This window comes from Salmo salar, chromosome 02, assembly GCF_965601325.2.
Source record: "Salmo salar chromosome 02, fSalSal1, whole genome shotgun sequence".
In the NCBI taxonomy this organism is placed as follows: Eukaryota; Metazoa; Chordata; class Actinopteri; order Salmoniformes; family Salmonidae; genus Salmo; species Salmo salar.
Window position 1 is genome coordinate 33,283,096 of NC_138292.1, and position 144,179 is coordinate 33,427,274.

The 144,179-nt window shown below is 42.6% G+C and overlaps 5 protein-coding genes and 2 pseudogenes across 16 annotated transcripts in view; 4 read left to right on the top strand and 3 right to left on the bottom strand.

Moving 5' to 3' along the window:
• The window catches only part of LOC106580193 (DNA-directed RNA polymerase III subunit RPC7-like), a 3,447-nt gene extending 1,680 nt beyond the window's left edge, over positions 1–1,767 (bottom strand). Inside the window, exons 1-5 of one of the 3 annotated variants that reach the window (XM_082969932.1) lie at positions 1,624–1,767; positions 1,227–1,356; positions 798–866; positions 307–363; positions 22–23 (exon numbers count right to left, since the gene is read on the bottom strand). In XM_082969932.1, the coding sequence (XP_082826058.1) occupies positions 22–23; positions 307–363; positions 798–866; positions 1,227–1,356; positions 1,624–1,743 (378 nt within the window). In that variant the 5' untranslated portion in view covers positions 1,744–1,767. Of the gene's footprint in view, positions 1–21; positions 24–124; positions 130–306; positions 364–797; positions 867–1,226; positions 1,357–1,623 lie in introns of all 3 variants that reach the window. The other 2 variants (XM_082969928.1, XM_082969935.1) reach the window with 2 other exon arrangements.
• Positions 1,768–7,531: 5,764 nt separating this feature from the next.
• Positions 7,532–30,405, top strand: LOC106580187 (ankyrin repeat domain-containing protein 34A). The gene is made up of 2 exons (XM_014160974.3): positions 7,532–7,806; positions 27,101–30,405. Exon 2 carries the CDS (start codon positions 27,195–27,197, stop codon positions 28,791–28,793), a length of 1,599 nt encoding a protein of 532 aa, XP_014016449.1. The 5' UTR covers positions 7,532–7,806; positions 27,101–27,194; the 3' UTR covers positions 28,794–30,405.
• Positions 30,406–38,319: 7,914 nt separating this feature from the next.
• On the top strand, positions 38,320–58,713 carry LOC106579656 (membrane-spanning 4-domains subfamily A member 12-like; annotated as a pseudogene).
• An 862-nt stretch (positions 58,714–59,575) lies between these two features.
• On the bottom strand, positions 59,576–82,310 carry LOC106580205 (transcriptional repressor p66-beta). 8 transcript variants are annotated; one of them, XM_082962077.1, is made up of 11 exons: positions 82,091–82,310; positions 71,112–71,515; positions 70,877–71,006; positions 70,342–70,473; positions 68,582–68,710; positions 67,973–68,149; positions 67,189–67,552; positions 66,857–67,056; positions 66,558–66,668; positions 65,449–65,698; positions 59,576–64,704 (listed from the first exon to the last, which is right to left on the bottom strand). In XM_082962077.1, the coding sequence occupies exons 2-11, from the start codon at positions 71,507–71,509 to the stop codon at positions 64,568–64,570; spliced, it is 2,028 nt and encodes a 675-aa protein (XP_082818203.1). In that variant the 5' UTR covers positions 71,510–71,515; positions 82,091–82,310; the 3' UTR covers positions 59,576–64,567. The 8 variants fall into 8 exon arrangements, with proteins under 8 accessions (XP_082818203.1, XP_082818201.1, XP_082818200.1 ...); XM_082962075.1 differs by having other exon boundaries at positions 67,189–67,564; XM_082962074.1 differs by having other exon boundaries at positions 68,561–68,710.
• A 2,025-nt stretch (positions 82,311–84,335) lies between these two features.
• LOC106579660 (ras GTPase-activating-like protein IQGAP3) lies at positions 84,336–101,077 on the bottom strand (annotated as a pseudogene). The gene is made up of 31 exons (XR_014382664.1): positions 100,668–101,077; positions 99,125–99,212; positions 98,692–98,847; positions 98,056–98,200; positions 97,824–97,937; positions 97,366–97,544; positions 97,172–97,253; positions 96,924–97,085; positions 96,759–96,846; positions 96,420–96,583; positions 96,034–96,179; positions 95,819–95,934; positions 95,509–95,676; positions 95,053–95,181; positions 94,581–94,726; positions 94,290–94,460; positions 94,108–94,191; positions 93,826–93,897; positions 93,649–93,718; positions 93,285–93,484; positions 93,003–93,147; positions 90,713–90,957; positions 90,522–90,604; positions 88,102–88,144; positions 87,719–87,967; positions 87,523–87,610; positions 87,222–87,412; positions 86,846–87,044; positions 86,593–86,686; positions 86,388–86,496; positions 84,336–86,188 (listed from the first exon to the last, which is right to left on the bottom strand). The product of XR_014382664.1 is annotated as a ras GTPase-activating-like protein IQGAP3 (transcript).
• A 3,180-nt stretch (positions 101,078–104,257) lies between these two features.
• On the top strand, positions 104,258–116,034 carry LOC106580236 (uncharacterized). 2 transcript variants are annotated; one of them, XM_014161061.3, is made up of 13 exons: positions 104,260–104,481; positions 104,897–105,154; positions 105,509–105,802; positions 109,528–109,729; positions 109,838–110,044; positions 110,797–110,925; positions 111,182–111,303; positions 111,442–111,534; positions 111,766–111,844; positions 111,987–112,170; positions 114,165–114,247; positions 114,523–114,571; positions 114,663–116,034. In XM_014161061.3, exons 2-13 carry the CDS (start codon positions 104,942–104,944, stop codon positions 114,772–114,774), a joined length of 1,767 nt encoding a protein of 588 aa, XP_014016536.2. In that variant the 5' UTR covers positions 104,260–104,481; positions 104,897–104,941; the 3' UTR covers positions 114,775–116,034. The 2 variants fall into 2 exon arrangements, 1 of the variants encoding a protein (XP_014016536.2); XR_001322845.3 differs by lacking the exon at positions 114,663–116,034 and having other exon boundaries at positions 104,258–104,481; positions 111,987–112,094.
• A 16,454-nt stretch (positions 116,035–132,488) lies between these two features.
• Positions 132,489–138,990, top strand: LOC106580535 (gonadotropin-releasing hormone II receptor). Its single transcript, XM_014161722.3, has 3 exons — positions 132,489–133,115; positions 135,454–135,655; positions 135,827–138,990. The coding sequence occupies exons 1-3, from the start codon at positions 132,489–132,491 to the stop codon at positions 136,243–136,245; spliced, it is 1,248 nt and encodes a 415-aa protein (XP_014017197.2). The 3' UTR covers positions 136,246–138,990.
• Positions 138,991–144,179: the final 5,189 nt, after the last annotated feature.

Genomic DNA, 144,179 nt, shown 5'->3' on the forward strand with positions numbered 1-144,179 from the left:
ACAGTGTTCTTCTGAAGACACCTCTCTCTTCAGCATTCCGCCCAGCTAATAGGAAGGAAAAAATCATGTGGAAGCAATATGCTATGAAAGAGACTGGTAATTCGCCAGCAACGTACATGTCAACAAGTCCTGCAGGAAGAAAACTAAACAGAACTGCAAAACGAATGGATTTGTTTTGAAAAATGTATTACAATAGCCTTCTGTGATCAAATTGTGGGTGGGTTTTCATAGTGAATCTGTATTACTCACAAAAAATGTCCAGTCAGTCAATGTGAGGTATAAAACAACAGTGTACCATCCACTTACTCTCTTTTAGGGGCTTCTTGACACGAATTCGAAGCTCTTTGGGTAGCCTTTTCCAGTCTGATGTTAAAAAACAAAAATAAAACAAAATCAAATCAATCAGTAGACACACAGGTGCTACAATACTGTTTTTACACAGCAATTACCTTGTCAAAATGATGGAGTGTTGGTTCACATCCGGTTTTCCCAATCAGCCTCTATTCAGCAGACTAATTGTGAGCGACAGCTCAATTTCTCCCATTTGACACAATTTGGGTCACCTGACAGTTTCAATCAGGACCGTTCACACTCCATTGTGGCTGACATCTCTGGGGCAGCGTAGCGAGTGATTTCAGACTGCTTCAGGATTAGATCCTTGATTCTATTAACCCCTGTTTAACAGTGTTATGCTGGTAATCAGATCGTACAATGCACTCCTTCCAATACATGTTCCGTAGTTTCTATCACCTTTCAGTTACATTTTTTGAACTGGAGGTATGATGCAGCTGACCCACCTGGATTCCACTCAATGGTGTTGTCTGACGGCTCACTGTTCTGATATTTATCAGAATACCGCTCCACATCTGGAAGTCAGACAAGAAGCTCATTCATTTCTTAAACATGGTACAAGAACAAACATGTCTTTGAAAAGAAAGCCTCTGTGTATTATCACATCTGCCTCGTTTGCTGCTCCCAAATGTTCTTATCGAAGCATAATTGAATGCCTGATCGAATAATTGAACAATATTTCCACCCCTGATTTAGGTAATGTCAGCCAAACCTTGTATCACCTAAAACCTTGTATCATTTTAATAAAATAACACCATCGGGAGCTGCTGACAGTGACAAGACATTGACTGTCTAATTTGTGCTACGTTTGGATGAGCGTAATTACTATTTTCATCGCTAACACACAGAAATGGTGTGTTCCCAGGCTTAGGTACCTTTCTTGGAGACGGCTGGACGGACATAAAATGGTAGGGTCTTCATGTTTCCCCTGAACTCCTGCTTCAGTGCCAACATGTACTCTGCTTCCTCTCCCATCACCAAGGGGACAGGCTTGTGTTCCATGGGCTACATGTGCACAAAAAACATCATACATATTAGTCTAGTCCTTAAAACAACAACAAAAGGCTTCATCGCTCCCAACCAAACACATCTTACGGCCTCAATACATTTAAACATAAAAATGTGTCAGCCCTGGATGTTGCTTAGACAAATAGAAAACTCTGGGAAAAGACTATGAATAGCCTCTAAATAAAGCCAATTTTTGACAACAATGAGGTGCATCCAAAATGAAGAGAGACAGTTACAGGGTCAGTCACATCACCCCATACTCACAGGGAACAGAGGTGTAGGCTGGAGAATTGAAGGGGGCAGGTTCTCCCCTTTCCCAATCCCGACTGCCTCGATACTGAAGCTCATGTACCCCTTGCCGCGACCTCGGCCCAAGCCAGCCATGGAGCGAGCACACAGTGGGGGGGGGGGGGGTGCACAGGTAAATCTGTCAAAGGAGGAAGAATGCAATGGGCAATGAGTAATAGCACTTCTATTTTCCCAAACTATTTGTGTAAAGCTATATAAGCTTACTTTTACTCCTGGCCCATATACAGTGGATATAAAAAGTCTACACACCCCTGTTAAAATGCCAGGTTTTTGTGATGTAAAAGAATGAGACAAAGATAAATCATGTCAGAACTTTTTCTACTGTTAATGTGACCTATAATGTGAACAATTCAATTGAAAAACAAACTGAAATCTTCGAGGGGGAAAAATGAAGAAAAAAAAACCTTACAATAACCTGGTTGCATAAGTGTGCTCTTATAACTGGGGATGTGGTTGTGTTCAGAATTAACCAATCACATTCAAACTCATGTTAAATAGAAGTCATTACACACCTGCCATCATTTAAAGTGACTCTGATTAATCACAAATAAAGTACAGATGTTCTAGTAGGATTTTCCTGACATTTTCTTAGTTGCATCTCAGAGCAAAAGACATGGTCCGCAGAGAGCTTCCAAAGCATCAGAGGGATCTCATTTTTGAAAGATATCAGTCAGGAGAAGGGTACAAAAGAATTTCCAAAGCATTACATATACCATGGAACACAGTGAAGACAGTCATCATCAAGTGGAGAAAATATGGCACCACAGAGACATTACCAAGAACTGGACGTCCCTCCAAAATGTATGAAAAGACGAGAAGAAAACTGGTCAGGGAGGCTTCCAAGAGGCCTACAGCAACATTAAAGGAACTGCAGGAATTTTTGGCAAGTACTGGCTGTGTGCTACATGTGACAACAATCTCCCGTATTCTTCATATGAATGGGCTATGGGGTAGGGTGGCAAGACAGAAGCCTTTTCTTACAATGAAAAACATCCAAGCCCGGCTGAAGTTTGCAAAAACAAACATCAAGTCCCCCAAAAGCACGTGGGAAAATGTGTTATGGTCTGATGAAACCAAGGTTGAACTTTTTGGCCATAATTCCAAAAGGTATGTTTGGCACAAAAACAACACTGCACATCACCCAAAGAACACCATACCCACAGTGAAGCATGGTGGTGGCAGCATCATGCTTTGGGGCTGTTTTTCTTCAGCTGGAACCGGGGCCTTAGTCAGGGTGGAGGGAATTATGAACAGTTCCAAATACCAGGCAATTTTGGCACAAAACCTTCAGGCGTCCGTTAGAAAGCTGAAGATGAAGAGGAAGTTCACCTTTCAGCACGACAACAACCCAAAGCACACATCTAAATCCACGAAAGCATGGCTTCACCAGAAGAAGATTAACGTTTTGGAATGGCCCAGCCAGAGCCCAGACCTGAATCCAATTGAACATCTCTGGGGTGATCTGAAGAGGGCTGTGCACAGGAGATGTCCTCGCAATCTGACAGATTTGGAGCACTTTTGCAAAGAAGAGTGGGCAAATATTGCCACATCAAGATGTGCCATGCTAATAGACTCCTACCCAAAAAGACTGAGTGCTGTAATAAAATCAAAAGGTGCTTCAACAAAGTATTAGTTTAAGGGTGTGCACACTTATGCAACCAGGTTATTGTGTTTTTTTTTCCCCCTCAAAGATTTCAGTTTGTTTTTCAATTGAATTGTTCACATTATAGGTCACATTAAAGGTGGAAAAAGTTCTGACATGATTTATCTTTGTCTCATTATTTTACATCACAAAAACCTTCCATTTTAACAGGGGTGTGTAGACTTTTTAAATCCACTGCATATCCACCTATATGATTGCTGTTCACTGTAACAATAACCCTAACCCTATTAGCTCTAGCTAACGAACAGTGAATAACAAAGGTCACATAGCCAGGGCTAAACAAGAACGGGTATAGTTACAACACAACAAAAGGACAACATCTTTGTGAAGGGGAGCAATGACTCACGCGTTAGGGAAAGAGGATACCTAGTTAGTTGTACAACTGAATGCATTCAACTGAAATGTGTCTTCCACATTTAACCCAACCCCTCTGAATCAGAGAGGTGTGAGGGGCGTTTAAAGGGACAATCTGTGACTGCTACATCCATTTCGGACTGTTAAATTAGTGATATACACTACCGTTCAAAAGTTTGGGGTCACTTAGAAATTGCCTTGTTTTTGAAAGAAATGGAATACTTACATAGGCGTACAGAGGCCCATTATCAGCAACTATCACTCATGTGTTCCAATGGCACGTTGTGTTAGCTAATCCCAGTTTATCATTTTAAAAGGCTAATTGATCATTAGAAAACCCTTTTACAATTATGTTAGCACACTTAAAAACTGTAGTGCTGATTAAAGAAGTAATACAACTGGCCTTCTTTAGACTAGTTGAGTATCTGGAGTATCAGCATTTGTGTGTTTGACTACAGGTTCAAAATGCCCAGAAACAAAGTACTTTATTCTGAAACCTGTCAGTCTATTCTTGTTCTGAGAAGTGAAGGCTATTCCGGGATGCCGGAAGGAGTGATGGTTGCTGATAATGGGCCTCTGTACGCCTATGTAGATATTCCATTAAAAATCAGCCGTTTCCAGCTACAATGGTCATTTACAACATTAACAAATCCTACACTATATTTCTGATCAATTTTATGTTATTCTAATGGACAAAAAATGTGCTTTTCTTTAAAAAACAAGGACATTTCTAAGTGACCTCAAACTTTTGAACGGTAGTGTATACCCACTGATTCTTGAAGAATGTAATTTATACATGCCTCCTGAGCTAAGTTCAACTGTCATACCCCATCACAATCTAAATTACACGCCTTTTTACACCATTGTTTGTAAACAATGTAATAGGATTAGTTGTCCACAGAGTGTAACTGTGGGCTGTCAACTCTAGCCTATTCCTCTCTTCGGATTGGTGGATACATCTTGTTATTTGAATAATTTTTTTAATATATTTAATGAAGGGTGTTGACCTCAACCACCTATATTCAATGGAGCGTGAGATGCTATGCTAGCTTCATGAATATGCATAGCCCGTCTCGAATTTCAACAGGGAAGTGCATCACACTTTTATCAGTACACTCCCAACAACCTAAGCATTACAAAACTTATATTAGATTAAACATGCCTCACGTATCAAAATATCAATTCATATTTATCTTGACTAAATTTAATATCTCATTTCCCCCCATTCAAAAACTCCTCACCTGCTTAATAATTAAGGATATGCTTAAGTGGACAGATTTTGGGCAGGAATATGGCTTTCTGGTAACCAGGCTACCATCCTCCAGCTGCGTACCAAATCAACGCCAGGTGTTGCAGAAAGGCCAAGAAGATCCCAGCCACGCCATGTTCTCCCCGCTTCAATCACTCAGACGCGAGCAGTACAGGAGCATCATGGCAAGAACTGGATGACTGGCCAATAGTTTCTACCCTCAGGCTGATAAATAGCCACTACCAGTTAGCTACCTGCTATTTCACCACTAGTCAGCTATATATTTCTACTAATATTGTTGTTTTTTATTACAATGTTCATTGTTTTATTTCACTTAGTCCTGCATGTTGGAGCTCAGAGCCTAAGATTTTCACTGTACCCTGCAATCACACCTGCAACCCTGTACATGTGACTATTAAACATCTCTGGATGGCGGGGTCTCCGCTTTGTTGTTGTTTGAATCGCAGATTGCCCCTTTAACAGCTACCAGCAAGTTACCTATCTAGTTGTGTGCAGCTTGCAAAGACTTGTTCCATCTTACCTTCTAGTGACTTCCGTGATATTAACTTGGTTGCACAGTAGCTACATGACAGCTGTAGCTAGTAAGAACTTGCTAGAAAACGACTTGCGCCTAACGTTACATTAGCTAGATAACGACGTTAGCTAGAGCTGTCAGATTTATCATGACAACATATCGTTCACCCAGACAACGTGCTTACTAACTAACCATATCAACTTATTCATGACCTCCCACCTTCTGAGCCATAGCTAGCTATTAATCTTCAAATATAAAATAAAATATTAAAACATGATCAAGCTAGCAGGTTTACAATTCCGCGGGCGACGTTATTGTTTACAAACACTATGTTGTTTACATCTTACGGAACTCTGGCGACTTGGGGTCGACTAGCCTGCCCTACACTGCCCCCTGCTGTATTGGAGTTGAATACATTCCAGAACCTCGAAAAAGAGATACCGTATCTCCCCAAAAATGATGGTCACATACTTTTGTTTGCCACCTGAGAGATCAATATCTGTGTGTGCGTGTGTGTGTGCTATACTATACTTTCATTTCGATGAGATGAATGTCATGGCTAAATGTCATGGCTAAAATGTTATAATCCAATGAGCATTATGGTTTGAGCCGCCAAGTAGGAACCTCCAAGGGGAGTGAGTGTGATACAACATAAAGTAGCCACATTGGTTTTCTGGTGTGGGAGCTGGGTTGGCATGCATTAGCTCAAAATACTTCATTTTACTGACATTGTAAAAGTGGTTTATCTTGGTCTGCCTAGTGGTGTTTATTATTAATCGTTGTTCTTGTTTCTATCTATTTGAGGAGGACAAATAAGCTTTTGACCAAGTCACCCTAAGCCAACTACAATCTCAAAGCACTTGGTGATGTTTCCCCTCCCATTTGGAGGATCAGTGGATAGGAGCACCATCACGTCTGTCTGTCTGTCTGTCTGTCTGTCTGTCTGTCTGTCTGTGCCTGCGTGCATGCAGCGTGTGTCTGTGAACTTGCCTGCAAGGATGTGTGCGTGCCTGCCTCCGTGAGTGTGTCACCGTGGGAACGTTTCTGTAGGAATCCAGCAAATCAGTTGCCATAGCAACTGTGTTCCATAATAGTAACAGTCGCTGTATAAGTATTTTATGCACTCGGGGAGTACACGTATTTCCTCCTCCACCTTTAATAATGCAAGCTTCTTATTTATCTTGAGCTTTTAAGAAGGCCTACCCTTATCGTTTTCAGATAAACCTTTAATGTGTGTTTCAGTTTAACATACTATTTATAACACCAAGTGGGACCAGACCTGTGAGAAAGAAATCAGTTGAGGCATAACAGTTAGGCTACTTCATCAATTGTGTGTATTAGGCTATATGTTCACAACATTCTCACATTCGCCGTTAGGTACAGTAGGCCTACCTGTTGTATACATCTGACTTTGCATTGAAATAATATCTAATCTATATAGCAGGTGACTAATTATTAGCTACCACCAAGGATAGGTGGGCCACTTCCTTCCTCTGCGAATGTGCAATGACTGAACTCTTATGACCTTATTAAAGAACCAGGAACTCATATCGCAACAAGATGGGGCCCTGGTGCAGATTAGTTTTAGCTGTGATCACAAGTGGAAATAATAGATGTGCATACTGCAGAGGTGCAAAACCCCTTACTACAGAAGTGCGAAAAGACATTGAGTACTACAGAATTAGTCTATATAAATATAAATCAAATCACATTTTATTGGTCACATACATATATTTTGCAGATGTTATTGCGGATGTAGCGAAATCTATGCTAACCAAGCCATTGAGCCTTGTATAAATTCTTTATTTCCCCTTGAGGTTACAGGACAGGAATAGTGTCATAAGCACAAAACTGACAATATTGAGTCCATACTTACAGCTCAATCAGGTTTAAATATAGCCTATCCTTTGTTGATATAACAGGCTGTGTGGAAACTTGTGGGCCTATCAAGACACCAAAGACATTGTATAGGCTACTGTTTGAGTGAACAACAGTCATATCGTTCCTGCACATGATGTCTATATACAGCAGCTCTCCCTCTCTCATGTTTCTTTACCTGTCTGTCAAGCGCAGGGATCATCATAGCGCATCGTCTGCGCGCAACATATCCACCGCGTTCCTATTCACTCCCACCACGCGACCCACTCCCCACCCCTGCTGCGACGCTCCGCGTCTTCTAAACTAGTGGTCGCGGGAGAGATACGGGGTAAGAGGGGGAGGGGGAGAGAGGCTCGACGTTAACACAATATCTGGGGGATATTACAGACTAAAGTCTGGCTTTTATATCAGAAAAAAACATATGCTAAATGGATCTGAATTAAACGCGTTTCATCCATGGTAAGGATTTATGTTTCCTCCTTAAATCGTGTTTGCAGCGCATGGTGATAGAAGGCGACATTTGCATATTGTAGATTGCATAAATATTTGTATCCATTAAATAATTTCCTATGAGTGGTTAATGCAATGACAAAATGGCTTGACAAAGCAATATCGACATGAACTGAGAACAGTGTTTAGGTAGTCCATGTGAAAAAAAGAAACAAGTTGAATTTGATGAAAGACCAACAATAAAAAAATTGCAATTCAACTGAACTTATTCCGATTTTCCAATTAATTGTTTCTTACCATATTTGAGTAAGAGGTAAGAGATGCTCTATAGCCTAAAATCCCGCAAAGCAACGAACACGATTCGTTTGGCAGTTGTAATCAGATTTGTTGAGCCACTATATGCAAAGACTAATCAATAAACTGCTACAAAAAGCAAATAGATTCAGCTGATTCAGAATTGCTGTCACAATTTTTTTCCATATTATAAGCAGCACCTTTATTGCCTGAGAGGCAACCCCTGTAACCTAAATCATGAACCATCTGCATTGTCATGAAATTCTGGCACTTGGCTTATTGCGGTCCTATAAGATCAGATGCAGCCGTATGATGGAATGTGGCAAAAAGAGAAGCGGACAGTCAGTTACATATTCTGTGTGTGAGAAAGGCAATACATGCAGCGATGTAACTTAGGTCGTATTAATTATCTCTGCTGTACTAATGCATAGGCTAAGCTACATTCAGTGTGGAGAAACATGTTTTATATCAACCGACTGTGGAAACGGCTGTTTCTTTTTACTGGCGCAGTTGCCTGGAATAGTATAACTTCCCTGCTGGTTCAATATTAGAAGCAATACGTCAGAAAACCAATTGACGTAGTGATTGGTCACCGAAACAGGTTTTGAATTAGATTTTCTTGGAGCCGATATGATAACATAGGATGCTGTCTCGGTTTCATTCAATATTACTAACAACATCACTAACTTGAATTGAAAGCATGAATTCCTTTACATTGCTTTTCTCAGTTCTAGTAAGGTTGGCGTCCGGCAGAACGACTGAATCAGCACCATGGACAGCGACCGTAGTTTGGAAAGGATTTAAGTTAGTTTCATGCAACATTTCACCGAAGACTTTCGCTGAATCTTTTGCTATTAGGCTTGTATGATATTGTAGAATTGTATACATATACACTTGATTAAGGTTCTTGGAAACAATAATATGAAACGTTTGGAAACGATGTTTGCTTGTATTACGAATTCACATTCTACGCAGCAACTTCCCTTGTAATTCATGTTCCAGAGAATAATCATTATACTGCTGCATTATATATATCTTTAAATGTATTTCACATAGAGATATTGATTAATAGCATATGTACTGTAGCAATTAGCTGTATAGCTACTGAACTATGGGTTTTGTAAATGTTACAGAGAGCACTGCAGTATCTACTCAGAAACAGTAGGTTCACTAAGGGACAAGGGCATAAGACAACTATGACAGGAGGATCGCTTCTTACAGGCTTCCTATGCAGGACAGGAAAGGTTAGGTGTAGGTCACATCCACCCCCACAAACCTGGAATTATGAATAATCTGTCTAGAGGGCCAATTGAGGGCACTGTCAGTGCTGTATGCCATCACATCCATCTTTCTAACAGGAAGTGTGGCACATTCTGACATGCACAACTCACCTGAGATGGGATACCAGGATGGCAGATCAGGGGGTACAACGGTGCCAATTATAGTAATGGGTGTTGGGGTGATGTCAGTTCTTGACACGGTGCAGCTGCACACCAGGGGACAGACATGTCATAGGAGGAATATTCTATTCTACTCTAGAGTACTCAGTCTTGACAGTCTCCGCCATGACACTGTCTCTTCTGAGAGCAGATGGAAATGCATGACTAGCTGATAATGAGTCAGTGAGCTGATAGTGAAGGAGAGAAAGAGAGAGAAAGAGAGCGAGAAAGAGAGAGACAGAGAAAGAGAAAGAGAGAGAACGAGAGAGAGAGTGTGTGAGAAAGAGGTCTGATGATGAACGACAAGCTCTTTGTGATGGGGTGGGGGGGTTTTAATAATGTTGCCCACCTACATATACAAATACACACACACACAGATTGATGTACATGTACTCACACATAAGGTTTTACACACTAACTAAGACACACATACAGTGCCTTCGGAAAGTATTCAGAGCCCTTGACTTTTTCCACATTTTGTTATGTTACAGCCTTATTCTAAAATGGATGAAAAAAACAACATCTTCAGCAATCTACACACAATACCCCATAATTACAAAGCAAAAACAGGTTGTTAGAAATCTGAAATACCTTATTTACATAAGTATTCAGATCATTTGCTATAAGACTCGAAATTGAGCTCAGGTGCATCCTGTTTCCATTGATCATCCTTGAGATGTTTCTACAACTTGATTGGAGTCCACCTGTGGTAAATTCAATTAATTGGACATGATTTGGAAAGGAAAACACCTGTTTATATAAGGTCCCACAGTTGACAGTGCATGTCAGAGAAGAAACCAAGCCATGAGGTCGAAGGAATTGTCCGGAAAGCTCAGAGACAGGATTGTGTCGAGGCACAGATCTGGGGAAGGGTACGAACACAGTGTTCTCCATCATTCTTAAATGGAAGAAGTTTGGAACCACCTTCCTAGAGCTGGCCGCCCAGCCAAACTGAGCAATCGGAGGAGAAGGGCCTTGGTCAGGGAGGTGACCAAGAACCTGATGGTCACTCTGACAGTGCTTTAGAGTTCCCCTGTGGAGATGGGAGAACCTTCAAGAAGGACAACCATCTCTGCTGCACTCCACCAATCAGGCCTTTATGGTAGAGTGGCCAGACGGAAGCCACTCTTCAGTAAAAGGCACATGACAGCCCACTTGGAGTTTGCCAAAAGGCACTTAAAGACTGTCAGACCATGAGAAACAAGATTCTCTTGTCTGCTGAAACCAAGATTGAACTCTTTGGCCTGAATGCCAAGCGTCACGTCTGGAGGAAACCTAGCACCATCCCTTCGGTGAAGCATGGTGGTGGCAGCATCATGCTATGGGGATGTTTTTCAGAGGCAGGGACTGGGAGACTAGTCAGGAGCGAGGGAACGATGAACAGAGCAAAATACAGAGAGAGATCCTTGATGGAAACCTGCTCCAGAGCGCTCAGGACCTCAGACTGGGGCGAAGGTTCACTTCCCAACAGGACAACTACCCTAAGCACACATACAAGACAACGCAGGAGTGGCTTCGGGACAAGTCTTTGAATGTCCTTGAGTGGCCAAGCCAGAGCCCGGACTTGAACCCAATCAAACATCTCTGGAGAGACCTGGAAATAGCTGTGCAGCAACGCAACCCATCCAACCTGACAGAGCTTGAGAGAATCTGCAGAGAAGAATGGGAGAAACTCCCCAAATACAGGTGTGCCAAGCTTGTAGCATCATACCCAAGAAGACTCAAGGCTGTAATCACTGCCAAAGGTGATTTAACAAAGTACTGAGTAAAGGGTCTGAATACTTATGTAAATTGATTTTTGCTTTGTCATTATGGAGTATTGCGTGTAGATTGATGAGGGGGAAAAACAATTTAATACATTTTAGAATAAGGCTGTCACATGACAAAATGTGGAAAAAGTCAAATGGTCTGAATACATTCCGAAGGCACTGTACATGCATGCAGTCAGATGCACACTCCGTTTTAGAAACCCAGACAGACCCAGACTTGAGAAGTTACATTTGCTCCAGAGTCACACAGATAAATGTGTGTAAACCAAACAACAGAGAGGATATAAACTGAAGGCCAGAGGAAGAGCAATAATGAAGAGACCTGTCGAGAGATGGGGAAAGAAATGGGTATGAAAAGCACAGACTGATATATTAGGACTAAAGACTAGTCCTTGGATAAAAAGGATAGCAATCTACTCAACAGACTGAGTAGCCTGAAATATGTTTTAAGGGGGATATCAATAAATAGTTACTGCAGACCTATTGTAGGTACTCAACACAACAACAGTATGAAATAAAAAAATAAATCAACTGCTTATCAATTACCTTTTGCTGTTGTGCTGTGCATGAAAGATGTTGTTTTTGCCAATAGATTATCAAGATGTAATGCGCGAACAATATGAGGTTTTAGTGGATTAGTGGATGCGCTATCTACCTAGATTAAGGCAATACGTCAGTTGAAGCTGCAGTGATAGATAGCAGCTAGGATGATAAATGTCATTCTATAGCTGAAACTACCCAGCCAGAAATAGCTTCTACTGCCTCCCTTATCAGAGTGGGAGTGCGAAGTGAGGAGTCTGGTTGGCAAATTGCGGGAGGATCGATGTCAACCCCCCTGTCGTTCCTCTCCTTTCCACAGCCCAGAGCTAGGGGTCAAACTGGGACGCTCAGAGGGGGCGACAATCATGACAGCACTATGTGAGTTGGCGTGTGTGTGTTTGCAGCTGCAGCAGGTTCTACCTAAATATTTTTTTACAACCAAATCTCTATTTTTTATGTAAATGGCATGTTATAGAAGGGTCCATGCAATTTTTTTTTTTGATTTCACATGTTTCAGAGGAATTTACCACAAACTGCAAATCACTTCCTCACCCTTGTGTATTATGGGGGCCCTGAAAAATTATCAAAACACCCAATTACATAATTTTAGAAACAGCAAAGCTCTCAGCATAGTAATGAAGGTATTTAGATGTTGTACAATCTAGAAGAAAAATAAACGCACACCTATTAAGGCGAGGTGCTGGCTAGCGGGTTAGACAACTTGAAAATAAGGGAGAGCCGCACACTCTAGGAGCTCAGATGCAAAAATGTAATATCCAACGTTTCAGCCGAGCTGTCTTCATCAGGGTATCAGGGCTGTCGAAACGTTGGATATTACATTTTTGCATCTGAGCTCCAAGAGTGTGCGGCTCTCCCTTATTTAGATGTTGTACATCTGAAGTTGTGTCATTCCGGAATGTATCCGCAATGTTACATTCCCTTTTTTGCGACTCGAGCCTTCTCAAGCAGTTCCATTTTCCGTGTAGCCTGCTGCTACAGGTAACTTTACAAAAAAAGGAAATACTGTACCAACATATAGTGTCTTAATAGGATTCTGGGCGACAACACCATGCTTTCAATATACATTGTATCCCTAATTTACTCAAGTGTTTACTTTATTTAGGCAGTTAGGCCTACCTGTAAATGGACTTTGGAGGTATTGTTCGAGTCGCAACAAAATGGAATATAGCCAAACGTTGTGGATAAAGTTCGAAATGACACAATTTCACATGTAAAACATCTGAAGACCTGCGTCACTAGACTGATCGCTTTGCAGTTTCTAAAATGATGTATTTGGGTGTTTTTGGAGCGTTCATGTTTTTTTTCGGGGCCCAAAACTACACATCAAGGATAAGGAACTGATTTGCTGTTTGGGGAAGTTTCTCTAAAACGTGAAATCACAAAACAATTGTCTGGTCCCTCTATTTACATATTTTTTGGGTAGATTTGGTTGTAAAAAATTAAAACTTCTCATTTGACATGCCTAAATAAACACAGTATGACAGGGAAAGAAAACAAAAAATAGCTATCTTTTCAAGACAACATTTGGTGTGAATCACTGAGAGATCTCAGGGAAGGAATCTGTGTCGGGGACTCGCATGCTGCAACTATGTTCGATTAGCAGCTCCATGAAACCCGCTGATCATCGTTATCTGACTGGAGCGCTCACGCTGTGCCTGTTTTCCTGATCCATCTTGGCAGAAATGACTAGTGCCTCTGAGCTGGAGTCCATAGATCTTAGACAAGACAGCTCTCTCTCCCTCGTCTACTGTGGGAAAAAACCTGCCCAGACCCACACAATACACCTGTGGCCGGTTTACCGACAGCGATGGCATTTAGGTTTACAAGTGTTTTAATGATGCAGCCGAATATGTAACATGCGTTTCCCAATACACGAAGCAGAGTGCGTCGTTGGAGCATGTGTCGATACTGATTGGATCGAAAGAAAGGGAACTCTGCTCTCGAGTCAGCTTTCTCTATTAAACTCTTACCTTAATAACATTAGAATTATTTCACAATACCCACGACGGATCAGCTATTATAAAGATACCACCTATGACTGCAAATATTGAGGCGGCTTATTCTAATGCTTACCCAATAAAAATGCACTAAATCCCCAATTTGGCACATCCTTGCGCACATGTTAGACTACACATCATGAAATATATTGAGATACATTACAGATAGTAGCCTACAAGTAACAAAATATGACTCTATTGATTGAACATTAAATTTATTTGAAAATGATTGACTACTCCCTTCACAGAACAGCGCAAACTGGCCCTAACCAGAATAGAAAGAGGAGTGGGAGGCCCCGGTGCACAACTGAGCAAGAGGACAAGTACATTAGAGTGTCTAGTTTGAGAAACAGACGCCTCACAAGTCCTCAACTGGCAGCTTCATTAAATAGTACCCACAAAAAACACCAGTCTCAATGTCAAGAGTGAAGAGGCGACTCTGGGATGCTGGCCTTCTCGGCAGAGTTGTAAAGAAAAAGCCATATCTCAGACTGGGCAATAAAAAGAAAATATTAAGATGGGAAAAATAACACAGACACTGGACAGAGGAACTCTGACTAGAAGGCCAGCATCCCGGAGTTGCCTCTTCACTGTTAACGTTGAGACTGGTGTTTTGCGGGTTCGATTCCAGGCTGTATCACATCCAGCTGTGATTGGGAGTCCCATAGGACGGTGCAGAATTGGGCCAGCGTTGTCCAGGTTTGGATGGAGTAGGCTGTCTTTGTAAATAAGAATTTGTTCTTAACTGACTTGCCTACTTAAATAAAGGTTAAATTAATAATAAAATACCCCTAAGCCAAAATACTCCTGAACAGCTAATCAAATGTCTACCCAGACTATTTGCATTGTCCACCCCCCACCCCCCACCCCCTCTTTTACACTACTGCTATTCTATGTTTATTATCTATGCATAGTCACTTTAACTCTACCTACATGCACATATTACCTCAATTACCTCAACCAACCTGTGACCCCCACATATTGACTCTGTACCGGTACCCCCTATATATAGCCTCGCTACTGTTGTTTTACTGCTGCTCTTTCATTGTTTGTTATTTTTATTTTTGACTTATCTGTTTTTTACTTAACAGTTATTTTGGGCTTGTAAGTAAGCATTTCACTGTAAGGTCTACACCTGTAGTATTCAGCACGTGACAAATAACATTTTATGTTATTTGATTGAAATCAATAATAGAGCAAAATAACAATATTAAAATGTACAGTTGAAGTCGGAAGTTTACATGCACTTAGGTTGGAGTCATTAAAACTCGTTTTATAACCTCTCCACAAATTTCTTGTTAACAAACTATAATTTTGGCAAGTCGGTTAGGACATCTACTTTCTGCATGACACAAATAATGTTTCCAACAATTGTTTACGGACAGATTATTTCACTTTTAATTCACTGTATCAAAATTCCAGTGGGTCAGAAGTTTACATACACTATGTTGACTGTGCCTTTAAACAGCTTGGAAAATTCCAGAAAATGATGTCATGGCCTTAGAAGCATCTGATAGGCTAATTGACATCATTTGAGTCAATTGGAGGTGTACCTGTGGATGTATTTCAAGGCCTACCTTCAAACTCAGTGCCTCTTTGCTTGACATCGTGGGAAAATCAAAAGAAATCAGCCAATACCGCCGAAAAAAAATTGTAGAGCTCCACAGGTCTGGTTCATCCTTGGGAGCAATTTCCAAATGCCTGAAGGTACCACGTTCATCTGTACAAACAATAGTACGCAAGTATAAACACCATGGGACCACGCAGCCGTCATACCGCTCAGGAAGGAGACGTATTCTGTCTCCTAGAGATGAACGTACTTTGGTGCGAAAAGTGCAAATCAATCCCAGAACAACAGCAAAGGACGTTGTCAAGATGCTGGAGGAAACAGGTACAAAAGTACCTATATCTACAGTAAAACGAGGCTTATATCGACATAACCTGGAAGAAGCCACTGCTCCAAAACTGACATAAAAAAGCCAGACTACGGTTTGCAACTGCACATGGGGACAAAGATCGTACTTTTTGGATAAATGTACTCTGGTCTGATGAAACAAAAATAGAACTGTTTGGCCAAAATGACCATCGTTATGTTTGGAGGAAAAAGTGGGAGGCTTGCAAGCCGAAGAACATCATCCCAACCGTGAAGCGTGGGGGTGGCAGCATCATGTTGTGGGGGTGCTTTGCTGCAGGAGGGACTGGTGCACTTCACAAAATAGATGGCATCATGAGGTAGAAAAATTATCTGGATATATTGAAGCAACATCTCAAGACATCAGTCAGGAAGTTAAAGCTTGGTCGCAAATGGGTCTTCCAAATCGACATTGACCCCAAGCATACTTCCAAAGTTGTGGCAAAATGGCTTAAGGACAACAATGTCAAGATATTGGAGTGGCCATCACAAAGCCCAGACCTCAATCCTATAGAAAATTTGTGGGCAGAACTGAAAAAGCGTGTGCGAGCAAGGAGGCTTACAAACCTGACTCAGTTACACCAACTCTGTCAGGAGGAATGGGCCAAAATTCACCCAACTTATTGTGGGAAGCTTGTGGAAGGCTACCCGAAACATTTGACCCAAGTTAAACAATTTAAAGGCATTGCTACCAAATACTAATTGAGTGTATGTAAACTTCTGAGCCACTGGGATTTTGATGAAAGAAATAAAAGCTGAAATAAATCATTCTCTCTACTATTATTCTGACATTTCACATTCTTAAAATAAAGTGGTGATCCTAACTGACCTAAGACTGGGAATGTTTACTAGGATTAAATGTCAGGAATTGTGAAAAACTGAGTTTAAATGTATTTGGCTAAGGTATATGTAAACTTTCAACTTCAACTGCATGTTTGTGTAGAGTGCGTGTGTTAGCATGTGTTTGTGAATGCTGTGTGTGCACCTATGTGTGTGTGTGTGTCTCTGCACAGTCCACACTGTTCCATAAGGTGTAGTTGTATCTGTTTTTTAAATCTGATTTTATTGCTTGACTGAGTTACATGATGTGGAACGGAGTTTAATGTAGTAATGGCTCTATGTAGTACTGCGCATTTCCTGTAGTCTGTTCTGGACTTGGGGAGAGTGAAGAGACCTCTGGTGGCATATCTTGTGGGGTATGCATAGGTGTCTGAGCTGTGCGCTAGTTGCTTAAACAGACAGCTCGGTGATTTCAACATTTCAATACCTCTCACAAAGACAAGCAGTGATGCAGTCAATCTATCCTCCACCCTGAGCTAGGAGAGATTGACATGCTGGCCCTCTGTGTGCATCTAAGGGTCAGCTGTGCTGCTCCATTCTGGGCTAATTGTAATTTTCCTATGTCCCTCTTTGTGGCACTTGGCCACATAACTGGACAGTAGTCCAGGTGCAACAAAACTAGGGCCTGTAGTAGATGTTTTGTTGATAGCGATGTCAAGAAAGCGTAGTAGTGCTTTATTATGGACAGACCTCTTCCCATCTTAGCTACCGTTGCATCAATACGTTTTGACCATGACAGTTTACAATCCATGGTTACACCAAGCAGTTTAGTCTCGTTAACTTGTTCATTTTCCACATTATTCATTATAAGATTTAGTTGAGGTTTTGGATTTAGTGAATGATTAGTCCTAAATACAATTATTTTTGGACCAGATTATTTCTTGCCACCCATTCTGATACTGACTGCAGCTCTTTGTTAAATGTTGTAGTGATTTCACCTGCTATGGTAACTGACATGTACAATGTTGAGTCATCAGCATACATAGACACACAGGCTTTACTCAGTGCCAGTGGCAGGTCATTGGTAAAGATTTTAAAAAGTAAGGGGCCTAGACATCTGAACTGGGGAATGCCAGACTCTACCTGGATTATATGGGAGAAGCTTCCATTAAAGAACACCCTCTGTGTTCTGTTAGACAGGTAACTCTCGATCCACAATATAGCAGGGGATGTAAAGCCATAACACATACGTTTTTCCAGCAGCAGATTCTTATTAACAATTTCTCTCAGCCAATCATCAGTCATTTGTGTAAGTGCCATCCGTATATGTTGAATGCCCTTCCTTTTAAGTGTGCTTAAAGTCTGTTGTTAATTTGTTTACTGTGAAATAATATTGTATTTGCAATGAAAAAGTAGTTGGCATTATCAATGGGTTTTGTGACGAATGAGCCATCTGATTCAATGAATGATGCAGCCGAGTTTGCCTTTTTGCCCAGAATTTAATTTAAGGTGCTTTTTACTATCATTCTTTATATCATTTATTTTTGTTCATAGTCCAATTTCTTCTTCTTTTTGTTAAGTTTAGTCATATCAATCCTAATTTACAGTACGTTTGCCACTCGGCTGTGCAGCCAGACATTTTGCCATTCCTTTTTCCTCATCCCCCTCAACCAACATTTTTTTCAATTCCTCATCGATCCACGGGTATTTAACAGTTTTTACAGTCATTTTCTTAATGGGTGCATGCTTATTAGTAACAGGAATAAGCAATTTCATAAATTATTTAAGTGCAGCGTCAGGACACATCAGACCAACAAATATTTTTCACATCTTCAACATAGGAATCATTGCAAAACCTCTTGTATGATCACTTATACACTATTTTAGGTCGTCTTTGAAACTTTGTTTTTCCTAAATATGGCTATTATATTATGATCACTACATCCGATGGATGTGGATACTGCTTAAGAGTGGATTTCTGCAGCATTAGAAAAGATGTGATCAATACAAGTGGATGATTTAGTTCCTGTTCTGTTTGTAAATACTCTGGTAGGTTGACTGATAACCGGAACCAGGTTGCAGGCACTGGTTACAGTTTGAAGCATTTTCTTGACTGGACAGCTTGACGAAAGCCACTCAATATTTAGGTTACCCAGAAAATATGCAAACTTGTAGTGTATTTGAGTTTTAAAAAAGCTTCTAACGTTTGTAATTTCCACTTTGAAATTTCAAACGTGATTTACCCCAAACCAAAAAAAATTCAACCCCCATAAAAATATCCATTAATTATAATCTTAATAATAATGAAAATGTCCTGTTGCTGCAAGATTATTTTACTGCGGTAGCAAACTGGCTCAAATTAAGATCCTACATCTGTATGTATAGTATCAAATCAAATCACATCTTATTCGTCACATGCTTTGTGAACAAAAGGTATGGAGTAACTGTCAGGGATTTCTTCGTCGGAGGACGATATGGCGAAATCATCATCGGAAAATGAGGACCAATATGCAGCAGAGTTGAGATGGTTCATTTTGAACTTTTAATAAATTCCAAAACGAACATACAAAATAACAAAAACGAACGCACGATACACTGACAGTCCTGTTAGGTTTACACACACTAAACACGGAACAATCTCCCACAATTAAACAAACAAACACACCCAACTAATATAGGACTTCCAATCAAAGGCAACACCACACAGCTGCCTTCAATTGGAAGTCCACCCCAATTAACCAAACATAGACATACAACTAACTAGATCAACATAGAAATACGTGAATCTCAAACAGTGCCCAAAAACCCCGGAATACTAAATCAAATGCCCTTAGTACAAAAACACCACCCTGAACCACATAAAACAAATACCCTCTGCCACGTCCTGACCAAACTACAATACCAATTAACCCTTATACTGGCCAGGACGTGACAGTAACAGTAAAATGCTTACTTACGGGCCCTTCCCAACAATGCCCTTCCCAACAAATAGAGAAATAATAGAAAAGGTAAACACATAATAATACAAGTAATAATATACTGCTCAAAAAAATAAAGGGAACACTTAAATAACACATCCTAGATCTGAATGAAAGAAATAATCTTATTAAATACTTTTTTCTTTACATAGTTGAATGTGCTGACAACAAAATCACACAAAAATAATCAATGGAAATCCAATTTATCAACCCATGGAGGTCTGGATTTGGAGTCACACTCAAAATTAAAGTGGAAAACCACACTACAGGCTGATCCAACTTTGATGTAATGTCCTTAAAACAAGTCAAAATGAGGCTCAGTAGTGTGTGTTTTCTCCACGTGCCTGTATGACCTCCCTACAATGCCTGAGCATGCTCCTGATGAGGTGGCGGATAGCCTCCTGAGGGATCTCCTCCCAGACCTGGACTAAAGCATCCGCCAACTCCTGGACAGTCTGTGGTGCAACGTGGCGTTGGTGGATGGAGCAAGACATGATGTCCCAGATGTGCTCAATTGGATTCAGGTCTGGGGAACGGGCGGGCCAGTCCATAGCATCAATGCCTTCCTCTTGCAGGAACTGCTGACACACTCTAGCCACATGAGGTCTAGCATGGTCTTGCATTAGGAGGAACCCAGGGCCAACCGCACCAGCATATGGTCTCACAAGGGGTCTGAGGATCTCATCTCGGTACCTAATGGCAGTCAGGCTACCTCTGTGCGGCCCCCCAAAGAAATGCCACCCCACACCATGACTGACCCACCGCCAAACCGGTCATGCTGGAGGATGTTGCAGGCAGCAGAATGTTCTCCACGGCATCTCCAGACTCTGTCACGTCTGTCACGTGCTCAGTGTGAACCTGCTTTCATCTGTGAAGAGCACAGGGCGCCAGTGGCGAATTTGCCAATCTTGGTGTTCTCTGGAAAATGCCAAACGTCCTGCACGGTGTTGGGCTGTAAGCACAACCCCCACCTGTGGACGTCGGGCCCTCATACCACCCTCATGGAGTCTGTTTCTGACCGTTTGAGCAGACACATGCACATTTGTGGCCTGCTGGAGGTCATTTTGCAGGGCTCTGGCAGTGCTTCTCCTGCTCCTCCTTGCACAGCGGTCCTGCTGCTGGGTTGTTGCCCTACGGCCTCCTCCACATCTCCTGATGTACTGGCCTGTCTCCTGGTAGCGCCTCCATGCTCTGGACACTACGCTGACAGACACAGCAAACCTTCTTGCCACAGCTCGCATTGATGTGCCATCCTGGATGAGCTGCACTACCTGAGCCACTTGTGTGGGTTGTAGACTCCGTCTCATGCTACCACTAGAGTGAAAGCACCGCCAGCATTCAAAAGTGACCAAAACATCAGCCAGGAAGCATAGGAACTGAGAAGTGGTCTGTGGTCCCCACCTGCAGAACCACTCCTTTATTGGGGGTGTCTTGCTAATTGCCTATAATTTCCACCTGTTGTCTATTCCATTTGCACAACAGCATGTGACATTTATTGTCAATCAGTGTTGCTTCCTAAGTGGAGAGTTTGATTTCATAGAAGTGTGATTGACTTGGAGTTACATTGTGTTGTTTAAGTGTTCCCTTTATTTTTTTGAGCAGTGTAGATACACAATGAGTAATGATAACTTGACTATATACAAGGACTACCAGTACCTAGTGGATGTGCAGGGGTACGAGGTAATTAAGGTAGATATGTACATATAATTAGGAATAAAGTGACAGATAATAAACAGTAGCAGCAGCGTATGTGATGGACTAACTATTTGTCAGTCTTATGGCTTGGGGGGGTAGAAGCTGTTCAGGGTCCTGTTGCTTCCAGACTTGGCGCATCGGTACCGCTTGCTGTGCGGTAACAGAGAGAACAGTCTATGACCTGGGTGGCTGGAGTCTTCAACAATTTATTTATTTAGTATTGTAGAGGAACAATATATAGAGAAAGGAGAGTCTCTCTCTCTGTAATTCTGAAACGCTAATAATCTATAATGGTGGTCAATCCAATAACCGTAATAATACTTTACTACATTGTTTCAAAGGCATCAATCCCCTTGATGCAGATCATTGTGGATCGTCATCCACTTTGATGCAGATCATTGTGGATCGTCATCCACTTTGATGCAGATCATTGTGGATCGTCATCCACTTTGATGCAGATCATTGTGGATCGTCATCCACTTTGATGCAGATCATTGTGGATCGTCATCCACTTTGATGCAGATCATTGTGGATCGTCATCCACTTTGATGCAGATCATTGTGGATTGTCAAGTTGCCTTCAGCCCCAGTCAACAGATTGGGTCTTTAGCATGGTGTCAGACCCACAGATGCCCACGCACACACACGCACACACGCACGCACGCACGTACGCACGCACGCACGCGCACGCACACACACACACACACACACACACACACACACACACACACACACACACACACACACACACACACACACACACACACACACACACACACACACACACAGACACACACACACAGACACACACACACACACACAGAGAGAAAGTGGTAGGTGGCAGCCTCGTAGCCACATTCTCAGGATCGAGAGCCTCTCCCTCAGCCCGTCTCAACTCAGCACCTGTCAACTGCTTCCCACTCCACCCACGGAGTCCCCTGGCAGCAAGCCAGTAATGACAAAGTAACAACTGTTATTAAACTGCCATTGATTCCCAACAGAATTATTTAGGCAGATAGGCCATAATAAAAAGGGGTGGATGGATGAAATGTAATTGAATATATTGAGCACAGTCTGAATGAAAGAAAGGCCGAGCCCTAATCATTGTAAAGACTGACTCCGACTCACTCAAATTAAGCTGTGTTTGTGAATGCTGCACTGTTAAAATTAAGTGCTAACAGAAAATATTGAAAACACTATTTTGTTGTTTCAAGTCCTGTTTAGTGCAGAATAGATACCGTCTCTTTTGGTTCAATTTCCTCTCTCTAAAACACGTGTCAAACTAATTCTGTGTATTGAAACACTTACATTAGGTTTACATTCAAACACCCTCCAACCACCAGATCTCAGTTTAGGTGCACTACTTTTCATGGTTTCATTACACAATCATGGTGTTTTGAGACATTCTATTTTTACAGTGTGTATTATAATATGCACGCTTAGGGATGGTTAGTTAGACGTCTCAATATGTGTTTCAACACCGCCAAAGAAAGACTCTGGCTTATAATAATGCTGTAACAGAAGTCATGAGTCTCTCAAGGTATTTCATGTGAGGTTGGTGGTTATATTGCTACTCTCAGGGGGAATGAAGAACAGAAATAAACCAATAATATCTTCCCTCTTCATTCTGGCTCCCCCCACTCCCTTCCCCACAACCACCACTAACTACTTCTCTATTATACCCAGATGATTACACTCTGTTTCGGTTTGTATAGCTACTGTCTGTCCCCATGCTCGCTGTTCACCTGGGTTATGAAATAGAGTTGTTTATTAACATGAACAGGGCATGTTGAATCACCTTGGAATAGAACTACATATCCCAGCTGACATACGGGGGGATGCTCCTTCATAGCTAGACAGCTGTTTATTTCTCACTGCACAAGATGCATCTCCTTCTCTCCATCCAAATAGATCACTAGATCCCAAATGGTGGGTTGGGACTCACTGGTGAGCCACAGGCAGCCAGTCCCTCCTCCTCTTGGGTCACGGTGAAAGCTGTGGCTGGATTTTTTGTTGTTGTCTATTTGGTGGATAATAATCGATAGTTTGAGATCATTCAAATAGATTACTTAGAGGAAGGTTTGGTAGAATTAATATTCCAAGAACATTATGTTGATTTTCAGTCACAGAAAATACTTTTTTTGAAATTAAATCAGTATTAGTAGTCATGTAAAAGTCTAGACAAGTCAATTCACCTTCACATCCTGTTGGATATCAGAATTAAAAAAAAATGTTTGAGTCATTGCCTCATCTTTCTGTATCTCACACTTGCAGATCTTTGGATAATCTCACTTTCAAGCACCAAATTATTAATTATTTAGTATCAAATCAAATCAAATTTATTTATATAGCCCTTCTTACATCAGCTGATATCTCAAAGTGCTGTACAGAAACCCAGCCTAAAACCCCAAACAGCAAGTAATGCAGGTGTAGAAGCACGGTGGCTAAGAAAAACTCCCTAGAAAGGCCAAAACCTAGGAAGAAACCTAGAGAGGAACCAGGCTATGAGGGGTGGCCAGTCCTCTTCTGGCTGTGCCGGGTGGAGATTATAACAGAACATGGCCAAGATGTTCAAATGTTCATAAATGACCAGCATGGTCAAATAATAATAATCACAGTAGTTGTCGAGGGTGCAACAAGTCAGCACCTCAAGAGTAAATGTCAATTGGCTTTTCATAGCCGATCATTGAGAGTATCTCTACCGCTCCTGCTGTCTCTAGAGAGTTGAAAACAGCAGGTCTGGGACAGGTAGCACATCCGGTGAACAGGTCAGGGTTCCATAGCTACAGGCAGAACAGTTGAAACTGGAGCTGCAGCACGGCCAGGTGGACTGGGGACAGCAAGGAGTCATCATGCCAGGTTGACCTGAGGCATGGTCCTAGGGCTCAAGTCCTCCGAAAGAGAGAAAGAAAGAGAGAATTAGAGAGAGCATACTTAAATTCACACAGGACACCGGATAAGACAGGAGAAATACTCCAGATATAACAGACTGACCCTAGCCCCCTGACACATGAACTACTGCAGCATAAATACTGGAGGCTGAGACAGGAGGGGTCAGGAGACACTGTGGCCCCATCCGATGATACCCCCGGACAGGGCCAAATAGGCAGGATATAACCCAACCCACTTTGCCAAAGCACAGCCGCCACACCACTAGAGGGATATCTTCAACCACCAACTTACCATCCTGAGACAAGGCCGAGTATAGCCCACAAAGATCTCCGCCATGGCACAACCCAAGGGGGGGGGGGGGGGGGGGCGTCAACCCAGAGGGAAGACCACGTCAGTGACTCAACCCACTCAAGTGACGCACCCCTCCTAGGGACGGCATGGAAGAACACCAGTAAGCCAGTGACTCAGCCCCTGTAATAGGGTTAGAGGCAGAGAATCCCAGTGGAGAGAGGGGAACCAGCCAGGCAGAAACAGCAAGGGCGGTTCGTTGCTCCAGAGCCTCTCCGTTCACCTTCACACTCCTGGGCCAGACTACACTCAATCATAGGACCTACTGAAGAGATGAGTCTTCAGTAAAGACTTAAAGGTTGAGACCGAGTCTGCGTCTCTCACATGGGTAGGCAGACCATTCCATAAAAATGGACCTCTATAGGAGAAAGCCCTGCCTCCAGCTGTTTGCTTAGAAATTCTAGGGACATTTAGGAGGCCTGCGTCTTGTGACCATAGCGTACGTCTAGGTATGTACGGCAGGACCAACTCGGAAAGATAGGTAGGAGCAAGCCCATGTAATGCTTTGTAGGTTAGCAGTAAAACCTTGAAATCAGCCCTTGCCTTAACAGGAAGCCAGTGTAGGGAGGCTAGCACTGGAGTAATAGTCAGGATTCTAGCAGCCGTATTTAGCACTAACTGAAGTGTATTTAGTGCTTTATCCGGGTAGCCGGAAAGTAGAGCATTGCAGTAGTCCAACCTCGAAGTAAAAAAAGCATGGAATAATTTTTCTGCATCATTTTTGGACAGAAAGTTTCAGATTTTTGCAATGTTACGTAGATGGAATAAAGCTGTCCTTGAAACAGTCTTGATATGTTCTTCAAAAGAGAGATCAGGGTCCAGAGTAACGCCGAGGTCCTTCACAGTACAACCATCAAGATGAATTGTCAGATTCAACAGAAGATCTCTTTGTTTCTTGGGACCTAGTACAAGCATCTCCGTTTTGTCCGAGTTTAAAAGCAGAAAGTTTGCAGCCATCCACTTCCTTATGTCTGAAACACAGGCTTCTAGCGAGGGCAATATTGGGGCTTCACCATGTTTCATTGAAATGTACAGCTGTGTGTCATCCACATAGCAGTGAAATTTAACATTATGTTTTCGAATTACATCCCCAAGAGGTAAAATATATAGTGAAAACAATAGTGGTCCTAAAACGGAACCTTGAGGAACACCGAAATGTACAGTTGATTTGTCAGAGGACAAACCATTCACGGAGACAAACTGATATCTTTCCGACAGATAAGATCTAAACCAGGCCAGAACTTGTCCGTGTAGACAATTTGGGTTTCCAATCTCTCCAAAAGAATGTGGTGATCGATGGTATCAAAAGCAGCACTAAGATCTAGGAGCATGAGGACAGATGCAGAGCCTCGGTCTGATGCCATTAAAAGGTAATTTACCACCTTCACAAGTGCAGTCTCAGTGCTATGATGGGGTCTAAAACCAGACTGAAGCGTTTCATATACATTGTTTGTCTTTAGGAAGGCAGTGAGTTGCTGCGCAACAGCTTTTTCAATTTTTTGGAGAGGAATGGAAGTTTCGATATAGGCCGATAGTTTTGTATATTTTCTGGGTCAAGATTTGGCTTTTTCAAGAGAGGCTTTATTACTGCCACTTTTAGTGAGTTTGGTACACATCCGGAGAGCCGTTTATTATGTTCAACATAGGAGGGCCAAGCACAGGAAGCAGCTCTTTCAGTAGTTTAGTTGGAATAGGGTCCAGTATGCAGCTTGAAGGTTTAGAGGCCATGATTATTTTCATCATTGTGTCAAGAGATATAGTACTAAAACACTTTAGTGTCTCCCTTGATCCTAGGTCCTGGCAGAGTTGTGCAGACTCAGGACAACGGAGCTTTGGAGGAATACGCAGATTTAAAGAGGAGTCCGTAATTTGCTTTCTAATGATCATGATCTTTTCCTCAAATAATTTCATGAATTTATTACTGTTGAAGTGAAATCCATCCTCTCTTGGGGAATGCTGATTTTTAGTTAGCTTTGCGACAGTATCAAAAAGAAATTTAGGATTGTTCTTATTTTCCTCAATTAAGTTGGAAAAATAGGATGAACGAGCAGCAGTGAGGGCTCTTCGATACTGCACGGTACTGTCTTTCCAAGCTAGTCGGAAGACTTCCAGTTTGGTGTGGCGCCATTTCCGTTCCAATTTTCTGGAAGCGTTCTTCAGAGCTCGTGTATTTTCTGTATACTTTATTCAACTCTGCATAGTTATAGTTTAGGAATACCAGGAAAGTTAGTAAAATAAGCCAATCTTAGCACAGTGCAGTCAAGGACCAGTATCATGCATACAACCATCATGGCAGAAATGTTGTCAATCTTGAAGGAGAAAAAGTGCTTTCCCTTTCCCCTGTCTAAAATGTTTTTGTTACACCAGATGGGTGCTCCATCTTTTTGTAATTTCAACTCATGAGATGGCTATCCAAACACTCCCTGTCTTGCTCTTACAGACACGTGTCATATCAAAGGTTTCAATTGCAGTCACTCTGAGATTGCATTGGTAATGCAGTATAACTGTTGTACCGCTGCATACTAGACATTAGATAGATGTGCAGACCAACCAAACTAACCATCTTAACCACCTTTCAGCACTGCCTGTCTGTACTGTACTTTTAGTCTTCTATGACAACTCTTTGTTTTTCTTTACAGGTTCACCAGCTTCCTCTTCAAGATGGCCAGTCAGCGCTAAGCTAATTAGCTGGGTGTAGCAGGTTTGACTGGAGGAAGAGGTGCCAGAGGCACCATGGGAGATGGAGGAGCCCTCCATACGGAGGGGAACGCCCTTCTCAAAGCCGTCTTCCAGGGCAAGCTGCGACTGACCCGGCTCCTCCTGGAAGGGGGCGCCTACATCAATGAAGGCAACGAGCGGGGCGAGACCCCCATCTCTGCTGCCTGCCTGGCTGGCTACGAGGACCCCCAGAGCCGCCAAAGGATGGTGCGCTACCTCCTGGAGAAAGGAGCCGATCCCAACATCCCAGACAAGTCTGGGCGGACCGCCCTGATGCATGCCTGTGTCGAGCAGGCGGGCAAAGAGGTGGTGTCCCTGCTCCTAGAGAATGGAGCTGACCCCAGCCTCAAGGACTACACAGGCTCCTCCGCCCTGGTCCATGCCATCAACAGAGGTGACCGAGACACCCTCCAGGTCCTGCTGGATGCCTGCAAGGCCAAGGGCAAGGAGGTGATCATCATCACCACTGACACATCACCCTCGGGTACCAAGAAGACCAAGCAGTACCTCAACTCCCCCCCATCACCAGGGGTGGTGGACAAGCTCTCGCCCATGGCCTGCATGTCGCCCTCAGAGGTGGTGATCCAGACCTCCAATTCCCCAGCAGCAGAGAAAGCTGAGGAGGAGGACAGTATCTTCAGCTTTGCGTTAACATCAGCTTTACCCCTACCCTCCACTAGAACCCTAGGGGAGAAAAGGCCGCACCCCCGCAAACTCCTGAAGAGGCTCAACTCGGAGCCTTGGGGACTGGTAGCACCCTCAGTGCTCAGCAGGGTCCCACAGGAGGAGGTTGATGGTGGACTGGAGGAGGAAGGTGGGGGTAGGATCATCACTGAGATGAATGGTCTGTCAATATCGGGTCCTGGCAGGCCTCTCCTGTCTCGTCGGCACAGCATCGAAACACACGACCCCTGCTCACCCAAACTCATTGACCGATCCTGCTCAGAGGACTGCGCAGCCCTTTGTAGCTCCTCCTGGGCCGACAAAGTCCAACAGCACCAGATCCTGTACCGCAGGAACACCGCGCCTGAGTCTCAGGAAAATACAGGCGGACCAGGGGCGGTGGCTTTACGCACCCTGGCTCACCCCAAACTTACCCGTATGGAGCACTATGAGTCAGACACACACCTGTGTCCTGAGTCCATCCCTGGATCTCCAGACTCGGGGCGCGTGTCGGTGGAGCGGAGGAAGTATAATGCCTCGCCCCTCTCTCTGCTCACCACCTCCTCCCGGGAGTCCCTTGAGAGCATCCCCAATTCTGTCTCCCCCATCACCATGCGCAGACGGCCCTCCGGCCTCCTGGAGCGCAGAGGCTCAGGCACCCTCCTCTTGGACCACATCTCCCACACCCGCCCCGGGTTCTTGCCCCCACTCAATGTCAACCCCCACCGGCCCATCCCAGACATCCGGGCCAATGGCAAGCCCACTTCCCCCATCCACTCTGGTCCGAAGATCCTGGTTCCAGTTGCCCCTGCCTCACCCAAGAGAGGCCCAGACTTCAAGATGAAGAAGAAACTGATGAGGAGGCACTCCATGCAGACGGAACAGATGAAACAGCTCTCCACCTTCCAGGAGATCCTTACAGAGAAGGTAATTGAGTCCAACGGGGACTGAATACTAAAAGGACATGTGAGGGCAAGTTGGGGGTACAGTGGTGGATCACATCTATCTAGTTAGTCCACCATTTTCCTCAACCAGTTCTTAAACCAGGACTACTAACATGAATTTGGCTCATTCAGAGTGAGGCCTCAGTCCCATCCTTGTTCTGTGTCAAGTGCAGATGGTTATTTTTATTTTTAGGTGACCTATTTTAATTTGTTGTGTTTCCTTTCTGTCACAGAAAGCTGGTTGATTGAGTAATATGGTTTACAGGAGATGTTCTTTTCATTTCTCCTCAAATTATTTATTAATATACTATTTGCAGTCAAGAGAAATAGAAACATATTTCTGTGTTTTTAGATGTTTACACACCGCAAAATGTGCACCAATGTCATGCCTATTGTTCCGTGTGCTGAAGACATTTTCGTCCCCTCTGAAATCAGTCACCTTATCTATCTATGACACTTTAGGTCAAAAGGACAAATCAACAGTAGAGATGCTAGCAACAGCTTACCTTGAATTGTTATTCTGAATGTGCTGTCTTCCCGATTTTCAATTCTTGCATTAGCTGCTTTAAAACATCAAAATTCAACCCTAAAATGCTCTCATGTTGATGGGTTTGTTTGGGGGAGAATGATGCTGCATTCCATGAAATAGTTTTCAAGACATAGTTCCCGAAGATTTCAATGTCATTGTATTGTTTCTGTTATCTACTTTCACTTATTTGCCTTCACCTTTTAATCACTTGAGATTTTGTGTTTTAGAGAGCTATTTTGGCTATATGGTCAAACCACACGCCTGACTTACCCTGACAACTACAGTGGGATCAGCATGTGGGACCCTTTATGAGTATCACACTGTAATAATATTATTATCAATTGATTTAAAAAAAGAAAAGTCGATTGAATGGCAATTAATTTCATACAAAATTCCAAAGAAATCCCATGAACGCATGTTTGTATACATTGAAGTGTGTGAATACTGTAAGATGGCTTTTAGAAGAATTAACCTCAAATAATTGCACATTGGTGCTATGCCTTTGCACATGGAAAGAGCTCCTAGCACATATTAACTGTAAATAATGTAAAGATAAGACAAACCTAATTTGCTTATGAAATATGTCCATGTGCAATATGCTGTACTATAATGTCAATGGATTTCCTTCATCTAGGGTGGATGTGAAGTTGTCTTTACAAATTGACATTGAAAGCAATCTGAAGCACTTCTTAACATTTACTGTACACTGATTTGCCAAAAGGGAGAGTGTGAGGCTCAAAGAACATAACATTTACAATTACTTACACATTTAGATTGTCACATTTGTATAGGGTGAGATTTAAGAGAAAAAGAGTTTGAAAATGTTTACCAAGCTTACAATCGTGACCGCTTGTCCCGCTTCCATTTGAAATATTTGTCTTTAATGAAATAATGTTTATGTGCTACAAGGTTTAATATTGACCTCCTGTTGATTGAACTGTATGTAGGTTACTTGAAGTTTAAGAGAAATACAAACAAAAAATAAATATTTTTGTATGCCTGTTAGGAAATAGAAATGTAGATTCTAATATGTAATCTATTTTCACGTTTGAACTTGATTGTAACTTGATTGTGGAATAAATATTTGTTAAATGTTCATAAGTGAATTAAAACAACCTTTAGTTGTCATGTCTCTTTAATATGAGATTTGTCATGTCAATTTGATATAAGAAATGTATTCATAAAATTGATAATACTGTACTTTCAGTATCAAGAATCAATCAATCTCCGTTAATTTTGATATTTCTTCAAAAAAATTATGTGCTTCATTTTCTGTGATGGCAAGAATCACAGGGTACAAAATATTTTCCATACTAGTCTTAGGTATTGGATATTCAGTACCGGTTTGAGACTATCAGCCAGCCTGAATGACTCTGCTGCACATGACGGGAAGACAAAGTATTTATTTTAGCCAGAAGTGACCTCCACACATTCATCTGTTAAACAAGATGCACTCCAGCACAGGTGGAAGATGTCTTCTTTGGCAAAGGCCTGGAGGAGGGACTTTAGATAGATGAGATAATATACACTAACACTGCAATGGATAAAGAAGGAGTCATTTGGTGAGGTAACTTCATCTCCATAAAAGCATAACTTTGGACATGGTTAATAAGTGAATAAAGTATGTTTTGTGAAAGTGACAAACTTTCTAATACAGTGGGGTTCAAAGTCAATAGATCCCTTGATAAAGATGAGCAAAAAAAATCTAATAATAATAATACATATACTGAGTTATATTGTACGCTCAAATAAAAGGAAAAAATATTTATTTACTAATACAATTGCTCAGAGAAAGAAAGTGATTTTGTTTAACAAGTAACAACAAAAATCTAAAAAGACAGTGGTCAACATTTTTGGATCCCCTGTTTTGGCCATCTCTGTTTCTGGACAGAGATGGCCAAAAATTCTGTGGTTTGAATTGAAGAGGTTAGTCCATATGTTCAGACAAAGGATATCAGGGATCTGGAAGGATTCTGTATGGAGGAATAGTCTAAGATCCCTCCCAATGTGTTCACCAAGTCTTATATGCTAATCTTTATCAAGGGATCCAATCATTTTGGACATCACAGTATATGGCTAGACTAGCCCACATACATATAGATCAGGGATGTGAGTTTGATATAAATAACAATATTTTAGGACTTATTCAAACAATATCACTATTTATCAGGTTGCATCTTTAAGGACATGGCCGGATTAAGAAATCATAGTTTATTTGGCGTTTGTGTTTTGAGCTTCAATTGGCGGACAGATAGCCTTATATGCTCCTGCAAAATGTCTTGATAAACATCGGAATTACATTTTCCGTCGATGATAGCAAGCTGTCCAGGCCCTGAGGCAGCAAAGCAGCCCAAACCATGACGCTCCCTCCACCATACTTTACAGTTGGGATAAGGTTTTGATGTTGGTGTGCTGTGCCTTTTTTCTCCACACATAGTGTTGTGTGTTCCTCCCAAACAACTCAACTGTAGTTAATCTGTCCACAGAATAGGTGCTATTTTGTGAACTTCAGATGTGCAGTAATGTTTTTTTGGACAGCAGTGGCTTCTTCCGTGGTGCCCTCCCATGAACACCATTCTTGTTTAATGTTTCACGTATCGTAGACTCGTCAACAGAGATGTTAGCATGTTCCAGAGATTTCTGTAAGTCTTTAGCTGAGACGACACTAGGATTCTTCTTAACCTCATTGAGCATTCTGCGCTGTGCTCTTGCAGTCATCTTTGCAGGATGGCCACTCCTAGGGAGAGTAGCAACAGTGCTGAACTTTCTCCATCCATAGACAATTTGTCTTACCGTGGACTGATGAACATCAAGGCTTTTAGAGGTACTTTTGTAACCCTTTCCAGCTTTATGCAAGTCAACAATTCTGGCATGGTTCACATCTGGCAATGCTTCTTGTGAATAGCAAACTCATATTTTGTGAGTGTTTTTTATACTGCAGGGCAGCTCTAACTAACATATCCAATCTCGTCTCATTGACTGGACTCCAGGTTAGCTGACTCCTGACTCCAATTAGGAGTCTAGGGGTTCACATTCCTTTTCCAACCTACACTGTGAATGTTTAAATGATCTATTCAATACAGACAAGAAAAATACTATAATTTATGTGTTATTAGTTTAAGCACACTGTGTTTGTCTATTGTTGTGACTTAGAGGAAGATCAGATCACATTTTTTGACCAATTTATATAGAAATCCAGGTAATTCCAAAGGGTTCACATACTTTTTCTTGCAACTGTATATTTGATATATGTTTTATTATGCAGCTCCTGTAAGCCCCTTCATTACTCCCGCCCTGTTTAAGGATCTGCTGTGTATATGCCTATATAGCTAACGTGAAAGTATGTATCCCATCATGATAGTATAAGTTTTCCCTGGCATTGCAGTGTAACACTCATTTACACTCTACTCCATGTGTTGCCTTTGGGACTGAGAATACTCCTTGCAGCCCTGATGAATAAGTGTTATGATGAAAATCAATTGGCCAGCAATTTGTACTGTGACACCACAGAATGCAATAATCTGCCAAAGGAGAAAGATGAGGGAATAGGACTTTCTCGTTGGTTATTATTTCCAAATTTGCACTGACAGTGCAAAGCTGCAATGCTTTTTTGAATCATGATTTTTTTTCACTGTTACAAACCTCTATGTATGTAAATCAGGGTGACATAAACCGCCTTTCTGTTGTTTTTAGTGACATTCAAACATAACAAAGACAGAGAAATTGTAGTAATTTAAGTTTTTCCACTGTACAACTGACCATGTGGCATGTGTCCATGGACTGCATTCCTCTCAGGAAAATCCCATTAGGAATTCTATCAGTGTCGAGGCCAGCTCATCCCAGTTTCATTTGAAACCAGACGGTGTGACCCCTGCATTTCTTTGATTGTGGCGTGAGCTCCAGGGAGCGACCTGACTGCTGAATGCTGATACAAAGTATGCTGCAGCCAAAGTACATTTACTGCTTCTGTATACAGAAAATACTATAGCAAGCTGAGGCTCCCATAGGGCTGTTCAATAGCTGTGCATCTCACCTAATACGGTTTGTAGTAGAGGTCGACCGAATAATCGGAATGTCCGATTAATTTGGGCCGATTTCAAGTTTTCATAACAATCGGAAATCGGTATTTTTGGATGCCGATTTCGCCAATTTTTTTTTTTTTACACCTTTATTTGACTAGGCAAGTCAGTTAAGAACACATTCTTATTTTCAATGACGACCTAGGAACGGTGGGTTAACTGCCTTGTTCAGGGGCAGAACGACAGATTTTTACCTTGTCAGCTCGGGGATTCAATCTTGCAACCTTACGGTTAACTAGTCCAACGCTCTAACCACCTGCTTTACATTGCACTCCACGAGGAGCCTGCCTGTTACGTGAATGCAGTAAGAAGCCAAGGTAAGTTGCTAGCTAGCATTAAACTTATCTTATAAAAAACAATCAATCAATCATAAGTTAACTACACATGGTTGATGATATTACTAGTTTATCTAGGCTGTCCTGCGTTGCATATAATCGCTTAGGTACACGTTGCTCCAACCATAAACATCAATGCCTTTCTTAAAATCAATACACAAGTATATATACTTTAAACCTGCAAATTTAGTTAATATTGTCTGCTAACATGAATTTCTTATAACTAGGTAAAATGTGTCACTTCTCTTGCAACAGAGTCAGGGTATATGCAGCAGTTTGGGCCGCCTGGCTTGTTGCAAACTGTGAAGACTATTTCTTCCTAACAAAGACAGCCGACTTCGCCAAACGGGGGATGATTTAACCAAAAGCGCATTTGTGAAAAAAGCACAATCGTTGCACGACTGTACCTAACCATAAACATCAATAATTTGTGTGTTTGTAGTTTAAGCACACTATGTTTGTCTATTTTTGTGACTTAGATGAAGATCAGATCAAATTTGATGACCAATTTATGCAGAAATCCAGGTAATTCCAAAGGGTTCACATAATTTTTTTTGCCACTGTAGTAGATATAGAGGTCTATAGAGCTTGTCTGCATTCCTGATTTCTATAACCGTTAGCTTGCCTGTGTAATATTGACATAAGTTCAGAAACACTTGTTTTTCAGACATGTTCCTGTTTTATACATTTCTGTGCTGAACAATGTACAGTTCATTGTCTCTGTCAAATTACTATGTAGCTTAAAGTTGAGTGTATTTGTATTCGTTTTTGCAATAAAGATGATGATGCTACAATAATACACATAAACAATACGTCTATATCTAAAAATGTTCTTGGTAATACTGTAAACAGCTGTCCATAAATGGCGGTATAAATTTGAAAACAGGAGGGATGTCACGCCCTGACCATAGAGAGCCCTTGTTTCTCTATGGTGTAGTAGGTCAGGGCGTGACGAGGGGGTGTTCTAGTTTAAAATTTCTATGTTGGTGTTTTGGTTTGGTTCCCAATTAGAGGCAGCTGGTAATCGTTGCCTCTAATTGGGGATCATATTTAAGTAGCTATTTTTCCCACACATGTTTGTGGGATATTGTTTTGTGTTTGTGCACCACGTAGTTACGTTTCGTTGTTCGTTTCTTGATTTATTTGCTTTTGCTTAAAGTTTCACTTTGTAATAAATATGTGGAAGTCAACATCCGCTGCGCCTTGGTCCGCTCATTTCCAAGAACGTGACTAGGGAGTAGAGTTTGAGAGCTGGTCTCTCCACCGTTCTCTCTTCCGTAGTATCAAGACGAGTGTACTAGTAGACGTCACACTCCCTGTACCTTGCCACTCAATGATGCCCAATGAACCAAAACGCTCTTTTAAGAGACACTTAATAAATGAAAAATAAGCACACACTGTGCGTGTGTGTCGGGAAAGTGAGGGGGATGTTAAAAACTGGTCAAAATATCCCCTCTGATACGCGAACCAAGGACTTTCAAATGCCAGAGCAGTGACGCTAGGTTGACTTGACACTTTTTAAATGGACAGTCTGGTGATGACAGCACGCTTTCGTTCCAAAATGCTTTTGTTGCTCATTCACGTTTATTTCTCATGCTTGGTAAAAACAAATTACGTCAAAAACAGTTTCATTTTATAACAAAGTTAATTACGTTAGCAAGCATGGCGTTTTCTTCTATTGTTTTACCTGGATGCTTCATGTGCAATCCGCACCCCTTCTTACTTTTTACTTGTGGATGGCAACTTCAGGTTTTTGGGAACACATTGAAAAGTAACTTTATGGAGGTAAATCATTGACATAATGATTTGAATGTGTAAAATTGATTTATAGTTGTAAACACATTCTCAAACATGTTACTGATGACTTGTGAACATGAAAAAAACTGAGGTATAAAGAGAGAGAGAGAGAGCATGAGCAGAGGGACCTGTTTCTTCTAACCAATCAGGTGAGGTTTTCATAGACCAGCATACTTGGTGTCGTCTGGCGCAACCACCTGTCAATCACTACGTGCTATACCAGGCTACCACTGAGACTGATTGCACAAGCCAAGCTATTAGCTGTCATGGCAGGTAAGTTTAAATGTCTTTCTTTTATGGCTGGGTAGCGATTAGGTAAAGTTATTTTGAAAGCAATTTTTAAGCTAGCTAGCTTTGGGGATGTTTTGGAGTTTTAAAAAGGCTTTTAAAGTTTGTCATTTACATTTTTACATTTCAGACTTGATTTGCCCTAATAAAAATGTATGAACCCCTACAAAAATGTCCATTAATTATAAACCACATAACAGTTTACATTTCCTGTTGCTGCAGGATTATTTTCCTGCTGTAGCAAAGTGGCTCAATTTAAGATCCTACATCTGAATGTTGTGTAATTGCAACCAACATTGGCAGCAAGATGGTGATTTCTATGTTAAATAGATGTTCCACTGAAAAATAGTTTTCCTATGTATCCTTGCTGCATTCGAAGTGTCTGCATTAGACTTTTGGCAAGTCCATTTAGGTTGTTGAGGGGACGTTCCACTCAAAATACAAAGAGATCATGTGGTTTTGGTGAAAGGCACAGCACTCAGTTTAGGCAAGGACATACAACATGAGTGACTGCAGCAGATTACAGTCGAGTCTGATTTTGAACACCTCGGCTATGGCAGTGAAGGAGTCCCCTCAGCCAGGAAGAGAATAGAAATAGAACAGACAAACTGTAACAGCAGTACATTACAATACACACCAATAACAGTATCTGTGGAAATAGTAGTGAAAAGGAGGCTGATTACATCAGAAGTCATAAGTTATTGGCTGAATTGTACTGAATAGTTAGATCAAGACATACAGTACCAGTCAAAAGTTTGGACACGCCTACTCATTCAAGGGTTTTTCTTTATTTTTACCATTTTCTACACTGTAGAATAATAGTGACGGCATCAGAACTATGAAATAACACATACTGTATGGAATCATGTAGTAACCATAAAAGTGTTTCCTGGTTGTAACCAAACAACAATATCCAGAATTCATAGCAATTTAAGGACGAAGTACCTCCCCTGTTGAGGTGGCTAATGTTACTTACAGGACAGCCACTCATTCATATAATATAACTTTTTCTTTTTCTTTGTATGTCGATAACAACTGTAAAGTTTAGTCATGGTGGGTGCTCAGTACCTTGATGTGCAAACTAGAAGCAAGCACAGCCTGTTGGGGTATCATTTCATCTGTTACCTTACTAATGTGTCAAGGAGAAGGAACATAGCTAACCTAGCTACCTAACGAACTACATTTGTTTATCTAAACAAAAATCTAGCTATATTTCATGATACACTGGCTAGACATTCCAAAGCAAATCAATGTAATTAGCCAGCTGCTATCTGGCGATGTGATTTGTACCTTTGCAAGCTAATGCAAGCTAATGCAAGCTAACGCAACAATTTCAACGAGTTACAGTTTATATAACGAAATCAGTCAATTGAAATAAATTCATTAAGCCATAATCTTGAGATTTCAAAGGGGGACATTGCCCAGGCAAACAGAATACATTTTTCCCCACAAATGCGCTTTATTACAGACAGAAATACTCTTCAGACTCATCAGCTGTCTGGGTGGCTGGTCAGACGATCCCACAGGTGAAGAAGCCGGATGTGGAAGTCCTGGGCTGCCTTGGTTATACGTGGTCTGCGGTTGTGAGGCCAGTTGGACATACTGACAAATTGTCTAAAACGACGTTGGAGGTGACTTATGGTAGAGAAATTAACATTAAATTCTCTGGCAACAGCTCTGGTGGAAATGCATTATTCAATTTCTGTTAGTCACATGTCTGTGGAACTTGTTCAGTTTACGTCTCAGTTGTTGAATCTTGTTATGTCCTTACAAATATTTACACATGTTAAGTTTGCTGAAAATAAACGCAGTTGACAGTGAGAGGACGTTTCTTTTTCTGCAGAGTTTATCTACCGCTTGTTAGACTTGCTTTCAATGAGAATGACAGATCTATAACTCACATTTTCGGGGTGGCAGGTAGCCTAGTGGTTAGAGAATTGGGCCAGTAATTGATAGGTTGCTGGATCGAATCCCCAAGCTGACAAGATAGAAATCTGTCGTTCTGCCCCTGAACAAGGCAGTTAACCCACTGTTGGCCATCATTACAAATTTGATTTTGTTCTTAACTGACTTGCCTAGTTAAAACAAATTATGTGAATTTGGTGAGTCACCCAAAAAGTTACATATTGCAGCATTAATTGATTGTTTATGCAAAGCTTGAAGTGTAAATCGGAGAAAAGCATAGTTCTTCGTGAAGAGGGGATGGTGTGGGTGACTGGTGTCTGTTGGAAGTGGGTACTGTGTGTGAAGGTTAGTATGCATGATCTATTGACACAAGGGTGAAGGGTGGAGATAGTAGCTTGTCGGAGTGTGTATTCATGGGGACAAAGTAGTAAAATATTGCCTAATCACTGACTAGTGTATGTCCTACAGACTAATCCTGGTGCTTCTGCTTTAGAAGTACAGATTCTGTAGACCCATTGGATGAAATCTTTCATCCGGGAAAAAACTCAAGCTCAACATCATCTGACTCGGAAGAGGAAAAGACTGCATGGGGTTGACTGCATGGGGCTGGCAAGAGCCAAAGTCTATGAGTCCAAGGTCATGGAGCTCATGAACTTCTGCCAGACCAGCTGCCATTGCCCAACACAAGACAAGGTTCACCAGCAGAAGAACATTCTGGAGCGTGCCTGGAACATTCAGCCAACACAACATCCACATTCAGTTAGACCAGTGCTTGACTTGGACTGAAGTAGGCGCTGGAAATGTTTTCAGGGAATTCAGTGTCTTGTGCCTAGCTTCTCCGCACCGATAACCATCTCCAAAAATAATCTGTAGGTCACCAAGCAGTATTGTCTGTAAAAGAATGACAAAAACGCTATTAGACTTTAATGGGCAATCGTTGTGTACTGTCTGTATTCCTACTGTAGCAGCACGATGCACAATATTACAAATCTCACAGACACACAGGTATAGTTACTCAAAGACCAATATGAGTCATAAAGCCAAAGTCATTCCTTTACTCTTCGTCATCATCAAAACATTTATCCAGTTTTTCTACTAATAAGATGTACTGAGGCTAGCTATGCTAGCTAGCTTACAATAGCTAGATAGCGACAACATTAGGCTATGGGACATTTTGGGTATAGCAAACAATGCTAGCTAGCTCAACTTGTAGTGGTACTAGCAAGCCCCGTTATGGCCAAATCGATCACAAAATTATACTGTACTGAACAACACTGCCTCATGTGAAAAGAGAGCTTATATTGCTAGCTAGCTAGTAGCTACCAACAGCAAAACAACTTACTACCCCGCTGGTCTAGTCTGCCGCCGCCATTTGATCTTGGAGGTTCTGAAAAATGTCTCCAGCACACTTCTATCCATATGTGCATTAAAACTTTGATGGTCTGTATCAGACACACAATCCATGGGGTCTGCAGTGACCATCTCCAGTATGAACCGTCCACGATCTAATTAGTTGCAGCACAGACATTTCTCTTCTGTCGGCGTGGCTGGACAACACCCACATAGGTACCACTAGTCAAAGTCTGCCCGTGGCTCCCCATCGCTGCTTGCTGGTCTCGCAATTGTTGTTCTCGCTGTCTCAACTCCTCTTCACTGTATTCCGGCTCAAATTAATAGGGCATTATGTCCCTATGTTAGTATGTAAAAGGGTTAGAGAAAATAAGTCAACCTAGATATCCTGCAATGTTGTGTCAGATAGGAACATCGTTGAGACAAGTCCAATGGCTCTATTGAACAAGGACAACCATATCTACTCACTGCTAGTGTGATTGTACAATCGGCGTAACACAAAGGCCACAATAATTGCTACAAAGCATGACTCCGTAAATTTTGGGTTCAGACAGCAGGCTCAATCAAACAATGACGTCATTGGTAATTACTTATTTAGTGACATGTGAATATATATATATATATATATTCACTGAGGAGAATGGTCCTCACCTTCCTCTTCTGAGGAGCCTCCGCTGATGTTGCGTCCCAGCATATTTTACGTACTTCAGGTTCTCAATGGTGTTAATGTTTTGCCTCCAGTCATTGCTGACTTCTACCGGGCAGGGAGTTCTGGATGTCCATCACATCCCCCAAGGCATTGTGGAGCTGACGGAGGCCTGAACGGACCCCGCTTAACTGGGAGTGGATTGCAGCCTGGAGAGTGGGGACAGACAATTGTAAATTATTTAGATATGGTTTTTAATTAATCAAAGGGCAGTACAGATTCACAGTATGCAGCAAATGTCAAAGCTAAACAAATGATTTTCTAACTTCAGTCGTGCTACTACTAAAACTCCAGATCTAACTGGGTGATCAATAAATCATGGCATTAATGTCAGTTGCTAGGTCTTCGCAGGTGAATCATTTTCTAATGATTATGCTAGCTAGCTAGCTATGGCTCCATACAGAATCAAGCTAGCTAGTTTAAAAATAGCTTGCAAAATAACTTTATCTAAATGATTTTGGTATCTACCATCATCCATCAACGAAAACCACATATTTTCATCTTCTTCTGTGGTTTGGTAACATTCGGACTCTGGCTGGACTGAAGACAAAACAAAGTTTGGAAAATGTCAAATTACGTAGTGTCCTTCTTGCATCGGCGCCTTCAACCCCAAGGGGGCGATGTAATTCCACTCCATTGTGGACGTCCCCATTGAAATGCATGACATCCAGCACAATGTATGGAGTGCTTATGGGTAATGTGAACGAGGCTTAATGGTTACCTTATGGACGCTGTAGCCTCGTTTTATTCCGACGTGTAGAATTTGAGCTAAGTTTGGCCCAAAAATTGTCTGACAACCCTAAAGCCTCTAAAGTTTGCATTACCCATAAGCACTCTGTTACATTGCGCCAGATGTACTACATTTCAATGGGGATGTCCACAACAGATTGGAAACACAACGCCCCCTTGCTGTTGAAGGCTCCGTTGTTAGATGGACGCAGCATACTTAGAATTGTTTTAAACTTTGCATCGTCTTCAGAGGAAGATGAAAATATGTGGTTTTCGGTGGTGGCTTTATGGGATAGCTAGCAACTTATAAACAATAACCCATTCCTATAAGTGAGTACAATTTTAATAGTAATGTTAAATAATACACATTGACTGTTAAGCCAATTATATTATATGACTGTTTCTTCCCGTTTAAGTTTATTGTGATGGTAATGACGTTTGTTTTTGATGATAATTATTAGGTGGAGGTCGCTAGCTACAATGGTATCTTCAACCTAGCCTAGCTTTTAGCTAACTGCTCTGCAGTGCAAGCTAGCTTGACTCGCTATAAAGTTAGAGAAACAAGTTGAAGAAAAAGAAAAAAAACTAAACATGTTTTATTATCACCAGAAACAATATATTTATCCTGCCTTGAATGGAAAGGGCATATTTTACAATCTCCCAAAATAAATGTGATCTTTGACAAGAGACAAGCTCTCCTCCATCTTGTGCTACAAACACTACTCTTGTCCATTCAGTAGCGGGGCAAGAATTCATGAAGATTAAATAACACTTCACGATGTAAATGGGGCATCATGCCAACAACTGTCAAAAATCCGGTATAGTAGCCTGGTTGATAGACTAGACGTAACATAATAAACGTATATCCGGAACACTCAAATTAATATAATATACCTTTGGTATGGTTACATAAGACAGAAGGTTACTCAAGGCAAAAACCGAAGTAGGGTGGATGGTCCAGTTGGATGGATGGGCGTATAACGTTACATAGGAACATCTAGCAACCTCTAGCCTAGCTAACGTTAGCCGCCAAGCTAACGTTAGCCACAACAAATTGGCATTCGTAACATATTATACGTTTAACAAATTCGTAAACTTTTATACGAATTACAATTTGTAACATATTGAACGAATTGCAATTCATAATATATCATACAAAATGGATGATGGACATCCACAAATTCATACATACCATCCAAAAGTAAATTAACATAAATATCCTGTATTTACTATGTTACGTCTACCCTAGAGACCGGGTTGGGGAGAGGCGGGAGTGGGTTCTGTACCTCCAATGAAGTTGATTTGCAAATTGCACGACTGTAATAGTCAGTGTTAAAAGACCAAAGCCCTTATTGTAAGGAATAAGACCATCTTACACTACCTTTACACTGGCGAAAATCAACAAAATCCCTTTCACACCCCAGCTGTCAAGGTTCTTATATACAAGTGAATGCTATTTATTGTGTAGTGGCCCCAATTTCATGTGTGCTAAACAGTACTGTCCTCTAGTGCACATTTATATGAAGTACATGGATGACAAACCTGCCACTATAGAGTTGAGGGTGGGCAACATGTATTACATAGGCCATTATAGACCTGATTCTCAACATAATGACAACCATATAAACTTGTGAACAATTGGATATTTGTGCGCAGTCTGTTTCACTTCAGAGTAGATTGTTTGATGACGATATAAGCCACTGTAGCCAAAAGCATCAAGCTTGTTCAAACACTTTCATTCAGTTGTTGGAAATGGTATTTAACGTTGCTGTAAAAGTGAATGAGTGTTCCAGATATAGGCCAAAACCAACAATACAAACAGTATATTTCAGTTTCTTACTTCCTTCTTACTCAATTCAGAATGTTGCCTATGCTGGATTTGTTTTGCTATACCACACCTTTATTATACCACACCTTTATTCTACCACACCTTTATTCTACCACACCTTTATTCTACCACACCTTTATTCTACCACACCTTTATTCTAGCCACACCTTTATTATACCACGCCCTATGTGTGACGGTACACAGTTGGGATATGGGTTAGGTTGTACTCACAGTTGGGATATGGTTTGGGTTGTACTCACAGTTGGGATATGGGTTGGGTTGTACTCACAGTTGGGATATGGGTTGGGTTGTACTCACAGTTGGGATATGGTTTGGGTTGTACTCACAGTTGCGATATGGTTTGGGTTGTACTCACAGTTGCGATATGGGTTGGGTTGGCCAGTTTATTAGGTACACCCATCTAGTACTGGGTCGGACCCCCTGTAGCCTTGAAGGGATGCACCTGGTCAGCAACAATGTTCAGATACGCTGTGGCGTTCAAACGTTGCTCAATTGGTATCAAGGGACCTAACGTGTGCCAGGAAAACCTTCCCCACACCACCACCACCACCACCAGCCTGTACCGTTGACACCAGGCAGAATGGGACCATGGACTCATGCTGCTTAGGCCAAATCCTGACTCTACCATCAGCATGACGCAACAGGAACCGGGATTCGTCGGACCAGGCGATGTTTTTACACTCCTCAGTTGTCCAGTGTTCGTGATTACATGCCCACTGCAGCCGCTTCTTCTTGTTTTCAGCTGATAGGAGTGGAACCTGGTGTTGTCGTCTGCTGCAATAGCCCATCAGTGTCAAAGACCGACGAGTCGTGCGTTCCGAGATGTCGCTCTGCACACCACTGTTGTACGGAACCGTTATTTGCTTGTTTGTGGCCCGACTGTTAGCTTGCATGATTCTTGCCATTCAACTTCAACCTCTCTCATCAACACAAGCTGTTTTCACCCACAGGACTATTTTTGACTGGATGTTTTTTGTTTGTTGCACCATTCTCGGTAAAGACACGGTCGTATGTAAAAAGCCTAGGAGGCTGGGATGTTTTCGGCACGACGATCAATCCACGCTCAATCGTTTAGTTCACTTATTTTGCCCTTTCTAGAGTTCAATCAAACAGTAACTGAATGCCTCGATGCCTGTCTTTATGATAATGCCCTTTTAGTGTAAGAGCTGTTAGAATAGACTGCCTGAAAAGTCAGCCAGTTTTGGTGGGATTGAATTTTGGCCTGCCTGGTGACAATACCAGACGGTAAATTAGTTAAAAGACCAATAAGAAAGACATTTCCAGTCCTTCTGCCAATAACTGCTAGTTTTCAGTTACCCCTCCCCACTCAGACCACTACCAGACAGTCCTAGCAAAATTATTGTGTGAGAAATTGCTCTTTGCTAAGAACCATTTTAATTGAAAACAATCACAGTAAGGTACTTAATTGTTACCCAGAAATGATTTGATATTGAGATAAAAACTGTTAGAAATTACTTGTACCTACTTGATAATACAGTACATGTGGTTTGTATCTTAGCGATAACTCATGATGGAAAGTTATGAAGCAAATCCAAAGGTCGCTCAGTAATATAAGAAAAGTTATTCCAGTAAACGGATAATACATTCACAATACATGGCCACTATCCACGTACGTATGTGCGCCCCCCCACACACACACACACACACACACACACACACAACTTCCCTCAAAACATAGAATACAGCTAAATTAAGAATATGACTAAATATTTAATAAACATCAGGACAAAGTCAGTAGCCTATACTCGAAAGAGAGAGAGTTCAAAGTGTAAGCAGAATGACTGGCTGACACACTGTTCATTTATGTCATTTCATTAACAGAGGTTCCAGGTAGAGTACAAATAACCAGGCTCAACAATACACCACTCACTGGTCAGATCACCTCTTACTAAAAACATCCTGTTCTCCTCTCTGATGATGTCCAGCTCTATAACAACAACCACTAATGGGGTGGTGGTCATCACCCATGTGCATCCTTCTGGAAATGGAGTGAGGGACACTTCTCTCACTCACTGTCAGGGACAGACAGTCTCCTCAGCACTGGGAAGATTCCGGATAGGGCATCCAAAAGCGCTGGGGATAATTCCTGTTTTAGATCATTTCTATTTATTTTCAACCTAACATTTTGGTTTGTGGCTTTAGCGAAAGGTACTATAATACTGTTTTACTGCACAATGAGCCATTGTACTATGGTAATTTAAGAAGTTTTATGTTTTGGTTTGATGATGCTGTTGATAGGAATCGTGATGATTACAGCACCACTGATAGACAGTATTGGAGGAATCAGTTTAATATTTGTCTGGGGATTTATCATTGTAAGTGATGTAAACAATATGCATGTAAAAACAATGTAAACATCTTCATAATTGAATCATGTAGTTTCGAATAGCAATGCATTACAATGCAATGCAATTTAAAAAAAAATATTTCATTTGATGTAATGCTTCATAATCTCTTAATTATCTAATGACTTATATATTATCTAATGACTAATATATACTGAACAAAAAATATAAATGCAACATGTCAAGTGTTGGTCCTATGTTTCACGAACTGATATAAAAGACCCCAGACATTTTCCAAAGGCACAAAAAGCTTATTTCTCCAAAATATGGTGCACAAATTTGTTTACATCCCTGTTAGTGAGCATTTCTCCTTTGCCAAGATAATCCATCCACCTGACAGGTGTGACATATCAAGAATCTGATTAAACAGCATAATCATTACACAGGTGCACCTTGTGCTGAGGAGAATAAAAGGCCACTCTAAAATGTGCAGTTTTGTCACACAACACAGTGCCACAGATGTCTCAAGTTTTGAGGGAGTGTACAATTGGCATGCTGACTGCTGAATGTCCACCAGAGCTGTTGCCAGAGAATTGAATGTTAATTTCTCTACCATAAGCCGCCTCCAACTTCATTTTAGAGAATTTGGCAGTTGGTCCAACCGGCCTCGAAACCGCAGACCACGTGTAACTACGCCAGCCCAGGACTTCCAGATCTGGCTTCTTCACCTGTGGGATCGTCTGAGACCAGCCAGCCGGACAGCTGATTAAACTGTGGGTTTGCACAACCGAAGAATTTTTGCACAAACTGTCAGAATTCGGGCCTCCTGAGTAGCGCAGTGGTCTAAGGCACTGCATCGCAGTGCTAGCTGTGCCACTAGAGATTCTGGGTTCGAGTCCAGGCTCTGTTGCAGACGGCTGCGACCGTGAGACCCATGGGGCGGCGCACAATTGTTCCAGCGTCGTCCGGGTTAAGGGAGGGTTTGGCCGACAGGGATGTCCTTGTCCCATCGCACTAGTGACTCATGTTGCAGGCCGGGTGCAGTGCACACTGACACGGTCACCAGGTGCACAGTGTTTCCTCTGACACATTGGTGCGACTGGCTTCTGGGTTAAGTGGACATTGTGTCAAGAAGCCTGATCAACTCTATGTGAAGGAGATGACTGGTTTTCTGATTCTCACCCCTACTTTTCTTTTTACAGTATCTGTGACTAACAGATGCATATCTGTATTCCCAGTCATGTGAAATCCATAGATTAAGGCCTAATGTATTTCAATTGACAGATTACCTTATATGAACTGTAACTCAGTAAACTCTGAAATTGTTGCATGCTGCGTTTATATTTTGGTTCAGTGTATGTGTGCTTAGATAGGCCTATGCAATTTATATGCTCATGGATTTTAGTTTGCATTGACCTCTATGTTGGTGCAATTAAACATTCAAGACTTCTTGTTTGTTGTTCTACACAATCTATACCCACCTTGAATTCATGTGTCTTCATCCACAAAGGAGAAAAGCATATGTACAATAAGTCATTATTATTACTACACCCAATACAGTTTGCATTGACTTCTACGTGGGTGCAATTAAACTTGACCTTGAACTTTGGTCATACAGAAGAAATCTGAATTATATCTCTTCCTTGTACATCATTGAAGTCTCACTCAGGGTTTCTGCTGACAACAAACTGAACAAGTGTCTGGTCAGTATAAACCATTTTTCTCCCTCAATGAAGTTTAGGCTTCACTCAAGATGTAGGGTGTACATTTAAATTGTGATAACGATTGTCAACATATTGAATTCTATATTGCATTGTATTCTTCAGAAATGTTCATCCACAACCAATAGCCATTCCCATGACCTCTCTCTGCTCTGTCTCCTCAGGTGAAAGGGTCACTGGGAATTAATGTAGTCACCACCGTAACTGCTCTTACTGGCATTATTCTCCATTCTTTAGATGGTGCTGGGATCATGTTGAACTACAACTGGGACTATCCATACTACTATGTCTGTCAGCAGTATTGGGTATGCCCAAATTATTATTCCTTTAGTACTTTTGTTGGTCAGGGGATGTTTGTAAATTGGTAAAGGGGTATTTATTACCTATAATCTTGTTACTGTTGTAACATTTTATGTTTATTATAGAGGAGGTCACAAGGAATTTCAGGTGTTTTGGCTGTTTTCTCCGCGCTGGAGTTCAAAGTGTCATCTGTGTCTCGTCGTTTGCCTGCAATGTTGTCTGCTGCTATTCCACCCCTGAGGTGAGCGTTACTATAATGTAAAACATCATAAACATTCAACTAAATTCTAGCATTTATCATATGTAACATTGCAATTGAGCACACTGAGCAGCCATGATACCTCAAATAGCAAAGGAGTACAATTGTGCTGAATAAAAGATTACTTTAATCCATCCATTTACACTTTTAGGAAGTCTTGATCATTGGGAAACAAATACCTCTGGGCAGCGTTGTGATCCCAAGCAATGCACCTTTCCCCCACAGAACAACTATGAGGTCAAATCAAATCAAATCGTATTTGTTACATGCTTTATAAACAACAGGTGTAGACTAACAGTGAAATGCTTACGGGCCCTTTCCAACAATGCAGAGTTAAAGATCAAAATAAAATAAAAATGTAAGTAGTGACAAAAGGAATAAAACATAATGAATAACAAATAACAATGAGTAAAAATTACATGGCTATTTACAGGGAGTACCAGTACAGAGTCGATGTGCAGTGGTACAAGGTAATTGAGGTAGTTATCTACAGTTGAAGTCGGACGTTTACATACACTTAAAGTCATTAAAAATCGTTTTTCAACCACTACACAAATTTCTTGTTAACAAACTATAGTTTTGCAAAGTCGGTTAGGACATCTACTTTGTGCATGACACAAGTAATTTTTCCAACAATTGTTTACAGATAGATTATTTCACTTATAATTCACTGTATCACAATTCCAGTGGGTCAGAAGTTTACATACACTAAGTTGACTGTGCCTTTAAACAGCTTGGAAAATTCCAGAAAATGATGTCATGGCCTTAGAAGCATCTGATAGGCTAATTGACATCATTTGAGTCAATTGGAGGTGTACCTGTGGATGTATTTCAATCCTACCTTCAAACTCAGTGCCTCTTTGTTTGACATTGTGGGAAAATCAAAAGAAATCAGCCAAGACCTCAGAAATAAATTGTAGACCCCCACAAGTCTGGTTCATCTTTGGGAACAATTTCCAAACACCTGAAGGTACCACGTTCATCTGTACAAACAATAGTACGTAAGTATAAACACCATGGGACCACACAACCATCATACCACTCAGGAAGGAGACGTGTTCTGTCTCCTAGAGATGAACGTACTATGGTGCGAAAAGTGCAAATCAATCCCATGCATGTGTGCGCGTGCTGTACTCGGGCGTATGTAGTGTGTGTGTGTGCGTGTTCGAGTGTCAGTGTAAGTATGTGTGAGTGTGTGGGTAGAATCCAGTGTGTGTACATAGTCAGTGCAAGAGAGTTAGTGCACCAAAGGGTCAATGCAGGTACTCCGGGTAGCCATTTGAGTTGCTATTTAGCCGTCTTTAGCAGTAGAAGCTGTTCAGGGTCCTGTTGGTTTCAGACTTGGTGCATTGCGCTTGCCGTGTGGTAGCAGGAGAGAACAGTCTATGGCTTGGGTGGCTGGAGTCTTTGACCTCTATACTAGACACCACCTGGTATAGAGGTCCTGGATGGCAGGGAGCTTGGCCCCAGTGACGTACTGGGTCGTACTCACCGCCCTCTGTAGCGTCAACGGTCGTGGGTGTCTTGCAGTTGCAGTACCAAGCAGTGATGTATCCAGTCAAGATGTTCTCAATGGTTCAGTTGTAGAACTTTTTGAAGATCTGAGGGCCCATGACAAATGTTTTCAGCCTCCTGAGGGGGAAGAAGCACTATTGTGCCTTCTTCACAATTGTGTGGGTGTGTGTGGTCCATGTTCATTGTAACCCTCTCACCAGGCTCGAATTTGACTCTCACGATATTACCATACGTAGAGTATCTCAACAGCATGGGATGTTAGGTGAGAAGGACATCTCCAATAAGAATCCCAATTGTAAACTATCTAGGGTGATGACAACTAGGGTATTAACTTCAGATGGAATGATTATAGATTTTTGTTATTGTATAAGGATATGCTTTCCCATGCATCAAATGAAATTGAAACATTAAATGACTCCACCAAGGCAACATACATAAGGTTCAAGATGTGTATTATTACATTTTCCCTGTACCACATCAAATAAATAAAAATAAGAAACCCCAATGAGTCGTGCACAACCAATGTCCAAATTATTTCAAGCTTGCTTAACCCATTGGTGCACGTTGGAGCTGAACAACAACAAAATTACGACACACATAATGTCCAGAAGCACCCCACCGTTGTGGTTACTCACTACTCGTAGATATTCCCTCAGCGAAGTATAGCAGTTCCATGCAGGTTTCCTCACAAGATCCACAGCAAGCACAGCTATCGATGCAGACAGTACTCCTTAGCAGTAGCCGATATCTTTGTCCAAGATGGCGTAGCAGTGGGATGTTTTGATTGTCTTATCCCGTCCCTTGTATATATCATTTCTTTCTTCGTATATATTTCTTATATATTTTTAATATTTTTAATCTCATTTTTCCACCTACGGACTGAACATACTCTCCTGCAACCCACCTCACCCAATGCGGTATGGATCTGCTATTTTTTAACCTTTTAGAACTGTAACCCCCTTCCGAAGCTAGCCAGCTAACTAGCTACTAGCTAGTAGTCAGTTAGCCACTGCTAGTTAGCCATCACCATTAACTCGGACATCTACCAGCTTCAGCCCGGTCAACTCCTGCCAGCCTGCACAGCGCGATATCAACCCAGAGCATATCGGACTGCTTTTCTCCACCATATCTCCTGATTCCTACCGAAAGCGCTGAACCTTTACTCCGGATCATCGCAGTTAGCTAACTGCTATCCGAGTGGCTACTCCTGGCTAACGTCTCTGTCCCGAAGCAAGCACCAGTTAGCCTGGAGCTAGCCTCGAATCTAGGCCCATCTACCGGCTAGCCGAAGAGATTTATCAAGCAATTCCTGGGCTTCAATTACCTCTTTTGCCAATTGGCCTAGACCCTTTGCTGCCGACACGGAGCCCCGCCGATCCATCACGACTGGTCTGCCCACGTAACGTCCGAGGGGGTTTCTACAGGCTCCCCAGTTGCGACGTCCCCCTGAGGCCCATCTGCTAGCCTGCTGCTAGCCCCAGCCTGCTAGCTGTCTGAATCTCCGTGCCTCCAGCTCACCTAGCTACTCACTGGACCCTATGATTACTCGGCTACACATGCCTCTCGCTAATGTCAATATGTCTTCTCTATTGCTGTTTTGTTTAGTAATTTTTGTCTTATTTCACTGTAGAGCCTCCAGCTCTGCTCAATATGCCTTAGCTAGCCCTGTTGTTCCACCCCCCCACACATGCGGTGACCGCACCTGGCTTAAATGATGCTTCTAGAGACAAAACCTCTCTCATCGTCACTCAATGCCTAGGCTTACCTCCACTGTACTCACATCCTACCATACCCTTGTCTGTACATTATGCCTTGAATCTATCCTTCCGTGCCCAGAAACCTGCCCCCTGTCCTCTCTGTTCCGAACGCACTAGATGACCAGTTCTTTTAGCCTTTAGCCGTACTCTTATCCTACTCCTCCTCTGTTCTTTTGGTGATGTAGAGGTTAACCCAGGCCCTGCAGCCCCCAGCATCACTCCCATTCCCCGGGCGCTCTCATTTGTTGACTTCTCTAACCGTAAAAGCCTTGGTTTCATGCATGCATCATTAACTTGTTATGGATAGGGGGCAGTATTTTCACGGCCGGATAAAAAATGTACCCGATTTAATCTGATTATTACTCCTGCCCAGAAACTAGAATATGCATATAATTATTAGCTTTGGATAGAAAACACTCCAAAGTTTCTAAAACTGTTTGAATGGTGTCTGTGAGTATAACAAAACTCATTTGGCAGGCCAAAACCTGAGAAGATTCCAAACAGGAAGCGCCCTCTCTGACTATTTCTTGGCCTTCTTGATCATCTCTATCCAAAACAGGGGATCTCTGCTGTAACGTGACATTCTCTAACGCTCCCATAGGCTCTCAGAAGGCGCCAGAACGTTGAATGATGACTTTGCAGGCCATGGCTGAAAAACAGTAGCGCATTTGGTAAGTGGTCGATCTGAGAACAATGAGACTGGTGCACACGTGCACGAGACGACTCCATGTTTTTATTTTCAGTCTTTGAACGAAAACAACGACTCCCGGTCGGAATATTATCGCTTTTTTATGAGAAAAATCGCATAAAAACTGATTTTAAACAGCGTTTGACATGCTTCGAAGTACGGTAATGGAATATTTTGAATTTTTTTGTCACGAAACGCGCCCGGGCGCGTCACCCTTCTTTACCCTTCGGATAGTGTCTTGAACGCACAACAAAACGCCGCTATTTGGATATAACTATGGATTATTTGGAACCAAACCAACATTTGTTATTGAAGTAGAAGTCCTGGGAGTGCATTCTGACGAAGAACAGCAAAGGTAATCCAATTTTTCTTATAGTAAATCTGAGTTTGGTGAGTACCAAACTTGGTGGGTGTCAAAATAGCTAGCCATGATGGCCGGGCTATCTACTCAGAATATTGCAAAATGTGCTTTCACCGAAAAGCTATTTTAAAATCGGACACCGCGATTGCATAAAGGAGTTCTGTTTCTATAATTCTTAAAATAATTGTTATGTTTTTTGTGAACGTTTATCGTGAGTAATTTAGTAAATTCACCGGAAGTGTTCGGTGGGAATGCTAGTCACATGCTAGTCACATGCTAATGTAAAAAGCTGGTTTTTGATATAAATATGAACTTGATTGAACAAAACATGCATGTATTGTATAACATAATGTCCAAGGAGTGTCATCTGATGAAGATCATCAAAGGTTAGTGCTGCATTTAGCTGTGGTTTTGTTTTTTGTGACATTATATGCTAGCTTGAAAAATGGGTGTCTGATTATTTCTGGCTGGGTACTCTGCTGACATAATCTAATGTTTTGCTTTCGCTGTAAAGCCTTTTTGAAATCGGACAGTGTGGTTAGATAAAGGAGAGTCTTGTCTTTAAAATTGTGTAAAATAGTCATATGTTTGAAAAATTGAAGTTTTAGGATTTTCGAGGACTTTGTATTTCGCGCCACGCCCATCATTGGATATTGGAGCAGGTGTTCCGTTAGCGGAACGTCTAGATGTAAGAGGTTAAAAGTCTCCTCCCTAAATTTGTTTTATTCACTGCTTTAGCACACTCCGCCAACCCGGATGTCCTAGCCGTGTCTGAATCCTGGCTTAGGAAGGCCACCAAAAATCCTGAAATTTCCATCCCTAACGATAACATTTTCCGACAAGATAGAACTGCCAAAGGGGGCAGAGTTGCAATCTACTGCAGCGATAGCCTGCAGAGTTCTGTCATACTATCCAGGTCTGTGCCCAAACAATTCGAGCTTCTTCTTTTAAAAATCCACCTTTCCAGAAACAAGTCTCTCACCATTGCCGCTTGTCAGCCCCAGCTGTGCCCTGGACACCATATGTGAATTGATCGCCCCCCATCCATCTTCAGAGTTCGTATTGTTAGGTGACCTAAACTGGGACTTGCTTAACACCCCGGCCATCCTACAATCTAAGCTAGATGCCCTCAATCTCACACAAATTATCAAGGAACCTACCAGGTACAACCCAAAATCCGTAACCATGGGCATCCTCTTAGATATCATCCTGACCAACTTGCCCTCTAAATACACCTCTGCTGTCTTCAACCAGGATCTCAGCAATCACTGCCTCATTGCCTGGTGCGTAATGGGTCCACGGTCAAACAATCACTCCTCATCACTGTCAAGCGCTCCCTAAAACACTTCAGCGAGCAGGCCTTTCTAACCGACCTGGCCCGGGTATCCTGGAAGGATATTGACCTCAACCCGTTAGTAGAGGATGCCTGGTTGCTTTTCAAAAGTGCTTTCCTCTCTATCTTAAATAAGCATGCCCCATTTAAAAAATGTAGAATGAAGAACAGATATAGCCCTTGGTTCACCCCAGACTTGACTGCCCTTGACAAGCACAAAAACATCCTGTGGTGTTCTGCATTAGCATCGAATAGCCCCTGTGATATGCAACTCTTCAGGGAAGTCAGGAACCAATATATTCAGTCAGTTAGGAAAGCTAAGGCTAGCTTTTTCAAACAGAAATATGCTTCTAATTTCAAAAAGTTTTAGGACACTGTAAAGTCTATGGAGAACAAGAGCACCTCCTCCCAGCTGCCCACTGCACTGAGGATAGGAAACACTGTCACCATCAATAAATCTACGATAATCGATCATTTCAATAAGCATTTTTCCACAGCAGGCTACCCCTAACCCGGCCAACCCCTGCAGCAACTTGCCCAATCCCCCCCGCTTCTCCTTCACCAAAATCCAAACAGCTGATGTTCTGAAAGAGCTGCAAAATCTGGATCCCTACAAATCAGCTGGGCTAGACAATCTGGACCCTCTCTAAAATTATCCGCCAAAATTGTTGCAACTCCTATTACTAGTCTATTCAACCTCTCTTTCGTATTGTCTGAGATCCCCAAAGATTGGAAAGCTGCCGTGGTCATCCACCTCTTCAAAGGGGGAGGCACCTTAGACCCAAACTGTTATAGACCTATATAACATCCTGCCCTGCCTTTCTGCCCTGCCCTGCCTTTCTAAAATCTTCAAAAGCCAAGTTAATAAACAGATCACTGACCATTTCGAATCCCACCATACCTTCTCCACTATGCAATCTGGTTTCCGAACTGGTCATGAGTGCACCTCAGCCACGCTCAAGGTCCTAAACGATATCATAACCGCCATCGATAAAGTACAGTACTGTGCAGCCGTCTTCATCGACCTGGCCAAGGCTTTCGACTCTGTCAGTCACCGCATTCTTATCGGCAGACTCAATATCCTTGGCTTCTCAAATGACTGCCTCGCCTGGTTCACCAACTACTTCTCTGATAGAGTTCAGTGTGTCAACGCTTAGTAAAACTAAGTGCATGCTCTTCAACCGATTGCTGCCCGCACCCTCCCGCCCGACTAGCATCACTACTCTGGACGGTTCTGACCTAGAATATGTGAACAACTACAAATACCTAGGTGTCTGGTTAGACTCCTTCCAGACTCACATTAAGCATCTCCAATCCAAATCTAGAATCAGCTTCCTATTTCGCAACAAAGCCTCCTTCACTCATGCCGCCAAACATACCCTCGTAAATCTGACTATCCTACCGATCCTTGACTTACAAGGATCGGTAGGATACAAAATAGCCCCCAACACTCTACTCAGCAAACTGGATGTAGTCTATCACAGTGCCATCCGTTTTATCACCAAAGCCCCATATACTACCCACCACTGCAACCTCTATGCTCTCGTTGGCTGGCCCTCACTACATATCCGTCGCCAAACCCACTGGCTCCAGATCATCTATAAGTCTTTGCTAGGTAAAGCCCCTCTTATCTCAGCTCACTGGTCACCATAGCAACACCCACCCATAGCATGCGCTCCAGCAGGTATATTGCACTGGTCATCCCCAAAGCCAACACTTCCTTTGGCCGCCTTTCCTTACAGTTTTCTGCTGCCAATGACTGGAACGAAATACAAAATTCTCTGAAGCTGGAGTCGTATATCTCCCTCTCTAACTTTAAGTATCAGCTTTCAGAGCAGCTTACCGATCACTGTACCTGTACACAGCCAATCTGTAAATAGCACACCCAACTACCTCATCCCCATATTATTACTTACCTTCTTGCTCTTTTGCACCCCAGTATCTCTACTTGCACATCATCATCTGCACATATATCACTCCAGTATTAATGCTAAATTGTAATGATTTTCGCCTCTATGGCTTATTTGTTGCCTACCTCCCTACCCTTCTGCATTTGCACACACTGTACATATACGTTTCAATTTGTATTTTATTTTGTGTTATTGACTGTACGTTTGTTTATGTGTAACTCTGTGTTGTTGTTTTTGTCGCACTGCTATGCTTTATCTTGGCCAAGTCGCAGTTGTAAATGAGAACTTGTTCTCAACTGGCCTTCCTGGTTAAATAAAGGTGAAATAAATAAAAATATCCCATGTAAATATGAACTCGTTAATCTTCCCCAAGCTATTGTCTCTCGGTGTCGCACAATGCTAGGCTAACCTCAAGGCTGTCAAATACCTCCACGATGAGACGGTAGCTTCAGTCTTTACTAAGTCTTTCTTAACAAAATGATAACTCTCTTGTAAAATAAAATCGGTATTTCCCTTAAACTCGGTAGGTATGGGTTTTGTTCTATTTTTATCGTCTTCTTTTATCATTTTTCTTCACCAACAGTCATAATATAATGTCCATCCTTTTCCCAACGTCTCTCTCCCACTCTTTTCCCCCAGGCCTTCCGTTAACCAGGTCAACCTTCACATTGGCCACAGCTTAACAAGCGACCTCATTGGTCAAAACTTAAACTTGAAAGTAAACCAACCTATTCACTTGTACATTACCAATTAATTATAACAAATAAACTCAATACTTGGTTCTACCAAGGGTATTGCATAATTTTTCTGTGATGTGGACACTGAGGAACTTGAAGCTCTCGACCCGCTCCACTACAGCCCCATCGATGTGGATGGTATGACATCTTTGGCGGTTGAATTTCAGGGTCAGTGTGAAATTGGTTGAAAACAACTGTCTGAAACTAAGAGATTCTGCACTGATAAAAAAATTATACTCTGCAATTTTGCCACGCCCTATAAACCCACTACTCAATTTTAATGGAATATCCCTCTAAATACTGTAGCGTGTATCTCTTGTTTGTTAACATCTCTATTGTAGCATGCACAGTGTATTCGGAAAGTATTCAGACCCCTTGACTTTTTCCACATTCTGTCACGTTACAGCCTTATGGATTAAATGGATTAAATTACATTTTTACTCATCAATCTACACACAGTGCCCCATAATGACAAAGCAAAAACAGGTTTTTCTAAGATTTTTGCTAATTTATTAAAAATTAAAAACTGAAATACCTTATTTCCATAAGTATTCAGACACTTTCCTATGAGACTCAAAATTGAGCTCAGGTGCATCCTGTTTCCATTGATCATCCATGAGATGTTTCTAAAACTTGATTGGAGTCCACCTGTGGTAAATTCAATTGATTGGACATGATTTAGAAAGGCAAACACTTGTCTTTATAAGGTCCCACAGTTGACAGTGCATGTCAGAGAAAATCCAAGCCATGAGATCAAAGGAATTGTCTGTAGAGCTCCAAGACAGGATTGAGTCGAGGCACAGATCTAGGGAAGGGTACTAAAACATTTCTGCAGCATTGAAGGTCCCCAAAAACACAGTGGCTTCCGTCTTTCTTAAATGGAAGAGGTTTGGAACCATCAAGACTCTTCCTAGAGCTGGCCGACCATCAAACTGAGCAATCGGGGGAGAAGGGACTTAGTCAGGGAGGTGGCAGATTTCATCTGTGGAGATGGGAGAACCTTCACCAAGATTGAACTCTTTGGCCTGAATGCCAACCATCACGTCTGAAGGAAACCTGGCACCATCCCTACGGTGAAGCATGGTAATGGCAGCATCATGTTGTGGGGATGTTTTTCAGCAGCAGGGACTGGGGGGACTAGTCAAGATCGAGGGAAAGATGAACAGAGCAAAGTACAGAGAGCTCCTTGATGAAAACCTGCTCCAGAGCGCTCAGGACCTCATACTGGGGTGATGGTTCACCTTCCAACAGGACAATGACTCTAAGCACACAGCCAAGACAACGCAGGAGTGTCTCCGGGACAAGTCTCTGAATGTTCTTGAGTGGCCCAGCCAGAGCCCGGACTTGAACCTGATCGAACATCTCTGGAGAGACCTGAAAATAGCTGTGCAGCGACGCTCCCCATCCAACCTGACAGAGTTTGAGGATCTGCAGAGAAGAATGGGAGAAACTCGCCAAATACAGGTGTGCCAAGCTTGTAGCATCATACCCAAGAAGACTCGAGGCTGTAATCGAAGCCAAAGGTGCTTCAGAAAAGTACTGAGTAAAGGGTCTGAATACTTACACTACCGTTCAAAAGTTTGGGGTCACTTAGAAATGTCCTTGTTTTCCATGAAAACATACATGACATGAGTTGCAAAATGAATAGGAAATATAGTCAAGACGTTGACAAGGTTATAAATAATGATATTTAATTTAAATTACAATTGTGTCCTTCAAACTTTGCTTTCGTCCAAAAAATCCTCCTTTTGCAGCAATTACAGCCTGGCATTCTAGTTGTCAATTTGCTGAGGTAATCTGAAGAGATTTCACCCCATGCTTCCTAAGCACCACCCACAAGCTGGATTTGGCTTGATGGGCACTTCTTACGTACCATACGGTCAAGCTGCTCCCACAACAGCTCAATAGGGTTAAGATCCGGTGACTGTGCTGTTCACTCCATTGTAGACAGAATACCAGCTGACCGCTTCTTCCCTAAATAGTTATTGCATAGTCTGGAGCTGTGCTTTGGGTCATTGTCCTGTTGTAGGAGGAAATTGGCTCCAATTAAGCGCCGTCCACAGGGTATGGCATGACGTTGCAAAATGGAGTGATATAATTCCTTCTTAAAGATCCCTTTTACCCTGTACAAATCTCCCACTTTACCACCATCAAAGCACCCCCAGACCATCACATTGTCTCCACCAGGCTTGACAGATGGCGTCAAGCACTCCTCCAGCATCTTTTCATTTTTTCTGCGTCTCACAAATGTTGTTCTTTGTGATCTGAACACCTCAAACTTAGATTCGTCTGCCCATAACACTTTCTTCCAATCTTCCTGTCCAGTGTTTGTGTTCTTTTGCCCATCTTAATCTTTGTTTTATTGGCCAGTCTGAGATTTTTCTTTGCAACTGTGCCTAGAAGGCCAGCATCCCGGAGTCGCCTCTTTACTGATGACGTTGAGACTAGTGTTTTGCGGGTACTATTTAATGTCAGTTGAGGACTTGTGAGGCATCTGTTTCTCAAACTAGACACTCTAACGGTCTTGTCCTGTTGCTCAGTTGTGCACCGGGGCCTCCCACTCCTCTTTCTATTCTGGCTATAGACAGTTTGCAGCTGTTCTGTGAAGGGAGTAGTACACAGCGTTGTATGAGATCTTCAGTTTCTTGGCAATTTCTGCATGGAATCGCCTTCATTTCTCAGAACAATAGACTGACAAGTTTCAGAAGAAAGTTCTTTGTTTCTGGCCATTTTGAGCCTGTAATCGAACCCACAAATGCTGATGCTCCAGATACTCAACTAGTCTAAAAAAGGCCAGTTTTATTGCTTCTTTAATCAGTACTACAGTTTTCAGCTGTGCTAATATAATTGCAAAAGGGTTTTCTAATGATCAATTAGCCTTTTCAAATGATAAACTTGGATTAGCTAACACAACGTGCCATTGGAACACAGGAGTGATGGTTGCTGATAATGGGCCTCTGTACGCCTGTGTAGATATTCCATAAATAATCTGCCGTTTCCAGCTACAATACATTTACAACATTAACAATGTCTACACTGTATTTCTGATCAATTTGATGTTATTTTAATGGACAAAAAAATTTGCTTTTCTTTCATTAACAAGGACATTTCTATGTGACCCCAAACTTTTGAACGATGGTGTAATATTAAAATGTCTTATTTTTTATTTATTTGCTAAAATTTCTAGAAACCTCTTTTTGCTTTGTCATTGAGGTATTGTGGTAGATTTGAGGGGAAAAAACTATTTAATACATTTTAGAATAAGGCTATAATGTAACAAAATGTGGAAAAAGTCAAGGGGTCTGAATACTTTCCAAAAGCACTGTATGTCATAGTCAAAGTAATAAATATCCTATTATGTCCTGTGTTGTTTCTGCAGAATGAACTACCCAAAGGGTCCAGAGGGGGCAGGTATAGGTACTGGGGTTCAACAGAACCACCTGCCCCCGCAATACACTGCAGTCATCCCCTGAAAAACGGACCTCCGTAAATAAAACACTATTTTTCTTGTTGAAATGATTTTATTATCTATGTTTCCATTGAAAGCTGGGGCAATTGGCTAGCACATCACTGTGACCACACAATTATATTGATAGTGTCTAGTATTGTCCACAGCTTCTCTAATTATGTTAACTAGAAATATGGTTAATAATATCATAGCATTATTTATAAATGTATTTGTAATTGATTTATATTTATCCTATAACTGTCAGAATTGTGTGAAAATATTACATTTATCAAAGAAAATGAAACACAGTTTAGTCATGTTAGTTTTGTCAATGATTGTTATAAGACAAAATACTTTGTTGAAAGTTGATTTGGCATCACTTTTTAGAATTGAATATTAAAACACAACCCAAATGAATGTGAGTGAATGTCCTGAAAAGGATCATTACTTCAATGTCCACACAATAACATTTCCAGAGGAAATACTTAGGGGTTCTGGAGTCACTGAAGAGGCTGAAAACATTGTTATAAGGAGAGATTTTTATGCAATTTCTCTGTAGGTTGAGAGGTGGATGGAATATACAGCAGCCTGTCCTGGAGAGTATTAGGACATAATTTGGGTTTTCTTTTACATTTCTTTTTAAGGTTTGTATAATTCTTGTTTACAGACAAGTGACGTAGATCATGTCGGCCATAATGACCGGATGTGACTAGAAGAAGTACAGCTATGACCCATAGTGACTTTTAATAGCAGGTTAGGAGAGCAAAAACCCTAACCCTTTGCCTAACCTTAACTTAGCTGTACTCCTTTTAGTCAGAACCATAATGACCCTGACACACAGGCAAGGGGAGGTGTGTCTGTGTCACACACGACCACAGCACAAAAAAACACTTTATTCCATTTATTTATTCAAATATCTATGAGTATATTCTTTCAGATGTTTTATGTTTCCATTACATAAAGGTCCACATAGACCATATCATCATTTGACCACATCAAATACTTGAAAACATCGCTTAAACTTTATTGACAGAATATGATGCAAGCCATTGGAGTCATATTGTGACAGTATTGCGTTGTGTTGTTGAGAGTATTCCAAGCTCTGTTTGACACAACATCTAGTACTCCTTCATCTTTTAAAATGTGTATTTGAAGACTCGCTTCATGACCATGGCTAGGTTAGCACATAGCTTATCCATTAGGACTGTATTTTAAACACACAGCGGGTAGTTCATCTCATGAGTCTCTTTCTTACTTATATGTGGACCATGCACTGCCTTTCCCTGGAAAATATATACTAGGAGAAAAAAAGATAATGAAAAGTCCCATTCCAGTTGTCTGATCTACGCCAAGCCTTACAATAATTTTTACGAGGAGAAATGTTTAAAAGTGTACGATAATGATAATAATATTAACTAAATCGCTAACTGAACATCAATGCTGCTGAAAGTAAAGCATGTAATAACAGCAGAGCACTTCATACAATGTATAGACAAAGTGGTCCTGGGATAGATCAAACAACTCTCCATAAAAGATGATCCTACTGCCTCTAAGTACTAGAAAACAAGATATAGAAAGTTGAGAATGCTTTTGATAGTAAATAGAAAAACCCCACACATTTCTGCACATTTGTGGCACAGGAATATACAGTGATCAATAAACAAAATGACAAGCTTCACAATATCCATGGCTTTTTGTTAGTTTTTCTATACAATGTATACCCAACTTGAATTCAATGTGTCTTATTCCACAAAGGAGGAACGCATATGTACAATAAATGAATCGTTATTATAACTACAGCCGTTCAAGATAATATTACCTGACAATTTCAATTTATTTAGTTAATTATATTTCTTGATTTTTTCCTTTTCCCCATTTTTTTTGTAAAAAATTGTCAGAAATGAAATTGAAAGACAGATCAGCAAAATGTAGTTTTTTAAATGTTTGAAACCTTACAAAAATTACATTTGAAAATGATATTTTTCCTGTGTTTTTCTTTACTTTCTTTAAAACAAACATTTTGAAATGGTGCATCTGGCATAGTTTGAGAAAGCGAGTAAGATTGACGATGAAGTCTATAACGCATACATACAACAAAGAGGACAAAGATAACTATCAAAAACAGTGAGGCTGAAAATCACCCAAGTGTCACTATTGTTCATCCCAAACAGTGATCTTGCTGTGGAGTGTTCTGTGTTATTGGACTACGGTAAACCCTGGGTCGTGTTCATTAGGCACAAACAGTAGAAAAGGTTTTCAAACAAACGGACGCCCCTATAGGACAAGTGCAGGTAGTACTACCTCTGTTTAAAATATTTGCTTCAGTTTGGTGCTTACTGAACACGGCCAATACAACATCTGTTCCATCTGGGTGAAACAAAAATAGTGCTTATACTACTGTATATGGGAGTAAGGCTACCTAACTGTAGTTGGGATAAATGGATAAAATAGTAACATTCAGCACAAATACTCAAATTAACTTTATCTTCCCTGTCTCAAAATATTGCACCTGCTTTTGAAGTTTATCAAAAAGGGCGAGGAGTAAGCCACTGCTCTCTGGCAATATGTTTATTTTACATTTTAAACTGCAGGGTATAAGAGGCAATAACCGGGCAACTCCTGCTTGCAAGAAGAAAATTAAAATGGAATTAATATTGCCTACTGCTTTAAAATGGATGCACCAGTATTAGTTACTTCCAAATTTTATCCTGAAATAATTAAACATCATGCATTGCTGAAATAGAGCCACAATTATCATCAGATGGAACAATAATCAATTCAATAATAATCAATCAATTCACCCTGGATTCCTGGTGGACTGAAACAATATCCTTACTCTCTGTACCTAAGTGCTTATGTACAGTACCAGTCAAAGGTTTGGACACACCACTCATTCAAGGGTTTTTCTTTATTTTTTACTGTTTTCTACATTATAGAAAGTAGTGAAGACATAAAAACTATGAAATCATGTAGTAGCCAGTGTTAAACAAATCAAAATATATTTTATATTTGAGATTCTTCAAAGTAACCACCCTTTGCCTTAATGATAGCTTTGCACACTCTTGGCATTCTCTCAACCAGCTTCATGAGGTAGTCACCTGGAATGCATTTCAATTAACAGGTGTGCCTTGTTAAAAGTTAATTTGTGGAATTTCTTTCCTTCTTACATTTACATTTACATTTAAGTCATTTAGCAGACGCTCTTATCCAGAGCGACTTACAAATTCTTAATGCATTTGAGCTAATCAGTTGTATTGTGACAAGGTAGGGGTGGTATACAGAAGATAGCCCTATTTGGTAAAAGACCAAGTCCATATTATGGCAAGAACAGCTCAAATAAGCAAAGAGACACGACAGTCCATCATTACTTTAAGACATGATGGTCAGTCAATCCAGAACATTTCAATAACTTTAAAGTTTCTTCAAGTGCAGTCGCAAAAACCAACAAGCACTATGATGAAACTGGCTCTCATGAGGACCACCACAGAAAAGGAAAACCCAGAGTTACCTCTGCTGCAGAGGATAAGTTCATTAGTTACCAGCCTCAGATTGTAGACCAAATAAATACTTCATAGAGTTCAAGTAACAGACACATCTCAACATCAACTGTTCAAAGGAGACTGGTCTGATGAGTCCAAATTTGCAATTTTTGTTTCCAACCGCCATGTCTTTGCGAGACACAGAGTAGGTGAACGGATGATCTCTGCATGTGTGGTTCCCACCATGAAGCATGGAGGAGGTGTGATGGTGCTTTGCTGGTGACACTGTCAGTGATTTATTTAGAATCCAAGGCACACTTAACCAGCATGGCTACCACAGCATTCTGCAGCGATACGCCATCCCATCTGGTTTGCGCTTAGTGGGACTATCATTTGTTTTTCAGCAGGACAATGACCCAAAACCCACCTCCAGGCTGTGTAAGGTCTATGTGACCAAGAAAGAGAGTGATGGAGTGCTGCATCAGATGACCTGACCTCCACAATCACCCGACCTCAATCCAATTGAGATGGTTTGGGATGAGTTGGACCACAGATTGAAGGAAAAGCAGCCAACAAGTGCTCAGCATATGTGGGAACTCTTTCAAGACTGTTGGAAAATCATTTCAGGTGAAGCTGGTTGAGAGAATGCCAAGATTGTGCAAAGCTATTGTCAAGACAAAGGGTGGCTACTTTCAAGAATCTCAAATATAATTTGATTTCTTTAACACTTTTTTGGTTACTACATGGTTCCATATGTGTTATTTTATAGTGTTGATGTCTTCCCTATTTTCTACAATGCAGAAAATAGTAAAACAATGAAAAACCCTTGAATGAGTAAGCGTGCCCAAACTTTTGACTGGTACTGTATATCCTGTAAATGTCTTCTTCTATATAACTGTTTGATTTATGTAAATATTCAAGTTGCATTTGTCATACTGTATTTATTTATTGTCTCCTGTGCAAAGTACCTTTCAGATACGCAAACACTTCAGAAGACACCAAACATCTAAATAGCTTAGAGCAGGCTAAATAGCTTAGAGCAGGCTTAAAGCTAATAGCTAGCTAGCCACTCTCCCTGATGTTTTCAAATGCCTCCCAGACATCATGGGGATAATGTTGACATAAGAAAGTTCAAATAGTATCTAAACGGAGTCCATAACTTTGAATGACAGGGTAGAGTGAACAATAGCAAATCCTATTAGCTAGGAGATGAAAACAGGGGAGAGAGGGGTCAAACCCTGTGCCTCACCCCCCCATTCCCACTCCTAAATAAGTACAAACCATGGTCCTATTGGAAACCCCTTCAATTTTGAGTCTAAGGATGATCCCTCCCTCCCACCAAATCCAATACCTGTATCCTCTCCAATTAAATAAAAACCTTATCACCTGATCTCTCAGCCAATTACGTACGTTCACATGATCTCTCGTTCAATCAAATCCCTCTAAATGATATCGCCAATCAATACCCCATCAATTATATATGCTTTAGGATACTAACTTCTCAATTCCACCACTTCTGAACTCCAGCCCCCCTATCTGCCTCAAATGAAAAGGTGAAAGGATACAGGGAAACTCTGCTATAGGTTCAGTTTCTATGCCTTCATGTCCAATGGGAGTAGTATTTTTTCAGCGGTGCATCCAATCCAAGTCCAGATGTTGCATTGGGCTCTCCCTCTTTGTGGGATATGTATCCATCCTTGTTTCAACAATCTGTTAGATGAGCATTGCTTCAGACAACTCCAGGGTCTCAAACATCCTCTTTTCTCCCCACAAATCTTTGAAGAAAGCTCAAGCTCAAAGGCTTGAGAGATTCAGGTCAAAGTTAAACCATCACAATCACCTTTTTAAAACAAAGGTTTGGCCGGTCTGGTAGAATTTCTCCTCCAACAATTCACAACCAAATGTGGAAAAACAGAGTGATGGTTGAAATCAGAAATCAGAGAAAGAGCAGGGATTGGTGCAGTTCTCAAAAAGATAGCTTGGTAATTCCAGACATAACAAAGACTTGAGTCCGGTAAGGAAAGCTCAAGCGAGACAAAATATTGCTTCAAAAACAAGCGCATAAATCCAAAACAAAAGACACCCCACACTCGGGACACTGCCACAAGCATATAAAGACAGGGGTTCTCCACAAAGATGGGCACGCTCATAACTGGTAGCGGCAATGTAGTAACAACATCCATAGCACTAATGACGATAGTAATAACAAGAGGAATTAAAAGGGGTTTGCATCACGTTCAAATGAAAAGTCATTTCAGAGTTTGGTGGCCTCTTTTGACTCGTTGATTGTGTTCTTCATACAGGTTAGTTTGGTAGGCACACTAACAGGCACTGCATGCGATGGGGGTTGGGGTGTGGTGTGGGGAAGGGTTGTGGTATTGCGCCGGGGCGGGGTGAGGTTCATTTCTGTCCGCTGATGGACTGGGATATGGAGCGAGGCGGGATCATGTCCAGCAGGTATTCCCTCTGGCGGTCAGCCAGGCTCGACCCCTTGTGGCCGACCACGTTGCCTGGGTTCAGGTAGGCAATGTTCACCCCTGGAGAGGGAGGGAGGCAGTGAGAGACTGTCAGAAAGGCCTGCCTCTCAGCCCCAGCCCAACCCCTGGTCTATACAGTTGTTTGGCTGATCTCAGTCCCATCCCCAGCCCAACTCCTGGTCTATACAGTTGTTTGGCTGATCTCAGTCCCATCCCCAGCCCAACCCCTGGTCTATACAGTTGTTTGGCTGATCTCAGTCCCATCCCCAGCCCAACCCCTGGTCTATACAGTTGTTTGGCTGATCTCAGTCCCATCCCCAGCCCAACCCCTGGTCTATACAGTTGTTTGGCTGATCTCAGTCCCATCCCCAGCCCAACCCCTGGTCTATACAGTTGTTTGGCTGATCTCAGTCCCATCCCCAGCCCAACCCCTGGTCTATACAGTTGTTTGGCTGATCTCAGTCCCATCCCCAGCCCAACCCCTGGTCTATACAGTTGTTTGGCTGATCTCAGTCCCATCCCCAGCCCAACCCCTGGTCTATACAGTTGTTTGGCTGATCTCAGTCCCATCCCCAGCCCAACCCCTGGTCTATACAGTTGTTTGGCTGATCTCAGTCCCATCCCCAGCCCAACCCCTGGTCTATACAGTTGTTTGGCTGATCTCAGTCCCATCCCCAGCCCAACCCCTGGTCTATACAGTTGTTTGGCTGATCTCAGTCCCATCCCCAGCCCGCCCCCTGGTCTATACAGTTGTTTGGCTGATCTCAGTCCCATCCCCAGCCCGCCCCTGGTCTGTTTACTCACCAGGGATGCTGTAGAGCTGGCGGCGGTTGTCGTGATGTTGTTGCTGCTGCTGCTGTTGCTGTTGCTGCTGCTGTGCCCGGCTGTGCCCACTAGTGCTCAGCTGTCCACTGCGCTTTCCAGTCATGCCCAGCAGGCTGCTGGCCACCGAGAGCTGGGAGGCCTGGGCGAAGTTGGACAGGACACCCCGGGCCGAGCCAGACAGACCCCGTTGGAGGGAGGCCTGTGACTGGCTCACCTGGGGCTGAGGCGCCTGGAAGACACACACATCAGATGGAGAGTCCATCTGTCAGCACGGGACATCCTCAACAACTAAAGGGGGTGTGATGACGGTTGTGGAAATGTGAAAGTAGCAACGCACATTCCCCACCCACCTCAGGATTCCCCTTGTTGCAGCCATTTTACCCCTGTTTTTGTGGGGTGTAAATTCACTTGTCACATAATCGTCGCTGGATAGATTTATTTCAAAATAATATATGCCAATTAGGAGACATTTTTAACCAAAGTGACTTAAAATGTATGCACGCATGACTAAGTATGGGTGGTCCCAGGAATCGAACCCATTATCCTGGCAAGCGCCGTGCTCTACCAACTGAGCTACAGAGGACCACATAAAAGAAATGCACATTCCAACCCTTGCTTGTAAATACACTTTCCAATTGATTTTGCGATCGCTTTTTAACTACCGCTCAAACACATGCCAGTCCAGTTCAAAATGTCAACAATGGCACGTGGTTTTTGATATGCATCTATTTCAACACCGACCCTTAGACGGGGATTAAAGACAAAAGAGAAAGTGATCATTGCACAAGAGGGTGGTACATTTTTGTAAAGTTTTAAAAAGTTCAGATTTAATTCATTTGAAGTGTTTACACAGAAACTCAGCAAGTCGCTCCCGAAAATGTACAACCAAATCTCATAAATAGGGGGTTTAATATTCCACACGACAGAGGTTTATGTGCTATAACTCAATCAATATTTGATCAATTAAAAAAAAGATGTATCAATTATCCATTATGCAGCTGTTACAATTGGACCTTTCATCAACTTTGCTGAACAATGCTAGATGACAGGGTGTCTGTCATCTACTAACAGCGGTGACAGTGACTTACCTGTCTGTGTGTGTGATGTCTGCTCATAGACTCAGCCTTACTGACACTTGGAACAGTTTGAGCTGAACTGGTGGCAAGAGCGGCCTGCAACTGGATTCTCTGCTCAATCTCCTGTGACACAATTAGTAAAATATGGTTATTCACACACACACACACACACACACACACACACACACACACACACACACACACACACCACCACACACACCCCCACACACACACACACACCACACACACACACTTTCCCTATAAACAATGGTTGCCTGAACAAAGCAACGAGGAGCCAATGGAATGCTGACCTGCTCCTGCTGTAGAGCCTTAACGAAGGCGTTCTTCAGCCTATTGGTGTGCTCGGCCTTCAGTGCCTTCTTCTGATTGGATGACATACAGGTCTCGCAGAGTATGCGCCCACCCTTCTCCTGCTTCCAGTGAGGGGTGAAGTCCGTCTTGCACTGGGCACACGAGAAGGGCTCCATGGAGGAGGGCAAACGCAGTTTACCTAAAGAGAGAGCCACAAGAGTTCAGTGAGGGGAGAGGGGCCCAATTCCAAACCGACTCATCTGATAACATTGTTGGTTTGATGGTTGTGTGCAGGACAAATGGCTGCTAGGGTTCCAGTTCCTTCCCTCACCCTGACTGTCAATGACACTCTGCACAACCTCCTCCAGGCCCACCATGTAGATAAACTCGCTGTTGGCCGCTGACGGCAGGAAGTGGAGGAGCGGCGCCGGTGGCTTTGGAGGCGGGATCTCCAGCAGGGTTTTCTCCAACTGCTTCCTCAGGGCCAGCTTTGCGGCCGCCTGGCTGCTGGCTGTGTCTGCCATGGAGGAGCCCACCGATGTCCCCCCTGGGCTGTGTGTGGCTGAGGGGCTGACCACCCCCACCCCCGACACCCCGCTGACCCCTCCCGCGGCTCCGGCTGCCTGCATGTGGGTCAGGTTCATGTAGATGGCTGAGGAGGAGGAGGAGCCAGAGCGCTGAGAAGCTGCCACCTGCTGGGTGGAAGACTGCAAGTAAACACAGAGAACCATACCCGTCATTCAGAACAGTGTTTTTAAGTTTAAGTCTGATGGCATGACAGCTACATTTAGCTGCAAAAAATGATATAACAACCCCCAAAACCTGGCATCTGAGTGGAAGCAACATGACAGTGGTATTCAAACTTTTCCAGCTATTTTTCTATGGACGTACCCTGTCCATAGACTGCTTACAGATGAAGGAAACTAATATGTGATTTTGTAATTTGGGTAAAGTATCCCTTTAGTTTAAGAGAACCAATAAATACAATTTCATCAATAAAATAGTATTTTCTAATTATCTCTCAAAAAAGTGTGCATTAATCTGTACTCTTATTTAATTTTTTCCACTGCTCTATGATGATTATGAGCAATAACAGGGATGACATTGGGGTTTACCTGCTGGTAGCTAACGGCGTTGTTAGAGCTGCCAGTCGAGGAGCGCATGCCACCCTGCTTCTGCTGTGCCAGCCTCTGGCCCTGCAGCTGGGCAGGGTTGGGCGCTATCACCCTGCTCTGTGACATCATCATCTGAGACATGGAGCTGTTGGTGGCTGACCTGATCACTGAGTGACCCTGGGGGAGGAAAGAGGAGAAGAAGGAGGAAGGAGAAAAAGATCATAAGTAAGACATGGGTGGTGTTGTTTGTCGGGTTTCAGTGTCATGTCTTTTTCCTGCTCATATTCACCAGAGTTTATTTAAGAGGGTAATGCCTCTTCATACCACGAGATGGTGTCACTGTGCTATTAAAGAAACAGGAGACCTCTGCTTTATTGTGAGATGGTTCTCATGTAAAATGTAAAAAATAATTGTTCAATCCCATCCCCCAACCCCCCTCTATGGCTTCCTTGCGCCTGCCTAACTTCAATTGTGACCGACCCAAGGCACAACGGGAACCCTAAGAGAACCAGTACTGTAGCCCACCTGTGCAGTACTGTAGCCCACCTGTGCAGTGCTGTAGCCCACCTGTGCAGTGCTGTAGCCCACCTGTGCAGTGCTGTAGCCCACCTGTGCAGTGCGATGGTTCTGGGGCTCTGGGGTGTGGTGGCCAGGGCGGCCAGACATCTTGCTCATGCTCTGAGCCCCGTGGACGGCACCGCTCTGGAGGGCAGACGCTGTGTTCTGGACCACAGGGACCTGAGGGGGAGGAGGGTAGAGGTGATACATAGAATAATACTAACATAATACGGTTATTTACCTGACACTTTTATCCAGAGCAACTTATAGGTAAACCCTTTACACTCCATACTGTATATTGGGTGAAAATAGCAGATTTGGTCACTGATATGCGCATAAATTGGATAGCGGTATAGTAATATACTATACATTACGTCAGAGCTCTGGGTATCCGTTTTAAAGCGGTATATTTTATTTTACTAGGCAAGTCAGTTAGGAACAAATTCTTATTTACAATGACGGCCTACCAAAAGTCAAAAGGCCTCCTGTGGGGATGGGGGCTGGGATTAAAAATAAAAGTATTGGACAAAACACACATCACGACAAGAGACACCACAACACTACAAAAAGAGAGACCTAAGACGACAACATAGCATGGCAGCAACACATGACATGGGAATCAACTGACAGACATTCTAAGCGGGAGCACCACCTGCAACAAGAAGATGCCTCCATCCTTCGCGCCAATTGGGTTACTTTGGTATTAACGATCACTATGTTTGATGTACAGTTACGAGGATGACATGGCGTCATACCCTGGGTTGTTGTTCTGAACAGAAAGAGCCTATATTCGGCGTATCTCTAAAGTGTTCCCTTTCAATTGCTACAATGGTTATGCATATGCTTCTCTTTTTTTTATGTTTAGGCCCTATAGGCCAATTCCCCCGAGTGTAAAGTGTTAATGCATAAGTAGTAAGTGAGTGAGAAAAGGATAAGTGCAGTGGATGAGTGAGTGAGAGAGGGATGAATGCGGTGGCTGAGACAGTGAGAGAGGGATGAGTGCGGTGGCTGAGAGAGAGAGAGGGATGAGTGCGGTGGCTGAGAGAGAGAGAGGGATGAGTGCGGTGGCTGAGAGAGAGAGAGGGATGAGTGCGGTGGCTGAGAGAGAGGGAGGGATGAGTGCGGTGGCTGAGAGAGAGAGAGGGATGAGTGCGGTGGCTGAGAGAGAGAGAGGGATGAGTGCGGTGGCTGAGAGAGAGAGAGGGATGAGTGCGGTGGCTGAGAGAGAGAGGGATGAGTGCGGTGGCTGAGAGAGAGGGAGGGATGAGTGCGGTGGCTGAGAGAGAGAGAGGGATGAGTGCGGTGGCTGAGAGAGAGGGAGGGATGAGTGCGGTGGCTGAGAGAGAGAGAGGGATGAGTGCGGTGGCTGAGAGAGAGAGAGGGATGAGTGCGGTGGCTGAGAGAGAGAGAGGGATGAGTGCGGTGGCTGAGATAGAGAGAGAGAGAGGGATGAGTGCGGTGGCTGAGAGAGAGAGAGAGGGATGAGTGCGGTGGCTGAGAGAGAGAGAGAGAGAGGGATGAGTCCGGTGGCTGAGAGAGAGAGAGAGAGGGATGAGTCCGGTGGCTGAGAGAGAGAGAGGGATGAGTCCGGTGGCTGAGAGTGTAGTGTGACAGAGTGAGCAGTGGATGACAGAGGGATGACCAAGTGGATGACTGAATAAATGTCTAAATAACTGACTGAAGCAGATGAGTATAGAGGATGGATGGGACAGCGTTGGGTGGATGGGACAGCGTTGGGTGGATGGGACAGCGTTGGGTGGATGGGACAGCGTTGGGTGGATGGGACAGCGTTGGGTGGGTGACTGACTGACCTTCTGCACCAGGTTCTCCTTCTGCATCTGGCTCTGCCTCAGCTTCTTCAGCAGCACCAGCCTGGCCTCCTCCAGCCTCAGCTCCTCTCTCAGAGCCCTGATCATCTTCTGCCTCTCCTCCCCTGTCTTACCCTGAAGCACACACATAGAAACAAATGAGCACACATACTGCACCCACTTCTGCCATTCCTCTCCATACACACATATACAACTATAAAACTTGTCATTTTATCTATTGTACTTGGTTTTTGTGTATAGATGATGTGTTACAGCTGATGCCAATGATGTATAGAGGATATAATGTATTATAGCTAATACCAAATGAATATCTGTACTGTTTTCCTACAGTGTCTCAAAACTATCTGAGTTGTCCACAATGTGTTTTTTTAATTAATTAATGTATTAATAACTCTATACAACTATGCACTATTCTAACACTCATACATACAAAAAGAAAAAAGACAACATGCACATACTTCTACATCTTTCAAGACTGCAATAATATGTGCTGAAACACACACAAACACACACACACCTTAAACATCTCCAGGTTCGCTACCCTCAGGCGTTCTTCCCCTTGGCTGGGTCCTCTTGGACTGGACGCCTCATTGTCTGACAGGACGATCACATCAGGGGAGGGTGTGTGTCGCTCCCGGTCAACGTCACTGTGGAGGAACACACACACTTTCAACTCTGACTGATTCTTAATTGTAACAAAGATTTCCATTTTCCCTCCTATCCTCTTGTACTCCCCCTCCTCCTCCACTCACCCTCTCCGGGCGCTGAAATCCACCGGCTCCTCGCCCATGTTCTCCTTTCCGCTTTTTCCCACCATGCCATGGGCTCCCACAACTTGACCACGGAGGCTCCCATTGGTCTTCTCCTCATAAGCCCCTCCCCCTGAAGACCCATGACCCTTGACCTCACCCCCTAGGGCCCCGCCTCCTGAGACCCCTCCCAACCCTCCTCCCTCCAGGCTGGCCAGGTCCTTGCGTTTCAGATAGGCCAGCATCTTGAGGCGCTCCATGGCTTGGTGGCCCTCCATCTTGATGCGTTTGGAGAGCAGCTCGTCTCGCTCACTGCTCGTGGCGCCGCCTGCAGGCGAGGAGGAGTCCAGGCTTCGCTTCAGCAGGCTTAGCCGCACCGCCTCCTCATTCAGTCGCTCCATACTGAACTGGATGGATGAGAAAGAGAGAGAGAGACAGGGATGAAGGGATGGAGAGGAGTACGTAGGAACATCTCTAACTTAGCCGTGATTATTTGTCCAAAGATAAAACAAAGTATTTCTAAGATCAAAAGAGCAACATGATTATGACATATCTTGAAATGTGCAACTCAAACACAAACAATGAAAACCTCTACTCAAGCAAAGAAAGAAAATATCTTCACTTGTACGTACAGTGGGCATACTTGAGCTGATGATACACTAGAATTTTTTGGAAACAATATTGCTGGCAACGGAGTGGGGGGCCTTCCCTGTAGCTCAGTTGGTAGAGCATGGTGTTTGCAACGCCAGGGTTGTGGGTTCAATTCCCACGGGGGGCCAGCACAGAAAAAAATGTATGAAATTGTATGAAATGTATGCGTTCACTACTGTAAGTCGCTCTGGATAAGAGCGTCTGCTAAATGACTAAAATGTAAAAAAAAAAATGTAAAAAATGTATGAGACACTTATAAGCAATATGGCCATGAATAGCATATGAACATAAAATCTAAAATTCCCCATTTATTTACTCATCTCCTATAGCTTTTTGTTGCCTGTTGACTGACACATCTGTACTGGAATTTGTCAGCTAACAAACAAGCAACAAAGAACTCAACCTACTGTCAGTCAAGTCAACAATGGCAATGCAGACGTAAGGATAACTAGATTTAGCAAACGTTTTGCTTCACAATTCTAAGCTAGTAAGTGTAAATGGTATTCATCAAGCTATCCAGCTAGTTTAACATACAAAAAAACTATTCAAAACGAAAAGCTAAATGTAAAATATACATGGCTAGCTAGCGAATTAGCCTGTTAGTTAACATAAACTCAATATAGTATGTACACTGAATGTACAAAGCACTAGGATCACCTGCTCTTTCAATGACAGACTGACCAGGTGAATCAAGGTGAAAGCTAGGACCCCTTATTGATGTCACCTGTTAAATCCACTTCAATCAGTGTAGATGAAGGGGAAGAAAGAGGTTAAAGAAGGATTTTTAAGTCTTGAGACATGGATTGTGTATGTGTGCGCCACTCAGAGGGTGAATGGGCAATACAAAATATTTAAGTACCTTTGAATGGGGTATGGTAGTAGGTGCCAGTCGCCCTGGTTTGAGTGTGACAAGAACTGCAACGCAGCTGGGTTTTTCACGCTCAACAGTTCCTGTGTGTATCAAGAATGGTCCACCGCCCAAAGGACATCCAGCCAACTTGACACAACTGTGGGAAGCATTGTAGTCAACATGGGCCAGCATCCCTGTGGGACCCTTTCGACTGATCAAAATTCCCCAACTTATAAAAAGTTGCTCATTTTCAATGGAAAAATGTTGCAGCAACCACAGTGAAGCATAGCTGACTGGTCTGCTGCTCTCCCACCATATTGTTTGTTTTGCCACCTCAGACAGCGCTAACAGTTAGCCGTCATTACCCCTGTCCCATAACCATAGACTAGCAGCAGGCTAACACAGTACAGCACACACAGCTATCCTATTGAATTAAGAGTCAAATAAGCATGTGTAACAACTGTGTTACAACTCCAATAATCATTATTCATACCTCCATCCTAAAAGTTAATATTTCCATCAAAGCCAATAGAAAACAATGGGAGAAATGCTTGCTGCCCTTTAACATGGCTGCAGATACAGAAAAGGGTGCACACCTACACTTTTTCCTTCCTGACCTCCTTCTCCAGCCTGAGTTAAAGGGGTATGTAATATGATATGTACCCAAGACAGAACATGCTTGAGGGCTTTATGTATCTATATGGATGTATACTGTATCCTGTGTGTGTGTGTGTGTGTGTGTGTGTGTGTGCGCGTGTGTGTGTGTGTTACTATTACATGCATGGGCACATATGATGACTTAAACATGCACACACATGCGCATAAAGACGGTCATTTAATTAATATGTCGTGTCCTCTATCAGGCCCTGAAACGGTTAACCGTGTGTGTGTGCGCAAATCCGATTGTATTTGACACACTTGAGTCATAGGAAGGTTGGTTGAGGATGCACAGGCAGGCAATGTAGGTTGTGCACAGGGAGTTAGTTTGCCCTGCAACTTAGACCAATAATACGCTTGAAGAAATCAGAGAGTGATGAGGATTGGCCAGGAAGAGTGGGGGGAGGGGTTGTCAGGGGACTCGATGTTGGACTGGTTATAATTAGAGCATAATGCCTTGCTATGTAGAAATGGTAGCACTCTTGTGTACACGTACACACACACACACACACTTATAAGGACACACACATAGTATGGTTTTTCAATGTAGCAATCTTTAAAAAAAGAAATGTTTGTTTACTACTCTCTCTCCAGGTCCAGAGAGTCATCATGAGACATGGAAGTTACCACTTCCTTTACAAAAGGAAAAAGGAAGTGGTAACCCACGTAGAAAACTGTGGAGAGAGAGACAGAGAGAGCAGAGCAAGAGCAATGAGGAGCAGGTAGAAAAGTGAGAAAGTGCGAGTTAAACCAAAGGTGGCTAACAAGCCAATCAGAATTGTCTTGTGGTGTGTGTGTGTCTGTGTGTGTGCATGTGACCATCTTTACCCAGCACCTCTTGCCCCCCCCCCCTTCTCTGTCCCTATTGCTCCTTATATAATGTGATGACTGTTTCCCTCAGCTGCAACAAACCACCATCTCTCTTTCCCACTCTCACCAGCTTCCTCCTACAGCGCCCAACCCCAACACGCATCGACACACATGCGCACACACATGCACACACACACCACACTCTGGGCCCGCTGCCAAACAACACAAGTCAGACGCCTCCATACCGCGAGAGAAAGAAGAAAAGGGGGGTGCTAAAATGGAAGGATGGTAAACGAGAGGGGGTGATCAGCATAAGCACAGACACACACACATACTTAAACTGCACACAGACAGACAGTCAGACATACACACTAACATTCCCCAAAGCTACATAATCATTATCCTGCAAAGTGAAGCTACTGTTGAAGTGATGTAGAGGTTGGACAAAAAGACATTCTACTGGGACCAGCACCCTCGATTAAAAGATGCAGGGATATACACAAAGCTGTCTTACTGCCCTTTCTCTTTTTTACAATGATAATTTTGGCATTAACATAAGGCAATCCTACAGGGATTATGGACAAAGACTGCTATGATACAGTATATATCATAGTCACTGTAGCCTATATCCTGTAAAAGAGAGCTATACAATAGAAGACTTTGACACAGTAACAGATAAAGATATGTACAGTATTCTTCAGCCATACCCAGCCCTGCGAGAAGACACGGGCGCACCCACCCACACACACACACACACACACACACACACACACTGGGATTTCAGAGACCATGCCAACATAAGGCTCCTTTGTTCCCATTCCTCAACCCCAACCCCTCCTCCATTTTCCTACAGTTGTGCGATGCCAACAAAGCACCCGTATAAACACTCCCCTCCCTCCCCTCTCCCTGTCCTGACTCCACTTCCCTCCATCCATCCCTCAAAAAACACTGGGGAGAAAATACTAGTTTTTTTTTATCGTAAACATATGCTGCATAGTTGTGTTTGCAAGACCCCGAGGGGGGAAGGGAAGTGACGAATAAGGGCTTATGTCATACCGTTAGCAATATAGTCCCAAGGGCTTTGATTTAAGTAGGGTCCAAGTATGTGCATGTATGTGGTGAATGAGGAGTAGATTACAAACAGAGATGTGATTTACTTCTTTAACCTTATTGTTGCTTGGTACTAGCAGAAGTCAGCGCAGAAGCAGCGTTAGAAACCCACCAACCTCAGCCTAACCTGTCGATGAGAGAGCACAGGTTGTATGCAAATAATAAAGTACTGATGATCACCCCACATTTGACAACACATTGGTAGCAAGATGCAACCGAATGGAAGAAAGGAATCAGCCATGATCCCACCCATGAGTCCTGACCTAATGTGGGAAAACCCTGAGCTAAGTTCTGAAAAAACACCAACACCCAAAATAATCTGGTTTTAACCTTTGTTCCAACATAATACACTACAGCAGTGGTTCCCAAACTGTGGATCCAGCAGGAGTCCAGTTGGGTTGCGTGATTTAAAAAAAAATTGTGCATTGCACATATTTACAAATACATTTACGGGATGGAAAAACGCTTTCAGTGTCAACTTAAATGACTAAAACCAAATAGAAAGTATGTAGAAAAGATAATGGACCTATAGAATAGCCTATAATCTTTGAGAACATACAACACAATAAATGCTAGACTATCAGGCACCCATTCATTTTGCTATGATATTTGAGCATAAGAACACAGCATTAGCCATTAAAAAATAATTGAATTGAATTGCAGGACATTAGCTATTAACTGCAAAAAAAAGGATCTCAGCTCTATGGCAAAATTTGGAGAATAGCTGGAAATTAGCTTTAAAAATATACATTTTTCTGTCCTCTGCTAAGGTGATATCGTTTACTTATTCTTTGGTTTGTGTAATATTGAAACTAGCAACTTTGTGTTGTATTGTGATACTTGTAACTGCCTTGCCTTTCATAATTGCCCCCGAGGGGATAAATAAAGTTGTATTTAATTTCAATGAATATGTATTGTCAGACTGAATCGCTAGAAATGATTATCAGGCTAATCTAAAAATCCTATCATCATTATAAATCACCATTATTACTATAATAACATGTAATGATCCGTTCATAAAGAACACGGGTGGTTCATGCTGGGTCACTGTGGTCATTAAGAGGGAATCAAACACAATCATATCCAATTCCATTCAAGATCAGTGTTTATGGGGGGAGGAGAGAAATTAGGACAGGACACAAATAATTAACAGGGCCTTAAGTTTATCTCATAACTGTAGCCTGATGAAAAGTGTATTGACTGAAAAGAAAGGGAAGAATATATGAGGACATGGCGGTGATGGCATCAGGGGTTGTTGTCTACAACCAATAGGGTTTCATCACACGATCAACCCCAGGGTACAGAGGGTTCCTGACATGAGACTGATTAGACTGAAACAGTGTCCATGGAAACCAAGGGGTAGCTGGTCACCTTGACAAAAAAGTCAGAAAAATTAAATAAAAAAAATCAGAATCTATTCAATTGGATGAGTCCATTTACTCACACAATGAATCTAGCACAAAGCAAATGCAAAACACACACACACAACATTACACTGTGATATCATATCATACACACACCTGTAGTGTCAGATCATATAATCCAGACAAACGAACCTACACACCGACACCCACACCCATCATCCTGCTCCCACTACACTACAACAACACTTAGGAGGCCCAGTTCTTCATCACACAACACTTATCACATGGTTGCCATGGCAACTATGGCCTGTCTATTTATAGACCGCACCACTAATCAATTTAATTTCTGCGGTTGCCTAAGCAAAGGAGGGAGCAAGGGACAAAGGGAGCAAGAAGAAGAGGAGGAGAGAGCAGAGATGTCAGAGTTCTGTGTACAGTGGAGATGCTGAATTTCCCCAGAAAGACATCCATACCTTTGTCCTAATGATACATGAACCATGATTGATCCAGACAGAAGCTTTGTTAAGAGGATTTTGAAATGGACCAAGATGGACAGACATGTACATGCATATTATGAATACGGGAAATTCCACGGGTAACAGAATGATGCTGAGACTCAGATTTTTCACTATAACCCTATCATTCCCAAGACCCCAGCATAGATCTGCTTTTCATTTATCTAACTTTCAATTATCTGCATGTTCAGCCCTTATTTTAAGCCAATTAAGTGTTTTAGACCTACCGTTTAATTTTCAGGACAACCATGGCTACAAGTAAAACACAAAACAATTTGACAAACAGTTGCATTCATGAGTTTTATTGACAAATGTCAATAAAAAAAATTGTCAGCAAAAGCAAAAACCTGGTAAAAATGAATTTATATGAATTCTGTGAGTACAGAAATTGTTTCCTCACTGCGAAATGAATATTCAGCTAGTCAGTGAAAACTGTGTGGAGTTTGTGACCACAACTATGTGAGCTTATTAAAGCATAATAGATACTATGTCCTGGGATTTCCTATGATATCTATAAGAACCCCTTATCTTCTAACGATTCTTGTGTAGCTTGTGAGCGTCATTGAGCAAAACGTGTTACATGTAAGTGTCCGTGAGGGTCTCAGCTTTCCATAGATTGCTTATAGTAGTTTTTAGCACAAACCATTCGGATGTTTTTGTAAAAAGATCTAAAGACGTTTTTATAAAAAGACTCGGCCCCGGGCCCCTTCGGGATCCGCCCTTGTCTCACAAACAGCACTCTAGCTCAGCCCCTGTTAATCATACATTCATTTTTTATTTATTTAACCTTTATTTAACTAGGCAAGTCAGTTGAGAACAAATTCTTATTTACAATGACGGCTTACCCCGGCCAAACCTGGACAACGCTGGGCCAATTGTGCGCCGCCCTATAGGACTCCCAATAACGGCCGGATGTGATACAGCCTGGATTCGCCATCAATAAAAGACAGTACAGTGCAGCCATCTTCATCGACCTGGCCAATGCTTTCGACTCTTGTCAATCACCGCATTCTTATCGGCAGACTCAATAGCCTTGGCTTCTCAAATGACTGCCTCGCCTGGTTCACCAACTACTTCTCAGATAGAGTTCAGTGTGTCAAATCAGAGGGCCTGTTGTCCGGACCTCTGGCAGTCTCTATGGAGGTGCCACAGGGCTCAATTTCCGGGCCGACTCTTTTCTCTGTATAATATCAATGATGTCGCTCTTGCTGCTGGTGATTCTCTGATCCACCTCTACGCAGATGACACCATTCTGTATACTTCTGGCCCTTCTTTGGACACTGTGTTAACAAACCTCCAAACAAGCTTAAACGCCATACAACACTCCTTCCGTGGCCTCCAACTGCTTTTAAATGCTAGTAAAACTAAGTGCATGCTCTTCAACTGATTGCTGCCCGCACCCTCCCGCCCGTCCAGCATCACTACTCTGGACGGTTCTGACTTAGAATATGTGGACAACTACAAATACCTAGGTGTCTGGTTAGACTGTAAACTCTCCTTCCAGACTCACATTATGCATCTCCAATCCAAAATTAAAGAATCGGCTTCCTATTTCACAACAAAGCCTCCTTCACTCATGCTGCCAAACATACCCTCGTAAAACTGACTATCCTACCGATCCTTGACTTCGGCGATGTCATTTACAAAATAGCCTCCAACACTCTACTCAGCAAACTGGATGTAGTGTATCACAGTGCCATCCGTTTTATCACCAAAGCCCCATATACTGCCCACCACTGCGACCTGTATGCTCTCACAGGCTGGCCCTCGCTACATATTCGTCGCCAAGCCCACTGGCTCCAGGTCATCTATAAGACTTTGCTAGGTAAAGCCCCGCCTTAGCTCACTGGTCACCATAGCAACACCCACCCGTAGCGCGCGCTCCAGCAGGTATATTTCACTGGTTATCCCCAAAGCCAACACTTACTTTGGCCTCCTTTCCTTACAGTTCTCTGCTGCCAATGACTGGAACGAATTGCAAAAATCACTGAAGCTGGAGTCTTATATCTCCCTCACTAACTTTAAGCATCAGCTGTGAGAGCAGCTTATCAATCACTGTACCTGTACACAGCCAATCTGTAAATAGCACACCCAACTACCTCATCCCCATAATATTCCTTACATTCTTGCTCTTTTGCACCCCAGTATCTCTACTTGCACATCATCATCTGCACATCTATCACTCCAGTGTTAATGCTAAATTGTCATTGTTTCGCCTCTATGGCCTATTTATTGCCTTACCTCCCTACTCTTCTACATTTGCACACACTGTACATACATTTTTCTATTATGTTATTGACTGTACATTTGTTTATGTATCACTCTGTGTTGTTGTTTTTGTCGCACTGCTTTGCTTTATCTTGGCCAGGTCGCAGTTGTAAATGAGAACTTCTTCTCAACTAGCCTACCTGGTTAAATAAAGGTGAAATAAAAAATACCAAAAATTCGAACCAGGGACTGTAGTGATGCCTCTTGCACTGAGATGCAGTGCCTTAGACCGCTGCGCCACTCGGGAGCCTGATGGTCTGTAGATCAAACACATGATGTTTAAAGGGGCTTAGAACTCCAAAACGCGACGATGGGACTCATTGGGTTAAAATGTATGCCAAACAAAAACCACTGATTGTTAAACAAACCAAAACAATCTATACACAAGGAAGAGTTTTGACAATTTCCACAGAAAATGTTACAAAAACACATTTAGTTGAAGAACAGTGCAGATGCAAAGTTTGGTAACAACAGAATGATGGCACAAAGAACACAAACCATCATTCTGTTACCAAACTTTGCATTTGCACTGTTCTTCAAGTACATGTGTTTTTGTAACATTTTCTGTGGAAATTGTTTAAGTAGTATTTCTGCATTGTTGTATCATTTGTTTAACTTTGCAATCATTGGTTTTTGTTTGAAATACATTTTAAAGTGAAACATGTGAGTCTCAGCATCATTCTGTTACCATGGATTTGCCCATACACACATCTAGGTCAATAAGGCCTAGCCTACAACATAGGTCACAGAGTTGGGCCCCCTGTCCCTTTAAGAACAGGAGAGTCACCCATTATCTCTCTTTTCTGTTCCCCTGTGGTGCCAAGCACTGTCCTAACGTGCTAGCCAGTCTGAGCCGGTCTATAACCTCAGGATATTGAATGATCTCTTAATGTGAAGCCTTTAGTGACGTCACACGAGAGAGAGAGAGAGAGAAAGTGAGACAGGTGTGTGTGGGGGGTGCGTGTGTGTGTGTGTGTGTGTGGGGGGGGGATGAGGGGGGGGGGAGTTTGTATGTAGAAGCCTTTCAAACCATCCACACTGCTGCTAACCCACATTAACCCACACATCGTCTGCCTCACCACTCATGTCAGGGTTTGTGTTGTGATGATGATGTGAGGTATATGAACCCTAAAGAGTTGCCAGTTCGGGTCCCACGTCAGTTCAACCCAGGCTGTGCTCCTTTAACGGCACACGTCAGTTCAACCCAGGCTGTGCTCCTTTAACGGCACACGTCAGTTCAACCCAGGCTGTGCTCCTTTAACGGCACACTTCAGTCCAATTTGCTTCTGGTGATAAACAGCCCAAGAGATGTATAATTTGCAGCCAGGAGATATACAAATGGAGACTAGAATGACAGAAGAGCACAGAAGGGTAGACAACCACCTGTCCATCCCCTTACTGCATTTCTATTCCATAAATAAAATGTATGGCAGAGGAATCTCCAAACTTTCATCTCACCTGCAAAAGTCAGCTAGACAAGTTCTTACAGGAATAAATCATGAGGAAAATGAAAGATTTTGGCTTTTTATCCGTTTTTTACGGTTTGTTATATCTTAGTATAAATCAGTGCAACTGATTAGGAATGGTAAGGTCTCTGTTTGGCCTGGCCTCCATGAGTAAATGCCATGATAGGTTGAACAAGTGGTTCTCAAGGATGGAAAATATTTACTATTGGATTCTTGGAAAAAGTGGCACTGACTGTGAAACATTGTCCCTCTGTGTTGGTCACAAAAACCAAAGAGGTGAAGTCAAAGTCTAACCCTAGTGGGAATGAATACAAAAGTTACAAAATGTTAATAAATAAACACTTACATACTCAAAATAGATTATCTGCTTATCTGTTGCTTTTCACAAATGACATTTCTGATGCAAAAATACATCAATTGACCTGTCACTGAAACATACATTGACCTGCCATACATTGATTGACCTGCCACTGAAATGCTCATAAAACTCAAAGAAAAAAACGAAGTTGACATCTGCTAAACAAAATTTGATTAAAGTCAACTGATAAGAACTCTGATCATCTGGTTGCCCCACGTATCACTACAGGCATTCACTGATTCCTTCAACTGCACTTGTCATCGCCAACCATGGTGGCCATTTGCATAGGGCTAGGAAACAAGTTGAGAGGGTGAACACGTCTTCACTTACGTAAATGGCTGATGCATTTTGAATTCATTTTATTGTATGACATATGCACAACACTTCATGCCATTTGTCTCCAGTTCGATCAACAAATATCCTTCATATTCAGAAACTCGATCGTAGCAACGTTGATAAATATATTTAAACAATCAAATTACAACCATCGGTTTCAGATTAACATTTTGTTCATAACGACAGCACGAAGACGCATTTTTTCCCCCCAACCAATCTAGGTTAACCTCAAGGGACTCGAGATTAAACAATAAACGTATTCTGCTCTATATGTATCAATATGATCGGCGCGCGCTGTATCATTTATTGCTACAATGTAAACAAATGTGGAACGTTAAAACATTATCAACGTTTGTGTCAGCTGTTTTAGACAGACCTCTTTCATTACCTACATTTTGGAACTAAAGATAACGGCAAATCACATCACTATTAACCCAATAGAACTACTATGTAACCGTTATTTCGCTACTCATCTCACATTGTCCCAGTACTTCAGTTGGACTGAAGTCTGGAGCCTTATCACAACTAGAACCATGATCCGGGGATTTTTAGTTAAACTTCACTTCAGATAGGCCGCGGAAAAATCCTCGGTCTCACCTGACTCGCCTTCACCCCGCAGGTTCCACTGGCTTCGGGTTTGGCTTTGGGATCCTGGGGCGCTGCAGTAAATCCTCACAACCAGTCAGTCCCCGGCACTGGCAGGCAATACAAAAGCGCTGATTGGGCCCCGACAAGCTCTCACGCTCTGTCCGTAACCAGACAGACAAATTATTGGACCGCGCTTGTGTCACTGACGCGCCTCTACTCAAAAGGTGTATGTTGTTGTCTGGAGGGGAGAAAAGAGGAGAAATTGACCGAGATGCACATCCTGTGAACAATACAATATTTAGGCTATATGCCATCGAAAACGTGACATATGGTCATGTTGTCAGTTATTCTACTGTAGACATCACGTCGAATTGATTGATTGTAGCCTATTGGCCCTACTTTCATGCATTTATACTATTTTTAGTCAAGGGGCAGTTTTGTCAAGTTCTTGTAGACTGTTTCTTATGCAATCACTTGGACCTTGTATTTGAAACATATTTCACGGCTGAGGTAGGCTACCAGTATGGAACCAGCATTCAGCATGCATTATGCCCGGCTTAACAATAAGCAAAGGCCATTTAATTGCCATGAGTAATCAACACTTAATGGCCTACATGCAAATCTACATACATTTTAATTGGCATTCCAATTTTTGTAAGCTACCATCGAACATAAAGATTATCAGCCCTATGCTTATACAATTTAGTTGAACAAATACTGTTAAACCATTGTTTATTTATTCTGCAAAGGATGCTGCATGAAAGCTTTTGACCGCAATGCAAACTGCGTCCTCTAGTGGCCACCTGGTAGTATTGCGTGGACACGTTACTGTACAGTAAAGGCATTATACTATATTTGACCAAATACACTATATAGATACAAAAGTATGCGGACACCCCTTCAAATTAGTGGATTTGGCTATTTTGACCGGTGTATAAAATCGAGCCCACAGCCATGCAATCTCCATGGACAAACATTGGCAGTAGAATGGCCTTACTGAAGAGCTCTGTGACTTTCAACATGGCACGGTCATAGGATGCCACCTTTCCAAAAAGTCAGTTCTTCAAATTTCTGTGCTGCTAGAGCTGCCCCGGTCAACTGTAAGTGCTGTTATTGTGAAGTGGAAACGTCTAGGAGTAACAACCGCTCAGTGGTAGGCCTCACAAGCTGCTGAGTGCTGAAGCGCTCATCTGTCCTCGGTTGCAACACTCACTGACAAGTTCCAAACGGTCTCTGGGCGCTACATCAGCACAAGAACAGTTCATCGGGAGCTTCATTGGTTCCCATGCCTGAGCAGTCACACACAAACCTAAGATCACCATGTGCAATGCCAAGCGTCAGCTGGAGTGGCGTAAAACTCGCCACCATTGGACTCTGGAGTGGAAATGCGTTCTCCGGAGAGATTAATCAAGCTCTACTATCTGGCAGTCTAACGGACTAATCTGGGTTTGGCGGATGACAGGAGAACGCTACCTGCCCGAATGCATAGTGCCAACTGTAAAGTTTGGTGGAGGAGGAATAATGGTCTGGGGCTGTTTTTCAGTTCCGGCTAGGCCCCTTAGTTCCAGTGAAATCTTAACGCTACAGCGTACAATGACATTCTAGATGACTCTGCGCTAACAATTTTGTGGCAACAGTTTGGGGAAGGCTCGTTCCTGTTTCAGCATGACAATGCCCCCATGCACAAAGCGAGGTCCATACAGAAATGGTTCGTCGAGATCAATGTGGAAGAACTTGACTGGCCTGCACAAAGCCCTGACCTCAACCCCATCGAACACCTTTGGGATGAATTGGAACGCAGACTGAGCCAGGTCTAAATGCCAAACATCAGTGCCCAACCTCACTAACGCTCATGGCTCAACAGAAGCAAGTCCCCGCAGCAATGTTCCAACATCTAGTGGAAAGCCTTCGCAGAAGAGTGGAGGCTATTACAGCGGCAAAAGGGGGGACCAACTCCATATTAATGCCCATGAGTTTGGAATGAGATGTTCGACAAGCAGCTGTCCACATACTTTAGGTTATGTAATATACATGGTGAATATCTATGGTGGGCTTTGTCATTTACCAATTTGTGGAGCTCACAGAGCAAGCAAGCATCTGCTGAGATGGTTTGCATAAAAATGTCTCATGGCCATTATGAAGATAGAATAAAGCTCTCATTAGTAGAAATAAAACTCTCATTAGTAGAAATAAAACTATCATTAAGAATAACAGGTGAATAAAATAGATTCATCAAGTATGTAAAACCCAAAACTGACAGAAATTACATTTTTATTTAAATATAAAAGTAAAAAACAGGAGTATTATCAGTTTCCATTGCATAGCAAGATTCATTAGGACAATTTATCAGGCAGTTGGTCTATTGTCTGGTTAGATTAATCAACCAATTTCCTTTAGAGCTACAGCACTGATATGTAAAGAAATAACTGTTGTATTGTCATGTTGGTCCACATTCATATTTAGCAACAGATTGTGGAAATTGTGACTGGCCTGAACATGTTAGTCTTGAAAAGAAAAATAATAAAACAAATCAAGACTGACATAAGGGTAGCGGAATGACAGATGAAAATACGAAGAGAAACAATTAAAATGACAGAAAATATGTACATAAATTTGAACAAAAGTGAAGCCCAGACTAACAAAAAGGTCAAGCCTCTTAGGTTAGAGGTCAAAGGTTGGACCACAAGGCTCAACCACATCTCCAGCTGACAGAAGCCTAGCTAATGGAATCACCCTCATTGCAATATCATCTGTCTTTACAGTCAAATACACAAATTCCTTACAATGTGGCAAGACCTGTCAGTAACCTACACATCAGGGAAACAATAAGCCATAATCACAGGAAGTCTCAAGGCACATGTTACAGTACCAGTTCCTGTTGCTAGGCCAATGAAAGTGGCAGTTGAAACATTAAGTCGCACAACATAAAATCCCCTAAGAGCATATGTATGTGGAGCGGGAGGCAAATGTAGCTTAGCAGCGGTCCTGTGCCCATTTTAAGTAGTGCACAAAATACTAGACGATTGTGTAGGCTGCTATGTGGCAAACTGGAGTGTTTCTATTTAAACACAAAACCATCCATAATGTATGAGAAGTTGCTCAGTGAGTTTTTGAAAAGGGAGGAAGGTGGCGAAATCAGCCGGCTGAAAATACGATTAGGATACAGTCGTATAACAGAGGATTAAATAAATGATAACAGATGAAGCCGTTTGTACAGATAGCGCCACTAGAGATACAATATGTTTTTATGTAAATACGATTGCACATTCTTATTGATTAAAATCCCTTAAAGTAAAGCTGCTCTAATATTTTCAAGATAAAAGGAAAAAAAAAGGTAAATCTGGGAGGGTGAGATTAATACAAATTCAGGCATTCTATAGCCCTGTCATCACTACAAGCAAAATGAGGAACAACATCGCTAATGGGAAATAGTTGGGCAGCAGGTAACCTCAAGGTTAGTGTTGTCTCACGTCAGATTGCACTGATTTGAGGATCAGGGACAAACGTTGCGTAAGAGTGACACGATCTGACGTAAGACAGTGGTGTTGGGCCAGTATACCCGAAAGGTGGCCGGGTCAAATCCCGCAGCTGACCAGGTGAAAAATCTGTCTAATGCCCTTTGGCAAGAATCTTAACCCCAATTGCTCCCGGTAGGCCATTAATAATGTCTGCCCCTGGCTGGCTCTGACCCCAACTCTCTGAGGGTGTCTCAGAAGGAGTTGGGATACGCAAAAACACATTTCCAATTCACACAAGTAAAAAAAATATTACATGAGCAACCTTCATCCTTACTGACCACGTTTTGTGAATTTCCTGTTTGAATAAGATCACTAAATTAACTGATTTGATAAATGTAGTTAGATATAAACTAAATCTGTTCATTGGGGCATTTACAAAAAGTAGCCAAAGTACAGAAATAGTAAAGTGTATGAGTTTATAATAGCATTTGGCCCCGTGTTGAGGTGGGTGATCTGGCAGTATCCTCTAACCCTCTCACTTCTCCAAGAACTTCTTGTTGAGAAGGAAGATTAGCAGGTTGACGTTGACTTTGGCCTTGTCGAACATCTTCATCACCGCCACTCCCTCGTACTGGAGCTGCAGCAGGTCCTACACACATATACACGTGTGAATACTGTCCTGAAATCCAAGATCTTTCAAAATAGGAACACTAAATAATTTACCATTGCAGCACATACAATATAGAGCACTGATTTCAGTGAGAGACTGGGATTTGCATCAATCACAGACCATAGGTTTGTATTGAAATGTCAGTTCTAGTTTCATTATTCTACTACCCCAGACTCACCTGGTATTTGAGGGGGAACTTCTCCATGTCCACACCCATAAAGCGAGCCTTTACCTGGAATGTGCCGCCCTCATCACCGGGCACAAAGTCAAAGATGACATTCTTAAACCTGAGGAGAGATAATAATCAAATGCATTTCATTTCTTGATGCCCTAGGTAACCATCCATGGTAATTTGGTGTGTGTGCACGTTCCTGCATACTCACTGTGTGACTGGCAGGTCCTTGATCTCCAACAGGACTCTTTTCTCAAGTAAACGGGCAGCAGTGTAGGTCAGAGCGGGCTGCTTGCTCTTCTTCCCTTTGCTCTCCCACTCACCTTACTGAGGGAGAGAGAGTGAGAGAGCTCAGCACAGTAGCAGTGTGCAGCCGTCTTCCTATTGAACCTCAAGCAGTGTGGTCACATTCCCACATGTGTTTGTATCTACCTGTGTTTGTATCTACCTGTGTTTGTATCTACCTGTGTTTGTATCTACCTGTGTTTGTATCTACCTGTGTTTGGCGGTGAGGTTATCCAGGCAGGTGGTGATGTACTGGCTGTAGAAGTCCACCTGTTTGCTGTGGAAGGAGCTCTTGCAGTGCAGGCCGACCATGGTCTGTCTCAGCTTGACCAGCTCAGCCTGACGACGCTGCCGGTACAGACGCTGGTGGTGGATATCCTGGGAGGGATGGTTTGGAAAGAGAGGGTTACATTTTGGGGGGGGGGGGGCAAATACAAATGTCGATCAATTGTGACGAGCTATACCATCTTGGTTTATCTGTAGTTGATTTGGTATGATAACTTTACAATTAAAATGTCATTGTGTGTGTGATGTGTAGTGTATGTCTCCATCCACCTTGGCTATGAGCTGTAGTATCTGTGTCTCAGAGTCAGGTGGGGTCAGGACCCCCAGGCTCTCCAGCCTCCTCAGGCTACGCTGGACCTTCCGCTTCCGTCGGCAACGATCGACTGGTTCCTCTTCATCTTCTCAGGGGTGCGGGCGTCACTTTGGGCGCAGCAGTGCGTCATCCACCCGTGCTGCACCTCCTGAGAGGAGAGGAATACACCAGCGGTTAACTACTACCAACTCCCTACGGAGAGATGAGAGTGTGAGGAAGAGGGTGTGTGGGAGCCCAGTGAAGAGCTGTGGAATATACCTGATCCTGAGAGGAGGAAGCTCTCAGGGCCTCACTCAGTGTGTCTCCAGGCTGGGCTCGGATCATGTCGATGATCAACTGTTTGGTACTGCAAAACACAACCACACAGAAACAAAACACACTTCACGTTAGACATGTCATTTTCATGGTGTGATAGTCATACCTCACTGAAATGTTAAAAAGTTTAAGCCCCTACCGGAGGAGAATCCCCCTGGTGTCAGGGTGGTCGTCAGAGCCCCTGAACACATCAAACTTGCTGGTGAGGGACAACTCCATCTTACTGTACTGCGCCAAGGTCTGCTCTGTCTGGGGCTCCGCGGCGCTCACAGCCCCCTCACCAACCAGAGCATGGATAGTGGTCACCTTCCCCAGGTCTCTCAGCAGAGTCAGCATCGGGCCAGACTGGTCGGGACACAGGGAGTCCTGGTGCTCCAACAGAAGCAACACACACACACACACACACACACACACACACAGGATCTACTCAAATGAAAAGGTTTGTTCCCAACCCACCTCCCCCAGAACCCATTAAAAACTAAAAGTTTCTATGCGTCTTTAGCTTATGTGGCATCCAGACCTTGTGTGTTAAGGAGCTCACTGATGGAGATGACTATCGGCCTATATCGAATCTTCCATTCCTCTCAAAAATTTTAGAAAAAGCTGTTGCACAGCAACTCACTACCTTCCTGAAGACAAACAATGTATACGAAAAGCTTCAGTCTGGTTTCAGACCCCATCATAGCACTGAGACTGCACTTGTGAAGGTGGTAAATGACCTTTTAATGACGTCAGACCGAGGCTCTGCATCTGTCCTCGTGCTCCTAGATCTTAGTGCCGCTTTTGATACCATCGATCACCACATTCTTTTGGAGAGATTGGAAACCCAAATTGGTCTACATGGACAAGTTCTGGCCTGGTTTAGATCTTATCTGTCGGAAAGATATCAGTTTGTCTCTGTGAATGGTTTGTCCTCTGACAAATCAATTGTAAATTTCGGTGTTCCTCAAGGTTCCGTTTTAGGACCACTATTGTTTTCACTATATATTTTACCTCTTGGGGATGTCATTCGAAAACATAATGTTAAATTTCACTGCTATGCGGACGACACACAGCTGTACATTTCAATGAAACATGGTGAAGCCCCAAAATTGCCCTCGCTAGAAGCCTGTGTTTCAGACATAAAGAAGTGGATGGCTGCAAACTTTCTACTTTTAAACTCGGACAAAACAGAGATGCTTGTTCTAGGTCCCAAGAAACAAAGAGATCTTCTGTTGAATCTGACAATTAATCTGGATGGTTGTACAGTCGTCTCAAATAAAACTGTGAAGGACCTCGGCGTTACTCTGGACCCTGATCTCTCTTTTGAAGAACGTATCAAGACTGTTTCAAGGACAGCTTTTTTCCATCTACGTAATATTGCAAAAATCAGAAACTTTCTGTCCAAAAATGACGCAGAAAAATTAATCCATGCTTTTGTTACTTCTAGGCTGGACTACTGCAATGCTCTACTTTCCGGCTACCCGGATAAAGCACTAAACAAACTTCAGTTAGTGCTAAATACGGCTGCTAGAATCCTGACTAGAACCAAAAAATGTGATCATATTACTCCAGTGCTAGCCTCCCTACACTGGCTTCCTGTTAAGGCAAGGGCTGATTTCAAGGTTTTACTGCTAACCTACAAAGCATTACATGGGCTTGCTCCTACCTATCTTTCCGATTTGGTCCTGCCGTACATACCTACACGTACGCTACGGTCACAAGACGCAGGCCTCCTAATTGTCCCTAGAATTTCTAAGCAAACGGCTGGAGGTAGGGCTTTCTCCTATAGAGCTCCATTTTTATGGAATGGTCTGCCTACCAATGTGAGAGACGCAGACTCAGTCTCAACCTTTAAGTCTTTACTGAAGACTTATCTCTTCAGTAGGTCCTATGATTAAGTATAGTCTGGCCCAGGAGTGTGAAGGTGAACGGAAAGGCTGGAGCAACGAACCGCCCTTGCTGTCTCTGCCTTGCCGGTTCCCCTCTTTCCACTGGGATTCTCTGCCTCTAACCCTTTTACAGGGGCTGAGTCACTGGCTTACTGGTGTTCTTCCATGCCGTCCATGGGAGGGGTGCGTCACTTGAGTGGGTTGAGTCACTGACGTGGTCTTCCTGTCTGGGTTGGCGCCCCCCCTTGGGTTGTGCCATGGCGGAGATCGTTGTGGGCTATACTCGGCCTTGTCTTAGGACGGTAAGTTGGTGGTTGGAGACATCCCTCTAGTGGTGTGGGGGCTGTGCTTTGGCAAAGTGGGTGGGGTTATATCCTGCCTGTTTGGCCCTGTCCGGGGGTATCATCGGATGGGGCCACAGTGTCTTCTGATCCCTCCTGTCTCAGCCTCCAGTATTTATGCTGCAGTAGTTTATGTGTCGGGGGGGCTAGGGTCAGTCTGTTAGATCTGGAGTATTTCTCTTGTCTTATCCGGTGTCCTGTGTGAATTTAAATATGCTCTCTCTAATTCTCTCTCTCTTTCTGTCTTTCTCTCGGTGGACCTGAGCCCTAGGACCATGCCTCAGGACTACCTGGTATGATGACTCCTTGCTGTCCCCAGTCCACCTGGCCGTGCTGCTGCTCCAGTCTCAAATGTTCTGCCTGCGGCTATGGAACCCTGACCTGTTCACCGGACGTGCTTGTTGCACCCACGACAACTACTATGATTATTATTATTTGACCATGCTGGTCATTTATGAACATTTTAACATCTTGACCATGTTCTGTTATAATATCCACCCTGCACAGCCAGAAGAGGACTGGCCACCCCTCATAGCCTGGTTCCTCTCTAGGTTTCTTCCTAGGTTTTTGTCCTTTCTAGGGAGTTTTTCCTAGGGAGTTTTTCCTAGCCACCGTGCTTCTTTCACATGCATTGCTTGCTGTTTGGGGTTTTAGGCTGGGTTTCTGTACAGCACTTTGAGATATCAGCTGATGTACGAAGGGCTATATAAATAAATTTGATTTGATTTGATGAGGATGATCATCTCAGAGTACTCATCAATGTTAAAACGCTCCTCTGGCGCTGGCACGTCACACGCAGCATGCAGGAACTTACTGCGGAAGATATATGAACAATGCTTAAGAACCATTTAGCACATACAGCAATAAAGCTCTCCTCTGAAAAGGGGGTGGCGGATGCGCAAAAATGACGGGACGACTCACCGGAACTTGGAGTGCGTCAAGGGTAATGTAGTCGTTGAGGGCGCGCAGGTGAGGGCTGTCACCGTGGAAGTGTTTGTGTGCGGCGGCATGCTGCAGGACGTGTGCGATGGAACCCAGGATGCGGCGCGGCTCAGGGAGCAGGGAGGAGCCGGCCGAGAACTCTACCACGTCAAAACCATCCGGAGACACCACGGCTGGGTTCATGTAGCGGTAGTACACCAGGTTCCCCACAATCTGATCACAACACAACCATCACAACACCAGGTTCCCCACAATCTGACCATAACACCAGTATTCCAGAAAGCCGGATTAGTGACTTAGCGAGATCTGTCAAACCAGAACTTGTGCAAACTCAAAAGACATTGGAGCCTGCGTTGTTGGCAGTGCTTTACAAAAGAGAACAAATTATTGGACCTCGAATACACCCTTTAGATCATGCAGAAGAACGTGCAGAAAAACAACGTTGAAAAATACAAAATCACTCATATCTGGTCAATTTACTCGACCCATATATAGCAAATCTAAGCCAGCATGGTTTCGCTTTGACTGCTATACAAACTGTATTGCTTTGCGATGTTTTGCCATTGGAAGTTTCCTGTACAATATGGGCAATGCTGAACTATTTGGCAAGGCAACTGTGTGTAGAGCCATAAGTGCCTCGCATTGAAGAGGTATTTTATGTCTTTGTTGCATTTGCTGGCTATCAAGTTTTCCATATAATCATGGAGGACTTCTACAGAACTGCAGGTAGAGAAGGCGGAGGTCAGTTGACTGCCAGTGATGATTTGCTAATCTCAAATAAATAAACCTAGGCAATATGGTAAAAATAGCCTAATTCATCCTGCAGATTTTCCAAACGTCATTGGTGCTATAGGTGGACACATATCCCCAATTCAAAAGACCCTCTGGTCCAAATGAAGGAGACTAAGTGAATAGAAAATATTTTCACAGCATAAACAGGCAGCTATTAAATATTGTAGCCAACACTTCCACCAAACCAAATCATTTTCAGAAAGTCATTAAATTCAATGATTTTCCTTACTTCTTTGGTCAGATGATCTGTGACTCCCATGGGGTTACAACTAAAACAGAATACATTGTTGCCCATGTTGTCATGAAAAGCACTATGAATTCAATAAATGATTATTCATCCTACATAGGCCATGGAATGGGCCTAGCATTGCAATTGGGACATAGGCTACTACAACTTAAATATTAGGCTATAGCCTTGACACTTAACATCACCAGAGTCGCAATAAAAGTGCTTATAAAGTGAAAACATTTCTAGTCACCCATGTGTGTAAGCTAGGCCTATTAAACATTGGAATCATGCCACTTCACTTGTGCATTTACTCTGTCTGCAATTTTATGCTAGGCTGCCCCTCTGGCTTTTGCGGTGGTGGATGTATAACTTTTGTTGGTAAATACACTACATATACACAAAAGTATAGTACCAATGTATAAAAATAAATTGAGCACACAGCCATGCAATCTCCAGAAACAAACATTGGCAGTAGAATGGCCTTACTGAAGAGCTCAGAGACATTCAAAGTGGCACCGTCATAAGATGCCACCTTTCTAACAAGTCACTTAGTCAAATTTCTCCCCTGCTAGAGCTACCCCAGTCAACTGTAAGTGCTGTTATTGTGAAGTTGAAGCGTCTAGGAGCAACAACGGGAAGTCGGGAAGTGGTATGCCACACAAGCTCACAGAACAGGACCCCCTAAAAATCTGAAAATGCATCCTGCCCAAATGCATAGTGCCAACTGTAAAGTTTGGTGGAGGAGGAATAATGGTCTGGGGCTGTTTTTCCATGGTTCGGGCTAGGACCTTTAGTTCCAGTGAATTGAAATTCTTAACGCTACAACGTACAATAACATTCTAGACGATTCTGTGCTTCCAACTTTGTGGTAACAGTTTGGAGAAGGCTCTTTCCAGCATGACAATGTATGCCCCCGTGCACAAAGCAAGGTCCATGCAGAAATGGTTTGTCGAGATCGGTGTGGAAGAACTTGACTGGCATGCACAGAGCCCTGACCTCAACCGCATCGAACGCCTTTGGGATGAATTGGAACGCCGACTGCGAGCCAGGCCTAATCGCCCAACATCAGTTCCCAACCTAACTAATGCTCGTGGCTGAAATGGAAGCAAGTCCCAGCAGCAATGTTCCAACATCTAGTAGAAAGCCTTCCCAGAAGAGTGGAGGCTGTTATAGCAACAAAGGGGACCAACTCCATATTAATGCCTATGATTTTGTAATGAGATGTTTGACGAGCAGATGTCCACATACCAGATGTCCACAGATGTCCACAAATCAAACTCTCCCTCTTGTCTTTGCTCAGGGCCTTGAGGCCCTTGCTCTTGTCCAGAGCCATCATGTCCGACAGCTGCTCCTTGTTCTTCTTGGTCAGCTTCTTGCAGTGGGAAAACACCTCCTGTAGACACGTTAGTTGATCAAATAAATGGGTGAGAAGTGTGATGGACTACAGACACTTCTATTCATTTTTGTTTTGGAAGGTGCCTAGAACTTCTGAAACCAGTGTAGTAATAATGGAATAAAATAGGCTCCGACCTGCAGCGTGACACGGTTGCGGACCAGCAGTCCTACCTTGAGGTCCAGGTCAGTCTCCAGCTGGCGGTTGGAGCGACTGGTCCTCACCACCTCCTCCCACATACGCAGCAGCTTCCCCTCCTGGCGGATGTCGTTGTCACCCATCTCCAGCAGGTGGGCAAACTTCCTCTCTACTGACAGAGGAGGGGTAGTAGAGTGGACTGGGAGATAAAGATCAAGGTGTTAATATGGGGATGTCAATGCAAGTGAGACTGGTGTTATGCAAAAGACTTGGTATTTACATTGGACTTTAGTTATGATCATTGTAAAATAAAAAGTGTGGGAAACCTGGCACAGACTTGTGAGTGAAGCTGTGGCCACCTACCTAGCATTCTGTATTCCTCACGGGCCTTGTTGGCTTGGAAGAATGCCTGGATCTTTATAATGGCGCCCACCTGTAGAAGGATAAAGGTCAGGTTACATTTCAAGGTAAGTAGCCAATTTTGTCTTCAAAATTAGAGCTGAGGGTTTGTGTACAGGGGTGATGGTTGGTTGCACTCACTTGACGTCTGAAGAAGCACCGACGAGAAAGGTATTTCCTCCGAGCAATCCACATCTTCACACTGGCCTGGACCTAACACACACACACACACACACACACACACACACACACACACACACACACACACACACACACACACACACACACACACACACACACACACACACACACACACACACACACACACACACACACACACTAGAAACAGTAAGAACAAACAATGTCAACTCCTACGCAGGGTTTGTCATCTAATTTACAAAGAGATTATTTGGTCAATCTTACCCTGACCACAGCCCTCCAGTTCTGGTAGAGATACTGTAGCCTCTTTCTGTAGGCTCTCTGCTGTACGAACCTCCTCCACTGGGACTGGAAACAAACACACACACTGAGCACCTTTCAGTTTTGAAAAATGTATTTGGGTATTTAACATTAGTCTGTGGTTCTACAGTTCTTAGATAGCTGACCGAGATGGTGATGATGGCTGGTAGCTGGGTGTTGAGGAAGTGCAAACGGGCGACCAGCCTCTGTCTGAGGAGGAATCCCTGGGCCCTGGCCTGCAGCTGCACCACCAGGCCCTCGCTGGCCTTCCAATGCACCTCCCAGCTGTGGGCCGCAGTCACACTGCTCAGCACCGCCTGTAGAGTGAGACTGACCACAGAGACAGTCAGTCATAATAACGGTTGGCTTATCTAATCAATACAAACTCTACCTCTACAGCCATACTTGTTTGTACTGAATTTACAGGTCATTTTGACCTGTATTTCTTCACGGGCCAGGAACACTGTGCTCTGGAGAAAGCCCTGCGGTCTCTCCCAGGTGCCCTCCAGCTTGTGCAGGTGGAAGTAGTAGGGGCTGTCCTCAGTCTTGGTCTTCAGCCATGGGCTCCGGTTGTCCCCCGAGTCTCAGTACACAGAGATTAGGGCTTGTCACTACCTAGAAGCTTAAAGGTAGATTCAGTGTTATGACGCTGCCAGGAGCAGCACCACAGACACTGAGATGAGCGCGATGTAACATAGTATCTGTGGATGAGCACGGGTACGCTACGGGACCAAAACAGTGGAGAAGTTTAGCCTCATGCTTCAACGCTCCTAGTTGTTGCTGAAATTGACCTGATATGACGTTTACTTTGTGCGTCGCTGAGTCTACGGTTAATCCTGACCAATTATGAGCTGCTAATATGCTACTAAAGTGCATAGATCACAACCAGCATGAACACAAATGAATCACGGTAGTGGGTACTGACCTCCCACAGATAGGGCGGTGAGTTCAGCCTGGTACACTCCAGCACATTCTGCCACGTCTGGGACGCCTTGCCCTCCTTCACTGCCTGGTTCACGGCCACCAAGCCCAGGGACACTGGCCAGGGAAACACACACACACAGTTAAGATAACAGTATACATTTTGTGACAATATGAATTACAACTGTTGTGAGGAAACCCATCAGAATAGAATTTCACCATGGCTTTAAAAACACAATGTGAAGGGTATTATGCCAACTCACTCTTCAGGGCTCTTTGAGTGTCGTGATTGGCTCTTCTCACTCCTTCCTGAATGTCAGCCAACCACAACTCTTCTCCTGGATGACGGTTCACATGTGATAGGACAGGGCACAGCATTGAACAATGAACCACAAAATCTTGTTTAGATTCCGTGTTTTAAACTATTATTTCTTCCTGGCTGACATACCTCAGCCTTCTGCCTCTGGGCTCTGGTCAGTACGTCATGGTAGCGGCAGGCATTGAGTGTCGTCACCTCCTCAAGGCCACTAGAAGGCAGCAGCAGTGCAGCTAGAGTCTTCTGAAGGTCGCCTCGACACAGGGCCTGGTTAATCAGCCCGATGGCGAGGATCTCTGGGGACAAACAGGAAGCAGATCCAGTCAAATACAAGGTGTTCCTCTGGTTTTAGAATCAAATAGCACCCAACAAAATATCTGTCAATGGACCTAAACCCAGAGTGTTTCTGGGAGTTGGTGTTCAGTTCTCCAAACGTACGGTCATGCTCTTCCTATGCTGCTGCGTTTACAGAGTTTAGTGCTCTCGGGAGATTGTTCCATGACAGCAGAGCTCTCCCAGCCTTCCTCCTCTGATCACCCAGCTCCTCAAAGTACCTGAGGCAAATGGCAAAAGAGTTAGTTAAAGTATACATATCTGCAACCAGGCTACAGAGACAACTGAGAATTGTCAGGAGAGTGGTACTGGAAACCCACCTCTGGACCAGGCTGTCGTCAATATCGGACAGACCGGCTTCAGGGCTGACCAGCGTGGCACAGAAGGCTCCGACATCTTTGGCCTCCACAGCCTGGTTGATGAGAGCCACCGCCGAGAGCATCTCCACTGCTACGTACAGCTCCTCCTGCAGGCACAGAGGACCATATTCACTACAGTTAGTTTACATACAACAAAATTATTCAATTTCGGTAACCTGGTTATTTCCCCCTATATTGTTTATTTTACTATTCATTTTTTTTTTAAACCAAAATGTTAATGGAACACAGTCTTGTTTACAGCCAAGACAGAGTTGTAGAGAAAAGGAGTTGAGTGAGATGATTAGGTGGCCATGGCAGCTGGAGGGGCCAACTGTAGCCTAACCTACCTGAGGACTCTGCCGCTGCAGTGGGGCCAGTTCACTCTGGTAGAGCGCTGAGGCAAAGGGGTAGACATCTGGGAGGTGGGCATCAGGGTCCATGAGGGCACGAACAGTCTGCCTGGGCTCCCCAAGACGCAGGGCCTCGTTGATGGACCTTACAGCTTCCTGCACTGAACACACACAGTCTGAATGGATCTACAATGGAACATTGTGACTGCAAAGGACAGGGCATTAATATATTTACGCACACATGCAGCAACTCAAGAGTCACTGGAATTGATATAGTGCATGCCCCTTGTGATAAGAACTGACTATGATACAGTATTTAGTTGAGTGTGTACTGACTTGTCTAGTTGCTCTGGGCCTCCTCGTTAGCCACACACACCCCCTCCTGCAGCTCATCTCGCTCCAGAGGGTCCACACAGCCCAGGTCCTGCCACATGTCAGAGACCAAAGTTCAGGGGGGGGTCACAGCGTCTCTGTGTGTGGTGTTAATGTGCAGTTTCTCACCAGGGCCTTCTGTTCATGGTCAGTGGCCAGTTTCTCCAGGTACCAGGGACCGTGGTCTCTCTGGAGGCCCCTCAGGGCCAGACAGGGGACCTGGAGGGCTGCCAGGATGGCCAGAGTCCCCACAATCCAGGGCCTCGTCCACCTGCTCTATGGCCACACGCACTGCAAACACAATGACAAAATATTTGGTTTAGTTACAATTTTTATTCATCTTGTTATTTATCTGTTTGATGGTTAAGTCAACTCACCATTTACTTTGTCAATGTTCTCTTGAATCTCACTTTGGGTCAGGTATTCCTCATAGATATCCTTCTCCTCTGAACCGTTACACTACAAATTCAGTACACATGATTACTATCCTGACACCAACTGAAACTCTGTACCAGGGATACGGCTATAAATGCATTTTTAAATGATCATATTAATTCAGTCAGTTAGTCACCTTGGTGTAGGCGAGAGCCACCTTCTGTGCCCTTGCCTGGCGCAGCATCTCCTGGTAGACTGGCATCAGGTGCTCCTGCAGGTTGGTGAGCATGGCACTGGGGTTCCACAGGGCCTGGGCAATGACCTCCACGTGCCCCCTCTCCACCGTCTCGTTGATAGCTATAACCGCAGCATGGACTGGAGGGAGAGAGAAGGGAGCTGGAGGCAACATTTTGATAAACTATTCAAGGACAGTGAAAACATTGACTCTTAGATGACAGTCGATGACCGAGGAACTTCAATAGTATCTGATGCGTCTCTTGGCATTTCAATTTTGGAATCCCATCCATATCAGTTTAAGTAGAGAGTAATAGTAGAAAGAAAACAAGCACATTTTGGGCCAGTGTGAATTCATATTTTAACTTGAAATACGGTGTATTTTCTACATCAAAGCAAAACATCTGTGCCTCTACTTACCAGCAGCCTCATCCACTGTTATTTCATTGGCTAAGATTCCCCCAATCATGCTAAAGGCTGGCATCTGGATGCCATATTTGTCCAGCTCCCGTTTAATGTTGTTTATCTCCTCCTCTGGAGAATAAATATTACCCCAAAAACACAGCAATGAGAGAGGAATATTAATATGATATTTTCCCCTTATCCCAGTTACCAGTTGTGATTGAATAGTATGGGGCTACTGGGACTCTACCTGTAAATTTGACCTTGCCACAGAGGTCATGGATCTGAGGGGCCAAACCTAGTCAGAAAAGGTAGAGGCTGAGAGCATGGATGCAGTACACAGTCCTGGACATGTTCTTCTTATGATAGATGTCAGTCGTCTCTGGGTGGAACATCTGAAACAACAAGGACAGGTTAGGTGCAGTTCAGGTGTAACAGTAAACAAGATTGCTACTGTTATACGTGAGGAGAGGCCTAATAAAGATGTTGTCCGTGTGGCGGAACTGCAATCCCATACCCTGAGGGAGAAACATATGATCCGTTGGAGAAATCTGCATTATGACACCTCTGATATTCAGCTACACTATTCAATGCCTCTGAAATAGAGTATTATGCTTGCTCAGCACAAATTCAAATCTCAGCTCTAAGGGAGTTGGGTTTCAGTCATGTGAAAAGACTACATTAGAGCAGAAAAGCAGGTACTAGGAAAAATAGGTCGTTCTAAAGGATCAAGAAGGTAAACAAGGGGCTGAGTGTTATTTTTCAGAGAAAAATAAATGACAAGACTGTCAAAAGGTCCAAAAGAAAGTTACTCAGCAGGAAACTCAGTCTTTCTTAGTGAGAGGCATTTCAGTAAAACCATAGGGCTGTGAACAATAGAGCAGACCTTAAAGCATTCCTGGTCCAGGTCATAGATCTTTTTGAGGGGGACTGTCTTGGGGGTGAAACAGTGGCCTAGCTTGGCCAGCAGCACCCGTTCCTCAGCCCCTCCTCCAGCTCAGTCGGGGCAGGCAGCTCCTCATGGAGACAAGATTCCATCCACCTGTAAAGAGAGAACATACGTCTAATGTTAACTTACTAGCGAATATTAATGCAAGATTTTTCCAAGTATTGCATGTGATGTGTTGAAACATGAAGAGCAATCAGATTTAATGACAGAGATAGTTGCTTTTGCAATTTCCTGTAGACAGAGAATTGGCCAATTCACTTCAAAAGTGAGTTAGCTATCCATGATAGGGTGAAGTGATACTGATGTAGTCTGAAATACAAGTCAGTTATTGTCCGAAACCAACTGAGAGGAAAGTTTCAACTGTTCTTACCTTTTAGCCTCTTCCAAACGGCACAGGTATTGATAGGCTACATTCTGGATGCGTTGTTCATCCATCTCCTCAGCTGTCAACCGCTCATCTGTAACAAAATGTCAAACAATCATATAACTTTATACAACGTACCATCTAGATGGCTAACCTAACTAAATACCTGAGTTGTCATGAACTTGACCCAAGTTAACCTTGACATGTTAGCTAACGTTATATTAGGAGACTTGCAAGTTAACTAGCTATAACGTTACAGTAAGCCTTTAACGTTAAGGTTAGATCATTCGCTAAAGTTACCTGCGATCTATAGTTACCCACCCACCTAAAACAGTCAAAACAACAGTTTACTATTTACTGTCTAACAAACTTTGGTTTATTAGGTTGCAAGGTCGCTTAATTTACAGCCACCTGAACGCGTTTGTGTGCCCGAATCTCCCATTTCCTTGATTTGTTCCCAGACGACAGATTACTGGCACGTTCTCTCAAAACGCTAGCTATATTTTCTGGTCTCAAGTTATCGATATGATTTCCGCATGTGGATAGTGTTTTACTTAAATGGTTGATCCTGTTTCCACATTCTATTCTAAAAATAAATTATCCTTCCCTCCTCTCCTACTGACTCAACTGCAGTACAGACACATGTTTCTGTTTAGGTTCCATCAAGTTTGAACTTTGAATATGACGCCGTCCACTCATCCACTCAGAAGCCGTTCTGATTGGCCAATACAGGCGGTCACTTTGTATTGCGGTACATGAAGTGTATTTTAGAAACGTTCGAACACACGTGATTTTTTTATTTGATCTTTCTTTAAACTTGGCATGTCAGTTAAGAACAACTCTTACATCTAGACGTTCCGCTAGCGGAACACCTGCTCCATTATCCAATGATGGGCGTGGCGCGAAATACAAACTCCTCTAAAATACAAAAACTTCCATTTTTCAAACATATGACTATTTCACAGCATTTTAAAGATAAGACTCTCCTTTATCTAACCACACTGTCCGATTTCAAAAAGGCTTTACAACGAAAGCAAAACATTAGATTATGTCAGCAGAGTACCAAGCCAGAAATAATCAGACACCCATTTTTCAAGCTAGCATATAATGTCACAAAAACCTAGAAGACAGCTAAATGCAACACTAACCTTTGATGATCTTCATCAGATGACAACCCTAGGACATTATGTTATACAATACATGCATGTTTTGTTCAATCAAGTTCATATTTATATCAAAAACCAGCTTTTTACATTAGCATGTGACGTTCAGAACTAGCATACCCCCGCAAACTTCCGGGGAATTCGCTAACATTTTACTAAATTACTCACGATAAACGTTCACAAAAAGCATAACAATTATTTTAAGAATTATAGATACAGACCTCCTCTATGCACTCGATATGTCCGATTTTAAAATAGCTTTTTGGTGAAAGCACATTTTGCAATATTCTAAGTACATAGCCCAGGCATCACGGGCTAGTTATTTAGACACCCGGCAAGTTTAGCACTCACCAATATCAGCTTTACTATTATAAAAGTTTCATTACCTTTTGTTGTCTTCGTCAGAATGCACTCCCAGGACTGCTACTTCAATAACAAATGTTGGTTTGGTCCAAAATAATCCATCGTTATATCCGAATAGCGGCGTTTTGTTCGTGCGTCCCAGACACTATCTGAAATGGTAAATCAGGGTTGCGAGCATGGCGCAATTCGTGACAAAAAAAATCTAAATATTCCATTACGGTACTTCGAAGCATGTCAACCGCTGTTTAAAATCCATTTTTATGCCATTTTTCTCGTAAAAAAAGCGATAATATTCCGACCAGGAATCTCCTTTTAGCTAAACTGAGGAAAGTAAACAAAGCTTTCGGTCGACGCGGGCACGAGCCTGAGTCTCACAGTACTGTAACCAGCCACTACCCAAACGCGCTACTTTGTTTCAGCCAGAGCCTGCAAAGCCACGATTCAGCTTTTTACCGCCTTCTGAGACCCTATGGCAGCCGTAGGAAGTGTCACGGGACAGCTAAGATCCTCACTCTTCAATAAACAGAGACAAGAAGAACGACACCTTGTCAGATAGGCCACTTCCTGCCTGAAACCTTGTCAGGTTTTTGCCTGCCAAATGAGTTCTGTTATACTCACAGACACCATTCAAACAGTTTTAGAAACTTTTGAGTGTTTTCTATCCATATGTAATAAGTATATGCATATTCTAGTTACTGGGTAGGAGTGGTAACCAGATTAAATCGGGTATGTTTTTTATCCAGCCGTGAAAATACTGCCCCCTAGCCATAACAGGTTATTAAGAACAAATTCTTAATAGTGATGGGCATTCCAGCTCTTTTCAGTGAGCCGGCTCGTTCGGCACAGCTCACCAAAAAGAGCCGGCTCTTTTGGCTCCCAAACGGCTCTTAAAAAAAATATTTTTGTCTTTTTTCAAGTCAAACAGTTTGCGACAGTTTGACTATGATTGGTGTTAAAACAATTCTAATTAAATTATTACATTAAATCATACTCTACCTTAACCACAATGTATTTAAAAAGGCATTGGTTTATTATGAAAAAGTTTGCTATTAAAAATGTGCATTTAAAGTATAACTTTTTAATGTATATCAACAAAGTGCATATAAATCTAACCATTCAAAACTAATACAATCTGAACAGCATAATAGAATATTGCACCATATCAAAGAAAAATAAATAACAATTTGCAAAACTGCAGCATCCCACAAATGGAAATAAATGTCAAAAAAAAAAGGATGCTATTACACATGTTTTTATTTATTACATTTTTTATTTCACCTTTATTTAACCAGGTAGGCTAGTTGAGAACAAGTTCTCATTTACAACTGCGACCTTGGCCATTTAAAGTATAACTTGTTTAATGTATATAAACAAAGTGCATATAAATGTAACAATTCAAAACTAATACAATCTGAACAACATAATAATAGAATATTGCACCATATCAAAGAAAAATAAACAACAACGTGCAAAACTGCAGCATCCCACATAAAATATTAAACTGGTCCCTCTTTTCTCTCCTTTATTGCCATGTTATAACCAGCAGCACACAGCAATGCTGACTATATTTTGCTTTTATGAGAGATTTTCATTCAGAAATGCAAGCTGCCTCACTTTCGAGGGGCTGATGCGGTTCTTGTCTCAATAATTATTTGTCCAATTTTCGAGAAGACCCTCTCAGAGGGAACGAATGTGGCCACTATGCAGAGTCTCTCTGTCATGACTTTAGTAAGCCGTGGGTAGACAGAGGCCTTGTTCTTCCACCAGCTCACTCCTCCAAAGAGCCACTCCAAATTTTGGAGTGGCTCCTCCAAATAGGATCGGACCTCCATTATGGCATCTGCTGAGAGATTCCTTCATGCTGCATCCCCAGTTGCTCTCTTGTCAAACAGCATCCAAACAGCAGACGTTTGTGGCACTACTGCTGGTGCTTCTGCTCCATCTGATCCCTCTTCTTCCTGTTGCCCTGGTGCCTGAGCCAGCTGACTGCTGGGGCTGTCCCTCCCTGCTGCTGAGGTTATTCTTTGAAGAGCCTCATCAATCGCTCTGGCATCACTGAAGGCTAACTTCTTAAACCTGGGGTCAAGTGCAGCGGTTTCTGATCGCACGTGATGATATTCCATTCTGTGGAACTTTCTGTCCATTGATGAATATAGGGTGTCCATCAACTCTGTCACATGTCCTGTGGTTACATTTGCTTCTCTCTGGCGGCTGGCTGTGATTTGCTGCAGACCCTTACACAGGAGTATCAGTTTTTAGGCTGTCACATAGCTGAAAAGAGAGAACATTATTAGTTCAGGTTCATGTTTTGTCTACTGATACTACATTCTCATCTACTGCTCATATACATATATAATACTGGATTAAATAATGATGTAGTAATAACTGCTTACTCTACCTCTCTCCACTGATCTCCAGAGTGACCTGCTTAAAGGGTTCCTGGACTCTGCACACCTCCTCAACCTCCCATTCTTCTTGGGTTAGAGCATCAACAGGTGCATTGACAATGGTGAGGGAAGAGATGACGGCATCCTTTGACTCAAGAAACTGCTTCAACATATAAAATGTTGAATTCCACCTTGCAGTGCAGTCTTGTTTAGGCCTCAGCACAGGCATCCCCATTTGGCGTTGTATCGACTTCAGTTTTTCAGCACCTACTGTGCTCCTGTGGAAGTATTTCACAGCTGCTTTCACTTTGTTCACAGTGGGCTTCATCACCTTCAGAGCATCTCTTACTATCAGGTTGATTGTGTGGGCAAGAAATGGACATGGTTCCATTTAACATTTTCATGGCTTTGGTTATGTTAGACAGACCACTTTTCCATCTACTTGCCCTTCTCTGGCCACTCACAACCGGCTTTATATGAGATTTAGTTTTGGCAAATTCTACACTATTCTACATTATTAAAATGCTTCCAAATGCTACTGTGCTTCCGCCTCATTTTCCAGCTGTTGTTTTCACAGCTGCGTGACTCATGTTGGTTGACACTGCGTGTCTGATTGACAGGAACAACAGGTGAGGCTGTTAGTCTGAGCAGACAGTCAGAACGAATGTGTGCACGCGCTTGAGCATTTAGGCCTATATTATTATTTGAATCGGCTTTATATGAGATTTTTTTTCTATTAATTTAAATCGTTTGATTGTTCATATCTTAATTTCTTTATAGATTCGGCTCTTCTGATATGCGAGCCGGCTCCCAACGTTCACCCATCAAGAGCCGCCCATCACTAATTTACAATGACGCCCTAGGAACAAGTGGGTTAACCGCCTCGTTCAGGGGCAGAGCAACAGATTTTTACCTTGTCAGCTCTGGGATTCGATCTAGCAACATTTCAGTTATTAGCCCAACGCTCTAACCACTAGGCTACCTGCCGACCATAAATAACTTTCTGGGAGATGTTTCCTTTAAAAAAAAATATATATATATATTTTTTTAAAATAAAAAATTAAATAAATAAATAAAAATACAAAAAATACAAAAAATAAAAACAATATATACATTTTGTAAATAGTCATAACTAGCAATACGATATTTAAGTTACTGCTTTAGTCTCCTTGTTAATTGTTACTAAAATCATTTATATGGCCAACTACTCCTCATTTCCTATTTAATATTGCCATAGCAACAGACCTGCTACTTGATAGCTTTCCCTGGCTCCACAAACCAGTAACTCCCTGACGTTAGCTAGCTAGCAAGCTAACAAGAAAAGCCAGCTAAAACGTGTGATATAGACTAACTAGGGTTTACGACTGTACGGATAATTTACCAATGTGTTTGTCAAGCTAACTAACTAATTGCAACTGCTCTGTCTTGGATGGCTGTTCATCTTGAAAATGTGAGTGAAATAGCTAACTAAACTAGCTACGTTAGCCATGTTACCAAGACTTGAGAAGCTAATGCGTTAACTAGTCATGTGGTTTCAACTTCGGTGCACACCAGATGAGAGGAAAGTAGCTAAATTAGCTAGCAAACAAGACAAGACATCGGTCCATGCTACTTCTCAAAAATGTTTATTTGAATGCAAGAATTCTGGCTATATATGCCTAAAAGAAATGCCTTTCAGTGATCACGTAATGGACATAATAAAACATTTATTTGAAGAGGACGGCACAGAGTGAGTCCTCATGTTGTTTGCCACATAGCTAGTACTCACTGTCACCAAAGGAGGGCAGTACTGTCAGTGTCATGACCTGAGTGAGTGTGACTATAATCTGAACTTCATAATTATTTTGCTCTCCTCTTTCCATCAGTCTCCTCATAATGCTATCCTGTAGCCACCCCCTGGCGAAACCGATATGGCATCTGATAGCTACCCATCACATGAGGGCAGGAAGAAGAAGAAGAAGATGAGTGACGGGTGTGTAAAGAGCAAAGACAAAGAGGCTGATGTCCTGAAGGTCCAGGTGGACATAGAGGAGCTCACAGCCTCTGGCCACATTGCCCTAAAGCAAGGGGACTGCGAAGAAGCCATCAGCTGTTTCAAAAAGGCCTTCAAAGCTTCCATAGAGGTGACATTACTTAGGCTACTTCCATGTTGTCCATTTTGAGACATTTTGTCCTGCACCTCACCCATATAACATAGGGCTTGCTAAAACTGTGAGAGGGAGAACTGAGCACCTGATTGTATTGTTTGGAAAATATCCAGGCAACAAAAACTTGTCTGGTTCCAAGTCCAAATGGATTACAGTCTTTATTGTCCCCCAAATGGTAATTGGTTTTCACAACGACATTCATCTGACAACCACAATATTTAGACATACTGTATGAAAGAAAGTCAAATATGCTGCATAATGTTTACTGGTACTTATGTGAGGCCACTTAAACATTATAAAAGCGATCTTACCATACTCTATCACCCACAGTTAAAGGAGACCAGGGTCCAGCAGGCATGTGCCTTTAACCTGGGAGCTGCCTACGTGGAGGTGGGTAAAGCCCTGAAGGGGCTGGACATCCTGAAGCGGGCCCAGCCAGGAGAGAGGGGGGAGCGGGTAGCTGACCTCCAGTTCAACCTGGCCGTAGCCCATGAGACCCTGGGGAACCACGGCCAGGCGGCTGGTCACTACCTCCAGGCAGCCCAGCTGTACCGCTCCCAGGGGGACGGGGCCAGTGAGGGGGACACCTGCATGAAAATGTCCCACTGTCACCTGCTCCTAAAGGTCAGTCAGCTCCAGGTGTATGTTGTTTATGGTTCAGCTCAAGGGTCAGATTACCCTGCCAAAAATCTCAACCCCTAACCATTAGAGGGGAACTGTAAAACGGCAGTAAACTGTACTTATCTTCCTCACCTTAAGCCATTTCAAAATTTAGGTGGGATACTCTCCTAAAGAGATTTAACACCAATCCAATACATTTAGAGAAAAGCCCAAACTGTGCTTTTTTATAATGAGGGATTACCACCAGGAGATTTGCTTTCATGCGCATTAAGATTGTGCTGAGTCAGAATTTAGAAGCCCACCCAAAACTTCTGCAAAGAAAATAAGATGCTTATGCATGAGGCCTAGAATACTCTAGACTGAAAATTGAATGTTACGTAAGGACTATACCACAATTGGAAGAAAACAAGCTTCTCTGCTAAAAGAAATGCTCAAGTACTGAAAAACATGCTTTAGTAAATTACGATATGATTGTTAAAGAAGTTAGAAGTTTTCTTTTTTTACAACCAAATGGAAATAGTACATTGTTTTATGGAAATAGTTTCTTATAGAAGGGTCCAGACATCTTTTAATTTTTTTTCTTTTTAAGAAACAAACAGCAAATAACTTCCTCATCCTCGTTGTACAGTAGGGGGGCCCTGAAAAAACATGAACAAAGGCTCCAAAAACAACCAAATATGTAATTTTAGAAACAACAAAGCTCTCAGTATAGTGATGTAGGGCTTTAGATGTTTTACACATGAAATTGTGTCATTCCAAACTTTATCCGCAACATTATATTTCCTTTTGTGCAACTTGAGCGATACCTATATTTGGTTATAAATATACAACTTCTCCTTTAATTGATTGTCAGTTGATTGATTCATTTGAGCCATCTTCCTTCTAATGAATTATGTGCTCAGAAATCATGCTTTGCAATTCGTTTAATCAATACAATTATAGCACCAAGAACCTTTTAACCTTTCACCTTTTCAGATCTTTAGTGAACCTGCCCACCTCCCCCATCTTTGCTGATCACCAGCTGCCACTGATGAAGGGCCAGTCTCTGTCATTATGGTCCGTTTCTCATTGGGACACCCTCAGTCGGTGTGTCAGAGTCAAGCCACGATGAAATTATTTAGAGAACTGCCATAGACAGTGTGTGGGTGTTATCAATAAATTAGTATCATTATTAGCATTTATAATACGGATGTTAAGATTCACCTGTATGCATCAGTCCCTGGTTCAAATGTTTAAGATCTGAGTGCATCGGTAGCGGGACCCCAAACGGATCCAAATGTAGCATGTACCTGTCCGAAAATCAATTCAAACGTTGCAAATCACCTGTTCACAATTTTTTGTTGTTGCTCAAATTACTTTCTTTCTACCTTCCGAAAATACCTCTCATCTTTTGTGACAACTGCGTCCTCTCCTTCAGTGTCAAACTAAGCATACAATTGTGTTGACAGTCATTGATCGACAAGTCATTTTGCATGCTGAACAACCCCAAGCAAAATCGGTAGTCAAACTGCGAGCAGCTTCGCTCGCTGACTAACGTGAGGCATGCGTCAGGCACGAGGTTATTCCTGATCTGGCACATCTGCGCTTCACCTTCAGCATTCAGATGTTTGAAAATGTCTTGCGCAATATTAGGCTTTATCAGTTGAGTGACAACCAATGTAATTTTCTAGGTTATATTTATCAAATGTGCTGTTAAAAATGGTGTTTTACCGGAATAAAGTAGCCTAAGCTACCGCGGGACACACGGCTCTCATCTGGCGATACATGCTGATCAGGGCTTACATTGGATTTTATTTTGATTGTTCAGGTTCACCATCAGCAATAGTTTGGTAGTTTTGCTTGAAACAATGAGTATGCGGTCATTTTTAGATATACATGGTAAAGTAGATCATTTCATAATGAGGACAGCAATCACTTTTGCTACCTGCACTGCATGGTGGAAGCGGGAGAAGAAGAGGAGCTCACTCGACTCCAAAAGGTCCAACTTCCAAAAGGTCTAAACACGGTCTGAGACACAGGTAACATCCAAAGGTGTGCTTTATATTCATTGGCTATGTCATAGCAAATTAAAAAAATAAAAATATTTATACATTACTAGCTAACACTTTTAATCTGCAAAAATGACAAATTAATTAATCAAATCAAATCAAATTTATTTTTATATAGCCCTTCGTACATCAGCTGATATTCTCAAAGTGCTGTACAGAAACCCAGCCTAAAACCCCAAACAGCAAGCAAAGCATGTGAAAGAAGCACGGTGGCTAGGAAAAACTCCCTAGGAAAAACTCCCTAGAAAGGACAAAAACCTAGGAAGAAACCTAGAGAGGAACCAGGCTATGAGGGGTGGCCAGTCCTCTTCTGGCTGTGCAGGGTGGATATTATAACAGAACATGGTCAAGATGTTAAAATGTTCATAAATGACCAGCATGGTCAAATAATAATAATCATAGTAGTTGTCGAGGGTGCAACAAGCACGTCCGGTGAACAGGTCAGGGTTCCATAGCCGCAGGCAGAACAGTTGAAACTGGAGCAGCAGCACGGCCAGGTGGACTGGGGACAGCAAGGAGTCATCATACCAGGTAGTCCTGAGGCATGGTCCTAGGGCTCAGGTCCTCCGAGAGAAAGACAGAAAGAGAGAAAGAGAGAATTAGAGAGAGCATATTTAAATACACACAGGACACCGGATAAGACAAGAGAAATACTCCAGATGTAACAGACTGACCCTAGCCCCCCGACACATAAACTACTGCAGCATAAATACTGGAGGCTGAGACAGGAGGGATCAGAAGACACTGTGGCCCCATCCGATGATACCCCCGGACAGGGCCAAACAGGCAGGATATAACCCCACCCACTTTGCCAAAGCACAGCCCCCACACCACTAGAGGGATGTCTCCAACCACCAACTTACCGTCCTAAGACAAGGCCGAGTATAGCCCACAACGATCTCCGCCATGGCACAACCCAAGGGGGGGCGCCAACCCAGACAGGAAGACCACGTCAGTGACTCAACCCACTCAAGTGACGCACCCCTCCCATGGACGGCATGGAAGAACACCAGTAGGCCAGTGACTCAGCCTCTGTAAAAGGGTTAGAGGCAGAGAATCCCAGTGGAAAGAGGGGAACCGGCAAGGCAGAGACAGCAAGGGCGGTTCGTTGCTCCAGCCTTTCCGTTCACCTTCACACTCCTGGGCCAGACTATACTTAATCATAGGACCTACTGAAGAGATAAGTGGGTGATTTCAGATCAAAAGTGGGGTAGATGCCCATTTTCCCTTATGGCTCAGCTCAGATGCTTACATACAACATAGACATATACAGTACATAATTTACACACACACACACACACACAGAAGTCAGCTCAGAGAATCCCAGCTCATAAGCTCCATCAGCAGCATATTTTAATCTGGAATGGAAAAGGAATGTGTTTATGCAACAAATGTTAGTGCATTGCATCGAACTGAATCGCATCGATTCGTTCCTCTAATCAAACCGAATCCTTCGGATCGTTTCAAACTAAAACATATCGTTCCTGTATTGTATTGTAGCCCATGTATCTAGATATGTATCGAATCGTCTTGAAAGGGAAGATGCACATCCCTCATTTTTAAGAGCTTCTGCAATGTCTGACTGACTCATTTGAGATGTGTAGCAGCCAGGTCTATATACTGACAGCTCACTGACTGTCCTACATAGAGCTGGTTCTGATTCAAGCTGTGTGTTTGCAGGACTGGACCCAGGCAGCTCAGAGCTTCCAGAGGGCTGGGGAGAGCTACAGGATGGCAGGCAAGCTGGACTCAGCCGCCACGGCCTACAAAGAGGCAGGGAGTCACATGCTCCAGTCAGATGACTTCACCATGGATGATATCATCACCGTGCTCACTGATTGCCTCGAGCTGAGCGACAACATCAAAGACCCAGAGTTGCTCGGTAGATAAACTGTCAGAGTAACTGAATTGAGGAAAAAACAAATGAGTAACAGCATTGTCTGTCAACAATTTGGTCACAGTTTTGTGACTTTATCCCTCCGTCTTTCAGGTAAGGTGTACAACGACCTGGGCCTGAGTTTCTCCCAGCTGAAGTTGTTCCAGGAGGCAGCCGGGTGCTATGAGCGGGCCCTGCCCCTGGCCAGCACCAGGCCCAGCATGCTGGCCGTGGTCCTACAGAACCTGGGAGCCGTTCACAACACACTGAGCCAGTACCGACAGGCCCTGGACTACCACCGTCAGGCAGCCAGCCTGCATGGTGAGCTTATTACGTCAATTACGCTGGAGAGTTTAGTTATACTGTATTTTCTGCACAGTTCAGTGCTGTTATGTACTGCATGTAATAATGATATGCCATTTAGCATGCGCTTTTCTCCAAAGTACTCTGCATGCATATTGTTTGTATGAGTGGTGCAAGCACTCTACCAACCGAGCCACAGAGGATCATGTGTGTGTGAGGAACATGTCACCTGAGGCGTGTAGGAGTAATTGTTTAGGCAGAGGGGCAGACCATTCCTCAAACATTTCATTATACCCTGATTAATCCTTTACAGTATCTTGGTCTGTCTGTGTGTCCAGTGCTCTCCATACCTCTAATCTGTCTCTGTGAGCAGCTCTCACATTAGCAACAGAGAAAAGTGTGTGTGTGTGTGTGTGTGTGTGTGTGTGTGTGTGTGTGTGTGTGTGTGTGTGTGTGTGTGTGTGTGTGTGTGTGTGTGTGTGTGTGTGTGCGCGTGCGTGCGTGCGTGCGTGCGTGCAGGGAAGTGTGGGCTGAGATTCCACTGAGGCAATCCCATGGGGACTTACAGAGTGCTTACCACAGCACCACTGAGTGACTCACACACTGTTATGTCTTGTGCGTATGTGCATGTCATTTTTTGCTGTTGGGGATGTGAGCATGACATTATAGCTACTTATAATTTTTTTAAGTGGGTAAAAACTGATCTCTCTCTGATACCCCTCCCCCTTTCTCCCCCCTTCTCTTTCCCCCTCATTCTGTGTGTCTGTCAGGGTCTTTGGGCAGTCGTCGTGCTCAGGGCCGCTGCTTCAGTAACTTAGCCTTTGCTCTCAGTCAGCTGGGGGAGCATGAGGAGGCAGCAGAGAACTACCTCCACGCCCTGCAGGCCTTCAAAGACACTGGTACAAAATCAAGTCCAACGTCATTCTTTATAAGAATAATATTAAGCACATTTTTCATGTTGAAGTGTGTTCTAAATGTTTGAACAGACTATTAATGACTCTTTACATCCATTGACCCCTTTTGACATTTTAAGTCTCTCTCTGTCTTTCTCCCTTGTTTACTCAACTTTCTCAATGTGTCTTTATATTTATCTTTCTTGTTCCTCCTTTTCTCTCTATCTCTCATATATATAATCCATATATATATAATCTCTAGATGACTATAAGGGCCAATGGCAGACTTGTGAGTGTTTAGGGGAAGCTCGTTTTAAGTTGAGAGACCTGGAGAGAGCCACCCTCTACTACAAACAAGCTCTGGGTTTACTGTCAAAGTGCAAGGTACAGAGGTCACTACTACAAATACACCAACCCATACAATCCATCCTCGATAGAATATACTTTTTCAGTTATATATATATGGTTGCTCAGACCTTATCAGACTGTATAACGTTGGTTAACCGCCTTCTTCATTTCCAGGACTCGTCCAGCTCGGTCCAGGAGCGTCTGGTCAACAAGCTGAGTGAGGCCCTGCAACACAGGCTGTCACTGATCACCCCTGGAAAACCCCAGGTAGGTACTGTCTGGACACCACACTCCTGACCATCATACTCAGTTGCAGGAAAACAAACTGATTTGTTTATCTATCAGCCAGTATCTAGTTAATATATCAACACTATAACCAGATAATATATCAACCATCTTCTGGTCTGTTGGTGGGAACTATAATGTAGTGTGTGTGTGTGTGTGTGTGTACGTGTGGTGTGCCTGCTTGCGTGAAAACCATTACTACACTCTGCATAGAGATGTCTCGGCCCTCGTCTACACACTCAGAATAGAAAAGCTGTTCTGAATGGCCATAGGGCAAAGACTGAGCCCCAAGGTGAGGACCTTCAGCTTAAATGATGACTGTGAAAAATGGTTCTATTTCAAGCCACTTTCAACTCTCTTGTAGAACTTGTAAGTGTACTCATGCGTTTATACAGTTTTATCTCCTGTGTACTGACTGGGCTGTTGTTCCCTAGTGAGTGGAGCTGGCTCAGCAGAGGTGTCTACCGGAGCGCCGGGGAAGGAGGAGGAAGCCCCGGGGCCAGATGGAGAACAGGCACACACAGTGACCATGGGAGAAGCAGGTGACTCCCAGTCACCGGTGACAGGATCTCTCACTGAGCAGCCGGGCTATCTGACTGTGCTGCCAGGGGCAAACAGGCAGGGCATTTAACACACACACACACACTGTAAACATCATCATACAGGCTCACACAGTGCACATTATCACTAATTTACTGTACATATTAGCACACATACACTACCGTTCAAAAGTTTGGGTCACTGAGAAATGTCCTTGTTTTTGAAAGAAAAGCACATTTTTTGGTCCATTAGAATAACATAAAATTGATCAGAAATACAGTGTAGACACTTGTTAATGTTGTAAATGGCTATTGTAGCTGGAACCAGCTGATTTTTAATGGAATATCTACACAGGCGTACAGAGGCCCATTATCAGCAACCATCACTCCTGTGTTCCAATGGCATGTTGTGTTAGCTAATCCAAGTTTATCATTTTAAAAGGCTAATTGATCATTAGAAACCCTTTTGCAATTATGTTAGCACAGTTGATAACTGTTCTGATTAAAGAAGCAATACAACTGGCCTTCTTTAGACTAGTTGAGTATCTGGAGCATCAGCATTTGTGGGTTCGATTACAGGCTCAAAATGGCCAGAAACAAATGCCTTTCTTCTGAAACTCGTCAGTCTATTCTTGTTCTGAGAAATGAAGGCGATTCCATGCGAGAAATTGTCAAGAAACGGAAGATCTCAGACTGTCCAATAAAAAGAAAATATTAAGATGGGCAAAAGAACACAGACACTGGACAGGGGAACTCTGCCTAAAAGACTGGTGTTTTGAGGGTGCTATTTAATGAAGCTGCCAGTTGTGGACTTGTGTGGCATTTGTTTCTCAAACTAGACACTCTAATGTACTTGTCCTCTTGCTCAGTTGTGCACTGGGGCCTCCCACTCCTCTTTCTATTCTGGTTAGAGACAGTTTGCGCTGTTCTGTGAAGGGAGTAGAACACAGCATTGTACCAAATCTTCAGTTTCTTGGCAATTTCTCGCATGGAATAGCCTTCATTTCTCAGAACAAGAATAGACTGACGAGTTTCAGAAGAAAATCATTTGTTTCTGGCCTTTTTGAGCCTGTAATCGAATCCACAAATGCTGATACTCCAGATACTCAACTAGTCTAAAGAAGGTCAGTTTTATTGCTTCTTTAATCAGAACAGTTTTCAGCTGTGCTAACATAATTGCAAAAGGGTTTCTAATGATCAATTAGCCTTTTAAAATTGTAAACTTGGACTAGCTTACAACGTGCCATTGGAACACAGGAGTGATGGTTGCTGATAATGGGCCTCTGTACGCCTATGTAGATATTCCATTAAAAATCATCCGTTTCCAGCTACAATAGTCATTTACATTATTAACAATGTCTACACTGTATTTCTGATCAATTTTATGTTATTTTAATGGACAAAAATGTTTGCTTTTCTTTCAAAAACAAGGACATTTCTAAGTGACCCCAAACTTTTGAACGGTAGTGTACATAGATGCACCATTATACACATGTGCATAGCCCAATAACACCCATCCAGACAACCCATAAATAAACCCAGGGTAGTTTTACTTGTTGTGATTAGCACACTGGAAAATCAAACACTTTTTCATTTCGTGCCACCAGACTCCAGCCTCTTAAATTGTTTATTTTTGTAGAATGTCGTTAAGGTATAAACACCTATTGGGTTTTCTTAAATTACACTGAAGAAAATGAGCTCTGGGAGTGTCTGCTCTGCAGCGAAGAATAGAATCATGGGAAAATGGAGCGTCATTAGCCAGCCACAGATATATCATTAGAGCACCAGCAGAGAAAACAAAACCCCATACATAATTAATGGAGATGACCTTGGCTTCCACTGATGATTCACTACCATCCCCCTGTAAACATACACACACACACTCATTTTTGCATAGCTGCACTGTTTGTTATTCTCCCGTTCCCAGAGCAACCATATATCTAAGATGCCTTTAACTTGGCATTGCTGTGTGTGTGTGGCCAATGTTACACTGCTGCTTGTCATATAAATTATTCTTTAAAAGTTATTTTTGAGATGATGATGTTTGAGCGTGCCTCTTCCTCTCACCTCCAGGAACCTGAATAATCATTTTGAGCAGCCCGACCCCCATTACCAGAACCAAGACCCATCAAACCACCCTGTACTCACCCAGCAGAGTAAGAACCACTCCCCTCAATCTTAACCTGAGAAATGGGTGCACAACATGAATTTTTGCACAAATCTCCCATTGAGGAAGTAGCTAGCTACTAGGTATAACTAGTGTGTGGGCTAAGTAGTCCTTATTTGGACAGAGGACCACTAGCATGTTAAAATAACACTATCATTTTTTTTTCCATCCACATTCTGCACATATTGTTACAAGAAAGTAATGGCTATGTTATCAAAAGCTTTGTTCAACCAATTTTTACTGTTTGTTATAATCCCTCTGTAGGCGAGCATTTATATGAGGGCATTAAACCGAGGACAACACAGACTAACAGGTACATAATGTTCGTCTGTGAGTTATTTCCAGTGATCAGCTATGGTTTGAGTAATCATTGATACTGACTGAACACGTATCATTTGTTTTAGTGAGACTCCATTGTCTGAGAGCTCCGAAGTTTCACCCACTGCTGCGTCAGATAATGAAGAGACCATACCCCTGTTAAAGAAACGGAAGTCCCAAATCTGCACGGTCATGTGACTAGATGCATGTCCAGGCTAATGTGGTTGGTTAATTGAAAGTATTCATAGGAATGACTCTATTGAGTGTATTTCTATGGGTCAAATCTGCTCTTTGCACATTGGTATTAAAAATTCTAATGCACATGTAAGTAAGTGCTACTGTATAATATTGTCTGTCTCATATCCTGCATGTACAAGTGTCGCCTTGTCATTGCATTTGTCTTCCAAACACTCCCTGTGTGCATGCTGGTCATTGTCCTCCACGATGAAATTGGGGAAGGGACTGTGGATCTGTTTCCGTCCGTTAGTAGGTTCATATGTTAGTCACAAGCGATATCTCAGACAGCACTGGCCCGGTTTTGACTAAACTTGGGTGAATGATGCGTCTTGCCATAGCGTTACGGCATTTAGAAAATTACACTGATTGTCCAGATGGTGGCTCTGTAACGAGATTGAAAATGCAAACTTTGAAAGGTCACGCCCCTCACCCCGTTAGACCTTAAGTCATGAAATTTTGTAGATAGGTCCCTGTCTTCACAAGGAACAAATTTGCCTCGGGACCCATAAGTTCCGACATGATGGATTTTCTGCCATTTTGAATTGTGTGAAAAACAGTTAACGCTACTCTTCTTTTACCGAATGACCGATCTGCACGAAACTTGATATGTGGCATTTATGGAAAACGATCTCTCAACGCAATATTTTCCAGACTGGTAGCTAAAACAACATGGCCGCTATTGACCAATAAACATTCACGTGGGTGTGGTCTGGCACACAACTGCATATAAATCAGTCAAGGATATTCGTATTGTAACAGAATTTGGTACACATGTTGCAAAAACTGTCAAGACTCAACATATGCAAGAACATTCATATCGACCTTGCGGTGGCGCTATAACGGACGTATATCTGTTGATCTGTTTGACTTAGTGATGAAATTTGGCACACATGTTTAGGGATATGAGCTAACCCACACAATATTTCAGACACCACTGGCCCGATTTTGATAGAATTTGAGTGAATGATTAGTCATCTCATAGACATCTGGCATTGACAAAATTACACTTATGGGGGGGCTATAGTAATCAACTGTACATGCGTTAGTCATTCGTGGGGGATGACATGTTTACTGTTGCCTTATTTCAAGGTGTCTTGGTAGTCAATATTCTAAGATTGTCATAATGTGTATAATTTCTTTGATCATGCTAACTTTAATCTCTGCTGTTCTCTTGAATCATGGTTGTACAATTTTAAATAAATGTAATCTGTTTTTGAAGTATTTAACTCTGATCCTTTGTAAATTAATAGTCACCCCAAGGCTTAACAAAGCCATCGCCGTTGATCATTGCTACAAGAGAACACAAAAAAGAACAAGCACTCAATCTGTTTTCAATTGGTTTTCCTAAAGGGCACACTTTCAGAAATAGGCCTAACCTTTAATTAAATGTAAATGGAGGGTAAATTAAATTGGCCGCTTCAATCGACTTGTTAAACATGTTAATGAAACATTTTCACTGTGGCAGAGGTCACGTTCACAGTTTTCACAAGTCAAATTGGGGGTGGCAAGAGTCAATCTATTGTAAAGAAAACACATTCCATGCATTTGTTTATGGTAAAGCGTGTTCTAAAGTGTAAGCTTTACTTATCACATGGATTGATAATAGGTCTACAATTGAAGCTACATGAATGAAAGGGTTTGATGGAGATCTTAATGACACTTTCCAAACAGATTGTTCACTAAACAATTGTATTTTTTTTTAACTATACGCGTAATCACATCCTTTGCTGCTTTTCAGTGGCAATGTAGAAATGATGCCAACGACGCGCAGGGAAACATGCGTCACTCATGGTGTAGGCTCAAGTTTACTTTGCCCAACTGGTCAATAAAATCCTGCCTTTTATTGACAAAGTGCTGTCGTAACTTCTGACTCTCCGGAGTCGGACTCTATCGAATCTCACCTAATATATCTAATGATCTTCGATTTAAATGGTTAATAAAATGTGGTCGGATCATTTTCAATCTGAAAGCGAGTGAACATTATTCCATTTTTTTTTTTACCTCACAGGTCTGCAGTGCCGTGCACAGACCTTTCAGAGGGAAGGTGCTCAACATGAAAAAAGGGCACTCCCTCCTCAGCTCGATTTAAAAAAATATATATATTTTATTTTTACTTTCATAATTGTTAACCATCTCGAAATTCAGAACATAGCCTACTAAATGCCTCTGTAGCATTTAAAAACATTTTTTTTTTTTGCATAGGCCTAATTATTTCTGCAACAACACACTAACTCATCACATACTGAAAGCAAGCTAGTTACAGTGCCTCCGAAAGACATGATTGACATTGGGAAAAGAGGGTAGGCCATCAGCTGATCGTTGATGATTGATGTAAATCTGCTAGTTAGCTAGCTTAATTATTTGTTAGTTTTTTTTACTGATTTGGGATTTATCTTCAATGCTGTTAAATAATAACTTCATAATATACCTTATTATTCAATCTTCTAACTCATGATATGTGGCTTGTGTGGATAATTTAGCTAGATTCTAGACTACCTGTGTTCAGTAGGCGCTGGAACAAAAAGTGAGCAAGAGAGAGCACCCCTCCCTCATGCTCACTTTTTGTTCCAGCACCTCCCGATTCATGGTGTATTAGACTATTCTGGATTATTTCATTTCTTACTGAACAGACAGCAGTAACTCTATAACTTTTGCAAATGTATTTCAATTTAGGGAGAGGTGGAAATGTACACCATTGTTACCCAGAGGAGGGTCATGCTTTTCAATTTCAGTCAGGGGGAGGGTTTAGTCTTTTTTTTATAAAAAAAGAAAGAAAATTGTCCAGGGGAGGGTTATGTAATTTGTAATCGATTAAATGTCATATTGCTCAGTGTTTTAGAATTAGTATGATGCCCCTCATCCCTGATTCTCTGCTGGGTGTGCAATATCAAGTGTGCCTAGTGTGGTCTCAATATAATGATCCATAGCCTATACTATAGGTCAAGGGTGGGCAAACTTTTTGGCTCAAGGGCCACAGCTGGCCGTGACTGGGAGGCCCACGAGGCAGCGCACAATTGGCCCAGCGTTGTCCAGGTTAGGAGAGGGTTTGGCAGGCCGAGATTTCCTTGTCCCATTGCGCTCTAGCGACTCCTGTGGCGGGCCGGGCGCATGCACACTGAGGTCGCCAGGTGTACAGTGTTTCCTCTGACACATTGGTGCGGCTGGCTTCCGGGTTAAGCAGGCATTGTGTCAAGAAGCAGTGCAGCTTGGCTGGGTCGTGTTTCGGAGAACGCACGGCTCTCGACCTTTGCCTCACCTGAGTACGTATGGGAGTTGCAACGATGGGACGAGACTGTAACTACCAATTGGATACCACAAAAATGGGGAGAAAAAGGGTTGTCTGTTTTAACAAGCCTTTTTTATTTACAGTGGGGGAAAAAACTATTTAGTCAGCCACCAATTGTGCAAGTTCACCCACTTAAAAAGATGAGAGGCCTGTAATTTTCATCATAGGTACACGTCAGCTATGACAGACAAAATGAGAAAGAAATCCAGAAAATCATTATGGTGGAAAATAAGTATTTGGTCATCTACAAACAAGCAAGATTTCTGGCTCTCACAGACCTGTAACTTCTTCTTTAAGAGGCTCCTCTGTCCTCCACTCGTTACCTGTATTAATGGCACCTGTTTGAGCTTGTTATCAGTATAAAAGACACCTGTCCACAACCTCAAACAGTCACACTCCAAACTCCACTATGGCCAAGACCAAAGAGCTGTCAAAGGACACCAGAAACAAAATTGTAGACCTGCACCAGGCTGGGAAGACTGAATCTGCAATAGGTAAGCAGCTTGGTTTGAAGAAATCAACTGTGGGAGCAATTATTAGGAAATGGAAGACATACAAGACCACTGATAATCTCCCTCAATCTGGGGCTCCACGCAAGATCTCAACCCGTGGGGTCAAAATTATCACAAGAACGGTGAGCAAAAATCCCAGAACCACACGGGGGGACCTAGTGAATGACCTGTAGAGAGCTGGGACCAAAGTAACAAAGCCTACCATCATTAACACACTACGCCGCCAGGGACTCAAATCCTGCAGTGCCAGACGTGTCCCCCTGCTTAAGCCAGTACATGTCCAGGCCAGTCTGAAGTTGGCTAGAGAGCATTTGGATGATCCAGAAGAGGATTGGGAGAATGTCATATGGTCAGATGAAACCAAAATAGAACTTTTTGTTAAAAACTCAACTCGTCGTGTTTGGAGGACAAAGAATGCTGAGTTGCATCCAAAGAACAACATACCTACTGTGAAGCATGGGGGTGGAAACATCATGCTTTGTGGCTGTTTTTCTGCAAAGGGACCAGGACGACTGATCCGTGTAAAGGAAAGAATGAATGGGGCCATGTATCGTGAGATTTTGAGTGAAAACCTCCTTCCATCAGCAAGGGCATTGAAGATGAAACATAGCTGGGTCTTTCAGCATGACAATGATCCCAAACACACCGCCCGGGCAACAAAGGAGTGGCTTCGTAAGAAGCATTTCAAGGTCCTGGAGTGGCCTAGCCAGTCTCCAGATCTCAACCCCATAGAAAATCTTTGGAGGGAGTTGAAAGTCAGTGTTGCCCAGCGACAGCCCCAAAACATCACTGCTCTAGAGGAGATCTGCATGGCGGAATGGGCCAAAATACCAGCAACAGTGTGTGAAAACCTTGTGAAGACTTACAGAAAACGTTTGACCTGTGTCATTGCCAACAAAGGGTATATAACAAAGTATTGAGATAGACTTTTGTTATTGACTAAATACTTATTTTCCACCATAATTTGCAAATAAATTCATAAAAAATCCTACAATGTGATTTTCTGGAGGGAAAAAAAATCTCATTTTGTCTGTCATCGTTGAAGTGTACTTATGATGAAAATTACAGGCCTCTCTCATCTTTTTAAGTGGGAGAACTTGCACAATTGGTGGCTGACTAAATACTTTTCCCCCCCACTGTATGTATTGAATATAGTTTTTGTGGGGGTTTTTATAAACCCTTGGGTTTCCAACCACACTTGCACACCGTTTTTAATGTATTTGTTTTTAACTGTATTGTTGTTTATCACTTATTTTCTTCTGTGCAAATAAATTCAACCTTAACCATAAACCTATGTTTAATAACAAATGGCTTTTTCTCTGAAGTCATTGATGATCAGATACTTTAGTTGTAAATGGTTCTGTTGCGCAACGTTTTTACAGTTGATAGACAACTTCAGCACTGTTCCCAACTTAGACTATCCTCTTTTTTAACAATAGCCTTCATCGAAATCTAAATGTCTGTGGTGCTGCAGCATGCGCTCATTCGTTGTCATGCTCTGTTGTGGAATTAAACAAATTCAGCTTGTCTCCAGTCATGTAAAACGACGTGGAATTGCAAGAAATGTGTTTATAAAAGGCAAAAGAAATTCGGACTGCAAATAAGATGATAGATTCGTGCAGTGCTTTTATTATAATGGATATCTTGTCTGCGTTGGTCTGCAAATCCACAATCTTCTAGCTACTTTGCTATGTAATGCTGACAAAACGAAGAACAGTTTCTAAAACTGCATATCTAAGGCTCTGGGCTGGGTCTCATAAAAGCATCGTAGCACTAAGATTCTCTTCTGTCCATTTAGTGTCAGTGGAGTTAAGATGATTTTAGTGCTACGATGCTTTTGGGAAACCCAGCCTTGGTCTGTCATAGGCGTGAGGGTAAACGTAGGCATGTTCTCTGTTATCCACTTTCTTTTAATTATTATTTTGGGTATAGGGGAGGGTCCAAAAAAATGTTTTCAAGCTTTCAGGGTGGGTCAGGTAAAAATATATTTTACTGAAGGGAGGGCCATCCATTTTAATTTCAGAGAGGTCCGATTTTCTCCAGGTATCCCTCATTATCAATAACGTGCAGTCCCTTATCAGGGGTGCTGCCGCACCTCCAGCACCGTTCCCGCTGCTATGATTGTATAAGGAAATACATGATGAAGTGCTGCTGCACATAGGCTATCAGCCATCCAGATCGAAAATTGATGATGATATGTTCAGGGGCGGAAATCGCGGGGGGGACGAGGGGGACACGACCCCCCCATCCTGGGAAAAATATGATTTGTCCCCCCAATATATCACTGAAACATAACTATGTAATTTAAATAATATTAATAATACGCAATGAAAGCAATTGTGCTGATTATAGACACTTAATAGCGCGTTTTTAAGTTTCAAAAGATTGCGACCCCCCCACCCTTTTCCTCACAATGGTTTGATCCACTGGCAAGGTAACAGAGGGGTCGTATCTACTGTCTGAAAGGCACTCAATGAACGTAACTGACATGAGGTTAATCCAGTCAATCGCGCACACACACTAGCTGAATATGCAGAGCTAGCGCGCAAATATGAACTATTAAGCTAGCTAGTACCTATTCCATTTATGTGGCCTCGTCAAAGATGGAATCTTTGCTATCGTCAATTTATTCCGAGATCAGCATGCAGATGATGTAAATTAGTGCTTCAAAGTCCCTGTGATAAGGTTAGCGATAAACTGAAGTCCAAACTGAACAGAACTACACTCTCTTCTACCATTGTCTTAAATATATTTAATGGTCTCGTTGCAAAAGCTAAATTGTCGCAAGGGAACTTTTATTTATTTTATTTAACCCGGGTAGCAAAGATTATAGCAAACACCACTGAAACTGAATTGGTGCTCGCTAGCTTTGCAAATTCAGCTATTGTTGGAAGCCAGCCAATATGAAACAAACTATTAAAATTACAAAAGGTTGCAGAATATGTTGTGTAAATGGTGAACTCATACAGCTGTCAACTCTTGTCATTTTAATCCATTTCACATTTGCTAGCTACCTTTTAGATCGAAGCCCATATAGAATGATAGAAGATGATAGAAGCCCATCTCCTACTGTAAATAGCCTACACACTGTGTGTGTGTGTAGCCAGCCAGGTAGAAAAATGGCAGAAAAATAAAAGACGGTCATCAGAGTATTTTTCAGTACACCAAAACGCAAAGTAAGAACCCTAGTAGCCTAATATCTCAAAGACTAGTTGATAAAATGTTCATAAGAAAGAAATGAAATTCTAATGGAAATGTTTCACAATGATGTCATTAGGCAGATTAGATATGCAGGGACAGATTGGCAGAGACAGGGAGTCTCAGGTATGTTTGTTGAGTCTTTGTTTGGCAACATTATGAAAGGTTCTCCATTTTTTTAACTTGTAAAATAGGAACATAATTGGAAAATGCCATGGATACCCCCACTCTCAACTTAAACTGGTGACTGAACTAAGATTTGTTAAAGGCAATGGTATTGCTGTTGTGAGTAGTTGTGTAGTTTTGGGTACCGGTAGTTAGGAGTACGGCAAACACCTTATTTCTTTGGTTCCTCAATATACATTTACCATATTACAATGTAGGCTATGTGTTACAGCACTACTTTTGGTGTCCCCCTCAGGAATTGCTCTTGAGAAAATTTCATGTAATTGTCCCCCCCAAAGTTGATATCAGATTTTCGCCCCTGGATATGTTATAAATCAAGTGTTATGAAGTGTGAATCAAATGTTATGCTGCTCTGGCATTACTGTTTATATTTAAACTAGTTAGCTTGCTACACACACTCCACCAGTGACTGCACTTCAAGCCATGCATGTTTGGATACTGGGCGAGCGCAATCTCCATGAGTGCTGAGCAATTAACCGTCGGTTATTGTTTGTTTTTTAAACAACTAATTGACCAATGTAAATTTAAATTATTTGAATTCCATTTTGTTAGTTTTTTCTGTGAGCTCAATGCGAAGTTTATGTAAAGATAGTTCAGGCTTGATCCGATTTATGTAATGTAGTAGGTTTAGTTTCCAACAGACCAATATTGTACATACATTAGCACAGAAAACATGGTAATTAACTACAATGACAATAATCCCTTGCGCACCTGCATACTTGTCCAGTCTGTGTGGAGCACCGAGCTATAATAAGAACGGTGTGGAGGAGACACCGGGTGATTGATACTTGGCATTCAGCAGTCATAAAAGTATGTCTTATTTACTTTGAAGAACTACTAAAATGTTGATTTTTGTCAGACTGCATAGGCAGCAGGTCTATAGAGATGAGATGATGACTTGGAATGAAATAATAAAGTAATCAAAACATAATTTATTCACATTACTTTACTTTAATAAAATATGGTTAATAAGTGATAAGCAGTAATGGGCATCACTAACATTATTTATATATATATATATACAGAATATGTCGGTAATTGTTTTGTTATATATTTATATATATATATATATATATATATATATACATACATACATACATACATACATACATACATACATACATACACTATATATATATATATATATATATATATATATATATATATATATATATATATATATATATATATATATATATATATATATGCATAGTGCACTTAAAAGAGGTTAATGTCTAAAAAATAAACCGAAACCGAACCTACCTCAAAAAGCCCTAATCGCTCAGCGCTAATCTCCATACAGGGCAGACTGGGAAAAAGGCACAAACGGGCTCACATGAGCTCCATACAAGGCAGACCAACGGTTGGGGTTGGGGTGGGGGTGGGGGGGTTGCGAATTTGACGTCATCACGACGACTAGGTGGAAGTGGGTTCAGAACAACAATGACAAAAACTGTATACAAAAAAATATATAAAATTATACCACCACACAAAAGAACACTTGGCAAGTGGGAGGGAAAAGGGGCAGGTGTTCTGGCACAGGTAGACCCATATTTGTGCACGTGCCTGCAAATCAGTATTGCCAAATAATCTGTAGTCTGTGCTTTTGATGCACCAGGTTTATTTTCAGCACCTGCGTGTATGGACAGCTCCCCTCCCATGTCTATTTTTGAGGAACGCAAGTAGTGGGATAGAGTGGTCTGTTGAACTGCACTGTAGCTGCAGAACCTATTTCACCAACCTCGGAGCCCGACAAGGATTGGACATTGGATCATTTGGGAAACTCCCATGGATATTGAGATATACAAAAAGAAAACTGAGTGAAAGATGGATCAACCGAAACGCTGAAATTGTTGTAGGCCTACTTTGGAGACGAATACGTCATTTTGGTGTTCAATTATCTTTGATTCTGCGGTAACTGAAGATAATACAGATATTTCATTGCATGACGGGTTAGCTGATCAATTGGAATAGACAACATTGTATCAGAGAGAAAGTGTGCTTTGTGGCATATTGTGAGGAATGCGCGCATTCCAAGTGAGTTGAGCGTTAAACAAGGTAAGAGTGAGCATAGTCCTGTAATATATCTCACTGCATGTTGTCATTATGTGGACAGATGACTAGCATACATAAACGTGCTATAGGATAAAATGGACTAACTGTTGTATAGCCTACATTATAATGGCATAACAATCAATAAAGATCCTAATTTGTTAAAGGACAATATGGTACGAAACAATCAATAGAATAAAATATGCAATAACCCTGCATATCTATGCTTCTTGCCCAGTTACTCCATGAAAACAAACAAATGTCCAAAATATAAAGGCAAAACGTTACAAATATATAGGTCTTATACTTTCATTTTTTTACCTTCCATTTTCAAAGGTTAGGTTAAAGGTTTTTCTCTCCACTTAAAGTTTATAATCCCATTGACCCATCCATCAGATTGCTGCAGTTTCCGAATCGACCGCGACGTTTTACCTTGCACACACACCAATATAGCAAAAGCAGTGACGCCAACCGAAATATGTCTTCCGCATTTAACCCAAGCCCTCTTAATCAGATAGGTGCGGGGAGCTGCCTTACGACTTTCACGGCGCCCGGGGAGCAGTTGTTGGGGGTTAACTGCCTTGCTCAAGAGTAGAACGACTCGGGGTTTCGATACAGGACTTATATTACCAGGACTTATAGTTGCAGTGATGCCAACAAATAATTCATGAATGTACACTGTAAACACTGCCCTGGTCCCTAGTAGGCTACTGGTGCATGCTGGGATGATCGATTTACTGCGTGAAACTTGATCCCAATGTCCTTCAGACACCTTCGCGTGCCGGTGCCAGTGATTCTTCAGTGGATGGGAGAACAGTCAGCCACTAAAAATAACTCATAATTCTATTACATGATTAACACCCATTCAAGACTTCATTTTGAATATGTTAACATATTGAGAGGAGACAGCAGCAGCGTTGAAAGACTTAGTTAATGAGAGTGAGATGGTGAGAGAGAAAGTGTGTGTGTGTGTGTGGCATAGGAAAGGCGTAATTAATGTTGAATTAATTAAAATGAGATGGTGAGAGAGACAAAGTGATAGAGAGAGGGAGTGTGTGTGTGGCATAGGACACACACACTTGGTCCAAGGTCATCTAAACTGAAAGGGGGATATGGTTGAGTATTCTATGTCAGGGAGACAACGAGAAAGGTTGTGTCAATGTTCTCAGCATCAGTACTGGGGCCATCAGGGATCTGACGGGGCCGAATAGAAACAAGTCATGGTCAGAAGAGGCTGAAAATGACCATTATATCAATCTAATGTGCCTTTCCCTGTGTTACAAACCAAGAACGAACACCATCTCTGCATATGAGTCATTACACATGACAATACCCTTTGTAAAAGATTTATAAACTCCATTCATTCCCAGGGTATGCTGACAAATTAAATGAGCTAATGAGGAATCCGAAAGCACCAGTCGGCTTTTTCGGCACATTCTGGTGTGACATTTCTCTCTGGCGGAGAGCAGAAGTCTCCCTGTCCCAATGTCCCTGCTGTAGAAACACATGATCTTCTTCTTCTTTAGTATTCACAGGGCAATGTGTTTGGAGAGTGTTGTCAGCTCTGGAGTGTGGTAAGGTCAGGCTCTGCAGTCCTCTACATCGACTTTCAAGCCAATAGTCAGCAGGCAGACGGCACATGTAGCCTAAATAACACTGGCTTTTCGTGTTTCCAGGTTCAGTGTCATTCCATCTTACTCTAGGTGAACAGTCCATGTGTTTGAGTACTTGTTGATAATGTTTTGAAGATTGTTGATTGGTGGTGTTTAAATCTACTGCACTTGCTAAGAGAAGATGTATAGTCGCTGTGACATACTGTCTGATCATATCTCATTTGATATTATGCTGTAAGATCAAATGAATGATGATGAATACAGATCATTCTATCATAATCTTATTTCCAACCTTATTACCTCTGATATGTGTGTGATATACACGAAGTCCTCCTGGATCAGCCTTTCACTTTGAGGCTTGGTCATTACACTTTTATGTGCAAAGACATCTCGCTCCCCCACTATGGTCCATGGTGTACTGTACGTCACTGTGCCATTATGAATCACAGTCCACAAACAGTGCACACAATGATGCTATAGGGCACTGATTGCAGTCCTCTGGGGCTAGAACACAACACAGGCCAGGTTATTGTGCTCTGTATGTGGGCTGATTGCATTGGCCATAAAGTGGTATAAATACAGATCCATCATGGTCAGAGTCAACGTGGTTATTCACTGGTAGGTAGGCCTCTATTACAACCCAATTGGGGTCACAGAATCGGATCAGGTTGGATCACTGTTTTCCAAAGTAATGATTGCAATGCTTATCACCAACACTACAGCCTATTTGAAACAGTAGGTCCGGTATTGCTTATTAAGCATAGGATTTCATGTCTGTTTTTTCAATACAGAGCATTTATCCCAAGTCCAATTCCACACATAGCCTTCCATTCAAGCATACACCCTATATACATTTCCTCCCAAACATCTGTTGTGAAAAGTACAGTAGCATCAATATGTAAATTGTCCTGGTGTTCAAGACTTCAGATAAATATGTTACACTGGGCAAGAGTTTAGCTGACATGCCAAACCTGTGTCTAGCTAACAGAATATAGGGATATTTGGGAGGCCAACTAGAGCCATTAAAAACAGCAGTTATGAGTAGGGAAGATGCAGCGCTGGTGCGATTACTGTGTGAGTTATACTGCAGAGGTTTGTTATTAGCAGGGGAGACTGCCTCGTCTCATTAGTGATAAAACAGTGTGTTGAATACCCATACTTCTCCACTGGCCTTCTGTGTATAGTTGAGCAATAACAGGCAACGTCATATTCTGAGAACCAGGAGATTACAATATGTTACTGTGCGATTCTGTCATTGGGATAATTGTTCATCATCTTGATGCCATTACCCACCATGCACAAACTGGTTGAATCAACGTTGTTTCAACTTAATTTGTCAACGTATTGTGATGTGGAATCTGCGTGGAAAATACATTGGATTTGAAAAAAGTAATAAATTGTGGTTTTGAGGGTGAAATTTCAGCCTCAGGATTATGTCATTATGGTAACCAAATTTAAACATAGACAAACCGTGTGTAAAATATATTGAATTTGTACCTTTAAAACAACGTCAGATCTTCAACGTTAAAAAATCCACTGTCAGAAAACATCAATAGGCTGGGCAGCACCTCCTACTGGAGAATCTACCCTTTGGTCTCCTATCCAGGGTTTTAAGGTTTTAACCAATCCCAGCCCTGCTTAGCTATGATATTTGTCACTGACTATTACTAATGTGCAATCATGAGAAATATTGTTGGGAAATCTCCACTTAAAACTAAATATATTCACTGTTGCTATTAATAAAGTCATTCCAAAGGGTAGGTTTAACAGAGCAAATGAAATGTGACCATACTTTATCACTCATATAACATCAATGATGCTATTTAGGCCTGTATAGCATTTGAAAAGTCATCAACAGCTATTGTTTCAATTAAACCCAGAATTCAACAAAAAATCGACAATACAAACTTAATTTAAAGTGCATTTAAATTATGATTTAATTTGATTTAGTCCTATTCTTTAACTTGTATTTTTTATTGAGATAAAGACATGAATCCAACATATCAATTATTCATTTGTAGACAAACTGGAATTAAAGCCAAACTAAGTCAGTGGCACAGATGGAACTATCTACTATATCTCCTTTAAATGTTGATATTTGGTTGAGTTGTCAACCAAACAGAATTCAATATTACTTTTGTAATTCAGTAAATAGCCTAAAGTTAAGGCTATCTTCCAAACTAATGTAACATTCAACCTTAATTAAAATTAGTAATACGTCCATTGGCACATTTTTAGGTTACTGTAGCTATACATTTCTTCTTATGTAATCATATAAAACATGAATGTTCAAGATAGTATGCATAGGACGTTGCAGGTCAATGGAGATCTTCACAATTGCTGTAACAATCTGCACAGAATCTCGAACGGCATTAATGTAATCTCAACTGCAATACAGGTAATTTGGTTCTGTTATTAGATTAATTAAACACAGTTTTAACACATTAAACATTAAGGGTTCTCGAGTGGCGCAGCAGTATAAGGCACTGCATCTCAGTGCAAGAGGTGTCACTACAGTCCCTGGTTCGCTTCCAGGCTGTATCTCATCCAGCTGTGATTGGGAGTTCCATAGGGCAGTGCACAATTGGCCCAGCGTCATCCGGTTTGGCCGGGGTAGGCTGTCATTGTAAATAAAAATGTGTTCTTAACAAAATATCTGACATTGTATTCCCATTTTAACTTTGCTGTGCTTTTAGATGGTTGAAAGCCTTTAGTTAAATAAAGGCAACAACAAAAAAAATTAAATTTAAAATTTAAAAACAAATATCTGACATTGTATTCCCATTTCAACTTTGCTGTGCTTTTAGATGGTTGAAAGTGCAGTGATAGACATTTGGGTGACAATTAAACCAAAAATCAGACATTGTTTTTCCATTGGAATTTGGTTGTGCTTTTAGATGGTTGAAAGTATATGTCGACCGATTAATCGGAATGGCCGATTAATTGGGGCCGATTTCAAGTTTTCATAACAATCGGTAATCGGTATTTTTGGCCACCGATTTGCCGATTTTTGTATTTTTTTTAGATTTTTGAAATATTTTTACACCTTTATTTAACTAGGCAAGTCAGATTAAGAACACATTCTTATTTACAATGACGGCCTAGAAACGGGGGTTAACTGCCTTGTTCAGGGGGGATTCATTTTTGCAACCTTCGGTTACCAGTCCAACGCTCTAACCACCTGCCTTACATCGCACTCCACAAGGATTAACAGGCTGACTACCTGTAACGCGAGGGCAGCAAGAAGCAAAGGTAAGTTGCTAGCTAGCATTAGACTTATAAAAAACTATCAATCTTAACATAATCACTAGTTAACTACACATGGTTGATGATATTACTAGTTTATCTAACGTGTCCTGCGTTGCATATGATCGATGCGGTGCCTGTTAATTTTCATTGAATCACAGCCTACTTCGACAAACCGGTGTTGATTTAACAAGCGCATTTGCGAAAAAAGTACTGTCGTTGCACCAATGTACCTAACCATAAACATCAATGCCTAACAGGAATATTTAGACTTAGTCACCCGTTAGATAAAATACGGAACGGTTCCGTATGTCACTGAATGAAAAAAACTTTTGTTTTCGAGATGATAGTTTCCAGATTCGACCATATTAATGACCCAAGGCTCGTATTTCTGTGTGTTTATTATATTATAATTAAGTCTATGATTTGATAGAGCAGTCTGACTGAGCGGTGGTAGGCAGCTGCAGGCTCGTAAGCATTCATTCAAACAGCCCTTCGCTGTGCTTCAAGCATTGCGCTGTTTATGACTTCAACCTGGGTGGGTATAATTTGTGGAATGTTCCAACAGGAATCTATTCCAAAAACTTCGTAAATAACAAGGTTTCCAAAAAACAACGCATACAAAGTTGTATAGCGGCAGAATAAGATACCGGGTAGGGAGTGGTCTATTTCATTGCGTTTTTCACTCATCACGTTTATTCCAAAAAATGTCTGTCCTCACATGTCTGTTTGCCTATGGACAAAAATTAACAATAAGCTACGTAGTGAGTTGATGCCTATTCGGCAGCTAGTTAGCTAGGTTGGTATGCGTTGCTACTTTGTATGCGTTGTTGGTTAGCAACCTTTTACTTTACGTTTTTTGGAACAGATTCCAGTTGGAACGTTCCACAAATTATACCCACTCCTTCAAGCCTATCAACTCCCAAGATTAGGCTGGTGTAACCGATGTGAAATGGCTAGCTAGTTAGCCGGGTGCACGCTAATAGCGTTTCAAACGTCACTCACTCTGAGACTTGGAGTAGTTTTTTCCCTTCCTCTGCATGGGTAACGCTGCTTCGAGGGTGGCTGTTGTCGATGTGTTCCTGGTTTGAGCCCAGGTAGGAGCGAGGAGAGGGACGGAAGCTATACTGTTACACTGGCAATACTAAAGTGCCTATAAGAACATCCAATAGTCAAAGGTATATGAAATACAAATCGTATAGAGAGAAATAGTCCTATAATTCCTATAATAATATAATAACTACAACCTAAAACTTCTTACCTGGGAATATTTAAGACTCATGTTAAAAGGAACCACTAGCTTTCATATGTTCCCATGTTCTGAGCAAGGCACTTAAACATTAGCTTTCTTACATGGCACATATTGCACTTTTACTTTCTTCTCCAACACTTTGTTTTGCATTATTTCAACCAAATTCAACATGTTTCATTATTTATTTGAGGCTAAATTGATTTTATTGATGTATTATATTAAGTTAAAATAAGTGTTCATTCAGTATTGTTGTAATTGTCATTATTAAAAATACTTAAAAAAGAATCTGCCGATTAATCGGTATCGGGTTTTGGTCCTCCAATAGTCGGTATCGGTATCGGCGTTGAAAAATCATAATCGGTCGTCATCTAGTTGAAAGCAGAGTGATAACACATTGGTAATTCAACTAACTTTTGGCTATCTTTTTGAGTGGGTGAATACAGTGCCTTGCGAAAGTATTCGGCCCCCTTGAACTTTTCGACCTTTTGCCACATTTCAGGCTTCAAACATAAAGATATAAAACTGTAATTTTTTGTGAAGAATCAACAACAAGTGGGACACAATCATAAAGTGGAACAAAATTTATTGGATATTTCAAACTTTTTTAACAAATAAAAAACTGAAAAATTGGGCGTGCAAAATTATTCAGCCCCCTTAAGTTAATACTTTGTAGCGCCACCTTTTGCTGCGATTACAGCTGTAAGTCGCTTGGGGTATGTCTCCATCAGTTTTGCACATCGAGAGATTGACATTTTTGCCCATTCCTCCTTGCAAAACAGCTCGAGCTCAGTGAGGTTGGATGGAGAGCGTTTGTGAACAGCAGTTTTCAGTTCTTTCCACAGATTCTCGATTGGATTCAGGTCTGGACTTTGACTTGGCCATTCTAACACCTGGATATGTTTATTTGTGAACCATTCCATTGTAGATTTTGCTTTATGTTTTGGATCATTGTCTTGTTGGAAGACAAATCTCCCTCCCAGTCTCAGGTCTTTTGCAGACTCCATCAGGTTTTCTTCCAGAATGGTCCTGTATTTGGCTCCATCCATCTTCCCATCAATTTTAACCATCTTACCTGCACCTGCTGAAGAAAAGCAGGCCCAAACCATGATGCTGCCACCACCATGTTTGACAGTGGGGATGGTGTGTTCAGGGTGATGAGCTGTGTTGCTTTTACGCCAAACATAACGTTTTGCATTGTTGCCAAAAAGTTCGATTTTGGTTTCATCTGACCAGAGCACCTTCTTCCACATGTTTGGTGTGTCTCCCAGGTGGCTAGTGGCAAACTTTAAACAACACTTTTTATGGATATCTTTAAGAAATGGCTTTCTTCTTGCCACTCTTCCATAAAGGCCAGATTTGTGCAGTATACGACTGATTGTTGTCCTATGGACAGAGTCTCCCACCTCAGCTGTAGATCTCTGCAGTTCATCGAGAGTGATCATGGGCCTCTTGGCTGCATCTCTGATCAGTCTTCTCCTTGTATGAGCTGAAAGTTTAGAGGGATGGCCGGGTCTTCGTAGATTTGCAGTGGTCTGATACTCCTTCCATTTCAATATTATCGCTTGCACAGTGCTCCTTGGGATGTTTAAAGCTTGGGAAATCTTTTTGTATCCAAATCCGGCTTTAAACTTCTCCACAACAGTATCTCGGACCTGCCTGGTGTGTTCCTTGTTCTTCATGATGCTCTCTGCGCTTTAAACGGACCTCTGAGACTATCACAGAGCAGGTGCATTTATACAGAGACTTGATTACACACAGGTGGATTCTATTTATCATCATTAGTCATTTAGGTCAACATTGGATCATTCAGAGATCCTCACTGAACTTCTGGAGAGAGTTTGCTGCACTGAAAGTAAAGGGGCTGAATAATTTTGCACGGCCAATTTTTCAGTTTTTTATTTGTTAAAAAAGTTTGAAATATCCAATAAATTTCGTTCCACTTCATAATTGTGTCCCACTTGTTGTTGATTCTTCACAAAAAATTACAGTTTTATATCTTTATGTTTGAAGCGTGAAATGTGGCAAAAGGTCGAAAAGTTCAAGGGGGCCGAATACTTTCGCAAGGCACTGTATATGTTGTAATCTCATTGATCAACATCTCAACCAAATATTACCCAATTATCCATGTTGAAATGATGTGGTGTGCCCAGTGGGTATGCTTCTCTCTGATGAGTTGGTTGGTGGAATAAGTGATGAAATGGAAAACAACCATATTAATGTAGTGATTGCTGTTTATCAGTCACATGAGGTCTTATTTTACATTAATAATCACTTATCCTATCCAGAGCAATGTAGAATAACTGACGGTGCATAACAACTTTGATGTGTATATGATAATAATGTATGTAATCACGATAATGATATACATGTTTTACTTTATCTACAGTCATTCATATAAACCTTGTCTTTTCCAACCCAGGATGTCTGGCAATCTGTCTGTCCTGAGGCCTCCATTAGTGAAGGCCACCGGGTCAATGCAACCCGCCCTCTCAAACATGTCCGAGTTTCCCCCTTTGGTTGACTGGGAGGCGCCCACCTTCACCCGAGCCGCCCAATTCCGTGTCAGCGCCACCTTAATCCTCTTCCTATTTGCTGCCGGCAGCAACCTTGCATTATTGGTCAGTGTGTGCCGGGGGCGTGGCCGGCGCCTGGCTTCTCACCTGCGACCACTCATCATGAGCCTGGCCGCCGCCGACCTGATGATGACCTTTGTGGTGATGCCACTGGATGCCATTTGGAACATCACGGTGCAGTGGTATGGCGGAGACGCCATGTGTAAGATGCTATGCTTCCTCAAGCTGTTTGCCATGCACTCGTCAGCCTTCATCCTGGTGGTGGTCAGTCTGGACAGGCACCACGCCATCCTGCACCCTCTGGACTCACTCAACTCCCACCACCGGAACAAGAGGATGCTGGGTCTGGCCTGGGGCCTCAGCGTGCTTCTGGCCTTACCACAGGTGAGTTAAAACCCCGGTAGCCTTATTTACTATAAATAGTGTGGCACTCCAAGAAATTCAAGGTAAATTCCTTAAAGTGAAAGTGATTTTGTTCATTCCTGGTATGTTGTTGAGATGTCGTGTTCATGCCAAGTGCAGCTCTAGCTGTGGGTTCGTCAAGGCACTTAGAAATGTATATTTACATTTTAGCAATTTAGCAGACGCTTTTATCCAAAGCTACTTAGAGTAAGTGCATTCATCTTAATTAAGATAGCTAGGTGAGGGCCTCCCGAGTGGTGCAGCTGTCTAAGGCACTGCATCGCCGTGTTGCGGTGTCACAACCGCCTGGGGTTTGATCACCGGCCATGACCGGGAGTCCCATAGGGCGGAGCACAATTGACCCAGCATCGTCGGGTTAGGGGAGGGTTTGGCCGGGGGGGGCTTTACTTTGCTCATCGCGCTCTAGTGACTCCTTGTGGCGGGCCGGGCACTCGCCCAGCCCCAGTTGAACGGTGTTTCCTCCAACATATTGGTGCAGTTGGCTTTCAGGTTAGGCGGGCAGGTGTTAAGAAGCGTGGTTTGGTTGGGTCATGTTACGGAGGACGCATGACTCGACTTTTGCCTCTCCCGAGCCTGGCAGCGATGAGACAAGATCGGAATCACAAAATCTGTAAGAAAAAAGGGGTAAAAATTACATTAATAAATAAAAAATAGACAGCTAGGTGAGATAACCACATATCACAGTTGTTGTAAGTACATTTTGCCTCAATACAGAAGTATGTTTTTGGGGTGGGGGGCAAGGGGGGGAGACTAAGATGTCTTATTTAAGATATTCGTTGAAGAGGAAGGGTTTCAGTTGTTTTTGGAAGATGGGCAGAGACTCTGCTGTCCTCGCTTCAGAGGGAAGCTCGTTCCACAATTGGGGTGCCAGGACAGAGAAGAGCTTTGACTGGGCTGAGTGGGAATGTACACAGTATCAATTGGCAGCGTAGCCTAGTGGTTAGAGCGTTAGACTAGTAACTGTTTGCTTGAAGGGGGGAGAGTGACTGTTTACTTGAAGGGGGAGAGTGACTGTTTGCTTGAAGGGGGGAGAGTGACTGTTTACTTGAAGGGGGAGAGTGACTGTTTGCTTGAAGGGGGAGAGTGTCTGTTTGCTTGAAGGGGGGAGAGTGACTGTTTGTTTGAAGGGGGGAGAGTGACTGTTTGCTTGAAGGGGGGAGAGTGACTGTTTGCTTGAAGGGGGGAGAGTGACTGTTTGCTTGAAGGGGGAGAGTGACTGTTTGCTTGAAGGGGGGAGAGTGACTGTTTGCTTGAAGGGGGGAGAGTGTCGGGGTGTGGGACGGGACGTTCAACTCAGATTTATTCATCTGAGTAGACAAATAAGCCTAATTTGCTGTCAGAGTGGCGCCGGGGATGCTGGGAGTTTTATCAGTGCACCTGCTGGTAGGCGAGTGATTCACCACAGAGCATGAGCATCTTGAACGTCTTGCCTCAGGCTCTTCCCCTGTAATTTAATTTTCAGGGCTGCAGAGTGCAGAGGGGCATAACAGGATTTACATATCAGTGCCACACCGTCAGAGATCCCACGTAATCACCGCCCCTATGCAGCAGAGGGGCAAGGACAAGGGGGTAGATAGACAGATAGGGATATGCCTTCTGGAGTCTTCCTGGAAATGAGGAGGCATTTCAGCGAGAAATCTTTAAATTCCTGGCATGCTGATATTAGTTAGTTAATTGTGCCCCCCAGAGTGTGAAATGTGATTATATTCCTGAGAATTAGGAAAGTGCAACATGAGCAGCGGGAGGAAGGAGATGTTGTAAAAGCAAGTATTTAAACACTGAAAACAATCTAATGTTTTATTAATACATGGGGGATTGGAAAACAAGTAAAATTGCATTGTTGCAAAAAGCTAACAACTCTGCCCCCAACTCAGATTGGATACAATTAGTATAAAATCATAAATCAATTCAGTATTTATATATGTCTGTCATAGTGATTTATGTCCCCAAATCATTTTGAAAGACATTTCAGAGTATGGATCCACTTTGAAAGTTACTGTGATGCTACTGACCACTGCATTCATTAATCAGAAAATACTGCTGACATTATTCAGCCACTGCATTTTTTCATTAAACCACCCATTTCTGGCTAGTGCTCTGGCAAAAAAATAGCAGCCAATTCCTCAACTGAGTTTTATACTTTGAAGGTAGATTAAATGATCCCCAACACAACCTAAAGTAGTACTGTAGTAGCCCAGTGTATACCTGTGTGAAAGGTGCTGCTGTATTTACAGTAGGTGGATTGTCATACATCTTAGATGTTGTGGTTGTTGTTACTCAGTGACTTCCTGTTCCCCAGCTGTTCATCTTCCGGGCCATCAAGGCCGAGGGCGTAGACTTCACCCAGTGTGTGACCCATGGCAGCTTCAAAGATCGATGGCAGGAGACGGTCTACAACATGTTCTACTTCGTCACTCTCTACGTGTTCCCCCTGCTGGTCATGAGCTTCTGCTACACACGCATCCTCATTGAGATCAATCAGCAACTCCACAGGAACAAAGGTACAAGCTAGCTATTCCAATCTGGCAACCACAATACTTGCATTGCCAAAATGGCAACCTCAGTAGGCCTATATGCTGTTCCAACATTAATTATACATTGACAATGTTTAGGAGAGATATGATAGCTACATTGGCTTTAGGAAGCTACTAACCAGTGCCATAATTTTCCAGCTGGCGAGTCCTGCCTGAGACGCAGTGGCACAGACTTTATCCCCAAAGCACGAATGAAGACTCTAAAGATGACCATCATCATCGTGATGTCCTTCGTGGTCTGCTGGACGCCCTACTACCTCCTGGGTATCTGGTACTGGTTCCAGCCGGAGATGCTGCAGGTCACGCCTGAATACATCCACCACGCCCTGTTTGTCTTTGGCAACCTGAACACATGTTTTGACCCGGTCATCTATGGCTTCTACACGCCCTCATTCCGGGCCGACCTGGCCATGTGCTGGTGCTATAGAAGGGACATTAATATGTCGCCCAGGTCTCTGGACCACCTGTCCGCCCACCAGGGCCCCCACAGCGGAGAGCAGGACTCTGACGCCCCCGGTGTGGAACAGACCAAAGAGACTGGAGGTGATGGTAGATGACTGGCGCTGACAGTACGTACATCTGGAAGGTTGGAGGGCTGAGGGAGAGCAGACCTGGAAATGAGCGGTACTAAGGAGTATGTAGACTGACCTACTTATTCTGTGAGGTGAAGACAGCGACAGGCTAAACAGCACCACCAAAATGTCTCCCCTCTGATAGTACGCCCATCTTTGACATTGTGAGGACATTGTTGAAGCATGGGAGAAGGCACTTGAGTTAGGGGTCAAGCCCAACCTGAGATGAAAGGGATAGATGGATAAAGAGACAAAACTATCTTGGAAGCCAAGGGTTGAAGGGTTCAAATCCTTCAGGATGACCTTACCCAGAAAATACATGTTTTCTGGGCCTAATCTACAGCATTAAGCACCATGGCTAAGGCACTTCAGAGGTAGACCTAGGAGCCACCCTGATTTGCAAGCTTACATGAATGGTTTGTTGTATCCAAGAGGTCCAGAGGGAGGCAGAACAGAATCAACTGGGCTGCAACACTTTTCTGCCAACGTTGCATATCCAGTTATACAGCAACAGTTAAGCACATGCCATTCTATTTCAATTACTATCAAATGGAAATGCAAACTCATTTTAAGTGCTGTTCCACAATGTTCTACAAACCATTCAAACCCTTGGGTGTCCCCTGATAAATATATATATACACCATGCAGCCAACAGTATGTCACACTGCCTGCTGTCTGCCTACAGTTTGCCTTCCCATGCAACACTGTGTCCTTACAATGCCAGGCTGCATGAGATGATCTCCATAGCCACAAATCACTATACAGAACTGCCAAATTACAAAAAAATGTACAAATGCAGTAGTACAATGAAATGGTGGTACAATGAAATGGTTGGCCGTTTCACTCAGAAGACAAACAATCCAGAGAACTGTCACATTCAGTGCATGTCATGGAGAAAAACATAATTTGTACTGTACTTATTATTCATGCATTCACTTCAGCCATTCAGGCTTGAAAACCAAAGCACAACTACAGTATACTATAATACTCTGAGTGGACAAAATATTAGGAACACCTTCCTAATATTGAGTTGCCCAAACTTTTGGCCTCAGAACAGCCTCAATTCGTTGGGGCATAAACTCTACAAGGTTTCAAAAGTGTTCCACAGGGATGCTGGCCAATGTTGACTCCAATGCTTCCCACAGTTGTGTTAAGTTGGCTGATAATGGATCTCTACTCCGAATAGAAAAAATCCACTCGCAGATGGATGCACTGCTGTCATGAAATCCTGTGGCATTCAAAAGTCACTCCAGTTTTATCATGGGGCCCAATGTGTGCCATGAAAACATGACTAACTGTAGCCTGTCTGTTGCTGCTCTACACAATGTGTGTCAGCCTCCTCTGTCCTCTTTCATCAATGACCCTTTTTCAACCACTGGCCTGCCGATGGCTGGATGTCCTTTGGGTGGTGGACCATTCTTGATACACACGAGAGAGAAACTGTGGAGCGTGAAAAACCCAGCAACGTTTGCAGTTCTTGACACACTCAAACTGGTGCTCCCGGCACCTACTACCGGAACCTGTTCAAAGGCACCTCAATATTTTCCCTTGCCCATTCACCGTCTGAATGGCACACATGCACAATCCATGTCTCAGTTGTCTTAAGGCTTAAAAATCATTATTTAACCTATCTCTTCCCCTTCAAAAACACTGATTGAAGTAGATTTAACAGGTGACATCAATAAGGGATCATATCTTTCACCTTGATTCACCTGGTCAGTCTATGTCATGGAAAGAGCAGTGTTTTGTACACTCGGTGTATATGGCAGCAGAGTGCAGACGTGTGGAATCCATAATGCATCAAGCCCATTAATCTTACCATTGTGCTAAAAGGCCAAGAAGATATTTGATAGTAGGGTCAGAAGTAGTGGGCTAAGCCATAGTCATTACGCTATACAAATCAATTCTCCTGATCATTCTCCTGTAGCTACAGTATGCTCTGAGGCTTGAGGCAGCCAGATTGATAGAGTCATGTAAGAAGAATAACATGGGATGTCTGTCCTGGGAGTATACACAGTACACATACTGTATGCTTACCTTCTTATGGAATGTTCCCAATATCATATACTCAGAGGTATGAATTCACTTGGGGGTTGTTCCATCCCACCCAAAATCTGTATGTTCCTGAGCCAGTAAGAGTTCTCATAAAGGGAGAGTATGCAACAACCTCTCCCTCAACGTGAGCAAGACAAAGGAGCTGATCGTGGACTACAGGAAAAGGAGGGGCGAACACCCCCCCATTCCTATCGACGTGGCTGTAGTGGAACGGGTCGAGAGTTTCAAGTTCCTTGGTGTCCACATCACCAACTAACTATCATGGTCCAAACACAGTTGTGAAGAGACAGTTGTGAAGAGGGCACAACAAAATGTTTTCCCCCTCAGGAGACTGAAAATATTTGGCATGGGTCCCAAGATCCTCAAAAAGTTCTACAGCTGCACCATCGAGGGCATCCTGACCGGTTGCATCACCGCCTAGTATGGAAACTGCTAGGGATCCGACCGTAAGGCGCTACAGAGGGTAGTGCATACGGCCCAGTACATCACTGGGGCCAAGTTTCCTGCCATCCAGGACCTATATACTAGACGCTGTCAGAGGAAGGACCTAAAAATTGTCAAAGACTCCAGTCACCCAAGTCATAGACTGTTCTCTCTGCTACCGCACGGCAAGCGGTACCGGAGTGCCAAGTCTAGGTCCAAATGGCTCCTTAACAGCTTCTACCCCCAAGCCATAAGACTGCTGAACAATTAATCATATGGCCACCCGGACTATTTACATTGACCCCCCCCCCCCCCTTTTGTTTTTCCACTGCTGCTACTCGCTGTTTACTATTTATGCATTGTCACTTTACCCCTACATGTACAAATTACCTGGACTAACCTGTACCCTCGTACATTGACTCGGTACCGGTACCCCCTGTATATAGCCTCGTTATTGTTACTTTGTGTTACTTTTTATTAGATTTTTTACTTTAGTTTATTTAGTATATATTTTCTTAACTCTGTTTCTTGAACTGCACTGTTGGTTAAAGGCTTGTAAGTAAGCATTTCACAGTAAGGCCTACATCTGCATTCTGCGCATGTAACAAATTGAAATTTGATTTGATTTGAGGTGATGCCTTGAATTATACAAAAAAAGACAATTATGCTAATGTCGACACATAATTGTTTTTACCCACTTCAAGTACCAGACGTTGTTTATGAAGCAGGGTAGCAAGATAAAAAGGTATGGAAATTAATTTAGAATCAATACACAATGTACGTCTGTAAAGCATTGGAATGATTGTAATGTTCAGTGTACAGTATTTGCTGTTTAGTGTTGTTCGGAATTCACAGGGTTATAAAGTAACAGGGTTGACAATAACAGAGTTGACAATAACAGGGTTGATGACTTCATCTTAAAATCAGCCACAAATTCCCTTGTGACAGGGGGAATGGAAGCTTGTTCTGTGTGTTCAACAGGGAGTGGCAACTGAATGCAAGCAAACGATTAAATAAAAACATTTGTTTAAACATTTCTAGCCTTTCTGTCTATGGGTAACAGAGTTGACGTGTTATGCTCGACCCACTCAGTTTCCCACCACAAAACACCAGAAAATGCCCACTAGCTCACCTGCTTTTACGCTGATTTAACTATTAATGTACAATGTTTATTTATTTTTATATTGAAAAAGGAATCATTTCACTATATCAGTTCACGTAACAGGATCGACCTTAAAATGAGGGACATACATACTTTAATTGAATCACTAATCACATGAAATAAATAAATCAATCAATCAAATTTATTTATAAAGCCCTTTTTACATCAGCCGATGTCACAAAGTGCTGTACAGAAACCCAGCCTAAAACCCCAAACAGAAAGCAATGCAGATTTAGAAGCACGGTGGCTAGGAAAAACTCCCTAGAAAGGCCAGAATCTAGGAAGAAACCTAGAGAGGAACCAGGGGTGGCCAGTCTTCTTCTGGCTGTGCCGGGTGGAGATTATAACAGAACATGGCCAAGATGTTCAAACGTTCATAGATGTCCACCAGGGTCAGATCAAAATAATCACAGTGTTTGTTGATGGTGCAACAGGTCAGCACCTCAGGAGTAAATGTCAGTTGGCTTTTCATAGCCGATCATTCAGAGTTTAGAGACAGCAGGTGCGGTAGAGAGAGAGTCCAAAACAGCAGGTCCGGGACAAGGTAGCACGTCAAGTGAACAGTGAATAAATAATCATCTTCAGGAATGACTTTGTCAAAGCAACATAATAACTAGGGCTTTACAATGATGGTGAGAATGTTGAGAAATTAACGGTTAAGTGGGTTTAAATCTTCCAGAAGTTGTTTCGGTATGATATATTGGATAAAGTAATAAAGACAGACACCAATGTCTAGTTCAATAGCCTTGTTCATGCATTGTACAAATCCCTACACGCGGAGTCCGGGGAACAGTCCGGCTAGTCGATTACCTATCAACTAGACTCCGTAACATCATCCTTTTCAATAGAAAGTGCAAACATAACAGCATAACATTAAATTCTTAACAATCAAGTCATAACAATTAAGAACGCATGACATTTTCTTTTTACTTCAGTTGTCATCTTCCTTTCTTTTTACATTTTTTTATTTATTTTTATTTATTTTTAGAAAATTTTATTTTTATAAACAGGAGGACAAGTTAACACAGTCTCTTGCTTACAGAGTAAGCCTGTCCGGTGGCTTGCACAGCCGACCCACCCGTGAGTAAGTATTGGCTCTGACAGGGGTGGGATTAGGGCCACGAGCTGGAGAGCTTGGTGGGGTAGAAGCCTCACCTTCAGTTGGCTCATGTCTCAATTCTGCGCCTCTTACCCTTAGGCCTGGACTGTGATCCAGCTCATCTAGGTGAGTGTATGGCGTGTTCTGGTTTGTCTGCTCTGCTACGCGCAGATCCACCCGATTGCGACGATAGAGGGAGCCACCAACATCCACCAGGTAAGAGCGTGGTGCAACTCTCTGTAGGCACGTGCCCAGCCTCCAAAGTCCTGTGTGGTCTCCCGGCAGCGGTTTCATCCTTATCGTTTCACCCACCTCCAGCTCTGGTAGGTCTCGAGCAGTCCGGTCGTAGAAGCACTTAGCGAGCTGCTTTCTGCGACGCAGTTTGTCCGTGACGCCAACCATGACGCAGGGCTCAAGTAGCTTGTTAGCTACGGGGATGGTAGTCTTCAGACGTCTGGACAGAAGGCGTTGTGCTGGGCTGCTGTCCATGTTTTCGGTGGGTGTGTTCCTCCACTGTAAGATCGCTTTCCATGGGTCGTTGCTGTCGCGCGCGGCCCTGCTTAACAGGTTTTTTGCAATCTTGACAGCTGACTCTGCCTTGCCATTTGCTTTTGGGTGTCTTGGAGAGGAGGTTACGTGGTCAAACTCCCATTCTGAGGCGAAACGCTTGAACTGTGCAGTGAATTGTGGGCCATTGTCCGTGATTACCTTGTCAGGCTGACCTTGCCTGGCAAACTGCGCCTTGCAGCGCTTTATGACCGTCTCTGCAGACAAGTCAGGGAGCAGTTCAATTTCCCAAAAGTCAGAGTAGTGATCCACAATGAGAAGATAGTCCTTTTGTCTGTGGCTGAATAAGTCCATGCTGACGATTTGCCAGGCCCTTGTGGGCAGTTCGTGTGACATCATGGTTTCCTTTTGCTGTTCATGAGCGTACTCGTTGCACGTGGTACAGTTGCTGACAAAGTCTTTAATTTCTGCTTGCATGTTTGGCCAGTATAATGTTTCACGAGCCTGGCGGTAGCATGCGTCACCTCCAACGTGACTGGAGTGTATGCGGGTAAGCATCTCTGGACGTAGTGATTTGGGAATAATGACCTTCTGACCTCTGAACAAGACGCCATTTTGCACGCTGATCTCATCTCGAAAGGTCCAGTATTCTCTCACTGTGAAAGGTGTCTCCTCTTTCAGGTATGGCCAACCTGCGAGAGCCATGGACTTCAGTGATTGTAGGTGTTCGTCCTTGTCAGTGTGTTGCCTGATATGGGCTAGGCGGTGATCTGTGATGTTTAAGTAGTCTGCCTGATTGATCTGTTGAACATCTTGTTGTTCCTGCTGTAGCGAACAGATGGCCTGCCGCTGATAGGCAGTGCCTCTGCCTGTACATTGTGCCGTTGCCCTGCTCAGTGTGTTGCTGATGTACATCTCTGGTCCTGGCTTGTAAATGACCTTCAGGCTGTAGTTTTGCAGAGTCAGGAGCATGCTTTGAAGCCTCTTGGGCGCGTTGATGAGAGGTTTACTGAATATGGCAATGAGTGGTTTGTGGTCAGTTTCAGCGGTGACCAGCTCTCGACCATATAAGTAGTGATGGAATCGCTGGCAGGAGAAGACGATGCTGAGGCACTCTTTCTCAATTTGTGCATAGTTCTGTTCAGTGGGGGTGAGCGCTCTCGAGGCAAACGCAACGGGTTGGCCTTCCTGCATAAGGCAGCATCCAAGTCCCCTTTGACTGGAGTCACTCTGGATTGTGACAGGCTTCGTGACGTCGTAGTAGCGCAACACTGGCATGGATGAAGCCAGAGATTTAATCTCCTGCACCGCTGCCTCGTGATTGGGTAGCCAGTGCCATGGTGTGTCTTTGTCCAGCAACCGGCGCAGAGGCTCACAGACTGCTGATAGGTGTGGCATGAACTTTGCAAGATAGTTTGCAAAACCGATGAGACGCTGTACTCCTTTTGCATCAGATGGGTTTGGCATGTCGAGGATCGCTCGGACCTTGTCTGGGTCCGGCTTCAGGCCTTTTGTCCAAAGAATGTGGCCATGGAAGTGGACGTCTTTCACCTTGAACTGTAGCTTCTTCAGGCCAAGACGAAGCTTGACTGATCGACAGCGCTCCATCAGTGCCAGGAGCTTCACATCGTGGTCGCGTTCTGCTTCATCGTCTGTGTCACCACAGCCTACGATCAGGACATCATCGGCGATGGGTTCAATGCCGTTGAGCCCAGCCAGTAACTCGTGCTGCTTGCGTTGGTATACCTCAGGTGCCACTGAGACACCAAACGGGAGCTTGAGCCAGCGTTTCCGACCCCAGGGGGTCCAGAAGGTAGTCATGAAGCTGCTTTCTTCGTCCAGCTTGCATTGAAGGAATGCATCTCGGGCATCCACCAAGGTGAAAATCCTGGCCTTGGGAAGCTTGTAGAGGACATCCTCTAGTGTCGGCATGATGTAGTGGGATCGTTTCAATGCTTGGTTCAGATGCTTTGGGTCGATGCAGACCCTCAGCTTCTCTGGTTTTTTCACTATGACCATATTGCTGATCCAGTCAGTTGGTTCGGTCACAGATGTCATGTGGCCATCGGCCTCATACTTGTCCAGCTGGGCCTTCACAGCCACTTTCATTGCAATGGGCACATTGCGAGGAGCACACTGGATTGGAGTGATGCTCTCATCCACTTCAAAGTGTACCTCCCCAGGCACTGATTCAACGGGCATGTTGAATACATCGTCATATCTGCTGAGTAGTTGTTCTTTGGACAGGGGTCCATGCTGGACATGATCCACAATGTGCAAGTTATTTGGTACAGTGAACTGCATCAGTCCCAGGCGTTTGCATGTAGAGCCTGAGAGGAGAGGATGTTGACTGGTTTTCACAATCTCAAACTCCAGCTTGTGTTTGCGTCCCCGAATAACACATTCGGTCTCAAAGGTGCCCATAGAGCTCATTAGCTCTCCTGAGTACAGCTTTAGTCTAGTGTCGCTGGGCAATAGATGTGTGTCAGGTGCCAGATTGATTTTGTCTTTGTAGCTCATTACATTGCATGTAGCACCGGAATCCAGTTGACATTGTTGTTGCTTGTTGTGTAATCGTAGTGTCACAAACCATTTCTTCCCTCTTGAGTGTACAGCCCCAATGGATTCATGCATGTAAATGTCACTTTCACTGTTCAGCTCTGAACATTGAGT

Excerpts from the sequence above, each read along its gene's own strand:
- LOC106580236 (XM_014161061.3), top strand. The coding sequence starts at position 104,942 with ATGGCATCTGATAGCTACCCATCACATGAGGGCAGGAAGAAGAAGAAG. Across the intron at positions 111,535-111,765 it reads TCACCCCTGGAAAACCCCAG|AGATGTCTCGGCCCTCGTCT; the intron begins GTAGGTACTGTC and ends CACTCTGCATAG. Across the intron at positions 114,572-114,662 it reads AGGACAACACAGACTAACAG|TGAGACTCCATTGTCTGAGA; the intron begins GTACATAATGTT and ends CATTTGTTTTAG.
- LOC106580535 (XM_014161722.3), top strand. The coding sequence starts at position 132,489 with ATGATAATAATGTATGTAATCACGATAATGATATACATGTTTTACTTT. Across the intron at positions 133,116-135,453 it reads TGCTTCTGGCCTTACCACAG|CTGTTCATCTTCCGGGCCAT; the intron begins GTGAGTTAAAAC and ends CCTGTTCCCCAG. Across the intron at positions 135,656-135,826 it reads GCAACTCCACAGGAACAAAG|CTGGCGAGTCCTGCCTGAGA; the intron begins GTACAAGCTAGC and ends ATAATTTTCCAG.
- LOC106580205 (XM_082962063.1), bottom strand. The coding sequence starts at position 71,509 with ATGGAGCGACTGAATGAGGAGGCGGTGCGGCTAAGCCTGCTGAAGCGA. Across the intron at positions 67,057-67,188 it reads GAGTGTCATTGACAGTCAGG|GTAAACTGCGTTTGCCCTCC; the intron begins GTGAGGGAAGGA and ends CTCTCTCTTTAG. Across the intron at positions 66,669-66,856 it reads AGGCTCTACAGCAGGAGCAG|GAGATTGAGCAGAGAATCCA; the intron begins GTCAGCATTCCA and ends ATTGTGTCACAG.
- LOC106580187 (XM_014160974.3), top strand. The coding sequence starts at position 27,195 with ATGGGAGATGGAGGAGCCCTCCATACGGAGGGGAACGCCCTTCTCAAA.